General features: G+C 38.0%; 4 protein-coding genes, 2 long non-coding RNA genes and 1 pseudogene across 7 annotated transcripts in view; 3 read left to right on the forward strand and 4 right to left on the reverse strand.

Annotated features, from left to right (window-relative positions):
• Positions 1–7,005: 7,005 nt before the first annotated feature.
• Positions 7,006–52,876, reverse strand: LOC109109377 (annotated as a pseudogene).
• Positions 52,877–55,683: 2,807 nt separating this feature from the next.
• LOC122136892 lies at positions 55,684–60,720 on the reverse strand. 2 transcript variants are annotated; one of them, XR_006154383.1, is made up of 7 exons: positions 60,361–60,719; positions 60,166–60,244; positions 59,967–60,035; positions 57,800–57,827; positions 57,674–57,728; positions 57,396–57,488; positions 55,684–55,788 (listed from the first exon to the last, which is right to left on the reverse strand). It is a non-coding gene; the product is annotated as an uncharacterized LOC122136892 (long non-coding RNA). The 2 variants fall into 2 exon arrangements; XR_006154385.1 differs by lacking the exon at positions 57,800–57,827 and having other exon boundaries at positions 60,361–60,720.
• A 4,736-nt stretch (positions 60,721–65,456) lies between these two features.
• LOC109109376 (developmentally-regulated GTP-binding protein 2-like) lies at positions 65,457–72,841 on the reverse strand. Its single transcript, XM_042721487.1, has 13 exons — positions 72,405–72,841; positions 72,065–72,163; positions 71,797–71,957; positions 70,983–71,072; positions 70,764–70,824; positions 70,581–70,671; positions 70,431–70,503; positions 68,469–68,559; positions 68,292–68,389; positions 68,018–68,183; positions 66,309–66,367; positions 65,978–66,031; positions 65,457–65,873 (listed from the first exon to the last, which is right to left on the reverse strand). Exons 2-13 carry the CDS (start codon positions 72,126–72,128, stop codon positions 65,787–65,789), a joined length of 1,095 nt encoding a protein of 364 aa, XP_042577421.1. The 5' UTR covers positions 72,129–72,163; positions 72,405–72,841; the 3' UTR covers positions 65,457–65,786.
• A 481-nt stretch (positions 72,842–73,322) lies between these two features.
• Positions 73,323–75,222, forward strand: LOC109073634 (FAD-linked sulfhydryl oxidase ALR-like). Its single transcript, XM_042721493.1, has 3 exons — positions 73,323–73,569; positions 74,345–74,553; positions 74,673–75,222. The coding sequence occupies exons 1-3, from the start codon at positions 73,360–73,362 to the stop codon at positions 74,833–74,835; spliced, it is 582 nt and encodes a 193-aa protein (XP_042577427.1). The 5' UTR covers positions 73,323–73,359; the 3' UTR covers positions 74,836–75,222.
• A 1,206-nt stretch (positions 75,223–76,428) lies between these two features.
• Positions 76,429–80,627, forward strand: LOC109058737 (synaptogyrin-3-like). Its single transcript, XM_042721489.1, has 4 exons — positions 76,429–76,610; positions 78,166–78,400; positions 78,586–78,731; positions 79,821–80,627. Exons 1-4 carry the CDS (start codon positions 76,509–76,511, stop codon positions 80,022–80,024), a joined length of 687 nt encoding a protein of 228 aa, XP_042577423.1. The 5' UTR covers positions 76,429–76,508; the 3' UTR covers positions 80,025–80,627.
• Positions 80,628–139,848: 59,221 nt separating this feature from the next.
• Positions 139,849–142,586, forward strand: LOC122135439 (anti-sigma-I factor RsgI8-like). Its single transcript, XM_042714873.1, has 2 exons — positions 139,849–140,659; positions 140,904–142,586. Exon 2 carries the CDS (start codon positions 141,124–141,126, stop codon positions 141,775–141,777), a length of 654 nt encoding a protein of 217 aa, XP_042570807.1. The 5' UTR covers positions 139,849–140,659; positions 140,904–141,123; the 3' UTR covers positions 141,778–142,586.
• A 617-nt stretch (positions 142,587–143,203) lies between these two features.
• Positions 143,204–144,179, reverse strand: part of LOC122136950 — a 6,421-nt gene continuing 5,445 nt past the window's right edge. The window contains exon 4 of the long non-coding RNA XR_006154430.1: positions 143,204–143,728. This is a non-coding gene — a long non-coding RNA (uncharacterized LOC122136950). The remainder of the gene's footprint in view (positions 143,729–144,179) is intronic.

Consider the following 144,179-nt stretch of genomic DNA (forward strand, 5'->3'; position numbering starts at 1 on the left):
TAGTAACTTGCTAATCATGCTACTGACATGCTAGTCACTTGCTAATCATGCTAGAAACATGCTAGCGACATGTTAGTAATTTGCTAATCATGCTAGTGACATGCTGGTCACTTGCTAATCATGCTAGTAACATGCTAACGACATGCTAGTCACTCGCTAATCATGCTAAAAACATATTAGTGACATGCTAGTCACTTGCTAATCATGCTAGAAAAATGCTAGCAACATGCTAGTCATTTGCTAATCATGCTAGAAACATGCTAGCGACATGCTAGTCACTCGCTAATCATGCTAAAAACATGCTAGAGACATGCTAGTCACTTGCTAATCATGCTAGAAACATGCTAGCGACATGCTACTGACATGCTAGTCACTTGTTAATCATGCTAGAAACATGCTAGCGACATGCTAGTCACTCGCTAATCATGCTAAAACATGCTAGTCACTTGCTAATCATGCTAGAAAAATATGCTAGCGACATGCTAGTAACATGCTAATTATGTTAGCAACATGCTAGTAACTAGCTTATCATGCTAGAAACATGCTAGTAACTTTGCTAATCATGCTAATGACATGCTAGTCACTTGCTTAATTAAACTTCTTAAACTCTTTTCAAACTTCAAACTTCAAACTTTTCAAACTTTCCAAACTTTTTAAACTTTCTGTTCAGGCTTTCTCAAGCCAACTTAAAGTTTGTCTTGACAAACTTTTTTATCTAGTTATTATTATTCTTCTGAGACTAAAATTATCAACTCTAACTCCTCCTAGAGCTTTAACTCTACAGACTCCAAACTCAGCCCAGCTCTTCAGACTGATCTCGCCGGGTGTGCTATATCTTTTCTAACTGATTGGACTTATGGTTTTCATAAAAAATGAAGATTAAAAATCATAAAAATCCCATAGACTTTCATTGACGGAATGTTCAGATGAGCCAAGCTCCAACTGTCAAAATTCAAATCTAAACAAACTGAAGCCCATTAGACTCAATTAAGCTTTGCTTCTATGTACTATTTCTAATCCATTAAAACTCATTCAAACTCATCTATCTAATATTTCTAATCTATCTATCTATCTATCTATCTATCTATCTATCTATCTATCTATCTATCTATCTATCTATCTATCTATCTATCTATCTATCTATCTATCTATCTATCTATCTATCTATCTATCTATCTATCTATCTATCTATCTATCATCTGACTAGACATCTATCTATCTATATCTATCTATCTATCTATCAATCATCTGACTTTCTATCTATCTATCATCTAACTATTATCTATCTATCATCTGACTATTTCTATTCTATCTATCTTAATCTAGAATGCTAGCGACATGCTAGTCACTTGCTAATCATGCTTACAACATGCTAGAATCATGCTAACGACATGCTAGTCATTTGCTAATCATGCTAGCAAAATGCTAGTGACTTGCTAATCATGGTAACAACATGCTAGTAACATGCTAGTAATCAGGCTAGAAACCATGCTAGCGACATGCTAGTCAATCGCTAATCATGCTAAAAAAAACATGCTAGTCACTTGCTAAAACAATGCTAAAAACATGCTAGCGACATGCTAGTCACTTGCTAATCATGCTAGAAACATGCTAGTGACATGCTAGTCACTCGCTAATCATGATAAAAACATGCTAGTGACATGCTAGTCACTTGCTAATCATGCTAGAAACATGCTAGCTACATGCTAGTCACTTGCTAATCATGCTAGAAACATGCTAGCGACATGCTAGTAACTTGCTAATCATGCTAGAAACATGCTAGTCACTTGCTAATCATGCTAGAAACATGCTAGCGACATGCTAGTCAATCGCTAATCATGCTAAAAACATGCTAGTGACATGCTAGTCACTTGCTAATCATGCTAGTGACATGCTAGTCACTTGCTAATCATGCTAAAAAACATGCTAGCGACATGCTAGTCATTCGCTAATCATGCTAAAAACATGCTAGTGACATGCTAGTCACTCGTTAATCATGCTAAAAACATGCTAGTGACATGCTAGTCACTCGATAATCATGCTAAAAACATGCTAGCGACATGCTAGTCACTCGCTAATCATGCTAGGAACATGCTAGCGACATGCTAGTAACTTGCTAATCATGCTAGTGACATGCTAGTCACTTGCTAATCATGCTAGAAACATGCTAGCGACATGCTAGTCACTCGCTAATCATGTTAAAAAAATGCTAGTCACTCACTAATCATGCTAAAAACATGCTAGCGACATGCTAGTCACTCGCTAGAAACATGCTAGAAACATGCTAGCAACATGCTAGTAACTTGCTAATCATGCTAGTGACATGCTAGTCACTTGCTAATCATAGAAACATGCAAAACATGCTAGTCAATCGCTAATCATGCTAAAAACATGCTAGTGACATGCTAGTCACTTGCTAATCATGCTAAAACATGCTAGCGACATGCTAGTCAATCGCTAATCATGCTGCTAAAAACATGCCTAGTCACTTGCTAATCATGCTAAAAACAGGCTAGTGACATGCTAGTCACTTGCTAATCATGCTAGAAACATGCTAGCGACATGCTAGTCACTCGCTAATCATGATAAAAACATGCTAGTGACATGCTAGTCACTTGCTAATCATGCTAGTAACATGCTAGCGACATTCTAGTCACTTGCTAATCATGCTAGAAACATGCTAGCGACATGCTAGTAACTTGTTAATCATGCTAGTGACATGCTAGTCACTTGCTAATCATGCTAGAAACATGCTAACGAAATGCTAGTCACTCGCTAATCATGCTAAAAACATGCGAGTGACATGCTAGTCACTTGCTAATCATGCTAGAAACATGCTATCGACATGCTAGTCACTTGCTAATCATGCTAAAACATGCTAGTGACATGCTAGTCAATTGCTAATCATGCTAGAAAAACATGCTAGCGACATGCTAGTAACTTGCTAATTATGCTAGAAACATGCTAGTAATCACTAGCTTATCATGCTAGAATCATGCTAGTAAACTTGACAAATCATGCTAATGACATGCTAGTCACTTGCTTTATTAAACTTCTTAAACTTTTCAAACTTTTCAAACTTTCTAACACTTTTCAAACTTTCTGTTCAGGCTTTCTCAAGCCAACTTAAAGTTTGTCTTGACGAACTTTTTTATCTAGTTATTATTATTCTTCTGAGACTAAAATTATCAACTCTAACTCCTCCTAGAGCTTTAACTCTACAGACTTCAAACTCAGCACAGCTCTTCAGACTGATCTCGCCGGGTGTGCTATATCTTTTCTAACTGATTGGACTTATGATTTTCATAAAAATTAATATTAAAAATCATAAAAATCCCATAGACTTTCATTGAAAATCCTCTGCTCACCTGAACATTCCGTAAATTCCAACTGTCAAAAATTCAAATCTAAACACACTGAAGCTCATTAGACTCAATCAGACTGTATCTATCTATCTATCTATCTATCTATCTATCTATCTATCTATCTATCTATCTATCTATCTATCTATCTATCTATCTATCTATCTATCTATCTATCTATCTATCTATCTATCTATTGTCTGACTGTTTCTATCTATCTATCTATCTATCTATCTATCTATCTATTATCTACTGTTTCTATCTATCTATCTATCTATCTATATCTATCTATCTATCTATCTATCTATCTATCTATCTATCTATCTATCTATCTATCTATCTATCTATCTATCTATCTATGAATCTATCTATCCTATCTATCTATCTATCTATCTATCTATCTATCTATCTATCTATCTATCTATCTATCTATCTTATCTATCTATCTATCTATCTATCTATCTATCTATCTATCTATCTATCTATCTATCTATCTATCTATCTATCTATCTATCCTAGCAACATGCTAATGTTAGAAAACATAATAGTCACATGCTAATCATGCTAAAAAATACTAGTGACATGCTAGTAACTTGCTAATCATGCTAGTGACATGCTAGTCACTTGCTAATCATGCTAGAAACATGCTAGCGACATGCTAGTCACTCACTAATCATGCTAAAAACATGCTAGCGACATGCTAGTCACTTGCTAATCATGCTAGAAACATGCTAGCGACATGCTAGTCAATCGCTAATCATCATGCTACAAAACATGCTAGTCACTTGCTAATCGTGCTAAAAACATGCTAGCGACATGCTAGTCACTTGCTAATCATGCTAGAAACATGCTAGCGACATGCTAGTCACTTGCTAATCATGCTAAAAACATGCTAGCGAGCATGCTAGTCACTTGCTAATCATGCTAGAAACATGCCAGCGACATGCTAGTCACTAACTAATCATGCTAATGACATGCTAGTCACTTGCTAATCATGCTAAAAAACATGCTAGCGACATGCTAGTCACTTGCTAATCATGCTAGTGACATGCATGCTAGAAAACTTGCGACAGTCACTTGCTAATCATGCTAGAAACATGCTAGCGACATGCTAGTCAATCGCTAAATCATGCTAAAAACTTGCTAATCATGCTAGTCACTCGCTAATCATGCTAAAAACATGCTAGTGACATACTAGTCACTCGCTAATCATGCTAAAAACATGCTAGTCACTTGCTAATCATGCTAAAAACATGCTAGCGACATGCTAGTCACTCGCTAATCATGCTAAAAACATGCTAGTGACATGCTAGTCACTTGCTAATCATGCTAGAAACCATGCTAGCGACATGCTAGTAACTTGCTAATCATGCTAGTGACATGCTAGTTACTTGCTAATCATGCTAGAAACGTGCTAGCGACATGCTAGTCACTTGCTAATCATGCTAGAAACATGCTAGCGACATGCTAGTCACTCGCTAATCATGCTAAAAACATGCTAGCGACATGCTAGTCAATCGCTAATCATGCTAAAACATGCTAGCGACATGCTAGTCACTCGCTAATCATGCTAAAAACATGCTAGACATGCTAGTCACTTACTATTCATGCTAAAAACATGCTAGTGACATGCTAGTCACTTGCTAATCATGCTAGAACCATGCTAGCAACATGCTAGTCACTCGCTAATCATGCTAAAAACATGCTAGCGACATGCTAGTCAATCGCTAATCATGCTAAAACATGCTAGCGACATGCTAGTCGACCTTCACTCGCTAATCATGCTAAAAACATGCTAGCGACATGCTAGTCACTCGCTAATCATGGTAGAAACATGCTAACGACATGCTAATAAACTTGCTAAAAAACATGCTAGTGACATGCTAGTCACTTGCTAATCATGCTAGGAACATGCTAGGTGACATGCTAGTCACTCGCTAATCATGCTAGAAACACGCTAGTGACATGCTACTCACTCGCTAATCATGCTAAAAACATGCTAGCGACATGCTAGTCACTTGCTTATCATGCTAGAAACATGCTAGCGACATGCTAGTCACTTGCTAATCATGCTAGAAACATGCTAGCGACATGCTAGTCAATCACTAATCATGCTAAAAACATGCTAGCGACATGCTAGTCACTTGCTTATCATGCTAAAAACATGCTAGCGACATGCTAGTCACTCGCTAATCATGCTCAAAACATGCTAGTGACATGCTAGTCACTCGCTAATCGTGCTAAAACATGCTAGCGACATGCTAGTCACTCGCTAATCATGCTAAAAACATGCTAGCGACATGCTAGTCACTCGCTAATCATGCTAAAAACATGCTAGTGACATGCTAGTCACTCGCTAATCGTGCTAAAACATGCTAGCGACATGCTAGTCACTCGCTAATAATGCTAGAAACATTCTAGCGACATGCTAATAACTTGCTAATCATGTTAGCACATGCTAGTCACTTGCTAATCATGCTAGAAACATGCTAGTGACATGCTAGTCACTCGCTAATCATGCTAGAAACATGCTAGCGACATGCTAGTCACTTGCTAATCATGCTTGAAACATGCTAGCGACATGCTAGTCAATCGCTAATCATGCTAAACACATGCTAGTCACTTGCTAATCATGCTAAAAACATGCTAGCGACATGCTAGTCACTTGCTAATCATGCTAGAAACATGCTAGCGACATGCTAGTCACTCGCTAATCATGCTAAAAACATGCTAGTGACATGCTAGTCAAGTGCTAATCATGCTAGAAACATGCTAGTAACTTTGCTAATCATGCTAATGACATGGTAGTCACTTGCTTTATTAAACTTCTTAAACTTTTCAAACTTTTCAAACTTTCTAAACTTTTCAAACTTTTCAAACTTTCTGTTCAGGCTTTCTCAAGCCAACTTAAAGTTTGTCTTGACGAACTTTTTTATCTAGTTATTATTGTTATTTTTAAACATTACTAATTTATATATTTAATACTTTTATAAGTTTTAGTTTTATTTCACTTCTTAATGTTATTTTTATTCATTCCCAGTTAGCAATTTTAGTGCTTCAGCATAAACTTATTTCTGTTAGCTGCCCACGCAACATTTAAAATGTTTATTTAGTTTTTCGTGTAATTTTTTTTACATTTAATTTTATTGTTTTATATTGAATTTTAATTTATTAAATTGAACAAAACAGTTTTAGTTTTATTTAAAAATAATAATGCTGATCATAACTTTTTTGGTCACATTAATTAATTAACACATTTTTTTTTACAAACATTTCACAGTATTATGTTAATATTATTCAATGTATTAACAATGTTTCATGATTCCTCAAACTGTGCATCTAATGTAAATAAATAATACACATTTGGGAAAAACAGGTCAGTTGTGATTTATTATTATTATTATTATTATTATTATTATTATTATTATTATTATTATTATTATTTAGAATAAAGACTTCATATTAAACCTGCATTCGTTGTGCATATATTTTGTTTCCCATTCACATCCACGACACAAACAGTTTATAAATATTTAAAACATGTAATAGTCTTAAGTAGTGCAAATCAGTATTTAAGAGAATAACTTCACATGTCCGGAACTAGAGGTAGTGCTATAATGTTTTAAATTATGGGCCCATATGTTCAATCTAATGGAATGCATGTAAAATTATTGTGAATAACAAGCCAATCCTGGAACTTGGTTTTGAAATTGTAAACAGACATATTGCACAATGACAGGTAGCTTTCGATGTGTAGAAGTTTAATCATGTCTGATTCAAATTATTGCCATAAAAATAGTAATAAAAAGGGTGCTAGAGCGGAGTGATTTCACTGGGCGGCAGAGTAAGTCTCTTCTCTCGTACTGACAGCAGGTTCTCCATATGCATGGCCATAACACGGCACAGCTCAAGACTCTGTAAAGTCAAACGCACAGGAATAAGCTCCGCCCACACAAGCCCAGTGAATATTACCAACTCAGATTAACAACACACTTTAAAATGGCATTAAAATTACACAGTTAGATTGTTTGATGATTTGCAATCATATATGCCTTCATTCAGTCCAAAGTCCATACCTGGTCCAGCTGTAACTGTGTAATGCGTTGAGACATTAGGTCACCCAGCATTATCTCCACATACGGGTAACTGGAGCCAGCTGTGGGCCTCTGTGTACGGGTGGACTGGACCTCCTTCAGCGGAAACTTCACCATTGGCTCCTGAAGAACATTGAAAACAGCTGTGAAGTCTATATGTGATCATGTTATCATAGAAGGAAATGCAGATAAATTTGAAAATCCTTTAGAAGTGTCAAAGCAGATTGCATATCTAATCATTGAATAATTGCATACTTTTATTTGTATAATTAAAAACAAAAAACTTCTAACCCCTTCATTTAAGTCTGTATCTAGCACAAACATATATAAATAATAATGTAGATAATAATAAATGTTTCTTAAGCAACAAATCAGCATATTAAAATGATTTCTGAAGGATCATGTGATATTGAAGATTGGAGTAATGATGCTGAAAAGACTAGCAAAAAAGTCCTGAGTTTTTATTTTTTACACAGGCTGTTAGTGAGTGTAACCCCTCTCTCCCAGGTCCTCACCGCCACACCCTGTACTTGCTCCGAGACAGGCCTCAAACCCAGGTCTCCGGCATGGGAGGCGAACACACTAACAAGGAGGCTAAATGGCTGCAGCCCTAAACCTCACTCCCATTCAGTTCACGGCACCAATGTAACCCCTCTCTCCCGGGTCCTCACCACCACACCTCATACTTGCTCCGAGTGGGCCTTGAACCCCGGTCTCCAGCATGGGAGGCAGACACACTAACAAGGAACTAAATGGCTGCAGCCACTAGCGTCAGTCCCGGGAGAGAGGGGTTACATTGGTGCCATGACCCGGATGGGCGTGAGGTTTCAGGGGGGTGAGAGTAACGGAGGCCAGCGAGTAGGTCCTGTGCAGGTAAACCTCACTCCCCTGATCTCAAGAGATGCTCTAGCGACTGACGCTAGTGGCTGCAGTCATTTAGCCTCCTTGTTAGTGCGTCCGCCTCCCATGCCGGAGACCTGGGTTCGAGGCCCACTCGGAGCAAGGATGAGGTGTGGCAGTGAGGACCCGGGAAAAAGGGGTTACATAAGCATTGGAAATAAAGTGGTTAAACTTACATGAGTATCTTTTCTTAGAAAGTTCAGACCATTTTGACTGACAGCCAGTATGCATGGGGTGTCGATAGCACTATTACTGCTGCTCTGTATGTAGAAGAATGACGAGCCGAACATGGGATAAGCACTCACAAGCCCTGAAACAGAAACACAAGCACAGCAATCAGTGTTTTAACTAAAAGGTTGCGCGCCTTCTCATTTGCTGTTCTGCTAAGTCAACACCTCACCTAGAAATTGTGCTTTGGCCTGATGAGGAGTGAGGGCTTGCACCTGCTGCATGTTCTGGGTCACCATGTTTAACCATTGCTGGTGTCGCTGGAGACCGAAGAGCTGGGTGGGAATATACTCCTGAACCTCATGGCTGATGGCAGAGAACATGAGAATGTTAGTCTATAGAAGATGTAACTTATATTAGCTGAGGGACATAAGCCAGGTGCTGTTCTCCATCAGGGGCCATCTGAACAGTTAACAAACACAACACAGTGTTTTTACAACTGTGAATTTTACCTTTATACAATTAGTGGCACACTAATTAATATAAGAACTGCTCTCTTCAATGTGACTCATTTCTCCCTAGTAATGATCCCTGGGATTATGTTTCCCTCAAGTTTCTGCTTGAAGCAAATAGCAAATGGCAGTCTCATAAGGAGACCAGAATGATGGCAACCAGGCTTGATGTATATCACATGCTACTGTTCAAAGTCTGGGATTGAGAAGCTCTTTTAATGTTTTGATTAAAAATACATTAATAATGTAATATTGTAAAATATTATTACGATTTAAAATGACTGCCTTCAGTTTTAATGTTATGTTAAAATGTAATCTATTCCTGTGATGTTAAAGTCGAATTTTCAGCATAATTACTCCAGTCTTCAGTGTCACATGATCCTTCAGAAATCATTCTAATATACTGATTTGCTGCAAAACATTTCTTATTATTATCAGTGTTGAAAACAGTTGTGCTGCTGAATATTAGTATTTCTGAGGATACCACATTTTTTCAGGATTCTCTGATAAACAGAAAGTTAAAAATAATAGTATTTATTTGAAACATTTGAATCATTTGTAACATTATAAATGTCTTTACTTTCAATCGATCAATTTAATGCTTCCTTGATGAATAAAAGTATTAAATAAAAAAATCTTACAGACCCCCAAACCTTTGAAAGGTATATTATAATAATAATTTAAATATGTATAAGGACTAAAATTCATAGTAATCTATCCACACATATGAAGTGCAATTGTAATTTGATTCAGTGGAGTAAATGTGACATTTTTTAATTGCAAATTAATTGCATTACAAGGTGGGCAGGTAGATCAAGTCCTTGGCACGATGTTGAAGAGCTGCCAGTTTTGACACTTGCTGAAGCTGCTGCTCACTGGCTTTACCCTGTGGGACAACATTGAACAGCCCTTTCAAGTAGTCAGGGAACACCTGTAAAATGTGAATGAAGATCAGATTAGCAGACTGAATAGAGAAAACTTCAGATCTTTGTAACTTGTGCAATAAGGAGCACAATACATGAAAGGAATGTCTGGTAAATTGAATCAGCCTGGCTGATGTACCTGATTGTAATGCATAGTGACTCCGAGCTCATTGTCAAAATTCAGTGGCTGCGTCCAGATCACTCTTCGAAACCACAGACTGTAGTTGCTATCAACATGCTCAGCTTCTGTAGAAACATCCAAGATGTACTCCCTTTTCTTTAGAGGGCAGGTATTCTGACCTGGAGAAAGAGTGACAACCCATGAGAAAACAGCTTTCAATCCTTGTATCTCTTGAATCATCTTAAAGCAATAGTTCACCCAAAAATGAAAATTTGCTGAAAATGTACTCACCCTCAGGCCATTCAAGATGTAGACAAGTTTGTTTCCTCATCAGAACAGATTTGGAGAAATAAAGCATTACATCACTTGCTCACCAATGGATCCTCTGCAGTGAATGGGTGCCGTCAGAATAAAACTCCAAACCGTTGATAAAAGACATTCATTTAATGAGTGGCGTGGATTACTCGTGAATTAATGTGATGTTTTTGTCAGCTATTTGGACTCTCATTCTGATGGCACCCATTCGCTGTAGAGGATCCCTTGGGGAGCAAGTCATGTCATGCAAAATTTCTTCAAGTCTATTCCCAAGAAGAAATAAATTAATCTTGGAAGGCCCGAGAGTGAGTACATTTTCATCATTAAAATGACCCTTTCCTTTCCTGAGATAAGCAAACTACCATATCAGCTACTACAAACAATCTGGTATTAGATTTTGATTTTCCTTTTTGTCATCTCACCTCTGTTTGTGACCACACATATAGCATATTCATCCAAGGCCTCAAGTTTATGCAGACCTATCTCATAGCACAGCTCTTCAATGGCTTCCAAAGCCACCTCCAAAGTAACAAAAGTGAATTAGAATCACATTGTTCCTACTAAATTAATTACATGGTTGATCAAGTTGCAAAAAATATCATAGAGTCAACATACTGAGCAGGTTTCAATCTTTATGTGGCGTTCAATTCCACCAGGAAGAAGAAACAACTGCCGCTTGGAACTCCTTCCAGCCTTGAAAATGTTGGATTGTGCATGATTAAGTAGAAACAGCTGAAAATGTCACTAAAATTTGCATTAAAATTTGTTTATGTGCAACTAACCAACATAGCTTTCAATTCCATCCCATTAGGATGTTCAGCGCGTCCACCATATTGGAACGTCTTCCTTAGGTTCTGCTCACATGCCTTGGCAATTCCTGTCAGTATATCATGTTTGTGTAATCATCAGTCAGTATTCATCTGTTTGATCTGTGTAGCCGTAACTTAAAACAGCAGTATACCCTGAAAGTGCACCCCTGGACTTGCACAGACGTCATAGAGGTACTTCAGCAGGTAAGGTTTGAGTGCCTCTGAACACTTGTAGTATGCAGTGATGATGTACAGCAGCCTCCAGCCCCTCTGACAACTCTCCCTGTGAAATACAGAAAAGATCATCTTATGACATTAAAATGAGCCCTCCTTGGCTTTCTCTTTCAGAAAAAAACAGACTCATACGTCTTGGAGCTGGTGTTCCCACTGATCTGCTTGAGGACTTGACAGTACGCTTCATCTCTCATTAGTCCATACTCGCCACTCAGCTGCAACAGAGATTATTCATAGTGCATACTGCAGTGGCATTGAAGACATTTAGCACATTCCTGACTGGTTATCTTAATAATTCATGATGGGAATTCTTGTTGCGCTATTTGAAGAGCTGTGTACCCTTAGGATGGTGCTCACAACCTCCTGCTCAGTTTGGCCTTTCATAGGGTAGTCTCCCATAAACTTCATTATAGCTGCAAGATAAGAAATATTAAAATTATATTACATACTACACATTACATTTTTATAGATGACAGTAAAAAATATATATGCCTCTTAATAAGTTCACACTGAACATTCTGCTTACCAAGAAAAATCTCTGCAGCTACTTTGTTCATGTTTTCATCAGTGAACTCGATTAGGGACTCTTGAATTGAAGACTACATAACCAAAGCAAAAATCAATTAGAATATGTATCAGAAATATTGAAACTTTTAAGGTCTTGCTTCATGGTCTCTAAACTTATAGGAATAGTTCACAAAAAAAGTAGTAGTAATAATAATAATATAAAAGGTGTTCAAATGCTTCAAGTCTTCTGATGGCACACTGATCTATATGACATCAGCTCAAAATTTAAGACATCAAATTTTTCCTGAAGGAAAAAACATTATATTCACTCTAGATCTCCTAAATCAATGTACAATTAATGAATGACTCATTCTTTGATAAATAACAACTTAAAATTCAATTTGTTCCTCTCACAATGCTCTCATATGATTTCAGTAGACGTGGAATATAGTGCATAAGATGTATGGACGACTTAAATGCCCCCCTCCACCTCCATTCATTATGGAAGAATATTGAGTAAATAATGGCAGGATATATTTAAAACACATTTAAAAGTGATGGTATGGTATGCATTCTATACCTTGGAAAATTTCACCATTTCTGATGGCTCTCTAGATTCCTTTGTTTTCTTTGACTTTTTCTTATATGAATCACTGCAAAAGATAAGCATGTCAATGTTTCAATAACACATTTTCTTTTAATTTAACTATGTAACTGTGAGAACCTGAGCTCACAAGTTCCCTTTTGGTGTAATCAACTGACCCATTTTTTCTCTGGGCCCCTCTGAAATATTTCTTTGCGAATTCCACCATGTTGTACTGGCTGTCCTGTAAGATCCTCTCATCGATGTCCATATCAGCACTGTCTGTGTAGGCCTCTGCATACTCACTGACAGGAGACGCCACCTAGAGGTGAAATGCAGCAACACAACGCCACTCAGAAGGATCTATGGTACATGCAAATCAGAATTTCAGACTATATGCCTGTTAAACACATATACCTCAATTGACCGGTCGAGTTCATAGGCTGCGGCAGCAGACCCTACAGCCACAGCCACAGCTGCTGATGCGGCCACGCGACCCTGCTTATTCTTGGGTTCCTCTTTCTTGTCCACAGGAATGTTAATGAAGTCAGGAGCAGCCACTGGCTGAACAAACTCCACAGGAAAAACCCCAGATCGCCCATGAATGGCCCCAAACTTCCAGCCTTAGTATGATACAAGACATGGTGTGTGAAAGTGTGCGTGTGTGTGTGTGTGTGTGTGTGTGTGTGTGTGTGTGTGTGTTCGTGCGTGCGTGCGTGTGTGTGTGTGTGTGTGTATGTGCGAGTGTGTGTGTGTGTGACAGCAGAATGACATTTTAAGGGTAGACTGAAGTGCCTGAATAAAAAGCAGCAGGGAAACCATCATGCTTAAGGAAGGAAGACAGGTTTTATACATGCAACTAGGGATACTGAATTTCAGATATCAAGACACACTCCATGCAGGTGTCCACACACGACCCACCAAAATCAGGTGTGTCTCTTTTTAATTCCTCCAGGAGAATCACCTTCTTTTTCACTATGCAACCATAACACTGGCCTGTAAAACAGCTACAGAGCTTAGATGAACAAGTTATTGTGCTTTTGCATTCTCAGTATACCCTCTGTCTATATTATATCAATGAGCTACCGTTGAAAAGTTTTTTTAATGCAAGGATGCATCAAATTTACCAAAAGTCCCAGTGAAGACATTTTTGATGTTACATAAGATTTCTATAAAAAAATGCTGTTCTTTCGAACTTTCTATTCATCAAAGAATCCTGAATAAAATATAAATCACAATTTTCACAAAATATTATGCAGCATAATAGTTTTTACAATTATGATAATAATGAGAAATGTTTCTTGAGCAGCAAATTAGCATATTACATTGATTTCTGAAGGATCAAAGGAATAAATCAAATTTTAAAATGTATTAAAAATAGAAAATAATTATTTTTAAAATACTTTTTTCAAAAACATAAAAAAACCTCATTAAAAACAGGCTCTAAATGTCAAGAGTAATGTCAGGTCTTCATGACCACATTTGGTTTAAAGCAGTCTCACCTGCATCTAGGCCTTCCATTTTCTGCAAGCGTATGATGTCTCCTTTGTGGAAACTCAACAGCATTCTGTCATCTGCAATGTAATTACACACAGCTACGACATAGTCTGAGTCCTAAAGCGAGAGAGAGAGCACAATTAACACACAGCACCACATCATCTCTGAAGCAAACCAATGTGTGAGAACGGACCTTTTTCAGCTCTGTGATAAAGTAGTCAATCATGGTTTTGACCTGAGGAGCTTTGGCAGAGAACAGAATCAGTTTCTCATTGATGAGGTTAAACTCCAGCATGTTTTTGGATGGAATGGTGACGAACATGATGTCTGTGTAGCTGTAAGACGTTAACAATGATCACAATACATACACAAATATTCATGGTGTGATGGCGGTGTCATTAAAAATACAATTGAATTCAAAACAATGATAAAATACAGACATTAAAAGTCTCAGTAACTGGTACCTGTAGGGTCGCAGGACTCTGAAGTAGTCTGGGGCTGCCGCACTGCTGCAGACCATTTTCACAAGCTTGATCCCTCTGTGAGATACAGACAGCACCTGGACCCCTGTGCCAACACTACCCTGTTCAGGAAGGATTTGACTTCAGCTTGGTCTAAATGGCATTATGATGCAGCAAATGCCTGCTTAAAACATCAGAATACAGTATGATGTGTTTTGGATGCTGACATGCAAGACAACACCAGACTAGCTTCACCAGAACCATGCTTAATACGTAATTTCACTATTAACATATTGTGAACAGTGTGCTATGCTGGGCCACCTGCTAAACCAGCTCTGACCAACCAGACAGGACCAGCTCTGAAATTCTTGCTGGTCTACGTTGGTCTAGAGATGCCTTACAGATGCTGGGAAGAGGCGTGAGAAGTAGATCTCCCAGGTGTCTCTGGCAGCAACCACAATCTTCTTCTTCACATTCTCATCCTGGATTGTGGCATTCATGTCAATGGTGTGCTCCGCTGTCACAATACAGAAGATAAAATTTTCCTCTCCAAAAAAACAGTGTTCATTATTACATGAGATAAACTAAAAAAAGAGAACTAATCAACAATAATCGTACCAAAAAGGGATTTCATCTTCTGCCTTTCTTCTGTTGTAATGCGAATGCAAGCCTCTGAGAATGTGTCATGGACAATCTGAGATGAAAGTTTATATATTTATATTTATAATTATGGTTGATAAAAGCACAACCAACCACAAATACCTTTACATAGACTACTGACATTTTTTTTTTTTTTTTAAGAAATTAGTACTTTTATTCAGCAAGTAAATTTATTAAAAATGACAGTAAAGTCAAAGCTCAAATAAATGCTGTTCACCCAAAAAAAATTTATCAGTTTCCACAAAAATATTAAGCAGCATAACTTTTTTCAACATTGATAATAATGTTTCTTAAGCATCAAATCAGCATATTAGAATGATTTCTGAAGGATCATTTGACACTGAAGACTGGAGCAATGATGATGAAAATTGAGAAAATTGCATCACAGGAATAAATTACATTTTACAATATATTAAAGTAGAAAACAATTATTTAAAATTGTAATTTTTGTATTGAACAATTTTTTCTTTTAAAAGTGTATTTTTGAGCAGTGCAGACTTGCTGAGGATTATGTTTATTATGATTATGTCCATAAAGTGGGTTTTGTTATTTTATTATGGAATTATTGTTATTTTATTACATATTATTGAATTATAGATAGATTATTGATTGTTGATAAAGAGCACTATTCCATTATATTTATGCCTCATGTTTTATCCACACTTCATCCGCCAAAATAAAGTTACACATTGACTTATTATTTAATTTTTTCGAAACTGAATGTATTAATGTTAACAATAAAATTGCAAGATTAAGATTATCAGTTAATAGCCCTAATACCAAAGTGAACTGAAAACAAAACATAAACCAAAACAATATCAACCTGCTTGAACAAGAAGTCTAGCATCAGCGGGTGGTTGAAGCTGTCTTTCGGATAAAAAACCTAAAAACAGATGACACAAATTAAATGTTTCATAATGACTTCCATTCTTTATGTCCCACTGATCCATCACAACACAAATGACACTAGCCTCTTTCCTCAGGTAGATTGTCCATGGTACATTGGTGTAGGTGTAGTGCTTCTCGCTGCTTCTCTTGTGCAGCTGAGTCTGAACATTCTCCTCTTCTACTGGAAGTTCTCTAGATACTGTAATGCAACACAACAGACTTGCTAAATGACTTCTATATTGAACTGAAATTAAATGACACAGATGATTGGAGTTTACCAGGTGCAGGGGCCGGGAATCTCTGACTAACAGCTGGCACAGGAGGTGATCGCTTTATCTTTATGCTTTTTGCTGGTTTCAGTGCCTCTCCATCATAATCATACTCCTTTGCAGATGACGAGGCTGGAGTGTAGGTTTTCTTTTGCTGGTGGTGTAGGACACCAATATACTAAGCATTAACTGCAATGATAATACTAAAGCCTACTGGTATTACTTTACATAATGTTAACTCATATGACTTCATCACTGTCAGTTTATCTGTGAATGGATACCTGTGGAGGTGCAGCACTCATCTGGTCCTTAAGAATCATCATAGCTTCATCATGGGTGTCTGGTTTCTTCAAAAACACTTTAGCTTCCCTCCTGCATTGAAGCCCAGCACATTTAGAGCGTTGGTCTTTGTTCTGTTCTAATTTAAAGAGCTCTTTTGATTAATATTTTATCAGTGTTTTGTTGCAAGGTCAAGGAGAACATTGGTTAGCTGTGGATCAGTTTTCCGTTCAGGTCATTCATTATTAAAGATGTGGAACTGGCTTTTGGATCTAAAAATGTTCATTTCTCACCTGGGAATGTCTGTTGGTTTTACAGGGTTTGTCTGGTACTGCTTGATAATGTCTTTGATGTTGTGACTTGGCTCTAAATGGTCAGAGTTAGAGACAGCTGGTGGATCCCTTCTAGTTGGGCCTTTGGAAACATAGCAACATAATAATGAAATAGTTATTTTAATGAGTAAAATGAAGCATGAAGGTGTATATGGATTAATGTAATGACATCTAGTTGGGCCTTTGGAAACATAGCAACATAATTTTGGAGTTTCTGAGATTTCTGTCAGGGGTTGGTTTGTAGGAAACAGGTCCAGTTTCTTGTTTGGTCTTCAAATAAGATACATGTAATAAACATTATGACAAAAGCTTATTAATTTGTTATGTAAAAAATATATGTACAAAAGATTTCTATTTCAAATAAATGCTGTTCTTTTTAACGTTCTATTCAGAATCCTGAAAATAAATGTGTCATGGTTTTGAGCAGAATCAGCATATTAGATTGATTTCTGAAGGATCATTTCAAACTGAAGATATGAAGTAATGGCTGCTGAAAATTCAGTTTTACCATCACAGGAAAAATATAAATTTAAAATATAATCAAATAAAAATGTTTTTTAAAAAATGTATTGCAATAATATTTCACAGTATTGCAGTTTTTACTGTATTTTTTATTTATTTAATAAATGCAGCCTTAATGACTACAAGAGACTTCATTGAAAATAATTCTAAATCTTACAGACCTCAAACTATGTGGGAACTGTATTTTTTGGTGTTTTAAGTGTTATTTATATTTCTTTATTTTTTATTCTTATATTTTTGTTGATTTCTATTGATTTATAATGTTTATTGTAATCAGTGCTCAGAGATACTCACAGGGCTGTACTGGCTGGAGAGGGGAGCTGGCACATGCTCGCTGTGTGTGTGCTGCACTGAATTATACATCTGCTGCTGGAGGGCCATGGCTTGCATTGTCATCTGCTGAGCCTGTGGTACACCACATTATCTCAGTATTCAAATGCATTTAGTATTTAACTGTAGGTTTAAATCATGCTCTATGTGCTCACCAATATAATCGCTTGCTGGTTGATGATGGCCTGCTGCTGCTGTGCTAAGACAGCTGGAATCTACACCTTTAGAGATAACAGCAGATTACTTGATAAAACTGTGAATTAGAATACACAGAAATAAATAGTGCTGTCTTTCATGAATGATCCCAAAGAATAAATCAGCGGGCAACGGAAAGCATCATTTATGCAGCATTCATACCTGACATATCAGGCATTAGTGGCACATTAGGCATAGCTGGCAAAGCTGGCAGAGAAGGCATAGCTGGCATTGGGGGTACTGAAGGTACGGCGGTATGAGGCACAGAAGACATAGCTGGCATAGGTATAGGTGGCATCATTGTTCCTCCCATTACAGGTTAGGAACTGGCACTCGCTGCGGACAGTTAAAGACTTGGCTAACGGATCATAAAAGCAATGACCCAAATAAAAATGGTTAATATCTGATTCTGTTGCAAGAACTTGTTTTTTTAATAAAAATAATATATTATTTAATATTCATATATTTTAAACCTAATTTCATTGTGTTACTTTCAATAAAAGTGTGGTTGTTATATTGGCTTGTGTTTTTTTTTTAATTCAGTATCATTAAAATTACTGAGTTAAATTAAAAATTACTTTATATTATTTGGTAAAATAACAAGTAATTATTACAAAGCATTTTCGGTTTCGGTTTTCAGCCAAGTGCATCCAGAATTTTCATTTCGGTGCATCCCTAATATATTTAGTTAAGTATCATTGATAAACCATTACATTTTTTGTTAATATTTTGAATTAGATTTAATTTTTATATTTTTCGTTTAGTTAAATAACGTCAAGACAAATTTTATTAAATATAATGCTTGAGGATAAAAAAGTTCCTGACACAGAAAGTTTGAAAAGTTTAGAAAGTTTGAAAAGTTTAGAAAAGTTTGAAAAAAAGTTTTAAGAAGTTTAAATAAAACCAAGTGACTAGCATGCCATTAGCATGATTAGCAAAGTTACTAGCATGTTGTTTGATAGCATGATAAGCAAGTTACTAGCATGTCACTAGCATGTTGCTAGCATGATTAGCAATTGACTAGCATGTCACTAGCATGTTTTTAGCATGATTAGCGAGTTGACTAGCATGTTGCTAGCATGTTTCTAGCATGATTAGCAAGTGACTAGCATGTCGCCTAGCATGTTTTTAGCATGATTAGCGAGTGACTGGCATGTCGCTAGCATGTTTCTAGCATGATTAGCAAGGAGTGACTAGCATGTCACTAGCATGTTTCTAGCATTAGCAAGTGATTAGCATGTCGCTAGCATGTCACTAGCATGGTTAGCACGTGACTAGCATGTCGCTAGCATGTTTCTAGCATGATTAGCAAGTGACTAGCATGTCGCGCAAGTGAATTTAGCATGATTAGCGAGTGACTAGCATGTCGCTAGCATGTTTTTAGCATGATATAGCAGTGACTAGCAAGTGACTAGCATGTTTCTAGCATGATTAGCAAGTGACTAGCATGTGGCTAGCACGATTAGCATGATTAGCATGTCGACTAGCATGTTCCCTAGCATGATTAGCAAGTGACTAGCATGTCACTAGCATGTTTCTAGCATGATTAGCGAGTGACTAGCATGTCGCTAGCATGTTTCTAGCATGATTAGCGAGTGACTAGCATGTCGCTAGCATGTCGCTATCATGATTAGCGAGTGACTAGCATGTCGCTAGCATGTTTTTAGCATGATTAGCGAGTGACTAGCATGTCACTAGCAAGTTTTTTTCTAGCATGATTAGCGAGTGACTAGCATGTCACTAGCATGATAAGCATGATTTAGCGAGTGACTAGCATGTCGCTTGCATGTTTCTAGCATGATTAGCAAGTGACTAGCATGTCACTAGCATGGTTTCTAGCATGATTAGCAAGTGACTAGCATGTCACTAGCATGTTTTTAAGCTAGTCTAGCATGACTAGCATGTCACTAACATGATTTTAGCATGATTAGCAAGTGACTAGCATGTCGCTAGCATATTTTTAGCATGATTAGCGAGTGACTAGCATGTCGCTAGCATATTTTTCTTTAGCATGATTAGCGAGTGACTAGCATGACTACTAGCATGTTGTTTAGCATGATTAGCGAGTGACTAGCATGTCACTAGCATGTTGTTTTAGATTAGTCACTGATTAGCAAGTGACTAGCATGTCTAGCATGATAGCAAGTGACTAGCATGTTTCTATTATGCATTAGCATGACTAGCATGTCGCTAGCATGTTTCTAGCATGATGTTGTTAACATGATTAGATGTTGTTAACATGTTTGGAATTTGCTAGCATGTCACTAGCATGTTTCTAGCATGATTAGCTAGTGACTAGCATGTCACTAGCATGATTAGCAAGTTACTAGCATGATTCTAGCATGATTAGCAAGTGACTAGCATGTCGCTAGCATGTTTCTAGCATGATTAGCAAGTGAACTAGCATGTTTTTAGCATGATTAGCGAGTGACTAGCATGTCGCTAGCATGTTTTTAGCATGATTAGCGAGTGACTAGCATGTCGTTAGCATGTTTTTAGCATGATTAGCAAGTGACTAGCATGTCGCTAGCATGTTTTAGCATGATTAGCAAGTGACTAGCATGTCACTAGCATGTTTTTAGCATGATTAGATTGACTAGCATGTCGCTAGCATGTTTTCATGATTAGCATGATTAGCACAGTGACTAGCATGTTTCTAGCATGATTAGCAAGTTACTAGCATGTCACTAGCATGTTTCTAGCATGATTAGCGAGTGACTAGCATGTCGCTAGCATGTTTCTAGCATGATTAGCAAGTGACTAGCATGTCACTAGCATGTTTTTAGCGAGTGACTAGCATGTCGACTAGCATGTTTCTAGCATGATTAGCAAGTGACTAGCATGTCACTAGCATGATTAGCAAGTTACTAGCATGTGCTAGCATGATTAGCATGATAGCAAGTGACTAGCATGTCGCGCATGTTTTAGCATGTTTCTAGCATGATTAGCAAGTGACTAGCATGTTTTTAGCATAGATTAGCGAGTGACTAGCATGTCGCTAGCATGTTTTTAGCATGATTAGGCGAGTGACTAGCATGTCGCTAGCATGTTTTTAGCAATGATTAGCAAGTGACTAGCATGTCGCTAGCATGTTTTTAGCATGATTAGCGAGTGACTAGCATGTCACTAGCATGTTTTTAGCATGATTAGCAAGTGACTAGCATGTCGCTAGCATGTTTCTAGCATGATTAGCAAGTGACTAGCATGTCGCTGGCATGTTTCTAGCATGATTAGCGAGTGACTAGCATGTCGCTAGCATGTTTCTAGCATGATTAGCAAGTGACTAGCATGTCGCTAGCATGTTTCTAGCATGATTAGCAAGTGACTAGCATGTCGCTAGCATGTTTCTAGCATGTTTAGCGAGTGACTAGCATGTCGCTAGCATGTTTTCTAGCATGATTAGCAAGTGACTAGCATGTCGCTAGCATGTTTTTAGCATGATTAGCGAGTGACTAGCATGTCGCTAGCATGTTTTAGCATGATTAGCGAGTGACTAGCATGTCGCTAGCCATGTTTCTAGCATGATTAGCATGTGACTAGCATGTCACTAGCATGTTTTTAGCATGATTAGCAAGTGACTAGCATGTCAGTAGCATGATTAGTTGTTTGCTTGATTGTCAATTTGATGTTTTTATTATGGTTACTAGCATGTTTATTGGATTTTTGTATCATGATTAGCAAGTGGCTTGGATTGTTTCTAGCATGATTAACATGTGACTAGCATGTTGTTAGCATTGATTCTAGCATGTTGTAAGCATGATTAGCAAGTGACTAGCATGTCGCTAGCATAGGCCTGAAAATGTGCTTAACACACTGTGCAGTGATAGATAGATTAGAAATAGTCAGATGATAGATAGATAGATAGATAGATAGATAGATAGATAGATAGATAGATAGATAGATAGATAGATAGATAGATAGATAGATAGATTAGAAATATTAGATAGATGAGTTTGAATGAGTTTAAATGGATTAGAAATAGTACATAGAGGCGAAGCTTGATTGAGTATAATGGGCTTCAGTTTGTTTAGATTTGAATTTTGACAGTTGGAGCTTGGCTCATCTGAACATTCCGTTAATGAAAGTCTATGGGATTTTTATGATTTTTAATCTTCATTTTTATGAAAACCATAAGTCTGATCAGTTAGAAAAGATATAGCACACCCGGCGAGATCAGTCTGAAGAGCTGGGCTGAGTTTGGAGTCTGTAGAGTTAAAGCTCTAGGAGGAGTTAGAGTTGATAATTTTAGTCTCAGAAGAATAATAATAACTAGATAAAAAAAGTTCGTCAAGACAAACTTTAAGTTGGCTTGAGAAAGCCTGAACAGAAAGTTTGAAAAGTTTAGAAAGTTTGAAAAGTTTGAAAAAGTTTGAAAAGTTTAAGAAGTTTAATAAAGCAAGTGACTAGCATGTCATTAGCATGATTAGCAAAGTTACTAGCATGTTTCTAGCATTATTAGCAAGTGACTAGCATGTTTTTAACATGATTAGCGAGTGACTAGCATGTCACTAGCATGATTAGCAATTGACTAGCATGTCACTAGCATGTTTTTAGCATGATTAGCGAGTGACTAGCATGTCGCTAGCATGTTTCTAGCTTGATTAGCAAGTGACTAGCTTGTCGCTAGCATGTTTTTAGCATGATTAGCAAGTGAATAGCATGGATTGTTTGCATGATTAGCGAGTGACTAGCATGCCGTTAGCATGTTTCTAGCATGATTAGCAAGTTGCTAACATGTCACTAGCATGATTAGCAAGTGACTAGCATGTCGCTAGCATGTTTCTAGCATGATTAGCAAGTGACTAGCATGTAGCGCTAGCAAGTGACTAGCATGTTTTAGCATGATTAGCAAGTGACTAGCATGTCGCTAGCATGTTTTAGCATGATTGAAGTAGCATGTCGCTAGCATGTTTTTTAGCATGATTAGCAAGTGACTAGCATGTCACTAGCATGATTCTAGCAGTGACTAGCATGTCGACTAGCATGTCACTAGCATGATTAGCAAGTGACTAGCATGTGACTAGCATGTTTTTAGCATGATTAGCGAGTGACTAGCATGTCACTAGCATGTTTTCTAGCATGTGACTAGCATGTTTTCTAGCATGATTAGCGAGTGACTAGCATGTCGCTAGCATGTTTTTAGCATGATTAGCGAGTGACTAGCATGTCGCTAGCATGTTTTTAGCATGATTAGCGAGTGACTAGCATGTCGCTAGCATGTTTTTAGCATGATTAGCGAGTGACTAGCATGTCGCTAGCATGTTTTTTAGCATGATTAGCGAGTGACTAGCATGTCGCTAGCATGTTTTTAGCATGATTAGCGAGTGACTAGCATGTCGCTAGCATGTTTTTAGCATGATTAGCAATGTGACTAGCATGTCGCTAGCCATGTTTTTAGCATGATTAGCAAGTGACTAGCATGTCACTAGCATGATTAGCAAGTGACTAGCAGCGATAGCATGTTTCTAGCATGATTAGCGAGTGACTAGCATGTCGCTAGCATGTTTCTAGCATGATTAGCAAGTGACTAGCATGTCGCTAGCATGTTTTTAGCATGATTAGCAAGTGACTAGCATGTCACTAGCATGTTTTTTTAGCATGATTAGCAAGTGACCATGATTAGCAAGTGACTAGCATGTCACTAGCATGATTAGCAAGTTACTAGCATGTCGCTAGCGAGTTTCTAGCATGATTAACATGTGACTAGCATGTTGTTAGAGTATGTCACTAGCATGATTAGCAAGTTACTAGCATGTCTATAGTGTTTTTGTAGGTTGATTGAATTTTGTTTGGATTGTTCTAGCATGTTGTAAGCATGATTAGCAAGTGACTAGCATGTCGCTAGCATGATTAGATAGATAGATAGATAGATAGATAGATAGAAACAATTAGAAGATAGATAGATAGATAGATAGATAGATAGAAACAATTAGAAGATAGATAGTCAGATGATAGATAGATAGAAACAATTAGAAGATAGATAGATAGTCAGATAATAGATAGATAGATAGATAGATAGATAGATAGATTAGAAATATTAGATAGATGAGTTTGAATGAGTTTAAATGGATTAGAAATAGTACATAGAAGCGAAGCTTGATTGAGTATAATGGGCTTCAGTTTGTTTAGATTTGAATTTTGACAGTTGGAGCTTGGCTCATCTGAACATTCCGTTAATGAAAGTCTATGGGATTTTTATGATTTTTAATCTTAATTTTTATGAAAACCATAAGTCTGATCAGTTAGAAAAGATATAGCACACCCGGCGAGATCAGTCTGAAGAGCTGGGCTGAGTTTGGAGTCTGTAGAGTTAAAGCTCTAGGAGGAGTTAGAGTTGATAATTTTAGTCTCAGAAGAATAATAATAACTAGATAAAAAAGTTCGTCAAGACAAACTTTAAGTTGGCTTGAGAAAGCCTGAACAGAAAGTTTGAAAAGTTTAGAAAGTTTGAAAAGTTTGAAAAGTTTGAAAAGTTTGAAAGTTTGAAAAGTATGCAAGTGACTAGCATGTCATTAGCATGATTAGCAAAGTTACTAGCATGTTTCTAGCATGATAAGCTAGTTACTAGAATGTTGCTAGCATAATTAGCAAGTGAATAGCATGTCGCTAGCATGATTAGCAATTTACTAGCATGTCACTAGCATGTTTTTAGCATGATTAGCGAGTGACTAGCATGTTGCTAGCATGTTTCTAGCATGATTAGCAAGTGACTAGCATGTCGCTAGCATGTTTTTTAGCATGATTAGCAAGTGACTAGCATGTTTTTAGCATGATTAGCGAGTGACTAGCATGCCGTTAGCATGTTTCTAGCATGATTAGCAAGTGAATAGCATGTTTTTACCATGATTAGAGAGTGACTAGCATGTCGCTAGCATGTTTCTAGCATGATTAGCAAGTGACTAGCATGTCGCTAGCATGTTTTTAGCATGATTAGCAAGTGACTAGCATGTTACTAGCATGTTTTTAGCATGATTTAGCATGTGACTAGCATGATTAGCATGACTAGCAGTGACTAGCATGTTTTAGCATGATTAGCAGTGACTAGCATGACTAGCATGAGTGACTAGCATGTGACTAGCATGTTTTTAGCATGATTAGCTACAGTGACTAGCATGTGACTAGCATGTTTTTAGCATGATTAGCGAGTGACTAGCATGTCGCTAGCATGTTTCTAGCATGATTAGCAAGTGACTAGCATGTCACTAGCATGTTTTTAGCATGATTAGCGAGTGACTAGCATGTCGCTAGCATGTTTCTAGCATGATTAGCGGGTGACTAGCATGTCGCTAGCATGTTTTTAGCATGATTAGCGAGTGACTAGCATGTCGCTAGCATGTTTTTAGCATGATTAGCGAGTGACTAGCATGTCGCTAGCATGTTTTTTTAGCATGATTAGCGAGTGACTAGCATGTCGCTAGCATGTTTTTAGCATGATTAGCGAGTGACTAGCATGTCGCTAGCATGTTTTTAGCATGATTAGCGAGTGACTAGCATGTCGCTAGCATGTTTTCTAGCATGATTAGCAAGTGACTAGCATGTCACTAGCATGATAGCATGATTAGCAAGTGACTAGCATGTCGCTAGCATGTTTTTAGCATGATTAGCAAGTGACTAGCATGTCGCTAGCATGTTTCTAGCATGATTAGCAAGTGACTAGCAGCTAGCATAGCATGAGCTAGCATGATTAGCAAGTGACTAGCATGTCACTAGCATGTTTTTAGCATGATTAGCAAGTGACTAGCATGTCACTAGCATGATTAGCAAGTTACTAGCATGTCGCTAGCATGTTTCTAGCATGATTAACATGTGACTAGCATGTTGTTACCATGATTAGCATGATTCTAGCATGTTGTAAGCATGATTAGCAAGTGACTAGCATGTCGCTAGCATGATTCTAGCATGTTGTAAGCATGATTAGCAAGTAGATAGCATGTCGTATGATAGATGATAGATAGATAGATAGAATAGATAGTCAGATAGATAGATAGATAGATAGATAGATAGATAGATAGATAGATAGATAGATAGATAGATAGATAGATAGATAGATAGATAGATAGATAGATAGATAGATAGATAGATAGATAGATAGATAGAAATATTAGATAGATGAGTTTGAATGAGTTTGAATGGATTAGAAATAGTACATAGAAGTGAAGCTTGATTGAGTATAATGGGCTTCAGTTTGTTTAGATTTGAATTTTGACAGTTGGAGCTTGGCTCATCTGAACATTCCGTTAATGAAAGTCTATGGGATTTTTATGATTTTTAATCTTCATTTTTATGAAAACCATAAGTCTGATCAGTTAGAAAAGATATAGCACACCCGGCGAGATCAGTCTGAAGAGCTGGGCTGAGTTTGGAGTCTGTAGAGTTAAAGCTCTAGGAGGAGTTAGAGTTGATAATTTTAGTCTCAGAAGAATAATAACTAGATAAAAAAGTTCGTCAAGACAAACTTTAAGTTGGCTTGAGAAAGCCTGAACAGAAAGTTTGAAAAGTTTAGAAAGTTTGAAAAGTTTGAAAAGTTTGAAAAGTTTAAGAAGTTTAATAAAGCAAGTGACTAGCATGTAATTAGCATGATTAGCAAAGTTACTAGCATGTTTCTAGCATGATAAGCTAGTTACTAGAATGTTGCTAGCATAATTAGCAAGTTACTAGCATGTCGCTAGCATGATTAGCAATTGACTAGCATGTCACTAGCATGTTTTTAGCATGATTAGCGAGTGACTAGCATGTCGCTAGCATGTTTCTAGCTTGATTAGCAAGTGACTAGCATGTCGCTAGCATGTTTTTAGCATTATTAGCAAGTGACTAGCATGTTTTTAGCATGATTAGCGAGTGACTAGCATGCCGTTAGCATGTTTCTAGCATGATTAGCAAGTGACTAGCATGTCATTAGCATGATTAGCGAGGTTACTAGCATGTCGCTAGCATGTTTCTAGCATGATTAGCAAGTGACTAGCATGTCGCTAGCATATTGCATTTTAGCGTTTTACTAGCATGTCGCTAGCATGTTTTTTAGCATGATTAGCGAGTGACTAGCATGTCGCTAGCATGTTTTTAGCATGATTAGCAAGTGACTAGCATGTCACTAGCAAATTTTTTGGCATGATTAGCGAGTGACTAGCATGTCACTAGCATGATTAGCATGATTAGCAGCTAGCAAGTGACTAGCATGTCACTAGCATGATTAGCAAGTGACTAGCATGTCGCTAGCATGTTTCTAGCATGATTAGCGAGTGACTAGCATGTCGCTAGCATGTTTTAGCATAGCATGATTAGCTAGCATGACTAGCATAGCGAGTGACTAGCATGTTTTTAGCATGATTAGCGAGTGACTAGCATGTCGCTAGCATGTTTATAGCATGATTAGCAAGTGACTAGCATGTTGCTAGCATGTTTTTTAGTATGATTAGCGAGTGACTAGCATGTCGCTAGCATGTTTTTAGCATGATTAGCGAGTGACTAGCATGTCGCTAGCATGTCTCTAGCATGATTAGCAAGTGACTAGCATGTCACTAGCATTATTAGCAAGTGACTAGCATGTCACTAGCATGTTTTTAGCATGATTAGCGATTGACTAGCATGTGACGCTAGCATGTTTCTAGCATGATTAGCAAGTGACTAGCATGTCGCTAGCATGTTTTTAGCATGATTAGCCAGTGACTAGCATGTCACTAGCATGTTTTAGCATGATTAGCATGCATAGTGACTAGCAAGTGACTAGCATGTCACTAGCATGATTAGCAAGTGTTGACTAGCATGTCGCTAGCATGATTAGCAAGTTACTAGCATGTCTAGCTAGCATGTGACTAGCATGTGCACTAGCATGATTAACATGTTACTAGCATGTTCCTAGTATGATTAGCAAGTTACTAGCATGTTGCTAGCATGATTAGCAAGTTACTAGCATGTTGCTAGCATGATTAGCATGATTAGCAAGTTACTAGCATGTTGCTAGCATGATTTGCAAGTGACTAGCATGTCGCTAGCATGATTAAGATAGATAAATAGAAATAGTCAGATGATAGATAGATAGATAGATAGATAGATAGAAATAGTCAGAAGATAGATAGATAGATAGATAGATAGATAGATAGATAGATAGATAGATAGATAGATAGAGTCAGATGATAGATAGATAGATAGATTAGAAATATTAGATAGATGAGTTTGAATGAGTTTAAATGGATTAGAAATAGTACATAGAAGCGAAGCTTGATCGAGTATAATGGGCTTCAGTTTGTTTAGATTTGAATTTTGACAGTTGGAGCTTGGCTCATCTGAACATTCCGTTAATGAAAGTCTATGGGATTTTTATGATTTTTAATCTTCATTTTTATGAAAACCATAAGTCTGATCAGTTAGAAAAGATATAGCACACCCGGCGAGATCAGTCTGAAGAGCTGGGCTGAGTTTGGAGTCTGTAGAGTTAAAGCTCTAGGAGGAGTTAGAGTTGATAATTTTAGTCTCAGAAGAATAATAATAACTAGATAAAAAAGTTCGTCAAGACAAACTTTAAGTTGGCTTGAGAAAGCCTGAACAGAAAGTTTGAAAAGTTTAGAAAGTTTGAAAAGTTTGAAAAGTTTGAAAAGTTTAAGAAGTTTAATAAAGCAAGTGACTAGCATGTCATTAGCATGATTAGCAAAGTTACTAGCATGTTTCTAGCATGATAAGCTAGTTACTAGAATGTTGCTAGCATAATTAGCAAGTTACTAGCATGTCGCTAGCATGATAAGCAATTGACTAGCATGTCACTAGCATGTTTTTAGCATGATTAGCGAGTGACTAGCATGTCACTAGCATGCATAGATTGATTAGCAAGTGACTAGAATGTCGCTAGCATGTTTTTAGCATGATTAGCAAGTGAATAGCATGTTTTTAGCATGATTAGCGAGTGACTAGCATGTCGTTTTTCATGTAGCATGATTAGCAAGTGAATAGCATGGTTTTAGCATGATTAGCGAGTGACTAGCATGTCGCTAGCATGTTTCTAGCATGATTAGGCAAGTGACTAGCATGTCACTAGCATTATTAGCAAGTTACTAGCATGTCGCTAGCACGTTTCTAGCATGATTAGCAAGTGACTAGCATGTCGCTAGCATGTTTTTAGCATTATTAGCAAGTGACTAGCATGTTTAGCTAGCATGTTTTTAGCATGATTAGCGAGTGACTAGCATGTCGCTAGCATGGTTTCTAGCATGATTAGCAAGAGACTAGCATGTCACTAGCATGTTTTTAGCATGATTAGCGAGTGACTAGCATGTCGCTAGCATGTTTTAGCATGATTAGCAGAGACTAGCATGTCACTATCATGTTTTTAGCATGATTAGCGAGTGACTAGCATGTCGCTAGCATGTTTTTAGCATGATTAGCGAGTGACTAGCATGTCGCTAGCATGTTTCTAGCATGATTAGCGAGTGACTAGCATGTCGCTAGCATGTTTTTAGCATGATTAGCCGAGTGACTAGCATGTCGCTAGCATGTTTCTAGCATGATTAGCGAGTGACTAGCATGTCGCTAGCATGTTTACTAGCATGATTAGCAAGTGACTAGCATGTCGCTAGCATTTTTTTTAGCATGATTAGCGAGTGACTAGCATGTCGCTAGCATGTTTCTAGCATGATTAGCAAGTGACTAGCATGTCACTAGCATGATTAGCAAGTGACTAGCATGTCACTAGCATGATTAGCATGTTGCTAGCATAATTAGCATGTGGTTAGCATGTTTGCAGCATGATTAGCAAGTGACTAGCATGTCGCTAGCATGATTAGCTAGCATGATTAGCAAGTGACTAGCATGTCACTAGCATGTTGTTTTAGCATGATTAGCAAGTGACTAGCATGTCACTAGCATGATTAGCATGATTGATATATAGATAGCATGATTAGCATGATAGCAGCATGAGACTAGCATGTTTTAGCATGAGTTTAGTGATAGCATGTCGCTAGCATGATAGAGTGACCTAGGCATGATTAGCATGTTGTTAGCATATTAGCAAGTGACTAGCATGTCGCTAGCATAGATTAGCAAGTGCTAGCGAGTCACTAGAGTGGATGTCGTTAGAATGAGTTTAGATGCGCTGACTAGCATGTCGCTAGCATGTAATAGCAAGCGTAGCATGGGACTAGCCATGTCGCTAGCATAGATTATTATATGAATAACATGATTAGAAAAGTTTCTACTTGATAATTATTGTTAAACATGATTAAGAAGCCAGCCATCACGTACTGCGCCTGCATTAGTCTGTTAGCTACATTGCTAGTAGACTAGATAGTTAGAACAGAAAGTGTTTTAAGCCATGATTGCAATGTTTGTGAGGGTAGCATGTTTAGCATTTAGCATGATAGCATGATTACCAGAATAGCATGCAGTTTCTAGCATGTGCATAATAATTAGATTAGAGTGCCCTATATAGCGAAGCATGATGCAGTCATGTCAGCTAGCATGATTTTTAGGGATTACTAGACATTGCTAGCAAAGAGCAATTTAGCATGTTTCTAGCATGATTAGTTCTAGCAGTCACTGTAATTTTTAGCATGATTAGCGACTGACTAGCATGTCGCTAGCATGTTTAGCAAAGATTAGCAAAGTGACTAGCATGTCGCTGCATGTTTTCAGGGATAAAGCAAGTGAATAGCATGTTTTAGCAGATTAGAGATGATAGATTAGCAATAGAATTATTTCAGCATGACAAGCAAGGATAGAGTGTAGATAGCATTAGCAAGTTACTAGCAGTTAGCAGTTTTAGCATTTATAGTGACTAGCATGTCACTAGCATGTTTTAGCATGATTAGAAAGTGACTAGCATGTCGCTAGCATGTTTCCTAGCATGATTAGCAAGTGACTAGCATTGCAGCTGGGATGGCATGGTTCCGCATTGCCCTAGCATGATTAGCATGTGACTAGCATGTTCCCTAGCATGATTAGCAAGTGACTAGCATTAGCATGCTTAGCAATCTAAATAGCAAGTACTAGCATGTCACTAGCATGATTAGCATAGGAAATCTAGCATGGTAGCATGAGCATGTCGCTAGCATATTCTAGCATTATTAGCAAGTGACTAGCATGTCGCTAGCAGTTTTTAGCATGATTAGCAAGTGACTAGCATGTCGCTAGCATGTTTTTCTAGCATGATGATAGCAAGTGACTAGCATGTCGCTAGCAAATCATTAGCGATGAATAGCATGTCGGGCTAGCATGTTTAGAGCATGATTATAGTGAACTAGCATGTTTTTAGCATGATTTAGCATGATTAGCGAGTGACTAGCATGTCGCTAGCATGTTTCTAGCATGATTAGCAAGTGACTAGCATGTGTTTTTAGCATGTATTAGCATGACTAGCATGTCACTAGCATGTTTTTTGTAGCATGATAGCAAGTGACTAGCATGTCGCTAGCATGTGTTCTAGCATGATTAGCAGTGGGTATATGTCGCTAGCATGTATGATTAGCAGATATGACTAGCATGTTGCTAGCATGTTGCTAGCATGATTAGCAAGTGACTAGCATGTCGCTAGCATGTATGTTTTAGCATGATTTACATTTTATGATAGCATGAATTAGCATGATTAGCGAATGACTAGCATGTTGCTAGCATGATTAGCAAGTGACTAGCATGTGTTAGCATGATTTAGCTTCATGATAGCATGATTAGCAAGTGACTAGCATGTCGCTAGCATGATGTAGCAGCATAAATTATAATCGTGATAGATAGCATGATATTTTCTATAATAGATAGTGATATAGCATAGACCTAGCATGATAGATAGCCAATAGCCTTAGATAGATAGATAGATAGATAGATAGATAGATAAATAGTTAGATAGATAGATTAGCAATATTAGATAGATGAGTTTGATGTTTTAAATGGATTAGAAATAGTACATAGAAGCGAAGCTTGATTGAGTAGATGGCTAGCGTGTTTGTTTTAGATTTGGAATTTTGACAGTTGGAGCTTGGCTCATCTGAACATTCCGTCAATGAAAGTCAATGGGATTTTTATGATTTTGAATCTTCATTTTTATGAAAACCATAAGTCTGATCAGTTAGAAAAGATATAGCACACCCGGCGAGATCAGTCTGAAGAGCTGGGCTGAGTTTGGAGTCTGTAGAGTTAAAGCTCTAGGAGTTAGAGTTAGAGTTGATAAAAAGTTTTAGTCTAAGAAGATTAATAATAATAATAATAAGTAAAGACAAGACAGTAAGTTGGCTTTCTCAAGCCAACTTTAATTAAAGTTTAAATAGTAGATCAGTAAGTTTGGCTTTCTCAAGCCAACTTAACTAGATAAAAAAAGTTTCAAGACAAACTTTAAGTTGGTTTGAAAAGCCTGACTAGAAAGTTTGAGCAAGTTTAAAAGTTTAGACTAGCATGAAAAGTTTAGAAAAGTTTTAGTTTAATAAAGCAAGTGACTAGCATGTCATTAGCATGATTAGCAAGTTACTAGCATGTTTCTAGCATGATTAGCAAGTTGACTAGCATGTCACTAGCATGTTTTTTAGCATGATTAGCGAGTGACTAGCATGTCGCTAGCATGTTTCTAGCATGATTAGCAAGTGACTAGCATGTCGCTAGCATGTTTTTAGCATGATTAGCAAGTGACTAGCATGTGTCGCTAGCATGAGCATGATTAGATTGACTAGCATGTCGCTAGCATGTTTCTAGCAAGATTAGCAAGTGACTAGCATGTCGCTAGCATGTTTCTAGCATGATTAGCGAGTGACTAGCATGTCACTAGCATGTTTTCTATCATGATTAGCAAGTGACTAGCATGTCGCTAGCATGATTAGCAAGTTATTAGCATGTCGCTAGCATGTTTCTAGCATGATTAGCGAGTGACTAGCATGTCGCTAGCATGATTTTAGCATGATTAGCGAGTGACTAGCATGTCGCTAGCATGTTTCTAGCATGATTAGCGAGTGACTAGCATGTCGCTAGCATGTTTTTAGCATGATTAGCGAGTGACTAGCATGTCGCTAGCATGTTTTTAGCACTGATTTGCGAGTGACTAGCATGTCACTAGCATGTTTTTGGCATGATTAGCGATTGACTAGCATGTCGCTAGCATGTTTTTAGCATGATTAGCAAGTGACTAGCATGTGTTTAGCATGTGTTTAGCATGATTAGCGATTTACTAGCATGTCGCTAGCATGTTTCTAGAATGATACTAGCATGTTGACTAGCATGATTAGCAAGTGACTAGCATGTCGCTAGCATTTTTTGTAGCATGAGTAGCAAGTGACTAGCATGTCGCTAGCATGTTTTTAGCATGATTAGTGAGTGACTAGCATGTCGCTAGCATGTTTTTAGCATGATTAGCGAGTTACTAGCATGTCACTAGCATGTTTCTAGCATGATTAGCAAGTGACTAGCATGTCACTAGCATGATTAGCAAGTTACTAGCATGTCGTTAGCATGTTTCTACCATGATTAGCGAGTGACTAGCATGTCGCTAGCATGTTTTTAGCATGATTAGCGACTGACTAGCATGTCGCTAGCATGTTTTTGCATGATTAGCGAGTGACTAGCATGTCGCTAGCATGTTTTTAGCATGATTAGCGAGTGACTAGCATGTTGCTAGCATGTTTCTAGCATGATTAGCAAGTGACTAGCATGTCACTAGCATGTTTTAGCATGAATAGTAATGTTAGCTAGCATGTTTCTAGCATGATTAGCGAGTGACTAGCATGTCACTAGCATGTTTTTAGCATGATTAACGAGTGACTAGCATGTCGTTAGCATGTTTTTAGCATGATTAGCGAGTGACTAGCATGTCGTTAGCATGTTTCTAGCATGATTAGCAAGTGACTAGCATGTCGCTAGCATGTTTCTAGCATGATTAGCAAGTAACTAGCATGTCACTAGCATGATTAGCAAGTTACTAGCATGTCGATAGCATGTTTCTAGCATGATTAGCGAGTGACTAGCATGTATCTAGCATTTGACTTAGCATGTTTTAGCATGATTAGCGAAGTGACTAGCATGTGACGCTAGCATGTTTTTTAGCATGATTAGCAAGTGACTAGCATGTTTTTAGCATTTTCTAGCATGATTAGCAAGTGACTAGCATGTCGCTAGCATGTTTTTAGCATGATTAGCAAGTGACTAGCATGTTTTTAGCATGATTAGCGATTTGACTAGCATGTTGCTAGCATGTTTCTAGCATGATTAGCAAGTGACTAGCATGTCGCTAGCATGTTTGTAGCATGATTTAGCAAGTGACTAGCATGTCGCTAGCATGTTTTTAGCATGATTAGCGAGTGACTAGCATGTCTTTTAGCATGATTAGCGCGTGACTAGCATGTCGCTAGCATGTTTTCTAGCATGATTAGCAAGTGACTAGCATGTCGGTAGCATGTTTTTAGCATGATTAGTGAGTGACTAGCATGTCGCTAGCATAGTTTGATTAGCAGTGACTAGCATGTCGCTCTAGCATACTAGCATTTTTAGCATGTTTCTACATGATTAGCATGTCGTAACTAGCATGTTTTTAGCATGATTAGCAAGTGACTAGCATGTCGCTAGCATGTTTCTAGCATGATTAGCATTTGACTAGCATGTCGCTAGCATGTTTCTAGCATGATTAGCAAGTGACTAGCATGTCGCTAGCATGTTTTTAGCATGATTAGTGAGTGACTAGCATGTCGCTAGCATGTTTCTAGCATGATTAGCAAGTGACTAGCATGTCACTAGCATGATTAGCAAGTGACTAGCATGTTGCTAGCATGTTTCTAGCATGATTAGCATGTTACTAGCATGTCGCTAGCATGTTTCTAGCATGATTAGCAGTGACTAGCATGTCGCTAGCATGTTTTTATAGATATAGACTAGCAAGTCGCTAGCATGTTTTCTAGCATGATAGCAAGTGACTAGCATGTCGCTAGCATGTTTCTAGCATGATTAGCAAGTGACTAGCATGTCGCTAGCATGTTTCTAGCATGATTAGCAAGTGACTAGCATGTCACTAGCAGCATAGATTAGCAAGTTACTAGCAGCACTAGCATGATTAGCAAAGTTACTAGCATGATTAGCATAGATAGATAGATGACTAGCATGTTGCAGATTTACCATGATTATAGAGTTGACTAGCATGTTGCTAGCATGAAATTAGCATGATTAGCATAGATAGCATGATTCTAGCAGATAGCATGATTAGCAATGACTAGCATGTCGCTAGCATGATAGATAGATAGATAGAAATAGTCAGAGCATAGATAGATAGATAGATAGATAGATAGATAGATAGATAGATAGATAGATAGATAGATAGATAGATAGATAGATAGATAGAGAGATATAGTCAGAAATATTAGATAGATAAGATAGATAGATAGATAGATAGATAGATAGATACATAGAAGCAAAGTCTGATTGAGTATAATGGGCTTCAGTTTGTTTAGATTTGAATTTTTGACAGTTGGAATTTACGGAATGTTCATCTGAGCAGAGGCTTTTTCAATGAAAGTCTATGGGATTTTTATGATTTTTAATATTCATTTTTATGAAAATCATAAGTCTGATCAGTTAGAAAAGATATAGCACACCCGGCGAGATCAGTCTGAAGAGCTGGGCTGAGTTTGGAGTCTGTAGAGTTAAAGCTCTAGGAGGAGTTAGAGTTGATAATTTTAGTCTCAGAAAGAATAATAATAATACTATAATAATATAAAAAAGTTCGTCAAGACAAACTTTAAGTTGGCTTGAGAAAGCCTGAACAGAAAGTTTTTTTTTTTTAGAAAGTTTGAAAAGTTTGAAAAGTTTAAAAGTTTAAAAGTTTTGAAGTTTCAAAAGTTTGAAGTTTGCAAAGTTTGATTAGTTTAAGAAGTTTAATAAGCAAGTTACTAGCATGTTTCTAGCATGATTAGCGAGTTACTAGCATGTTTCTAGCATGATTAGCAAGTTGACTAGCATGTCGCTAGCATGTTTTCTAGCATGATTATTGTGACTAGCATGTCACTAGCATGTTTTTTAGCATTATTAGCGAGTGACTAGCATGTCGCGAGCATGTTTCTAGCATGATTAGCAAGTGACTAGCATGTCGCTAGCATGTTTTTAGCATGATTAGCAAGTGACTAGCATGTTTTTAGCATGATTAGCGAGTGTGAGCATGCATGCCGTTAGCATGTTTTAGCATGACTAGCATGTGACTAGCATGTTTTTTAGCATGATTAGCAAGTGACTAGCATGTCGCTAGCATGTTTCTAGCATGATTAGCAAGTGACTAGCATGTCGCTAGCATGTTTTTAGCATGATTAGCAAGTGACTAGCATGTTTCTAGCATGATTAGCAAGTGACTAGCATGTCGCTAGCATGTTTTTAGCATGATTAGCGAGTGACTAGCATGTCGCTAGCATGTTTTTTAGCATGATTAGCAAGTGACTAGCATGTCGCTAGCATGTTTTTTAGCATGATTAGCAAGTGACTAGCATGTTTTTAGCATGATTAGCGATTGACTAGCATGTCGCTAGCATGTTTCTAGCATGATTAGCAAGTGGCTAGCATGTCACTAGCATGATTAGCAAGTTACTAGCATGTCGCTAGCATGTTTCTAGCATGATTAGCGAGTGACTAGCATGTCGCTAGCATGTTTTTAGCATGATTAGCGAGTGACTAGCATGTCGCTAGCATGTTTTTAGCATGATTAGCAAGTGACTAGCATGTCACTAGCATGTTTTTAGCATGATTAGCGAGTGACTAGCATGTTGCTAGCATGTTTTTAGCATGATTAGCGAGTGACTAGCATGTAGCTAGCCCTAGCATGTTTTTAGCATGATTTAGCGAGTGACTAGCATGTCGCTAGCATGTTTCTAGCATGATTAGCGATTGACTAGCATGTCGCTAGCATGTCACTAGCATGATTAGCAATTGACTAGCATGTTGCTAGCATGTTTCTAGCATGATTAGCGAGTGACTAGCATGTCGCTAGCATGTTTTAGCATGATTAGCGAGTGACTAGCATGTCGCTAGCATGTTTTTTAGCATGATTAGCAAGTGACTAGCATGTTGCTAGCATGTTTTTTAGCATGATTAGCGAGTGACTCACTAGCACTAGCATGTCATGATTGCTAGCATGTCGCTAGCATGTTTTTAACATGATTAGCGAGTGACTAGCATGTCACTAGCATGTTTTAGCATGATTAGCGAGTGACTAGCATGTCGCTAGCATGTTTTTAGCATGATTAGCGAGTGACTAGCATGTCGCTAGCATGTTTAGCAAGCATGATTAGCAAGTGACTAGCATGTGTCACTAGCATGATTTTAGCAGTGATTAGCATGTTGCTAGCATGTTTCTAGCATGATTAGCAAGTGACTAGCATGTCGCTAGCATGTTTTATATCATGATTAGCAAGTGACTAGCATGTCACTAGCATGATTAGCAAGTTACTAGCATGTTGCTAGCATGATTAGCAAGTGACTAGCATGTGGTTAGCATGATTCTAGCATGTTGTAAGCATGATTAGCAAGTGACTAGCAGGTCGCTAGCATGATTAAGATAGATAAATAGAAATAGTCAGATGATAGATCGATAGATAGATAGATAGATAGATAGATAGATAGATAGATAGATAGATAGATAGATAGATAGATAGATAGATAGATAGATAGATAGATAGATAGATAGATAGATAGACAGATTAGAAATATTAGATAGATGAGTTTGAATGAGTTTAAATGGATTAGAAATAGTACATAGAAGCGAAGCTTGATTGAGTATAATGGGCTTCAGTTTGTTTAGATTTGAATTTTGACAGTTGGAGCTTGGCTCATCTGAACATTCCGTCAATGAAAGTCTATGGGATTTTTATGATTTTTAATCTTCATTTTTATGAAAACCATAAGTCTGATCAGTTAGAAAAGATATAGCACACCCGGCGAGATCAGTCTGAAGAGCTGGGCTGAGTTTGGAGTCTGTAGAGTTAAAGCTCTAGGAGGAGTTAGAGTTGATAATTTTAGTTTTGGAAGAATAATAATAACTAGATAAAAAAGTTCGTCAAGACAAACTTTAAGTTGGCTTGAGAAAGCCTGAACAGAAAGTTTGAAAAGTTTTTGGAAAGTTTGAAAAAAAAAGTTTGAAAAAGTTTGAAAAGTTTAAGAAGTTCAAAAGTTTGAAGTTTCAAAAGTTTAAAAGTTTAAGAAGCTTGATTAGCAAGTGACTAGCATGTTTTTAGCATGATTAGCACTAGTTACTAGCATGTTTCTAGCATGATTAGCAAGTTACTAGCATGTCACTAGCATGTATTTAGCATGATTAGCGAGTGACTAGCATGTCGCTAGCATGTTTCTAGCATGATTAGCAAGTGACTAGCATGTCGCTAGCATGTTTCTAGCATGATTAGCGAGTGACTAGCATGTCGCTAGCATGTTTTTAGCATGATTAGCAAGTGACTAGCATGTTTCATGTTTTTAGCATTAGCATGCATTATTAGAGTTGACTAGCATGTCGCTAGCATGTTTCTAGCATGATTAGCGAGTGACTAGCATGTCGCTAGCATGTTTTTAGCATGATTAGCGAGTGACTAGCATGTCACTAGCATGTTTTTTAGCAGCATGATTAGCGATGTGACTAGCATGTTGCTAGCATGTTTTTAGCATGTTTAGCTAGATTAGCGAGTGACTAGCATGTCGCTAGCATGTTTTTAGCATGATTAGCGAGTGACTAGCATGTCGCTATCATGTTTCTAGCATGATTAGCAAGTGACTAGCATGTCACTAGCATGATTAGCAAGTGACTAGCATGTCGCTAGCATGTTTCTAGCATGATTAGCAAGTGACTAGCATGTCACTAGCATGTTTTTAGCATGATTAGCGAGTGACTAGCATGTCGATTAGCATGTTGTTTAGCATGTTTTTTTAGCGAATGACTAGCATTTCGCTAGCATGTTTTTAGCATGATTAGCGAGTGACTAGCATGTCGCTAGCATGTTTTTAGCATGATTAGCGAGTGAATAGCATGTCGCTAGCATGTTTTTAGCATGATTAGCGAGTGACTAGCATGTCGCTAGCATGTTTTTAGCATGATTAGCGAGTGACTAGCATGTCGCTAGCATGTTTTTGCAAGCATGATTAGCGAGTGACTAGCATGTCACTAGCAAGTTTGATAGCATGATTAGCATGTGACTAGCATGTTCGCTAGCATGATTAGCAAGTGACTAGCATGTTTTTAGCTTGTTTTTAGCATGATTAGCGAGTGACTAGCATGTTTCTAGCATGTTTTCTAGCATGATTAGCAAGTGACTAGCATGTCGCTAGCATGTTTTTTAGCATGATTAGCAAGTGACTAGCATGTCACTAGCATGATTAGCAAGTTACTAGCATGTTGCTAGCATGATTAGCAAGTGACTAGCATGTGGTTAGCATGATTCTAGCATGTTGTAAGCTTGATTAGCAAGTGACTAGCATGTCGCTAGCATGATTAAGATAGATAAATAGAAATAGTCAGATGATAGATAGATAGATAGATAGATAGATAGATAGATAGATAGATAGATAGATAGATAGATAGATAGATAGATAGATATATAGATAGATAGAGATAGATTAGAAATATTAGATAGATGAGTTTGAATGAGTTTAAATGGATTAGAAATAAGTACATAGAAGCGAAGCTTGATTGAGTATAATGGGCTTCAGTTTGTTTAGATTTGAATTTTGACAGTTGGAGCTTGGCTCATCTGAACATTCCGTCAATGAAAGTCTATGGGATTTTTATGATTTTTAATCTTCATTTTTATGAAAACCATAAGTCTGATCAGTTAGAAAAGATATAGCACACCCGGCGAGATCAGTCTGAAGAGCTGGACTGAGTTTGGAGTCTGTAGAGTTAAAGCTCTAGGAGGAGTTAGAGTTGATAATTTTAGTCTCAGAAGAATAATAATAATAATAATAAGTTTAAATAGTAGATCAGTAAGTTGGCTTTCTCAAGCCAACTTAATAATAATAAGTTTAAATAGTAGATCAGTAAGTTGGCTTTCTCAAGCCAACTTAATGAGTTTTAATTATTAGATCAGTAAGTTGGCTTTCTCAAGCCAACTTAATAAGTTTAAATAGTAGATCAGTAAGTTGGCTTTCTCAAGCCAACTTAATTACAATAATATATACATACTGTTTACAAAAAATTAAATTAAAATAATGTTTCTGCATTCTTGTTAAATTAAAAAAAAGTAGAAAAGTTGCCATAAGCTATTTATTGTTAAGTGTTTTTACACATACGTATAAGGAACACAAATGGCACCCATTTTGTAGAATGACCCATGGAACACCAATCACCAAAAGTCACAGCCACTTAAAATCACCAAAGCATTAAATGGTACATTGATCATTTTTCATGCAAAGCATTTGCAAATGTGCAGTTTACATAATTTGCCAGTCTGAATGTTTATCCGGCAATTGATTGCTTTCAGGTACCAATTGACCCTAGGGTAATTGCATAATTGATGTGTGGTAAGGACAGAGCAGAAAGAGAAGAGATGCAGAGCTCACCACCAGGCTGCAGTCCGGGGGGATAAGGCCTGCTGGAGAGGGGCTTCTCTATGTCACCATCCTGCCCTCCAATCCCACCAGCTCCCTTCATACGGCTGGACATGCTGGATGACTTCTCAAAATCCTGCAGAAGAAATAAGGCAAAGCAAAAAAGGCTCTCAACTCTGGGCTGAACCGATCCCAGCTCAGTCATACGAGAAATCAATCTCTCCATGGGAGTACCTTATACTCTCTAAGAGGAGAGTATACCTATACCATTTACTAGCGCAGTTGAGACAGAACCATGCTGGCCTAGACCACAAGAGTCTGGTTTTCATAACCAGTCTAGGATCTTTAAGTTAGCAAAAAATCATAACTTTAAAACAACTTGTCCTTTTTGACTGAAAAATTCTCATGCTTAATTTTTTACAAGTGCCCTCAATCAAATTTTTTGTATGATTGCCAAAAAAAAAAAAAAAAGACAAAAATCCCACTGCCATATCTCTATATCTGTTTATAAACACCAGATATTATCTCAGAATGACAAAGCTAATAGCAAAAAAATAAAGTCACTCAATGCTGTGAGAAATACGGTAAACTGGTAACTTAATCACACCCAGTGCAGGGGACCTGGCACCCATAGAGCACATTTGATACACTCAATCACTTACTCCATGAGGATCAAGTGGCAAGTTGTTTGTAATTCATGAAATCTTGTTATATTTTTAAGCTTCTTTCCATAAATAGTTGCATTTAACCTCCAAATGATATTGCTTTTATTACATTAACACTTATCTGAATTAGGCATAAATGAACAAGAAACACTTACCCCATTACCATCAGACAAAACTGGGTCAAACAGGCTGTCGAGATATCTGTCCATACCTTTGTGAGTTTGTGCCTTACTTAAGTCTGATTTTATTTTTATTTTTTTTACAGGTAGTGGGAAAAAACACAGGAATCATACAATTTGCTTTGTACGGAATACATAAAAACAGCTTAAAAACTAGCAAAAGAAAAAAACAAAAAAGAAAAAACGGCTGACCGTGGCTGTAATATCCATCTGAATATGGCAGACTGGAGCTTGACATTGTCTGAGGGAGCAGAAGTGAGCTGTCATCATCAGAATCAAATCCACTTCCAAACAGACCCCTTTCAAAGTTCATATTGAGGACAAAATATTAGATAACAATCCAATAACACTGCAAAAATATACTTAGCCTATAACTATACTTTAAAAATTAACAATGTATTTTTTGCTCATTAAAAAGTAATGATAATTTTTTTTTATTGTATATTTAAAATGATGTACATTAGATCAGAGGCATATACAGTACAAAGCTGTTTAATTATACATGGAGCAGGTTGCATCACAGAGAGCACACAGACAATATATTAGGACCACATGATACTGAGCTATGACTAATATTCACCTTATCCCAACATGCTCCCTGTTATTAGACAATATTACTAGGGGAATTAATCACTTATGACTTTGAAAATGGCATCTGTAACTGAAAATCTAGATGTCACCCACTAGTTGTCATTATAAAATCCCAGATTTATAAAAAAAATATATATATTTATAGTATAAATATTCACTTTTTGTGCCTTATAGGTGAAGTCTGTAATTTTTGTGCTGCTAGTAGAACTAAACAACATTTTCAAGCACTGTTAGTCATTAGTTTGGAGCCACTAATGCCACAGTAATGACACATTCACATTTAACTCACTTTTAAATTACATGCAACACAGATCTATTAAAATATAATTCATATTTATGATCATGCATGATATTAGAGTACATAACCCATTTCTGGTGTAAATGAAACTACAATAATCATGCAAGACTATCATGTAGATACAGTTCTGGTGGGACTCTCAGCAGAGATGATGAAGTAGGACTTTTGCTTGGGAAAATTTCTCATCAGTTCCATGTCTGCGATCAAGTCCATTACATAATCATGCCCTGCGAGCTCCGCCCACTGTCCGCGCTCCTTCATGATAACAGAACACCCCTTCCAGGCCTCCGTCACACCCCTGCGGATCCAATTAATGAGACTATTAATTTCAGGCAAATTACAGATGGCAGAGTTAATGAAGGCCTCATTATAGACTGTACGTATCCCAACATGTCCAAAAGAAAGAGCCATACACTAATGACATGTCATACAGCATATAAAAAGCTCCTTGTGATGAATAGATGGTAACATTACAACACCTACACTGGCTGAAAATGAGCTAAATCAAAAGGTGTGTTGGCTTACATTCGAGAGAACAATGGTTGGAACAAAAGAAGGAATATAGTAAGGATAATTTGTGTATGATTGTGTACCTATGCTGTAGAATATCTCCAGCCAACTCCTCCCCACTCGTCCAGGAGTGCACAGGGCAAAGGAAAGATGTCCCTGTCAATAGAACATGACTTTTAACAGCTGTGGTTTGACAGGCATGAATGAGTGAAGACTACACACAAATGTCTGTTCCTATTCTGTATAGCACTACAGATCATTTAACACTTGATATAGATGCGCTTTACACAATTGTCTCCAGAGGGTTTTAAGAAACAAAGAAACCTGCCTGGCTGATTTAGGAGATTACGATGATAGAAGAGCCTTTCAGGGCTTTATTTAACTGTTTTGTAAGCTATCCGTTGAGTTTGTCTTATATAAGTGTGCATATCTCTTTCATTCCAAACAAGGGTATCTCAGAATATTCTGGTTTCAGCTGGTTTTAGCTGATTGGTCAGCTTGTCTTCCAACCTGGCCAGCTAAAGTAGTGGTCAAAACCAATCTAAAAACAGCCTGCTACTGTAATCAGCTATGACCAGACTGTAACACCAGATAAAACCACACAACCATCTTAGGCTGGTTACAATTGTTGTTTTCCAGCAAGGGTTAGTGCTGAAATGTGTGTATGAAGAGTAAAAACTGAGGGTAGGTTGCACCAATAAAGACTAAATTAGGCAGAAATAAGAGGTAATCAAGGATTTGTTAATCAAGGTGTTATTTTACTTAAACTTTAATTAAAATGAAATTTAGAGTAATGGTGCAACAAGACTTAAAATTTAGTTAAGGTTTAAAGTTAAATGCAACTGAATTACACCTTGACTAATTTTTATTATGCAACCTACCCTAAGAGTCTTAACTGGCCAACACAGATTCAAGGTTGCAGAAACTCAAACAGTGCAAGTGAAACTGACACATACCATCAAAACAGTGCACTTGCAAAACCATGTTTGCTTTCTTCCTATTGGCTGTTCATTCCAGAAGGGACAATGGGTAAGTCCTCGCAGCCTCTGGTCCAAACGGGGACTTCTGCATGGCTTGAATGAGCTTGTGTTGGCCAACAGCTTTGCAACCATTATAGGCATGATCTGAGACAAACCTAATGCATGTAAAAGCCAAAACATAATGAAGGCTCAAATGTAGTTTGTGACATAATCAATGTAAATATTGGTGTGTTGCTTACTTCAGAAGGTATTTCTCCATTTTGGCTGATGGTGCAAATGCTCTAAGGCAGGCTATAGCAGCAACAGCAGCCAGCCTCTCTCCGAGTTATCTGGATTGGTGTTTCTCCAAACCTGATTGGCAATTTGACATAAGATTTCATCCCGCAAGCCAGGGTTGGTAAGCCCCTTCTGGATGATGTAGTTTCCAAATAAATTCTCCTGAGCACCATTTAAATGTGGGCCACCCATACACATCAAGATCTACAAAATGAGAGAAATAACAATGCTAAAAAGTTGAAATCACACTGACTTATGGCTACAACAGAGACACATTTCTTCACATAACAATCTCGTGCTCATAATATGTCTGTGTTGAAAGTTTTATAGGTTATTGTTAAAAATCTGTTACTAATAATCATGCTCCCCTTGCTGACACCGACTTGAAATACTCCTGGTCTAACAGGACCAAGCTTCCTCAACATGATGAAACAGTTTTCACCATTGGCACGAGGCAGCTGTTTGAGGCCTAGCAGGGACTTGTATCTTAATACAACCAAATAATTGAATAATTAATTAAATTTGAGCCTTTAAATTGCCTCTTCTTAGTTTGACACTTCTAGCTCTTACCTGAAAAGGAAGACATCAAACGGCATTCTGATCGGATAGCCCTCACTCCTGATTCGAATTGTTTCCAAAATCCCAGAATAGTTAAGTTTGGCCCTGTCCAGCTCCATGTCAAACACACCAGGCTCCTGCGGTCTTATACACACTCTCTTAATCAATTTCAATTCCAGCCAAGATGCAAATAGCTTATTAATACTTCTGAACCCAGTGACTCCTGTTCCTTACCTTGTTTTGGTTTGGCTTAATGCACCTCACAAAATATGGGTTGGCTCTGTTAGTACAAATTAGAAGAAAGTACTTGGTGATAAATAACGTACATGGATCTGAAGCCAATCAAAGTCAACAAGAGATTCATGTAGACAGCATAATGCACACTTTAGGTGGTCTACCTATCCATCTTTTCAATGAGCTCCATGAGGGATAGTTGGAACTTGGCCTCCACCGTTGAGGCCTGATGTCGCAGCGTTACTGTGCTGTTCTTCCCAGCATGGGATTTCTGTTGGTTGAGAGTCTCAGCATAGCTCATAAAGAGATGTGCAACCATCTAAAACCAGAGTAAAATAAGGTTCAGTTTATTAGGGTCATTTAATTCATAGCAAATGAAAAATTTCTCTTACCTTGTTTTTGCTCTGAATAAAAAAGTCAAGAACATCCTGGCGAACTTGATCGTAATTCTTATCCAGAAATTTATGAACCTGTGAAGCATCACAGAAGGTTCAGACCATTCCTCCACTAATACTTTATTAGGGAATAATTCAAATATTTGATAGTTCAAATGTAAGTAGTTTATATGCACCTGATAAGCGATTTTCCCAGCATAATGCTTGATAGTAAATTCAGAGAGAGGCATCTTTGGCATGGAATACAGTGGATTGTTGTCATGGTGATAGTGGCATTTCTGAAGGAAGGTATGATCTGTAGCCTAGAGGAAATTCATTCAAAAGGAGGTTAATTAAAATGCAAAGGATGCAGACTAGTAGCGATGAATAGATAAACACTAACAAGAACACTGAAGATCGGAGTATCCCATGTGGCTTTGCTGCAGTGAGGTCAATGCAGGCCTGGTTGTCAGAGAAAGGCACCTCTTCCCAGCTGATTTACTCTCTGTTATATTCATCCTTGGATATTCAAAAGAAAATCATTTTTCAGATGCGTGCCACAGGCAATTTACTCATCTACAGTTCTCAGAGGATTAGAGTGAATAAAGACAGCTTACGTGTTCTTCTTTGAAAATGACCCTGTTAAAAAATAACTTAAGGTACTAATTTGCATAATTTATGCAAAGCTGTTGAAGGTAAGGTCCTACAAAGCACAAAAAAGATTCAGTCGAACGAAATCCAAATTTTACAGCAGTGTAGAGTATTAGCAAACCCTTTCACTGGGGGTCATCAAATCCATAGATATCAAGGATGGAGATAGAAAGTGATAAACCTGCTAATTTATTCTGTCTGTTAGCCAGGTGAACAGAAGGGAATACAGGATCTTGGCAACAGCATCTCTGTTGTTTGAGAGGGAAAATTACCATAATTTGATTACTTTAGTGCTCAGTAGTAAGACAATAATATCTGAATTATAATATGAATCACAATATGCAGATTTTCCAGTTCATCTATAAGGATGAAGCTCTCTGAATGTCTGCCTGGAACATTTCATGACACTAATGCTAAAACTACTTCACATGAATGTTCATTACTCTCTTTGTTTTTCAATTCCATATTTCTTATTTCTTCATAGTCTTTAATTCATTACACCTTTATTTTTTATTAAACCCTAACTTTGCTCTAACTTCCTTTTTTATTATTATTCAATTCTAGGAAGTGTGCCTTGTCACAGAAATTTTATGCAGAAAATGATCCTGTTTGCTGAAAAATATAACTGACATAAATGTCATATCACAACGATATCTGTGACAGCTCTATGTAAATAGTCAAATAAAATGGGCTGCAGTCAGATTTAGCCAATCAGAAGGCTTGTAAAGGGAGTTCTGCCTGTCAATCATTTTCTGCGTCCACCGGACACTGAGAGCATGATAGACTCATCTGAAATACTTTTCAGGAGTTTGTAGGGTGTGAAATACTAGCGTTAGAGGATAACAGCTTACAAGGCCAAACTTTGAAAATGACTAGGTAGACAAAACCAAAAAACAAACAAGATGAGAGGGAAAACCGGTAAACTTTCCAGGAGGAAGCTGAGAGCTTCAAAGTGCTTGAAAGCAGATGCCGAGCCTGCTTTTCTTCTGCTTGACACGTACAAAAGCCATGGTTACACCGTTTATGTCTAAGTGAAATATAGCATGTGGAAATGCATTGTTGTTGTTTTTTACCTGGCATCAACTGCACTCTCAACAGTCAAGGGGGTGAAGATCTTTTCTCTCATTTTTTCCTATAAAGTATAGAATAATCAGAAATACTTGTAGCAAAGTTTCTGAAAAGGATAAACTTACATGTTCTATTATATTAAAACACACCACTTTTACTGGAAATCAGCTTTATTCAAATGTTGCTGATCTCTTTGAGATGAAATGTTGCTAAGGCACTGTCAGCAGGCAAGTGAAACTGATATGACTCTTAAGAGGAGCAGCCTACAGCGCTAGTGTTTGTAGATGTAAACACACCCCGGCATCTGTGGCAAGACAATACTAATCCCTTTCAACTGATGACATTAAGGCCTTCAAATAAAAAATCTTTCCTTAAATAGTTTAACGTTGTGGTAGAAGAATTCTCTTTCTCATTCACTTTTAGCAGGATAAAATTCTGGTGTTGGTGTCTGAAAGCAGGGCTTTAATGGTTTCATCAGATAAGAAAAGCCTGGTAGCATGAGATCAAAGCGAAATGACTTTGAGTATGGTCCTCTCTTGTTACATAGGGACTACCTGATTCTCTAATGAAAAGAATTAGCTAAATTACTTTAAGAGCCCTCAGAAGTGTCACAGTAGCCACCATCAGTAGTACTCTAAATGACTTAGTACATTTCAACATGGCAATGGGACTGTGAACATCGATGAGCGCTGGCTCTATCCAAGACCAACTGAGACAAAGGCTAATCTGAAACAAGATGCTGTGTGAAGGATCATATGAAAGGTTTTTCGATGATATATCTGAAATCAGGAACTGATGTGGCTCTGATGTGAGGAAAGATGCTGAAATAGAATATGCATATGTTGATGGTGTCCATCAGAGGATGGTTGAGAATCAGCTTTACATACCTCAGATGGAAAATATGAATTGAGAATTGAGAGTTCATAAGGAAAGGTCTTGTTCTTTTAAAACCCCTGGATGCTTATTCGTTTCCAGAAACTGTATGGGACAAGGAATGCTGTAGCTTTAAAGACTTTTCCTTTTGTTGGTGTGGAAATTTGGATAGTTTCAAACTTATCTCAGGTTTGAATAGGAACAGTGATTTGAATAAGCTCTCTGTTTGTTTTAATTGACACGTCTGATAGATTTTACTATTGGGCCTTTTCTTTTCATGAACTTATATAAATAATTAGACTGAAATAGGACCATATATATGTAGCATGTATTTGTAGCTGCTATCTATCATCATATTTTGTTATGTTATTAATGTAAACAGTTAAAATATTTTCTCACTCTCGATCAGCATGACAGTGTCATTGGCTCAAGCAGTGGTATGATTTTAAGGCAAGTTTGTCTGATGCAGAAGGTCAAGGTTTGGCTATAGTTAGCGAGGTTGAGGTTATATTAGATATATACTAAGATGTTCTTTAGTTTATAGAGTGCAACAGTGAGGTTCCAGAAGTAAAAATCCCATGTATTTTCTTCATAGTGGAATTGATTTTGAGCGATAACTTATAAACATTTAAAGAACGACATACTATGACAATTGTTAATCATTATGCTTTTGTTAAATCCTTCAGCCCACATCATTTCAACATTTAAATAATCGTGTTCAACAGCAGAATATCTGGTGGAAGACGACATGACCCATGAGAAATTTCACCAAAATAGCAAATAGCACCAAAAAACTCTTTGGCAGCCACCCATTCTTAAGGAGCACTGCGAATGACGAATGATGAGTCAGTTTCCTTACGCTCTCAAAGTATTTAAATATTTGTATGCATAATATGCATATTTTGCAATGAATGTAAAATATATTCTTTATCTTTGAATCAGTAGTTTTGTTTCTCATCATTTTTAATTTGATTATGCCATTCACAATGCTTCAAAGGATTGTATTTTTTTCTTTATTAAAGCTACTTAGTACACAATCTTATACTTTTGTCTATTTGCCCCATTTTAGCACTTTTTGTTCGCTTCAAATCAAAGTTTGTTATGTTATAATTGTTGTTATGTTGTAATTCACAGCTTGTTTCCTGGCTTATAACTTTCAACAGTGTAATTTATGTAACTTACAACAAAGCCTTTTTTAAAACCCTTATGAGAAAAAAAATGAATGGGAAAAATATTTCTTAAATTAATGCTGCTGAAAAAGTGGGTGAGCACTGTTGCACTCTAGAAAGTAAAATTTTGTTACACAGTCCTTTTGATCACAGTGTATTCACAGTAGCCTTTTAGGTTTAATTCCTGCACAAGCATTAAGTTGAATGTGATAGTGGTGGACTGGTTAAGCAGGGTTTAATACTGCGTCAGACCTCTTGGTGGCACCCCTGCAGAGGGTTGGCTGGTATTTGCTACACACTAAAGACTGTAACACACTGTCTGTGATGGCAGGCTGATATGGCTTCAGGGCCCCTTGATGTCTGTTTCTGCCCAGGGTTTTCCCTGACTGGTTTACACTGGTTGCCACAGTGATATGGCCTGCTGCCCTGCCATAATCAACTTGGCATGTTATACTATCTGAGGGATTTGGAGCCTGTATGCACCATTTGCGGCTTTCTTTTGGTGTCTTGTGCTTGCTATCAAAATGAACAGTCTTGGAATTTGGATGGTTGTGTTTCCAAGAAAAATGATTTAAAGAAAATGATGTCATAATAAATCCTTCACAAACAGTACATTGATACTTTGTGTGGGACCTTAACATAAGGTCTGCCTGGATGTCATGTAAGGTCTAGAAGTGAGTCACTCACTCTTCCTGTTAGTATCCTCAAGTCCAGTCTCAAACAGTGTCAAACAGTGTCAGCTCATGTAAAACACAATATGCAGTGGCTGCAAAAATGTTTAAACACTCAAGCCATTAAGTCACACTTAAAAATCTATGAATGTCATTATGACAAAGCAGTTGTCATCTATTATAGAGAAAGACAACATGCTTTTCAATAAAGCACTTAAAAACAAAACGTTTGTTCAAAATTTACTCTTTGTGGTTCTCAAACTTCAGTGTAATATGTTTAGAGTTAATCTGCTGAAATACAGTGTGTACTTGAGAGAAACTGACTTCCTACATCTAGTGAAAATCATCTGTAAATCAAGTAAAAGTTAGTGCAAAAATGGCTCTAAAAATAATGCTAGTTCTGAGAAAAAAATACATTTTGCATTGATCTTTTATTTTATTATCCAGTGCAATAAAATAATACTAATGCATTAAGAAAATATGATAATCTAATGCAATAAAATTATTTTCAAATTTTGAAGTGTCCAAAGGTTTTTGGGCTGCTGTATATAATAATCCTTGCTATAAGTCATGGTATAATGGTTAGAGAGTCAGACTTGCAACCTGAAGGTTGTGAGTTCGAATCTCAGGTCTGGCAGGGATTGTTGGTGGGGGGAGTGAATGACCAGTGCTCTCTTCCACCCTCAACATCATGACTGAGGTGAGACCCTTCAGCAAGGCACCGAACCCCCAACTTCTCCCTGGGCACCGGAGCAATATGGCTGCCTACTGCTCTGGGTGTGTGTTCACTACTGTGTGTGTGCACTTGGATAGGTTAAATGCAGAGCACAAATTCTGAGTATGGGACACCATACTTGGCCACACTTCACTTCATTTAAAAAGTATATTTTATATTGCTGATGTAATACAGGTACACGTGTAGCAGTTAGATAAGAGGAAGATAACTAGAGGGACTTTTTTTTACTTTCAGTGCTAGCATATGTTCAAGTTGTTTTAGTCATGTGTTTTGTTTTATCATTGGTTGGATTGTGTCATGTGACCCATTTTGTTTGCTATATATACCCCTCATGTTGCCATTGTCTCTTTTCTAGCTTTGTTTCCTGTAACCGTTGTTGGTGAATGTCATGTTTTATGTTCAGGTTTAAGTTCTTGTTCATTTCATGTTTCTTTGTCAAGCCAAGTATGATCAAGTCAAGTCTTCTGGATATCAAACTGCACTTGGGTTTCATCACAACTCACCTACAGTGGACTCTAATGTTACAATAATAAAATATTTACAGTATAAAAGCATTTTAATTTTATTAAATAAGTTGTTTCAACTAAGTATAAAGCATACCAAAAAACGTGATAATGTTTTGTTTAGTATTGAAGACATTATTAAGCAGGTTTTTCTCACCGTGGCTTTGAAAGTAATGGACTTCTGTAGACCTTCTGGTCATTCAGCCACCACTTGGATCTCCTGAGCACTTACAACTGATGCCACTTCCTGAGATTCAGTCTGCCAAGATATGGAGTCAAAAAAAGAAAGAAAAGAAACTTAATTATGGCACCACTAAAAAAGGGCATCATAAGACATCAACAAGAGGGAAGAAGGATACATTTAATTGAATTTCATTGTACCTCATATCTCTCAAAGAAGACATTTCCTAAGTGGAGGATGGAAGACAGGATCCTGAAGATACCGCTTTGGTTTTCGGCACTGAAGTGAAGTATTTCCATGGCGCTGAGGAACCTGCAGAAGTCCTCCTCATCATTTTTGCCAACAATCTCACAGTCTCCACCCTTGCAACCAAAAAGAGCATCCATGAAAGGGAAAAGCTATTTAACAGCAGTGCTTTTTGAGGCTTTTATTGCTATAATGATCTAGATGATTAAACCATGGCCTTACTTGATTGAGGTAATAATTCATCTCTGCGTCTTGAAGGTATAAAGACTGTTTCTGCTGTGGAGGATACTGTTGAGGCCTACAAGCATCTCATAAAAATGTGATAGTTTCTTTCATCTTCGGCCTAAGAGATAAAAAATTAAGTACATTAACATTTCAGATGTCTATAAAGAATTTGTTTATAGAATGATGAACTTTTAAATGTCCATATGAGCATTATGTAGAGTACCTGAAACACAATCCTGGACTTTTCAAGCAGATACTGTGAAGTTATGGCACAGCTGATAACCCCTCTGTTTGAAGCAGGAAAATCAGACAAGCATTAATATGTAATTTGCAACTTAACCCATGTACACCAACATACAGGCCTTTTAACTAGCCTCATGTTAATCTTGACCCTGTTATCCTCTTTCAGTTGTAAAGTTACTCCAAGGAAATGCTTCCTCTTAATAGGTGTGTCCATAACACAGTAAAGAGACTTGATATTGACGAACTTACTCTTTCATAAATATTTCCATGTATTTCCCAAATCGACTGGAGTTATCGTTCCGTACAGTTTTGGCATTTCCAAAAGACTCTAAAAGAGGAGTTGCTTTGAGAATCTGTAGATTAAGCCATAAATGCATAACTGTGTGAGGGATGTAGCAATAAACTGCTGTAATTATACAACACTGCAGAGTACTATCCTTTTAATTCCAGTTAAGCAATCTAAAATACTTAAAACAAGATCAATTTACTTGAAAAAAGCAACACTGCATGAGAAATGCATTCATAGATTCTATCTTGAATGTGAGTGTACAGTATATTGTATTACTGCACTGGCAGATTTTTTCACTTGTTTTTGAAATTTGAACAAAATCTGCCAGTGCAATAAGAGAAATTACACTTTTTACAAGACACAATCTATGACAAGTCTTAATTTCTTCCATTAAGAAAAAAGTGCATACGATCACTTGAACAATATGAACAACACACTTTTTGCTTTATTATTTATTATTATAAATATAATAATATTATTTATTTATTATTATTATTTTATATATATATTTTTAAATATTTTATAGGTAATTAAAAAAAAAAACTTTTGAACACTTGCATATCAAGTTCAACAACTCATGCAACATATAGGGAACAAACAACAGAAGGCATGCAGAAGAAAAGTATTGTTGCATAAACGTTAAATAGAAGAAAAAGATGAGTTAAAAAATGTGCATGAACTGAGTTTTAACAGTTTTAAAAAGTTCATGAGCTTAACTCATACCTGCTGTGTGATGTTCTGTTTGTGATGTATTGCGGCTATGTAACGGGAGCACTATTTTTGTGGTCTCTGTTTTACCAGAGCCACTCTCCCCACTGAAAGACAGTAAGCACATTTAAACCACATGATGAGTATAACCCCCTAAATTACTTAAAGAGATAGTTCACCCAAAAATGAAAATTTTATGTTCATCTGCTTACCCCCAGGGCATCCAAGATGTGGGTGACTATGTTTCTTCAGTAGAATACAAACGGAGATTTTTAACTGAAACAGTTTGCAGTCTGTCAGTACTATAATGTCAGTGGATGGGAATCATGGCTTTGAGAGTCATAAAGAATAACATAGCTGGCATGGCAGGTGTATTTTGGTGAATTGTGGTTATTGTTCTTGTTTTGAGTTTGCCAAGTCATTTATATTTTAATTGATTACTTCTATAAAAAATTATCCATCCAGTCATCCATAGTCTATATTGCCTAATATCCAGTAACCAATCCAAATAGCCAAGTCATAATATTTTTGTTTGTTTGAAAAGAGAGGGCTATCAGGTAGTTTATAGGATGCTTTATGCAAGTTAATATTCTGTAGAGCTCAGGTACGGCAAGGAATTTGTTGTGTCCGTGGTTTGATCAGTGCTATTGGATATTATTGTACAATCTTGGAGCTTATAAATTGTTTTCTGGAGACTAGGGTTTTGCAAAGCATTTGACAGAACAGATGTAGTCATGTCCTCTTTTTGGCCTCCAAAATTCCTTGATATTATAGATGTATCAGGTAGTTGAAAGGAGGCACCTTGAAGGTTTGGATTCTTTAATGCATTTGACAAAAAGGGGAGGGATAATCCTGTGCTTGCTGGAAAGAAGTAGGATTTCCCTGTAAAGGAGAGGAATGGGATGCATTTCTTAAGTTAGGATTCTTAAGTGCAGTTGATAACACTGATGCTTGATGTTCAGGTTGTGACATTACTGGAACATGTAATGATGTATTCCGCTGAAGAGGAGAGGTGTATGAGGCACTGCGTAACTGAGGATTTTTTAGTGCATTGGTTAGGACTGAGGGAGGTTGCACAATGTTTTGCGGTTCCTGCTGAGCAGCTGTGGAAGAATGTGTAGATGTGCTTCTTTGCAGGTAAGGATTTTGCGATGCATTAGAGAGCATTGGAGAAGAACTCAGACTAGTTACCTGAACCTATTGAGGTGCCTCTATGAATGAGGAGATGCAGACATTTGCAGAGGTGAGCGGTAAGTGGCATTACGGAGAAGTGGATTTTGCAATGAATTTGCAAAATCGTTAGAACAGCTCTGAGATAAACTTTGGTTAATCTGTGACACTGGGGATCTAAACCTTGGAAGAGGTGAACTGAATGAAGCAGCAGCCAGATTTGGGGTCTGTAAAGCATTTGTTAGTATAGGAGATGACCCTTGGTCAGCTGTCTGGGCAAATTCAGTTATTACTTGAGGCTGAGGAGTGCTACTCAATGGAAACTGTGATCTTAGTGAGGCACGATTGGTTAATTCATTATGCAGAGCATTTCTCTGTATAGAGGATAAGAGGATCGGCGATGGAGAGCGTACAGACATCTGTGAACCAGAAAGTTGAGGTGATGGACATGGGGTTGGAACATGTCTCACAGAGAGGTGTGTTGAAGGTATTCCAGGCTGTTTTATCAGAACCTGTTGAGGAAAAGGTGGTTGAACATTTATTACAAGAGGATGGCTCTGGCCTGATATCAGCCTCCGGTTGTTGTGAAGTATATAGAGGAAAGCTCATAGATGAAGGAAGTGGCTGGTTTTCATATTGGTCTGGAATCATCTCAAGATCATTCCTGGGAATCTGAGACACTGTACTTGAAATGTCAAGTTTTTCCTTTCCAAACAATTTTACTTGTGGTCTTGGGAATCTGAATGAATCCTCAGACAACATTCCTTCTCTTTGTATTTGAACATATTCATTACCATACATTTCTGAGGGTTCTGTTGGTTCCATGACATCCTCCACCGTGTACATAAATGGTTGGTCAGCAACTTTCTGAGGTTCAATGTAAACGGCAGCGGTTTCTCCATTGTAGATGTACAGACTTTGTTTGTATGCATTTTGATTTCCTGGATGCATAATGTAGGTACACTGTAAACCCTAATAAGTTAAGACTACTCAAATGATTTGATTAAAGTGGTTGCGTAAGTAAAATTGAGTAATGGCAAAATTGACAACTCAATTCAATTGAGTTGACCTAATGTTGGTCTCTTCATTGAATTAACTTTAATGTTCAAGTACAGATAACTTTAAAAAGGCAAATAGACTTAACTTAAATTTTCGACTTTTATATGGTCGTTTACTTGTTTTAATGATTTATAAATAATTTAATACAAATATTGTATTTCCATAAACTGCTTTATTTGGTTTATACATTTACATTAATTTAGGAAACATTGCTCACATCAAGCTTATATTTTTAAGCCACATTAAGACACTTGAACGGCACTTTAAGCTCATATTTTTAACAGTAAGCTAATTTTTAACTGTAAGCTCATTTTTAAGTCACATAAAAAAAAAAATAAGCTCATGTTTAACAGTAAGCTAACATTTTTACAAAACATTGAGCTCACATTAAAAAAAACAGTAAGCTCATATTCATAACAGTAAGCTCACAATTTACAAAACACAAGCAAAACAGTAAGCTCATTTTTAAAAGACACATGAGTAAAACAGTAAACTCATATTTTTAACAGTCTCATTTTCAAAAGACCATGTGTAATGTAAATGTGTTGCTATTAAAAGTGCGCCATGCAATTTCTCCATTTTAACCAAACAGCTGGTTTGCCAACGACTGTGTTTTAGGCTGCAGGTCTTTCTGCCCCAAGGAAAGTAGAATGCGCTGAATGAAGTCAAACGTGTATCTCAGCGACTTTGGGTAACTCAGGTGCAATGCATAAATTAGTCCGAACAGAAGGCACATTGCTTCAGGAAGGTCATGTAGATTGTCCATCACTAATTTTCCTCGATTACTATTCCAATCGAAGAGGAGGGAGACGAATGCAGAGAGTTGAGGGGCTTAAGAGTCATCCCATCTTCAACTATCACAATCCCCACTGGCACATCAAGAATTGAGCTGTGATCATCAGACATCTAGTGAATAAACATTAACAAATTAAAATTCACATACATGCAAGCTAATTTACATTTCAAAAGTTGCAACTTAAAGGGTTAGTTCACCCAAAAATGAAAATTCCCTGTCAGTAATTACTCACCCTCATGTCGTTCCCAACCCCGTAAGACTATCGTTCATCTTCGGAACACAAATTAAAATATTTTTGATGAAACCTGTGAGAGCTGTCTCACTCCTCCATCGGCTTCTCTGTAATTTAAACTTGCCAGTCCAGAAAGTTTTCAAGACATTTTAAAATAGTCCAAGTGACCGCAGTGGCTCAACCTGAAGTTTATCAAGCGACGAGAACACTTTTTTGTTTGCAAAAAAACAAACAAAAATAGCGACTTTAAGTATTCATTTTCCTCTTTGTTTCTCTGAGTGAGTTCATGTAGTGTAACAGCGCAGTGCTTCTGGGTCAGAATGTAGGCTCAACCTAGAAGCGCTGCGCTGTTACACTACATGAACTCTCAGAGAAACAAAGAGGAAAATGAATAGTTGAATAAAGACGTTATTTTTGTTTTTTTCTTCAGGTTGAGCCACTGTCACTTGGACTATTTTAACAATGTTTTTACTAACTTTCTGGGCCAGCAAGTTACAATTACAATAGAAACCTATGGAGGAGTGAGACAGCTCTAAGATTTCATGAAATATATCTTAATTTGTGTTCCGAAGATGAATGAAAGTATTACAGGTTTGGAACAACATGAGGGTGAGTAATTACTGACAGAATTTTCATTTTTTCTTACACATTCACACTATCTCTCACAAACACTGTATCAATCTCAATCTAAAGGGTTAGTTCACCCAATTTGAAAATTCTGTCATTAATTACTCACCCTTGTGTCGTTGCACATCTGTAAGACCTATGTTCATCTCCAGAACATAAATGAAAATATTTTTAATGAAACCCATGAGGTTTTAGTCCCTCCTTACTAGAGATCCAATGCAATTACCACTTTCAAGGTCCAAAAAGGTATGAAAGACATCATTAATCCATGTGACTTCAGTGGTTTAACCTCAATTTAATGAAGCTACGCAAGTGCTTTGTTTGCGCAAAAAAAAAAGTACTACTTTATTTACAAAATATAATCTCCAACGCACGTTCACGCAATTACGTCTGCTCTCGCATGAACACAAAACTCAAGCATTGTGGTGCTATGTGAGTAGTGCTCACGTGCGAATCTGAACACACATGCTATACTCTCATGAACGGGCATTGCAGATAAACATTTTCAAAAATACACTGGTAAATTATGTTTTTTTGCACAAACATAGCACTCGTTTTGCTTCATAAAATTGAGGTTAAACCACTGGAGTACTGTAGTACAGAGTACTGTAACAAAGTCTTTCCTATCGTCCTTGAAAGTGTAGTTGCGTTGGATGTCAATGGAGGGTCAGAAAGTTACCGAATTTCATTAAAAAATCTATTGTGTCTTGAAGATGGAACGACAAGGGTGACAGAATTTATTTTTGAGTGAATTTAGATTAATACAGTGTGTGTGTGAGACAGATCGCGAATGTGTGAGAGAGTGTGTATAGAGGGTGAGAGAGTGTCTTTTGGACATTTTCTCCTTGGAATACTTACCAAACATATCTTAAAGAAAGCAGTAGAGTCATCTCCAAACCAAAGGGGTAGTCCTTGAAGCACCAGAGTTCGGACTTCTGTTGGCTCTGATAGCTTGTGTGGGAAAAAAAAAAAAATCATATTAAATCCAACCACTTGATATTAATACATTATAAAAGCCTTTAAACATTTACTCAGAGATCAACTATGAAGTGTATATTGCAGTTTATACAGGTTTCATATCAATCTACTTTCTTCTAAGATATATCTAGGATAAATTATTGGGACTTCTAACTAACCTTTGTTTGCTTCAGAAGGTTCATCAAGAGCTGACCAGCAACTCCCTTTTTGGCTCTGAAAATGTCCAAGAGGCATGTACTATGTTGGTCAAGGGTCTCGTAAAATTCCCCTTTTCAAGTTCTTACCAGCAATCCTATTAAACTCCATGTAGATCTGATCGTCAGGGTTTGTAATTGATGCATTGATAAAATGAGTGAAATGTTACACCCTTAGTGAAGATATCAACAGGTTCATCCCAGTCCAAGTTACAAAAATGTGTTGACCTAAAAAGAAAAGGTTCATTATTTACATTTAAAAGGATTTTTAATTCAAGACTGAAAAATTGCTGTCAATTTACTCACACTCAGGCCATCCAAGATGTGGGTGACTTTATTTAGTAGAACATTAAAGAAGATTTTTAGCTGAAACCATTGTCTTTGGTGATATATAACGCAAGCCAACATTAACCATCTCTTTGAGGGTCAAAAAAACATGTACAAGCAAAACAAAATTAATAACTGTGGCTCCTGACGATACATTGGTGTCTTAAGAAACCAAACGATAAGTCTATGCAAGAAACTAAACACACATTTTATATATATATGATTTTTTAATGTTTTTAAAAGTAGTATCTTCTGCTCACCAAGGCTGCATTTATTTGATTAAAAATACAAACAAAAACAGGAATATATTGTGAAATATTATTCCTGTCATCAAAGCTGAATTTTCAGCATCATTACTCCAGTCTTCGGTGTCACATGATCTTCAGAAATCATTCTAATATGATGATTTGATGATCAAGAAACATTCATTATTATCAATGCTGAAAACAGTTGTGAACAAATTTCTTTCAAAATTCTTTGATGAATAGAAAGTTCAAAAGAACAGCATTTATTTAAAATAGAATATTTAACATTATAAATGTTTTTACTGTAACTTTTGATCAGTTTAACTCATTGTTGATGAATAAAAGTTTACTGACCCCAAACTTTTGAAGGGTAGTGTTTAATGTAACAAAAGCTTTAGATTTCAGATAAATGCTGTTCTTTTGAACTTTCTATTCATCATAGCATCATGAAATAAAAATGTAAATAACTGTTTTCAACATTGATGATAATCAGAAATGTTTCTTGAGCAGCAATTAATAATTTTAGAATGATTTCTGAAGATATTGTGACACTGAAAAACTGGAGTAATGATGCTGAAAATTCTCCTTTAAATCACACAAAATAATTTATTTTAAAAGTATATTTAAAATAGAAAACCATATTTTAAAGTGTAATATTTCAAAATATTACTGTTTTTGTATTCTTGATCAAATAAATGCAGCCTTGATGAGCAGAAGAGACTTCTTTTAAAACATTTTTTAAAAAGTAATGCGTCCAAACTTGACCAGTACTGTATATCTTGGATGGCCTGAGGTTGAGTAAATTAAGAGCAAATTAAAAAGGTTTTCATTATGAGGGTTATAGGTAATCTAAACTTTATTTTTGTTAGTCACTATTAGCCACTAGAGTTTTAATAAATCTTAATAATTTAAATATATATATTTTAACAATTTTATATTTTATAAATATATAAATTTTGAAAATATTTCTTTTAACAAATTCACAAAGTTTACTTTTAGTGGTAACACAGCTTGTCACTGGGGTATTTACTCTCAAATGAACACCTTAATACTTTTTTTTTTTTTTTTTTACATATTTTTAAAACGACAATCTGTTACCTGACAGTGAAAAATTTATAACTACAAATCACTCATGGGGACATGGCAAATAGACACAGCTCTGCTAATGGTAACTTGTTAAAGAAGAAAATAAAAATAAAAATCCATAGATGCATTTAAAAACTACTGTAAAAAGAATAATTAATATTATGCACCAGGGACACGTTACATCCACATAACTATTAATTAATAATATATCTCTGTAAATGTGTCGCAGTCGGGAAAAGGTCTGCGGTTTTTAGTGAACATGAACCGCCAAAGAAAATTCTTAAAACGATTAACGTTAGGCCTAAGTCAGTATTCACGCGGCTGCCCAATTTTACACCAAAAAAAAAAAACCTTCATTTCACAAATTACACACAGAGACATTTCAGTGTGTCTGTAAATAGATTTTTCTCGAAGTTTGAGCCGCAATATCATGCTAAGGCCTATTGTAAACTAACAGCGCTAGTCTGTAAAACAATTGCTAGGTTTGGAAGTTGGGTGATTTTAACTTAAAGCCATTTATACCTTGTCCATCCGTATAAAAATAAAACATTTAACAGACAATAAAGCAAAATGTACAGGCGTGTTATAGATGAACTTACCAGCGTAACGTCACTCCTGTGGCCTCACGACTCCTCGTCTGCTTCATAACCGCCTGCCTGCTACTGTCCCTGCGGGAGGAAAACGGGAAATTCACATGTTCTTACAGTAAGTTAGTAACACAAACGTGTTTATAACGCGAAAATACATGAAGGCAACGAAGCACAATTTAAATATATATTTTACCATTATTCTACCTACCAGCGTACTCTGAGTCTTTCACGACGACTCTCTTCCCGCCTGCTTCGCCGCCTGTGTGGCTGCTTGTGCCGCTGGCCCGCTGCCAGAGTAAAACGGTAAAGTGTTTTCACCATGCAAATAACATTACAATAAAACGTATAAGGAAATCAAAAAAATGTGTGTATATTTATGCGTTGCGTTTAAATCTTTACTTACCTATTTAACTTTATTATTTAGTTCTTCTTTCAGGTGGTTCTGCAAATGACTCCGTTCTGGCCTGCAGTCAGTGCTGCGTCTTCAGCAAATTCGACAAAAAATTCCCGCCTTGTGTTATATTGGCCAATCGGCGCTGTTGTCAAGGCAGAATTTCAAGCACGACCAATCATTTTTAAACAGAGATGTAGCGAATAATTTAAATAAATGGAAATTCTGAGTTTATAACACTTAAAATCTTAATTCAAAAGATTTTTACTGCCAATGAGTAAGTTAAACACACCTGTTTAAGTTTTGATGGCAAAACTGTGTGTTATAAGTAATGTGAAGTTATGTTAACTTGATTTCTTTATTAATGACAACATTAGGGTTTACAGTGTATCTGAAACACCATCATAGTGATTATAATAATTTTGCTGATCACCATAATAGTCAAACTGCTCTGGATAGTACCCATATTCATAATATTCCACATTATTACCAAGGTAGCCAAATTCATCTTCCATAGCATAACCCATTTCATCGTAGTATTCCATACCATCAACAGGGTATCATAATTCATCAATTCCCTACTGTCTATAATCATAGTCCATTCTGTCATCATAATAACCATAAGTTTGTCTTCCAACATACTAATACTGATCATAATAGTCTTCATCAAGATAGCCATACTCATCCTCATACATGAGATCATAGTAATCGTTCTCCTCATCATAGGATCCATACTCATCTTCATGATAATCATAACACTCCTGGTCATCTTCAAAGTAGTCATACTGATGTGGTCCTCTGAAGCTCCCCGACCATAGCTGTCATGATTTCTGCTTCTATATCGTCCCCGGGGATTATTTCTGTTGTAACTGCTTTGAACACAGTCATCTTCCTCATAGCTGAACTCACCCTCATCATATTCATAACCTCCATTCTGATGGTGATGATATTGCCCCACACTTGACCCGTCATAATGAACAGAGCGACCTAGTCTTCTAGATGTTTTGGATGAAATGAATTTGTTAGTTAGCCAGTTTGCTGCTCCTGCTATCTTCCCTAGAGCCCATCCTTTACTCTTGAAATGTGCAGCTCCAGTTTTTTTTTTTACCAAAAAAACCTTTGAATTTGCCTCCCAGTCCAGAGGTAGCTGCTGCATTTTTATTTGCTTTTCCACCGATACTGACTAATAAGAGTGTTCTTTCACCCTGCTCTTTTTTATTTTTGTCATCTTCTGTAGCTTTTGACTTTCCAAAACCTGAAAACAACTTTGATGTACTTTGTAATGCATTTGGTGTCATACCTTTTTTTTCTTGATGCCAGAAAGTCCCATGAAAAGCCTAGATGTGCTTTTTAGCTTTTTAGACTGTTTCGGGGCTGACTTTGAAAAAAATGGGGACTTTCCTGTCAGACCTGTGAGAACTTTAGAAGCACCTTTTAAATGTGCTTTTGCATCCTCTCTCTTTTGAACATTCTGCTGACCCTAAACAGCAAAGCCCATCTAGCTGAAGAGGGCCCCTTTCAGGTTTATGTCCTTCATTTTACCTAGCTGAAGTTGTGGCTTCTTCTCTTCAGGTTGGAATCCTGTCACAGCTTTAGATGCAGCCTTAATATTGGCACGCTTACCAGTATTTGGCTCAATGCCTTCTTCTGCTGCCTGGCCACGCTTTGGCTTAGCTACAGCCTTCACAGGCATAGCTTTGGACACTTCCTTCAGTGCAGCTTTCCCTTTCCCTCATTTACCACCATCATCCTCACGTTGCACACCCTCTTTATCCACTGCCTCACTGTCCTCAGCCTCACTCCTTTCCACCTCTGAGGTCTCTTCAGATTCACTAGGAGCTTGTTTGCCCTTTCCTTTTCCTTTTTTTGGATCCTCTTTCCCTTTGCCTTTAGGAGCCTCTTTGCCTCCCTTCCCCCCTTTCTTGTCATCTTTTGCTTCCCCCCTTTACCTTGTCCCCTTTCTTAGGTGCAGCTTTGTCCGCTTTCTTTGGAGGCATTTTATCCTTCTCCAAAAAGTCATTCTAATCTATGTCACTGTGTCAAAAATGGGTGATCAGTGACAGAAAACACAAACTGTAATACAAATGTTCTATGTGGAATACAGGTTCAACATTGAGTAAATGAGTATAAAGTGAAAGTAGATCTCATACATTACAATAAAAGTTATTAATTATATGTCAAATTTAGTCTCTTGAGTGTAAGCCCAAGTCAAAAGCATTTGCAGTTAACACAAAAGCCAAATTGCTCAGGACTCTACCTTACAGGTGAATTCCTCACATTTCAGAAAAGTCAGACAGAGGAGTGTCCTTGGCTGTAGTGCTAATTTTGGCAAGAGATTTCCCACAGACGAAAGGCTGTTTATCACAGGCATCCATGAATGTCAGCATCCCTTTTGTCATGTGCTACAAGCTTTTTCATGCCTTGGGAAAAGTACTCCATTTACACTTTTTGTCCTCTCGAGTTTTGCAGGTAGTGTCCTTCAAGAGCTCCAGATACATGTGTCTGAAAGTATGCGAGGGCTCCCCATGATAGTTGTGAAGGGCATCTTAAATGTATCAGCTACACTGACTTAGGGTAACATTATCTGTTTGGCTCATTCCTATATAAATAATGCACGTTGACTGAGCTGTTACTAAACTGTGTCTGAGGACATTTCTAAATAGAACCTAAGTATGATAATGATACTGACCGAAGAGGAATGTCTCCTCCATCACATTTGAGGTGGGTTAAATGTTTAATATTATTATGAGTAAACAAATAAAAAGTTTGTAATTGTTGTTCCAGACAACTTTTATTTTCTTTTTTTTGAGTGAGCCATGCATGACATGCGTCAGTGACATTTTGATTTAAAGCAAAAATTTTCAACCACCTAATTAAAATATCGAAGATAGAAATTATTTCAGTTAATTGAACTGATATAACAAATATTTTGGATTGTTTAGACTAATAAAACTGAGCAAAAGTATATTCTTTGTATAACATTTATCAGACACTTTTATCCAAAGCGACTTACAATAGTGCATTCAGGCTATAATTTTTTTTTTTTTTTACCAGTATGTGTGATCCCTGAATTGAACCAACAACCTTTTGCACTGCTAATGCAATGCTCTACCACTGAGCCACAGTAACTCTCTAAAATATAAATATTTAGCTTGTAAAAATCCAGACAGACAAGATATATATTATATATATATAAGATGCTAATTATTTTAAATGCTCTCCAAAGTCATCCTGTCAATAATGTATGACATTTAAAATATATATATTTTAAATGTCATACATTATTGACAGGATGACTTTGGAGAGCATTTAAAATAATTAGCACATCTTTATCTTTTAAATATATTTTATGAGCAGGAGAAAATTCAAACAAGTATCAACATACATTATTATGATGCTACCAACTGTTTGATACATATGTATATGTAAGCTCTTTAAAAATTCAGTTTTTATAATAGACTATAATCATGTACCTGTACATACTAAGCTGCATGATTATTTCTCTGTTGACCACTTAAGTAATATTCCAAGAATTCATGTCATTGGTAGGGATTAATTCTTAATGGCTGGTCTGTATTCAGTTCACTAAGAAATAATAAAATATAAATGTATCTTTGAATGAGTGTTGCTTCCCCACTGACAGGCTGTATCCCTAAAGGTATAATTTTTCTACATTTTCCCTGACATTGTACTGGTAAATCATCAGCAGGGGGCAGCAAAAGCTCATTGAAGAACACGAGAGATGGCCGTCATATGTGAAATTCATGGCATCATCCCACTCTTCCTCAATGATTTCCGCTTCAAAATTAAGCAACTGTGTATACAATGTACAGTATAATGTACAATGTAAGTTTACAGACATGATCAAATATTAGTACACAATGCTGTTTGAAAGACCACCCAAAAACCTCTTAAAAACTGTCTATTCCTGTTACTCTCTACATATACCAACAACGAGTTAACTTTGAATAAAATATATGTAGCCTATTCACCTTTATCCTCATACTGTATGAGGGTGTGTGTGTGTATGTGTGTGTGTGTGTGTGTGTGTCTTTCTTTGCTCTGACCAAGAATAAAGTAAACACCCTTACCCTACTAACTTTTTCAAATCTTAAAGAAAGATCATGTAGTTTATCTCACTTGGCTGTCCTAGCAGTAAAATACATTTGCTTAATTCTAAAGAAGCTTCCTTAAAAATTTTAGCTTCCTTTAAAAAAAAAAAAAAAAAAAAAAAAAAAAACTCATCATGATTCAGAATGGAGTATTAAAAGCTGAAGCCCCCATACACACACACACACACACTGCACCATATGGCCTTAACAGTAAGTGTCATGTTTACAAGCGTAGCATATTGGCACTCCACTCGTCCATCATTACCATCTTCCCATCCGAGCTCATTCAGAGCAGTGTAAAAACGTTACTCCAAAACAGAAACAGTTTCTTGTCATCCTGCTCATCATTTTAGCGCTTTGAAATGTGGGTTAATTACACAAAGACCCATCAAGCCTGAAGTGAAACAGCCTTCCCACGGCTTGATAACTCCCCAGTCCACACTTGCCCGAGTGCCTCAGCATGCATATTTAATATCGTCTATTATACTACTTTTCTGTAATGAATAGAGTAGGCTGCTCTAGGTTTTCAGATGAATACAGAAAGCTACCAGTTCACATTTTGTAGTGTGTTTCTGAGTCACCACCCATGTTGAAAAAGTTGTGAGCTGAACTTAACTGTGTGCTGTAAGACAAAGTCCTCACCACATAACCATACTTTCTCAAACAATAATGCATAAATGAACGTTTTATGCTGGAAACACTACATTTAAAACTCTCTCAGCAAGGAAAATATTGAGTTTCATGTATTACTTTCTACTACTCTGATCTTTTTAGACTTTGACAAGTTGGTTGTAGAGGCCTGTAAAATATAGCTACCCCAGGATTGGTGGAATCCATCTACATGGTCATCTGACTCTGGTAATCTTACATTCATTCACTGTTTTTAATGTGTCCTCAACTTTCTAGTTAAACGCCTGTACAAAAGAGTTCACGTGATCAGTGTCAATTTGGTTAGTACCTTACAAAAGTGCAGAATATTAAATGTCTGAAATATGATTCTTTATCCTCAAACAGTTTATTTCCAGATTTAAAGTGCCTTTAGATTTTTCATTCTCAAACACTGTTCATGTCCAATTCGGTTTATTAAGAAAGAACTCTTTTTTTTCATATTATGAAAGGTAAAAATAAAACAAAGCTCTGAATATTATGTACTAGAGTGGGTTTTGTCAGGCAGATGATTTTCATAAAATAATCACTTTTTAATTGTTGATCACAGATTTGTCCATGAAGTTCCAGGAAACACTGCAGTTGTCAAAATGTTCTGTTATGTATGTATTTATGTATCAAATGTTCTATTGATATTGTAGTGGATCTGAAGATTAGATTTTATTTCTTCACAATCTGAATGACATCCTCGTGTTCCATGATGTGCGTCAGTCCTACTCTCTGAGGACTGTACTTTGTGCTTGTTCCCTGTAATCCAAAAAGACAGCAGTAATTAAAAAAAAAAAAAAAAAAAAAAAAAAAATGGAACAAAAGCGGGAGCATATTTCACTTTAGGTGAAGAAAGATCTTACCCAGACAAGTGCGTACTTGAACTGGCTAGCTAATGTCCTGTGGATTCTGTGACACTGGAAGAAATAAGAAGCACAATCATGAATCTGATTGATGTGCTATATATAATATATATATATATATATATATATATATCCTATTTTATTATGTGCTAAAATTGAAATTCACATTTTTAGGTATACATATATTTTTAGGCAACACTTCAGCATCTACTGTGTTTAGTTTTGTAAACTGAATATATATCCACAGAGTATGTTTTACCACAGGTTGACCACTGCGAAATACATATAAACAAAGTTGCAGGTATCACAGGACAACGAAACAGACACATACCACATGTTCAACTGATGCTCCTCTTCTCATGATTATAGGGTCACTGAAATCCGGCCGTTCTTAACAACAATAAAAATAAAATAGTAAGAGCGGTAGGGATAAAACACTTTTTACAAAAATTCAAACAGACTTTTTTTATACTTAAAGATCTAATAAATCATTAAAGGGATAGTTCAGCCAAAATTCTGTCATTAATTACTCACCCTCATGTCCTTCCAAACCCGTAAGACCTTCATTCATCTTTGGAACACAAACAGACATGCTGCATAGACAGCAATGCCACTACCACGTTCAAAGCCAGATTAAATCTAGTAAGGCCATCAGTAAAATAGTCCATGTGACATAAGTGGTTAATCCTTAATTTTATCAAGCTATGAGAATGCTTTTTGTGAGCAAAAAAAAATTAATAAATAAAAAACGACTTTATTCAACAATTTCTTCTCTTCCGTGTCAGTCTCTGCCGCCGTTCACAACAGTACCACGACACATGCGTGTACATTCCTCTGCTTGTAAACACGGCTCAACACATGCGTGTTCTACATCAGAATGCCGGCTCTTGCGTCAGCAGCATCACACGCATACGTCACGGTACTCTCCAGAATGGCAGTGGAGACTGACACGGAAGAGAAGAAATTGTTGAATGAATGAATGAATTTTGTTTTTTTCTGAGCCTTGAACTTGGCAGTTCCCTTGCTGTCTATGGAGGATCAGAAAGCTCTCGGATTTCAGCAAAAATATCTTAATTTTTTTAATCTTGTGTTCCGAAAATGAACAAAGGTCTTACAGGTTTGAAACGACATAAGGATGAGTAATTAATGACAGAATTTTCATTTTTGGGTAAACTAACCCTTTAACAAATTATTAACAAATTAAAATACTCTAAGCTCTATTAAAATGCTTAAAAAACTAATGGCTAATTAAATGTGTGCATTAATACAGAAATCTCATAAATATATAAGCTTATATGGAGGGCCTTTGAAAATTGTGTTGGACAACAGGAGACCTTAAAGGGATACTCCACCCCAAAATGAAAATTTTGTCATTCATCACTTACCCCCATGTCATTCCAAACCCGTAAAAGCTTTGTTCGTCTTCAGAACACAATTTAAGATATTTTGGATGAAAATCGGGAGGCTTGAGACTGTCCCATAGACTGCCAAGTAAGTAACACTGTCAAGGTCCAGGAAAGTATGAAAAGCATCATCAGAATAGTCCATCTGTCATCAGTGATTCAACCGTAACGTTATGAAGCGACAGGAGCACTTTTTGTAAGCGAAGAAAACAAAAATAACGACTTTATTCAACAATTCCTTTGTAAACAGTCTCCTCTGTGTCTCTCCAAATCATTGTATGCTGTGTATGCTCTTTTGTATCAGCCGCACCACAAGGATGCGCTGTTTCTACGTGTATTTAGCTTTGATTTGAAAGAAAACAGCGCATCCTTGTGGCGCGGCTGATACAGAAGAGGACCTTGACAGTATTATTTACTTGGCAGTCTATGGGACAGTCACAGGCCTCCCGGTTTTCATCCAAAATATCTTAAATTGTGTTCCGAAAATGAGCGAAGCTTTTATGGGTTTGGAACGACATGGGTGTAAGTGAATAATGACAAAATTTTCATTTTGGGGTGGAGTATCCCTTTAAGAGTCAAAAAGGTTATGAGGTGAAAGAACCCTAAATTACTGTTCTGGAGGACCAAAAAAGCTTACCTCCTCTCTTCTTGGTGTATAAGCAGATCAGAGCCAGGTATTCCCATAACTGCTCAAGGAGGAAATCTAGATTCAGCTTCATGCCACAGCTGATCACTACACTGTTAGCTCTATGGGCAAGACGATCCACTTCCTCTATAGAAATCTGATCCACTTTGTTGTACACCTGTAATAAGACAGAGATTCATTATATCTCATTTTAAATTTGCTGACATATATTTAAAACTGAGAAGCTCTGCATCAGGATATTTCTTGAATTGAAAAATACACTCACATATAAGCAAGGCATGTACACTCTGTTGCCCACAATGACATCAATAAATTCATCAGGAGTGCTGTCCTCTCTGAACAAAACCTCAGCGTTGAAGATTTCTGCAGTCATGTTAAGGGTTAATGTGTCGCTCATTATTAGAGGAAAATGAAATAGTGAATAAACGATGCTAAAGGATACTGTACTCATGAAGAATGAGCTGAACAAGCTTCTCAGAGCAGTGTGTGAGGGGAACCGTTGAATTGTACGATAGGCCACCACCTTTTTTAGGCTGAAAAACAGATCTTTCACATGTAAGCAATACAATATGCAAGAGGAATAACAGTCTCTAAACGTCATTTCAGGAAGTCATTTTTAAATGGGCATTTTCACATTTAGTGCTTTATGTTGATAAATCATTATGTTTATACATGTATTAATTGCGGTCGATAAAGGTTCATTTATGTTTATGGAAAGTCTCTTATGCTCTCTCAGGCTGCATGTATTTGATGCATGATCCTTCAGAAATCATTCTAATATGCTGATTTGTTGCTCAAGAAACATTTCTTATTATTATCAACTTATTTTTATATAAAATATTTTTATGAAAATAAATGTGATACATTTTTTTTCAGGATTCTTTGATGAATACAAAGTTCAAAAGAACAGCATTTATTTGAAATATAAATCTTCCGCAACATTATAAATGTCTTTACTGTCACTTTTGACTGAATAAAGGTATAAATTTCTTAAAAAAATAAATAAATAAATAAATTCTCACTGACCTTAAACTTTGAATGGCGGTCCACATTTTTTTTAATCTTAGAAAAAATTTTATCATTTGCATTTTATCGTCAACTAAAAAGTAATTTTTGTTGACAAAAATGCTGTTTTGATGATAGTTAAATGGTCTAAAATGAATAAATGACACAAAAATATAAATTTAAAAGACATTTTAAGCACCGTTTCCATCCAACGAGTCAAAGAGAACTAAATTGTCACTTCCTGATAAACTGGCACTAACTATCACTGAGAGAAGCAGGAGAAGTCTCTGAATATAATCATTTTCATATAAATTAAATGATTGTAAATATGAGTAAGAAGAATGGATAAGATAATTGATTTAATTGATTTTGGAGTTTGATTATGCTGTTTGGTAACACAATCATGTCAGAAAGTTCTGGGAGGCAATTATACAGAAATACTTTGCTCGTGCATTTAAGAATGACCATAACAACATTTAAACAGACTTTGCTCGTGCATTTAAGAATGACCAGAACAACATTTCAGATTCTGTGCAACGAGATTGGTCCTCTAGTTAGTCCTATAGCGCAAAGTCACATGACTTTTTTGATGCATGGAGAAATTAATTCACAAAATGTGAATTTTTTTTCACACTATTCAAAAACCACCTCAAGCAAACATAAAAACGTTTTTGCTAATGAAATGATTTTTTTTTTTTTTTTTGTTATTTCCATCACTCGTTTCTGATGCGATACTTCAAAATGCACATGAAAACGGGGTGATGAAAACAGCTTATAACAACAACAAAAAACTAAAACTAGGGCTGCACGATTAATCGAATGCGACTGTCATGCACATCTTGTCAGTAAAGATGGTTCTGTAATCAGTAGTAAATCTCCATCACATGCTTTCAGATGGAGCAGCATTTACTACACAGAGCCGTAGTTCACTGACAAGCAACGCAAAATCACATTCATAATCGCAGACCATTTAATCGCGTCATTATGAAATCGAAGAAATCGTTCTGCAATCATGACAGCTGTTTGCGTATCTTCTCAGTGAACTACAGCTGTGTAGTAAATTCTGCTCCATCTGAAAGCATGTGAAAATACAGCATTTAATAACGGAAGCATTAGCTTTAGCCATTACACTTTTTCCGCTAATGGTTGCAGGCTTGCCTTCTAGTGGCTTTGGTTAAATCTTCTGTTTATTCAGGATTTCCTGGATTTCTTCTGCGGGGTGTATTAGAAGTTTCCGCACGAGAGCGTCCTCTGGACTTCGGATGGGGATTAACTGATGATCACAGAACCGTGCTTCAATGAAAGATACGCATGAAAATCGCAGCTTCTGCCTAATCGCGATTTATTGCCTTTGCGATTTAATTTTAATTAATTGTGCAGCCCTACCTAAAACACTGACCTTAAAATAGATATTTGGTTTGGGGCAGTTGAGTCTGATGCCAACAGATTCAAGTTCTTTTACCAGAAGTTCCCTAAAAAAACAAAACAACAATCATCAAACAAAGCAATAGTGCAAACAGTGCAAACATTCTCCAATGCTCCAACTCACCTCTGAACATCTCCTTTAGTTGCATCCAACATCATGATGACCACATCTGCAGTTCTGGCCACAGCAATGACCTGTCTTCCTCTGCCCTTACCTTTAAATCAAAAACACAGAGAAAGGACACATTTAATATGTAAAAATACACGTACAAATGTACATTATTCTTCAAAACACAAGTGAACATACCTTGTGCAGCCCCCTCAATGATACCAGGCAAATCCAGCAGCTGTATGTTGGCACCTTTGTACTAGAATTGAATAAAAAAGAAAAAGAAAAAAAAAGAAAAAGAAAACAATATCATGTTGGATGTTATAATTATTATTATAACAACAGCAATAACATAAATAGAAATAAGATATAAACAAAAACAGAGAGAAAATAAAAATATTTTGGAATAAATAATACCTCAATGACACCGGGAATGCAGGTCAAGGTGGTGAACTCATACGAAGCTGCTTCACTTTCTGTTGATGTCATTAAACTGAGAAATGTAGACTAGAAAAGCACCATAAGTTAGAGCATGTCTCTTTTTTTGGGGGCAAAAAAAAAACATAATTGACATATTAATAATAGAAAATGTTTGTGTGTATAATACAAAATTTAACAATACACCCATTGTCAACAGAATACAGAGAAAAATAAGAGTTTATAATTTGCTAAAGACAAATAGGAGGAGAAAGAAAAAAACATGAAGGCAAGATATGAATTTATACATAAATTAAAATATACAAATTAAAGGCATTGAAGTCATTCTACTTGCTTTCTTTTTTACTGAAGATGAAATGGTGTTAGAAATACTTTTTTTTTTTTTTTAAAGAAAGGAAGAAAACTTGGTTTGTTGCTGGTGAACTTAGATGTGTAGATATAAAATTTGCAAAGAAGATACATTTATAACAAAGCTTTCAGTAAAGCCAGGGGCATAGTGTCCTAAAATAATGTCTTTAAAATGATGGTTCTATCTTTCAAGATATTATCATTAACAAACGTGACAATACTTTAGCAAAATTGTTTAGTATAGTGACAGGCCCAAAATAAATGAAAGACAGTTATATATTTCTTCATGAAATGTTTGACAGGGTAAAATTTATAACTTTGAAAGACTTATTTTAGTTTATTAGCGAGAAACTATTTTTGTAGCAAAAATCATTTTCCAATTTAGATTTTCGATTAGACCATCTCTTGGTCATCAAAACTATTGCGCAGATGTTGTCATTTTTACCTTGCCGACTGAGGGGAACCCGATCAGAGCCACTCTGGCATCCCCAGACTTCATAACATCAAAGCCTTCACCTTTGGCTCCAGATGACTTCGAGGGCTCCAGAAGCTGGGCTCTGTACTTGGCTAGCTTGGCCTTTAATAAACCCAGATGGTACTCCGTTGCTGCAAAACAAGTTTGGAAGTACTCCGGATTTAACTGATGGACAGTAAACGGATACAAAGCAACAAAAGGCCCATGACGGGACATTTAACGAAGGATCTTGGCTTACCTTTATTCTTCTGTGTCCGAGAGATCTCTCTCTCTATTTCTGCTATCTTCTCCAGAATCCCCATTGTCACTCGAGTGTGATATATGTCTTATGTGCAGCCTGTGAACATTACAGCAGTGTGAAATAAAGCATGTCAGTCATATTGTACAGACCACCTGCTCTCTGGTTGTCAGTGGTAAGCTAAGCTAGCAGGCACTTCTGTTAAACTTAATCAAACACTATTGCAGATTGAGCTATCATGCAAATATCACGGCAAATGGCTACTTATAAATGTAACACTTCAGAAAGTATTAGATATTGTCATCCGTGTATTTACAGAAGTGAATGTTTTGATATTTACAGTTTAAGGCAGCCTGAACTCTGCGGCATGGACTGCTGATGACGTCACCCCCCGCTGGCTGACAGTGCTGCGGAGAAGTTGCTCCGACGCGAAACCCATTCTTTCATATTTAATTCCTGAACATAGATTTTAATACAGTACTGATCTTTTTGTGAAATACCAGTTATTGTATGTTTTCCCGTTGTTGACCTACTGTGGATAATTGACATAAATCCAACACATGATCAACAGCAAACGTTCCTATTATACACTACAGTGGGGTTAGATTTAAATGCTGACTCATTCCTACGAATCGATTCCATCGAACAGTCGTTTCAAAGAATCGGTTTAATGATTCTTTTACATGAGGACATAATTACGTCGTCATTTTCGTTCTAATAAAGCCACGTGAAGGCAACTATCGCTGTTTATGAATAATGTCGATACGTTGTGTGAACCGCTTAACTTATCGCGCTCAATCAGAAGATCCGGCTCAAAATAACGATTCGTTAACCTCGGAAATACACAGGGTTGCCAAGTCCGCGGTTTTACAGCAAAATATGTATAATATTAAACTTGCCTGCATTGAAATATTGCACTCTGTACAGTTTATATTACGCATAATAAAACTGTACTAGACTGGTAAGGAGACTGTGTGCAGAAATTTATGACAAAGACCAAGGAGAAGAGTGGCATCAGTAAAAGATCTTAAAACTGTAAATAGTTCTTTTCAAGTAGTTAAGAAAAATTACAACCTCTCCTAATAGTTTTATTCATAAGCTGTTAATATTAAGGTAAGATGATTTCATGTATGAAAACAGGCTGTGTACGCTGTAAAATGTGTTCAGTGCACAGAGTAAAATATGTATTTTACGTATAAGCTTTGGCTAGTTTTTAAGCTTGATTTGATAGGGATTGGTTTTTTACGGGGATCTGGCAACCATGGTAGTACATAACACATCGTGCAATTTTAAACATGGCAGCTGCTGCTGGGTCGCGATCCTCAACGCTTAACAACGCGGGTATGGAGGGTTTCCCGTTCACTGTGGCTGGCAGACCACCCGAGGAAAGCACGAGTAAGGCCCAGGGCGCTACCGGAGAGCCGAAAAAGAAACCGTGCCGAGCGTGTACGGATTTTAAATCATGGATGAAGTTGCAGAAACAGACGTCCTTAGTCTCAGTGCAGGTGAACAGACGATCTGACAGACAAGACAAACTGCAATTTTAAATCTAGGAAGTCAAGATAAGTCAAATATATGTGAAAACACATTTAGAATAATATAAACAATTAATGAAATAAACACACCGTTGCTGCATTGTTCTGTAGTTTTACTGTAGTAACACTAAATGGTAGTATCTATATATATATATATAAAGCATGTCCATTGTTATTTGCAAGCATTTTGTTTGTTTTTTTGTTTTTTTGTGTGTGTGTGTGTGTGTGTGTGTGTGTATGCGTATGCGTACCCCCAAATAGATTTAGTATGAATTTGCAATATTTATGGGGGACTTTAAAGTATTTACCTTAATACATTATTGATATAATTATAATTAGCATAATAATAGTAACATTTAAATATAATAAATAATAAAATTACTAAGCTCTAATATAAATTAAAATGCTAAACAAACTCAAAATCAAGATGTAAACTGAAACCATGTGTCTTTATTGTTTGTAAGGATGTACACTAATCAGTCAATACTTTTAGTTTCTGTTAAGAAAAATATTTTGGAAAGAAAAAAAAAGAAGAAGAATATTGTGTTTAACAACAGAGATGCCAATCATAGTTATGGTTACTTTTCAAGAACTATTAGCTCAGCTGCCAGAGAATTGCATCAATCCAGAGTCATATGTTTGATTCCTAGGAAACACATCTGTACCTTATATATAAATATGTAAATGGCTCTTACACAATAATGTTATGCTATGACAGTATACAGTCGTGTGATATTTTGAACAGGAGAGCATGCCGATGGAGGAGGCTAGGCCTGTTGAATGCCCTCTGGACAGAGAGGAACTGGGCAGGAGCTCATGGTCTTTTCTTCACACTATGGCTGCATATTATCCAGACGCACCGACCACAGAACAACAGGGGGAGATGACACAGTTCATCAACCTCTTCTCAAAGGTTTTCCCATGTGATGAGTGTGCAGAGGACCTGAGATCAAGGTCATCATCATTTATTGTTGTGGTTTTTATGTTTGTCTTTTAGCATTTCAGCAGAAGCATTGCACTGTTTATAATTTGTGTTTGGTAGCATATGTTTCAATGATCTTGTCTCTTATCAGATTGAAAACGAATCAACCAGACGCTAGCAGTCGGCACAAACTCTCACAGTGGCTTTGTCATCTCCATAATGACATTAACATCCGATTAGGCAAGCCAGAGTTTGACTGCAGCAAGGTGGATGAGCGATGGCGAGATGGCTGGAAAGATGGATCTTGTGACTGAAAACCTCCGACACAATCATGAACATGAGCAAAATGCAGCCGCACACTGATTCTGTGGACCTGTCCTTTTTGTTGCAACTGCTACTCAGGAGTCATGCTAGATGTTGATGATAGATGTTGACTTTGCACTAATTGATAGAGTGATTTATTCATATACAGTTATCTGTATTGTGCTTTTAATCAAGAGTTTTGCTGTCTAAAAGAGTATGGTGTTAAGGCCAATATTGTTTTGTATTATTGAGCTCTGATATGATTAGCCCAGAGGCAACAGGATGAACTTTGTAAAAATCTGTGCAACAGCTGGAAACAAAAATGCTTTGTTTAGAGCAGTGATTCTCAACTTTTTGAACTACAAGGCCCCTCATTGTAAGAAAATAACTGAATATTCCCCAAGATATTTCTGATAGCTCTGCTATAAAGACGAAGCTGCTTGTTTTCAAAAAATAAATTATGGCAATTAAATGAATAATTCACCCGAAAATGAAAATTTTCTGTAAATGTACTCAACCCTCAGGTCATGAAGGATGTACAGTAGATGAGTTTGTTTCATTAGAACAGATTTGGAGAAATTTGGTCCCCAATGGATCTTCTGCAGTGAATGGGTGCCGTCAGAATGAGAGTCCAAACAGCTGATAAAAACATCACAATCATACTCAAGTAATCCACACCACTCCAGACTTTCAAATAATGTCTTGTGAAGCAGAAAGACATGTGTGTAATAAACACATTCATCATTAAGATGTTTTCAATTTAAAACCAGATAAAATAGTTCTCTATCAATAATATTGCTTTTTTTTTCTCAGTGAAAAAGTAGTTATTTGTGTTATTTTAAATCATTTTAAGCCATCTGGCGGTCCCCTTGGAAGTGTGCTGTGGTTTCCCAGTTGAAGACCAAGGGTTTAGACGTCTCAATAAATTATTCATATTCAAGAAGGGGTAAAAGAATGAATCGTTGATCATGTTCAATTGCATCAAGATAGGCTTCTTAAAACAACCAAAACTTAATTCATTTGCATGCTTCTTTGCTGTTTACAAATGTGGCAAGGATAGGCTATAGTATTATGTCTTCCCACATTGCTTTCCTTACCATGAAAAAGTCATTTTTATTTATGCATTATTATTTGCTGTAAGACTATAATATCGCAGTGGAGAATGATAATGCCAGAGTGCATCGCTGTCTTAGAATTACGCTCATTCATATGAAGTAGTCAAAACAATGTCCTTCCAAACCTGAAGGACATTAGATGTTGTTTGGACAGTAATATTCTTCAACATTTTCTTTTGCGTCCCTATTGACTTTCATTATATGCAATTTAAAAAATACCATCTTTTGTGTTCCACTGAAGAAAGAAAGTATAGATTTTGGGTTAACTATCATTTTGATGTGATATTGTTTTGGTTATGGAACTGTTATCCTCAAATAGTACCCTTTCCTTGACTAAATATTTTGTATCCCACCCTAAAATGTTCCAGTTGTTTTTGTTTTTGAAGTTGAAGCCTTGCTCTATGAAGTTATTGGTGAGTGAGTACGTGAGGTAGATGGTGTTGATGTAATACACAGAACCACAGAGAGATTGCGCACGCTTCTGACAGGCAGTGGGGCGTGTGTGTGTGTGTGTGTGTGTGTGCCTGCCTCGACCCACAGCCCAGAGCCTGAATAACAGTAGGAGGAAAATGGACGGAGTGGGTTCATTTGGTGCTGGGAGAGCCGGGGCTGCGTTCGACCCTATTGCCTTTATCCAACAGCCGCAGACCATCCTTAGAATATTATCATGGGTAAGACATTTATTTATCTGCAAATGATCAAATCAGCCTAGAAGAGACTAATGTGGTCTGCGAGAATAACCCAGAACGCATCATAGCCTAATCATAACATTTTCATCGCGCTTATTTAATAATTAAACGAGGTCACTGGGAAAAATGACGCTCCGTTTATTTGTGAAATCAAAGATTACTTTTCGTTTATATTGACGTATTGCTGTCATGAAGCGTATTTGCCTCTGGTGACGAGAGGTTACCGTGATTCCTTCTAGAATAATATCATGAAGGCATGTATATATAAATACACGCGCTCATTCTTGAATCTTTTTGTTGTTTGGTTTATTATGGTGGGATAAACTCGTTTGAAATACCATTATATTATTATGTATTATTTTTATGCATTGGTCTATCACTGGGCGTGACTTCAAAACAAGAAATAATATTTTAAATATAGGCTATTTACCTCTATTAAAGCAATAAAACGAGCCAATCTGATGTCATGGATGAACGTTTCTCTATTATGCAGTAAGGTTTTTCAGTAAGAACATCATTATAGTGTGTCCCAAAGCATAGCGAGCTGCCTCGTTTTGAGCATCGCATGTGTTCTGTGTGTTGCTTAGAAATGCTGTATACTTAGGCAGCCCACTAGGTTTTGAGCCGCAGCCACAGTCTGCTTCTATATGACCGGCGCCTCGATTCTGATTGGTTGATGCATTACTATAGGCGCATGTACTGTTACTTCCATTTGATTTTATTTGCGTCAGACAAACACATCACGTGGACCATGATAGCTTTCTCTTTCAACCAAAGGCTTTTCTTTCTTGTAAAAACAGAAAAAAACAAAAATCATTAAAATATATATATATATATATATATATATATATATAAATATATATATATATTAAAGTTACATATTAGTACTGTAAAAGTATAGCCTATCAGCCTGCTATAACTATATATTAGTACCTTTTGAAAAGGTACCGCCTCAATAACAGTTTGCACCTTTTCTTGAGTACAGAACAATAGTGGGCCCTACAAGTGGAAAATGTTGATTTGGAAGAGTTATTGTCTATCAGGGTACATTATGCTTATTGAACAGTGGATCTTTTTTTTCTGTGTAAGTTTATATTTCTATTTGATTTTGTAATTGAATTTTTTTTTCTAACAATCGACACCTGAAAAAAAAAAATTTATAATAAATTATTTATAATAAATTAAAAAAAAAATATATATATATATATATATATATGGTAATTAGGTAATTGGGTGCGATCATTACATTACATAATGCTTTGCCAATCATTAGTTAAGTTTGAAATTGTTAAATTAAAAATGTCATGAAAAGTTGTGGTCACCATTTTAAGTTTTTCAACATTTTAAATTAAGTTTTTACTTTGCTTTTTGTCACAGTATGGGATGTTTCTGTCACTTCATGTCAACAACCTGAACATAGAATAATAGTATTTATTGTAATGGTATTTAAGTATTTATTGTCGTTTATAAAGGCTTTAACAGTGCTACCATGAAGAAGAAAAAATAAGTTAAAACAGGTGTATTGTTTCCCCTGCAGATCTTCTCAATGGTAGTGTTTGGATCCATAATAAATGAAGGCTACATCAACCATGGCAGTGAGAGGCTCTATTGCGTTTTCAACAAGAACAACAATGCCTGCAACTACGGAACCACCATTGGGCTCATAGCATTTCTAGCATGCATTTTCTTCATTATCCTTGACATGAAGTTCCAACAAATCAGCAGTATTAAAGACAGGAAGAAGGCAGTGATGCTGGACATTGGGTTTTCAGGTAAACAATACGAGCGTGCCAAAACAGACAGAGTTCAAAGGGGTCTGGCAATGATTCATGATCTCTACAGAAGTTGCCTTTAGATGTTTTTGTATATTTATGTTAACATGGGGGCAGTATAGTAAACTATATTGACATTATTACTCTGATATATTCTTGTTGTTGTATTTTGTGCATGACTACAGGTTTCTGGGCGTTTTTGTGGTTTGTTTGTTTCTGCTTCTTGGCCAACCAATGGCAGAGCACCACCCCAGATGAGCTGCCCTTAAACCAGGGAGCGGATGCCGCCAGAGCTGCCATTACCTTCTCCTTCTTCTCCATCTTCACCTGGGTAAATGAGCATAACTGTCTCTACACAGAAATTAAAACACATCGCATTGTCATTTTATTAGAGTAACTGCCATGCTTTTTCAAATCTAGAGCTGAAATGGCAGGATATCCAGAATGCCAGTCTATTTCAGTGCATTATCTCATCAACATTAACTTGTTCTACATACTGGTTTCAGCCCTTAGGGGACGTGGGAACATAGAAGAGAATTACTTCCTTTTCCCTTGCTGCCATGAATGAGGATGAGAATAGTGTTTGGTGGCGTGTCCTGATGTGAAAGAAACAGTGAAAAACCTAGACTATTTCTTACAGTTACTGAACAAGAGTGAAATGTATATGTTGTCTTGATTCTTAGTAATTGTTACATCAGTGTTTCAGGTTTAGAAATACACACAAACACGCACAACCGTTTGGAATAATTTATTAATTTATAATATTTATAATATTGTGTGTAAATATGATACCCTACCATTCAAAGATTTGAAGTTTATTTTTACATATTATATATTGTATCTTTTTACTTTTATTCAGCAAGGACACATTAAACTGATCAAATGCGCCTGACTAGTAAAGACATTTATAATGTTACAAAAGATTTCAGTTTCAACAAAATGCTGTTCTTTTGAACTTTCTATTCATGAAAGAATACTGTCATGCTGCGTTGTAAATAAATGCATGAAGATGAAGGTTTAGAAAGTCTTTAATCCAAAACACAGGGTAACATTGACGTGAACTCGAACTGGGGAAGGGTGCAAACGAAGACAAAAGTCCATGTTGTGTGAGAGTGTGACAAATACTAAAAAATAGTGTTTCTACAAAAATCTTAAAGCAGCACAACTGTTTGATAAAGACATTGATCATAATAAGAAATCTTTCTTGAGCAGCAAATCAGTACATTAGAATGATTTCTGAAGGATCTTGTGACACTGAAGACTGGAGTAATGATGCTTTGCAACACAGGAATGAATTATATTTAAATATATATTAAAACAGAAAACAGGTATTTTAAGTTGTTTGAGTTAAGAGTAGTTCTTTTTACAAAGAGTTTGATATTAATGCGTGACTGTCATTTGCTTCCTCTTTGTATTTCAGGTTGGTTTGACTGTAAGAGCAGTGCAGAAGTACATGCTAGGGACCGACATGAGCCTCTTCACCACAGAAGTTATGGATGGCAACCCGCCCGTCCAGCCCTACCCCACCGTCACAAGCACCGAGCCCAACGACACATACCAGAGCCCACCCTTCACCGAAAACCTGGACTCCAACGCCCCAACCTACCAGGTGCCAATTTACTGAAACGGTGCCTAGCAAAAGTCACTGGTGTGTCAGAGTCCGTGTGGATGGCTGGCACTGGTCTTCAAACTGAAGTGGTGTGACAATATTCATAGGTAGTACCGTTCTGTGAACTTCTGTACAAGATTATGTTGATAGTGATTTCACTTTTGTTCGGAATATTAAGTGTTTATTTATCAGATGGAATGAAACCGTTTGAGGGTTATTAGTGTTGTCTAAAAATGAAAAAGGTTATGTTGCATGTATTATATTTAGAGAGTTATGAAGTGCCATGCATCACAAACAATACCTTATATATTCAGTTTCCATAATGCTGTTGGGTACTGTATATAAGTGCAATATCTGAAATATGGAATCATCAAAATGTTTGACACATTTAAATGTTCTCCAACTAAAAGCTAGGTGGTCTTCCTAAAAGAGGGTGGAGTTTCACTGTAGATAAGGGTGTCTTATGCATCAAACGTATGTAGAAGAGTTCTTGATTCAGTGTTTGATTTACTAAACGTGTAAAGCCAGATTTTATTTTGGAAGGATTTTTGTAGTTTAAAGTGCATGAATACTTCTGACTGTATCAAAATATAAAGATTAACTGAATCCCACTAAAAAGATTTCAAACAAATAATGATTTATTTTATTTTTTTCATCAGAGCCAGTTAGTTGGCATTTTTTGTGGAATTTTGAGGAATACAAACATAATCATTTGAAAAAAGTTAAATTGGCATTTAAAATACTTTATGAATGCATTTACAAACTTGGACAATGACACCAATTTGTATGTTTTCAGCATTAGACAGAAGAAGTAAATTCAAATACACTACCATTCAAAAGTCAGTCAAATAGCTTGTTTTAAAAAGAATTTAATGCTTTTATTCAGCAAGGATACATTAAATTGATCAAATGTGACAGTGAAGACATTTGTAATGTTTAAAAATATTTCTATTTTGGATAAATGTTGTTCTTTTGGACTTTATATCCACCAGAAAATCCTGAAAAATATTAAGCAGCACAACTGTTTTCAACACTGATAACAAGAAATGTTTCTTGAGCAGCATATCAGCATATTAGAATGATTTCTGAAGGATCATGTGACACTGAAGACTGGAGTAATGATGCTGAAAATTCAGCTTGGTCACCACAGGAATAAAATTTTAGAATATATTAAAATACAAAAAGTTATTTCAAATTATAATATAATTTCACGATATTACTGTTTTTAGTGTATCTTTGATCAAATAAATGCAGCCTTGTTGAGCAGAAGAAACTTAAAAAAAAAAAAATTCGTACCAACCTCAAACTTTTGAACAGCAGTGCATATGCCAGTGGTTTGCAAAATTATTTGTTTGGGACACCCTTCAGATATTCATCAGTTGGCTGTTGTTTAAAAAAAAAAGCCATTTGGTTACCATCATCAGTGCTTTGTCTGATATGTGGTAGATTTTGGTAATGTTTCTGTGTTCAGAGATAGGGCAACATACACAAATGATAGTGATTGTACTTCAGTACGTGTAAATGGAGTATGTCTGTGAAAGTGGTCAGGGTCTTGTGTTTCCTGTACTTAACTCTGCACTCCTGTTAAAATGCCTCATGGACCAATATTATGGGAGAGTTTTGGAGTGATTCACTGAGGTATGTTTTGCTGGATCAAAATTTGCACCTCTACAAAAATATTATAGATGATGAAAAGGTGTAAAATTAAAAGCCTTTTGTTTTCGTTCCCAATTGAAGGACAAAGTGCAAAATTTGCATCAGTAAAAATGCCTTGACCTTGTCCATGACTCTTTTAAAATACATATAACATACTGCATCTGCAGGCAATATATCTCATCTTGTGATTGAAAGATGTACACAAAAGATTTGTCGTTGTCAGTCAGAATGTCTTCAGCCTGCAGTTGTCAGACATTATGAAAATAAAGATGTTTTTCATGAGTGGATCACCTGTAATGTGCCTTTTTAATGACTCTCACACACCATTATGAGATCATTCTATTCTGAAAACCACACCTTTCAACATTTAGAAATTTCTACATTTAAAGAAATAATTTTTTTCATTGGAGGAAGTATTATGGATAATTTACTCATATTTTGACCAGAGCAATGGCTTGAAGTTATAACACCTTAATGATGGATTTGTTTCTTACAAACACACAGCTTTTCACATCATAAGATGTTAATTGATGGATTGGAGTCGTGTGGAATACTTGTGGATTATTGTGGTGCTTTAATCAGCTGTTTGGACTCTCATTCTGACGGCACCCATTCACTGCAGAGGATCCATTAGTGAGCAAGTCATGTAATGCTAAATTTCTCCAAATCTGTTCCAATGAAGAAACAAACTCATCTATATCTTGTATGGCTTGAGGGTAAGTACATTTTTAGGGCCCGAGCCAATGGGCGCAGGGCCCTATTGTTTTTCTAAGGATTATTCTTATTAGGGCTCAAGCCTGGAGGGCGAAGAGCCCTATTGTTTTCCTTAGGATTATTTTTTTTTTTTTTTTTTTTTTTTTTTTTTTTTTTTTTTTTTTTTCTAATTTTTTTCCAAGGTTTCGGGGGCTTTTGGGGCCCTTAACATGCTCAAAAACTCTTGAAAATTGGCACACACCTTGGAATCTGCGGCCATTAGGGCCGGGCAGAGACTGATACACGGGCGTGGCACAGGGGCTCTACAGCGCCCCCTGGAATATTGAGGGCCATATATCATGCATATTTGCACGTATACATATGAAACTCGGTACACATGTAGATCTCATCAAACCAAACAACTTTCGCACTGCATGTCATAAGCTCCGCCCAACAGGAAGTTGGCTATTTAGGGTTTTGTGAAAAACACATGCTCTGGAATTTGATATACTCCTCTGAGGAACTCCACCAGTTTGCCACAAAACTCGGTGAACATGATCTCAAGACATTGGGGATGCTAAATTGCGAAGATATTTTTGATATCTCGAACGGTTTGTCCGTGGCGAGGCGTTGAAATTATGGCGAGAAATGAGAAACAGGAAATGTCTAATAACATCAACATACAGTACCTGAGTTTGATCAAACTTCATCGGTTTGTTCGATGTATGATGCCGATCGCATATATGTGACTATTAGGAGTCAAAGTTACAGCGCCACCAACTGGCAGCAGGAAGTGTGTCATTTTCAAAATGCTTTGAATTCAGCATCTTATTTTTACTCGATTTGCTTCAAACTTCATCAGAATAATGACAAAACACGGCCGATGTAAATCTCTTGTGGGGATATTGATATCTAATATAGTGTTGCCATGGCAACGTGTCAAACTTGAATATTCTGTTCTGGTGATTTTGAGGCAGATAACATGCTCAGAATTACATAAAACTCAGAACACATATCAGTATTAATGATAGCTAGACAATGGAAAAAGCTCATGAAAGGGCGTGGAGGAGCCACTCTATAGCGCCACCTTTTGTCAAAAGTGAGGGGGTTAGTTTTATCTACAGACACCAAACTCAGTACATAAATTGTTCTTATCAAGACGGACAACTTTCTAATTCACAGTCATCAGCTACGATGAACAGGAAGTCAGTTATATTGATTTGAATATGGATTTTTGGAAAAATATAGCTGTGAATTAATGCATACTGCTCAGAGGAGAATTACAGTATACACACCAAACTTTGTCTACATGATGCCAAAACATTGAGGAACTTAAATTGCGAATGGATTTTGGATAGCTTGAACGGTTTTGCCGTAGTCATTTATTGAAATACCAGTAAAAAAGTAAACATAAATTGTCTTATATTTCTTAAAGTGCAGCTTCCAAACACTTCAAAATTAATTTTTATATATAGAGGATAAGTCATTCTGAGCAAATATGCATAGTTTCACGACTTTTCAATGCTCTATGGATAACAGAAAATTAAAAAACTGTCAGTCATCTGATCTCACTCTGAGGCCAGTCTCTCTGTGTGAGAAAAAGGAGGGGGCTGAGTCACTCTGATGACTCTGCCATTGCCCTGTGAAGAATGTGTGTGCGCTGAGTGTATGTGTCAATCGTTTTTGATGTTACAAAGGTTATTTAGTCAGAAGCAGTGAGCACTTGTATTTTTCTTTGACAGCATTAGTTTTATTATTATGCTTTCACTTTAAGAACCAATCACGGGTTTAATATACACATGCCTTTTATTTCTGAACTGTTAACGTTAAGACATATGCCTAACCGACTGTGTTTACTAGGATATTCCCCAAAACGCGCATTTAGATGTAATTATGTATTTATTGATCCATGCACAAAAAAAGCGGAAGATAGCTCAGTTTAGTATTCGCGCGTGCGGCTGTCTGTGTGCATGCACGCGCTTCAGATGTGTGCGGTGAAACACACAGCGCTCGACTGTTCCGCGAACAATCCCGAGCGTCTTATATGCTCACGTTGTGCCTTATACCGAGTCCTAATCGGTGAGTTTGAACGAGAATGCAGCCGTTGACGGACATTATGTGAAAATGTAGACAGTGCCAAATAAGCTGCCTATTTATATAACAGATATCTATATTGTACGTGTGCTATCGATGAATCGATCCATATCGATGAATCAATACATCCCTAATATATCAAACGTAAATAACTGCATAGACATCACTGTTTAAAACTAAATATAGATTAATCGTTTTTGATGTTACAAAGGTTATTTAGGTGGGTTTTTTTAGGTGCTATCGATGCATCGATCCATATCGATGAATCATGCACCCTTAATATAGGCTATGTGTGTGTGTGTGTGTTTCAAAAAAAAAAAAAAAAAAAAAAAAAAAAAAAAAATATATATATATATATATATATATATATATATATACACATTTCAATACTGTCATAGGTCAGTATTTAAATGAGTTTGAAATTATTATTATTATTATTATTATTATTATAAACCTATGCAATTATATATATATTATATATAATTGCATAGGTTCTTTGCATAATTCTTTGTTCTTTATATAATTCTTTGCACGGCGTGCATCATTATTAGGCACTTGATATTCAGATGATATTTTCCAAGCACATATATATATGCCCTTTTGGAAAAATGGCTCTTAACCAAAAATAAAAATTTTGCTTTTTGGTCAAAAAAGGTTCCTGACCCCTGTTCCAGAATCTGGCAGTAAGTTTTGGGGAGCGCATTTTTATTCCATCTTCTATTCTGAAAAGTCTTAATTCTTAATTCTTTTGCAGTTAACTTGTGTCTTTTCTCCAATTTTTTTTTTTTTTTTCAAACTCCACTGTCCCAGTCAGCATTTTTTTTGTCCAATGATCATGTCGAAATTTTGCAATTTCTATATTGCAATAGTTTTTAATAATTCTCATGGGGATTTAATAATTTTTGACTTTTCAGTCCGAGTTAAAACTCTTTTTTGGCTCATTTCAATCTGTAAAAAAAGCCTAATAATTCTGCACACCTGAATATAAGAATATAATAACTCTTCCAGCCTTCATGGACAATTATATATCGCTCATAAATGATTAAATACAAAATTAATGGTAGTTCTTAAGATTGATGTCATTGGGAATTGGTAAAATGTGCTTGAAAAAAAAAACTCAGAATATCAACATGCCTAATAATTGTGCACACAGTGTAAATCAATAAAGGTTTTAGTAACACTTTATAATAAGGTCTAATTTGTAAACATTAGTAAATGAACATGAAAAATATATTTTCACAGAATTTATTAATGTTTGTTGATTTTAGTTCACAGTGCATAACTAATGTTAACAGATTTTTTTTTTTTTAAAGTTTTGACTATTAACTGACATTGACATGCAATATAATTATTGTTCATGTTAGTTAATCTTAATAACTGAAACCTTATAAAAAAGTGTTACTAAAGTATTATGTATTGTTCTCTGTGTGTGTCTTTCATAGTCTTGATGGTTTGGATTAACCCTTTAATTGCCGAATCATTTAAAACCAGACTGCCATAGAGTTACTGTAAATGCATGTGCCCGCTGGGCACAATTTCCCTGATGCCACCGGGGTGGCGTTTGCGCTGATGGCTTGAGCCCGCCATCGCTGCTTGCAGCTATATTTAGGGCTCAAGCCCGAAGGGGCGAAGAGCCCTATTGTTTTTCTAAGGATTATTAGGGCTCAAGCCTGGAGGGCGAAGAGCCCTATTGTTTTCCTTAGGATTATTTTTTATTATTATTATTATTTTTTTCTAACGTCTCGGGGGCTTTTGGGGCCCTTAACATGCTTAAAAAGTCTTGAAAATTGGCACACACACTGGAACCTGCGGCCATTAGGACCGGGCAGAGACTGATACACGGGCGTGGCACAGGGGCTCTACAGCGCCCCCTGGAATATTGAGGGCCATATATCATGCATACTTGCACGTATACATATGAAACTCGGTACACATGTAGATCTCATCAAACCAAACAACTTTCGCACTGCATGTCATAAGCTCCGCCCAACAGGAAGTTGGCTATTTAGGGTTTTGTGAAAAACACATGCTCTGGAATTTGAAATACTCCTCTGAGGAATTTCAACTGTTTGCCTCGAAACTCGGTGAACATGATCTCAAGACATTGGGGATGCAAAATTGCCAGGGGATTTTTGATATCTCGAACGGTTTCTCCGTGGCGAGGCGTTGAAATTAGGACGAAAAATGAGAAACAGGAAGTGTCTAATAACATCCACATACATTTTCTGATCTTGATCCAACTTCAGGGGTTTGTTCGTTTTATGATGCTGATCACATTGATGTGACTATTAGGAGTCAAAGTTATAGCGCCACCAACTGGCAGCAGGAAGTGTGTCATTTTCAAAATGCTTTGAATTCAGCATCGTATTTTTACTCAATTTGCTTCAAACTTCATCAGAATAATGACAAAACATGGCCGATATAAAACTGTTGTGGGGATATTGATAACTATAATATTGTTGCCATGGCAACATGTCAAACCTGAATATTCTTCTCTGGTGATTTTGAGGCAGATAACATACATAGAATTTCATGAAACTCAAAACACTTATAAGTATTAATGATAGTTAGGATGCCGCAGAGGCTGGGATCCGGGCGTGGCACAGTGGCTCTACGGCGCCCCCTGGAACACAGTCAGAAATCTTGAAGTATAGCTCACACATACTTGCATGTATTTATATGAAACTCTGTACACTTATAGATCTCATTGAGCCGAACAACTTTCGCTTTTCATGCAATAGGCTCCGCCCAACAGGAAGTCTATGAAGTCGGCTATTCAGGGCTGTTTAAAAAGTGCATGCTCTGGAATTTGAAATATTCCTCTGAGGTTTTCTAGCTGTTTGCCTCGAAACTCAGTGAACATGATCTCAAGACATTGGGGGATGCAAAATTGCCAGGGGATTTTTGATATCTCGAACGGTTTGGCTGTGGCGAGGCGTTGAAATTAGGGCAAAAAATGAGAAACAGGAAAGTTTCTAATAACATCCACATACATTTTCTGATTTTTATCAAACTTCAGTAGTTTGTTCATTGTATGATGCCGATCACATATATGTGACTATTAGGAGCCAAAGTTATAGCGCTACCAACTGACAGCAGGAAGTGTGTCATTTTAAAAATGCTTTGAATTCAGCATCATATTTTTACTCAATTTGCTTCAAACTTCATCAGAATAATGTCAAAACACGGCCGATACAAAACTATTGAGGGGATATTAATATCTATAATATTGTTGCCATGGCAACATGTCAAACTTGAACATTATTTTCTGTTGATTTTGAAGCAGATAACATGACACCAACAGACACCAGACCTGACTCGGTACATATATTGTTCTTATCAAGCCAGACAACTTTCTAATTTACAGTCATTAGCTACGACCAACAGGAAGTCGGCTTTTTTGATTTGAATATGGATTTTTGACTCTGTGTGATGAGTGTATGTGTGCTGAGACTTTCATTGTCTGAGAGAAATTGCGCCTCTACAGGAGCAATTCCCGGGACTGAGAGGGAGGAGTCTCCCTTAGTTTCACTTTTATATCGGTTAAAAATACAAATAAATAAATTAATTGAATTCACACTGACAGGCTAAACCAACATATCTTATTATTAGCGGGTCAGGGCTCATTAATAATTGATGTCTTGCCAGAGATAAGTGAGAAAGACGAGAGATAAATCACCGCTCTGATCACGAGCGTGTGGAGTCACGAGCTCACAACAAACTAATCTATTCTTGTTTTATAGCTTTTAAAAATAAAATATTACGGCGATTGCACACAATCCACCAATTAGAACACACCAAGAGCTAAATTCAGATGTTTGTCAGCTGTAAAGTGTGAAAGGAAATATTTGCGGCAGCCTATCTGACATATCTGAAATCACCGCCCCGTTCAGCGCGTGCAGTGTCACGAGCTCACAACAATCGAATTTATTCTCGTTTAAGAGCTTTTTTAAATAAAATATTACCGCGAATGCACACAATCCACCCATTAGAACACAACAAGAGCTACATTCAGATGATTATAAGCTGTTTAAGTGAATTAATTAAAGACTATTTGACAGCGCGAGACAGAATAACATCGATCTCTCGGCTCCGCTGATTCTGGCTTTTCGTCGCAAGAACGAACAAATCAAGTACAAGATTATTTCAAAATACATAATAGCTTGGCGAATATAAACAAAAACATCAACGTGAACATAAACTGTTGAGAAATAAATCTGAAGTGGATCATGATACTGGATTTGAACATTAAAGTGACTGCATTTACCAGCTGCTTTCTGTCTTCAATTTTAATATATAAAAAACAGAAAATCATTCGTCTTGGCTGCTTTTTTTGTATGTGTGTATGTATTCAATATATATTTTTTTGCTCTAACAAGAATTAATATATATTTATTTAAATCGATTTCATGTTATTTTACATTTGATTTGTCAGTTTCTGCATCTAAACACCTATAAACGTAAAACATGCACTATTATACTATTGTTAGCTATTTCTTTATCGTCCAGTTTAACTAGTGTACACACTTTTATTTTCATAATAAACTTGTTTTTTTAGATTATAGACAGTTACAGTGGTCTGTAATAAATATTAACAGGTTTTGTTCAAGCTGCTTAAAATGTTTGAAGTAGGCAAATTTTTTAGAATGTAAATCCTAAAAAAAAAAAAACCCTTGGAAAACAGCCATATTTACGAGAAGGTGCTTAACCTATATATATATTAAATCCTAAAATATATATATATAATATCTATATATATATATATATATATAAGTATATATATAAAACTATGAATTAAATTAGTGTTTAATTTTTAGAAATGACCATTTTTGTTTTTATAAAAGCCTTCTTCATTACAATACAAAATAACAATTGTCAGTAGTAAATATTATGAAAACAATAACTGATGTACTTTTTGCATCATTATATAGTTTATGTATTATTGTAAAAACAAAAACAAATTTAGCAACTCACACAGTAATCATTCAACACTGCTTAAAATGTAAGTTGAAAATTAAACTCTTAAAGCATGAAATAAGATACAGAACTTAAAACTAATAAGTTCTAACTAATGATAAACTGATAAACTAATCGTTATATATTTGTAATCATTCAAATAATATTGGCCCCTTTCATAATGTTGTTCAGAAATGAAGGCCACAATGCTAATGTTGTCCACTCGATGGCGCCACAGGATAGCAAATACTTCAAGATCTGTTCAAAGACTTGAAAATGTTTCATTTATGTGCATAACTAAAAAAATGCATATACATTCATTCTTTTTTCATAAACTTTAATAAAGCCCAATATAGTAATTATGCAAAAACTATCATCTCCTAAATACCATTACTTTTTTATCTTTTTTTAAAAGTATTGACAACATATTTCTCAAGTTATCACACATTACTGAGAAAGTGAAGAAGGGACACTATATTTGTTATCTATTTTCATGTTGTGCATATAATAATTTACTTGAAAAAAGACACGTCCATTGTATAACTGCATCATCTACACAAACCATTGTGCTTGGACCCCTTATGACCCCTTGACTTACAACACATTGTTTCAGTTACCTTCTGTGTCTTTGCCCACAATGCTTCAGTGACAGGAATGTGAAATAGCAAACAGGAAAAAATAAAAGGCGTGACTTTATTTGCATCCACCTAGCCAATTCTATTACAGATGTTAAACAGCCCAGACTTTTATTAGAATAGAAAATAGCAAGGGTTCGAATAAATAGTTTATTAATCATTTAATTTCACTTTCTTAATGAATATTGTTCTGTGTATGTGATTTCAAAGTCTTGATGCTTCGAATTTAACCCGTTCATTGCCGTATCCCTTAAAAGCTGAGTGCCAGAGGGTTACTGTAAATGCATGTGCCCGCTGGGCACAATTTTCCTGATGCCACCGGGGTGGCGTTTGCGCTGATGGCTTGAGCCCGCCATCGCTGCTTGCAGCTATATTTATTATTATTATTCTTCTTCTCCAAAATGAATCGCATTTTTGAGGGCCTAAACATGCTCGAAAAGTCATGAAACTTTGCACATGCGTCAGACCTGGTGAAAATTTATGTCTGATATAGGTTTCAGAAGAGGGTGTGGCAAAATGGCTCGACAGCGCCACCTATCATAAAAAAATCAACAGCCCTCGAGCTGTGTTTCACGTACATGCACGAAAGTTGGCACACATATGTAAAGCATCAGTACCTACAAAAAAGACTCTTGGAGCAATATCCGAAACCCAACAGGAAGTCGGTTATTTTGAATTTTAAAAAATCAAATTTGTGTCATTGTGTGCTTGTGTGCGGGGTTGTATTTTAACGAACTCCTCCTAGAGATTTATTCAGATCAACACCAAAATTTGTCAGTGTAATCTAAAGGCCTTTGCGATGTTAAATTGCGAAGATCTTGAGGTTTCGTTTAAGGGCGTGTCTGTGGCGGCCTGACAAATTTCGATGTTTCGCCATGAGAAAGGAAGTTGCTATAACTCAGACATACCATGTCCAATCTGCCCCAAACTTCACATGTTTGAGAAGACTCCTGACCTGAATAGATTACATGCCAATATTCAGTTATCGCTATAGCGCCACCTACTGGCAACAGGAAGTGACATGTTTTTACGCCGTAACAAACTACTCCTAGAAATTTTATGACATTTTATAATTTTTTTTTTAGTCAGTCTAATCTAAAGGCCTTTGCGATGTTAAATTGTGAACATCTTGAGGTTTCATTAAAGGGCGTGGCCATGGCGCTGTGACAAAGTTCGAGGTCTCGCAATGGGAATAGAAGTTGTTGTAACTCAGGCATAAGATGTCCGATCTTCCCCAAACTTCACATGTTCGAAAAGAGTCCTGGCCTGAACACATCTGAAGGTCATTATTCCACTATGATCATAGCGCCACCTGCTGACAACAGTGAAAATCGGCTTGTTTTACACTGTACAAAAATGCAATGTCCAATGTGCACCAAAACTTCAAAAAATTTTTGATAAGAGTCAATGGCAACAGGAAGATATCTGAAAGGCCATGCAAAAGTTATAATCGTTTTTAGCGCCACAGGGGTTGGCAATAAGGACACAACAGAGATTTTTATATCAACTCAAACATTGTCATGTAATCAATCTGCGATGTTAAATTGCATATGCTTGATTAAAAGTTTCGTTGGACTGAAGAAATCTACATGACGGCCAGTTTATAGTCATAGCGCCACATTGAGCAGCAGGAAGATTGGAACATATAAATGACTTTGACATATTCCTCTTAATTTACCACATTAAAAAACATATTTTTACCTGACCTGAATAATCTACATCGCCGTTCGCAGATTTTTACTAAAAGCCACCCGGTGGTGGTGAGCCCGGGTGCGAGGGCCCGTTCAAATCGCTGCCTTGCATTTTTGAATTATTATTTTTTTTTTTTTTCTAAACTCTCGGGGGCTTTTGGGGCCCTTAACATTGTGAACATGCTTAAAAAGTCTTGAAAATTGGCACACACACTGGAACCTGCGGCCATTAGGACCGGGCAGAGACTGATACACGGGCTTGGCACAGGGGCTCCACAGCGCCCCCCTGGAATATTGAGGGCCATATATCATGCATACTTGCACGTATACATATGAAACTCGGTACACATGTAGATCTCATTAAACCAAACAACTTTCGCACTGCATGTCATAAGCTCCGCCCAACAGGAAGTTGGCTATTTAGGGTTTTGTGAAAAACCCATGCTCTGGAATTTGAAATACTCCTCTGAGGAATTTTCAAAACTTAGGAATTTGAAACTCGGTGAAAATTATCTCAAGACATTGGGGTTGCAAAATTGCCAGGGGATTTTTGATATCTCGAACGGTTTCTCCGTGGCGAAGCGTTGAAATTAGGGCGAAAAATGAGAAACAGGAAGTGTCTAATAACATCCACATACATTTTCTGATCTTGATCCAACTTCAGGGGTTTGTTCATTTTTATGATGCTCGATTATCAACATTGATGTGACTATTAGGATCCAAAGTTATAGCGCCACCAACTGGCAGCAGGAAGTGTGTCATTTTCAAAATGCTTTGAATTCAGCATCGTAATTTTTACTCAATTTGCTTCAAACTTCATCAGAATAATGACAAAACATGGCCGATATAAAACTGTTGAGGGGGATATTGATAACTATAATATTTGTTGCCATGGCAACATGTCAAACCTTAATATTCTTCTCTGGGTGATTTTGAGGCAGATAACATACATAGAATTTCATGAAAACTCTCAACACACATATAAGTATTAATGATAGTTAGGACGCTGCAAGAGGCGGGGATCCGGGCGTGGCACAGTGGCTCTACGGCGCCCCCCTGGAACACAGTCAGAAATCTTGAAATATAGCTCACACATACTTGCATGTATTTATATGAAACTCTGTACACTTATAGATCTCATTGAGCCGAACAACTTTCGCTTTTCATGCAATAGGCTCCGCCCAACAGGAAGTTGGCTATTCAGGGCTGTTTAAAAAGTGCATGCTCTGGAATTTGAAATACTCCTTCTGAGGTTTTCTAGCTGTTTGCCTCGAAACTCAGTGAACATGATCTCAAGACATTGGGGATGCAAAATTCCCAGGGGATTTTTGATATCTCGAACGGTTTGCTCGTGGCGAGACAGTTGAAGTTATGCCGAGAAATGAGAAACAGGAAGTTTCTATAACACGCACATACATTTTCTTATTTTGATCAAACTTCAGGAGTTTGTTCATTGTATGATGCCGATCACATAGATGTGACTATTAGGAGCCAAAGTTATAGCGCCACCTACTGACAGCAGGAAGTGTGTCATTTTTAAAAATGCTTTGAATTCAGCGTCATATTTTTACTCAGTTTGCTTCAAACTTCATCAGAATATTGTCAAAACACGGCCGATACCAAAACTATTGAGGGGATATTAATATCTATAATATTGTTGCCATGGCAACATGTCAAACTTGAACATTATTTTCTGTTGATTTTGAAGCAGATAACATGTCACCAACAGACACCAGACTCGGTACATATATTGTTCTTATCAAGCCGGACAACTTTCTAATTTACAGTCATTAGCTATGACCAACAGGAAGTCGGCTATTTTGATTTGAATATGGATTTTTGACTCTGTGTGATGAGTGTATGTGTGCTGAGACTTCCATTGTCTGAGAGAAATTGCGCCTCTACAGGAGCAATTCCCGGGACTGAGAGGGAGGAGTCTCCTTTAGTTTCACTTTTAAATCGGTTAAAAATACAAATAAATAAATAAATTGAATTCACACTGACAAGCTAAACCAACATATCTTATTATTAGCAGGTCAGGGCTCATTAATAATTGATGTCTGGCCAGAACATTAAGAAAGACCAGAGAGAAATCACCGCTGCATCAGCGCGTGCAGTCATACAACGAGCTCACAGTTAAAGCATTTTTATAGTTTTAAGAGCTTTTTAAAATAAAATATTACCGCGAATGCACACAATCCACCCATAAGAACACAACAAGAGCTAAATTCAGGTGTTTGTGACCCGTGTATGTGTGGAAATTAAAGACTATTTGACAGCGCGAGACTGTCTAAGGGCAGAATAACATCTATCTCTCGAGCTCTAGAGGACGCTGATTCTGGCTTTTCGTCGCAAGAACGAACAAATCAAGTACAAGATTATTTCAAAATACACAATAGCTTGGCAATATAAACGATAAACGGCAAAGTGGACGTGTGAGTTTGAGAAATAAATCTGAATTGGATCATGATACTGGATTTGAATATTAAGTGACTACATTTACCAGCTGCTTTCTGTTTTCAATTTTAATCTATAAAAAACAGAAACCACCATTCGTCCTGTCTGCTTTATTTGTATGTGTGTATGTTTTCATGTATTTATTATCATCATTATTATTATTATTATTATTATTATTGTTTGTTGCTCTAACAAGAATTAATCTAATTTAATTTAATCGATTACATGTTATTTTACATTTGATTTGTCCAGCATCTAAACACCTAAATACCTAAAACAGTCTCTATTATAGCTACTATTGTTAGCTATTTCTTTATCGTCCATTTAAACTGGTGTGCACACTTTTATTTTCATAATAAACTTTTTTAGATTATAGACAGTTACAGTGGTCTATAATAAACATCAACAGGTTTTGTTTCAAGGTGCTTTAAAATGTTTGAAGTAGGCTAACATGTTCTAATTATTTTTTTTTTATTGTAAATAATAAAAAAAAAAAATTTGGAGACCAGCCATATTTACGAAAAGGTGCTTAACCTATAGAAAAAAAAACAACAACTATGAATTAAATTAGTGTTTAATTTTTAGTAATGACCATTTTTGTTGTCATAAAAAAACTTCTTCATTACAATACAAAATAACAACTGTCAATAGTAAATATTATGAAAACAATAACTGTTGTACTTTTTTTTCAGAAATGAAGCCCACAATGCTAAAGTTGTCCACTCGATGGCGCCACAGGATAGCAAATACTTCAAGATCTGTTCAAACACTTGAAAATGTTTCGTTTATGTGCATAAATAAAATATGCATATACATTCATTCTTTTTTCATAAACTTTAATAAAGGCCAATATAGTAATTATGCAAAAGCTATCATCTCCTAAATACCATTACTTTTTTTTGTTATTTTATTAGTATTGACAACATATTTCTCAAGTTATCACACATTACTGAAAAAGTGTAGAAGGGACACTATATTAGTTATCTATTTTTCATGTTGTGCATATAATAGTACTCACATAAGGACTCATAATTTACTTGAAAAGAGACACGTTCATTGTGTAATTGCATCATCTACACAAACCAATGTGCTTGGACCCCTAATGATCACCTTGACTTTGACTCAAGATCTGTTCAAAGACTTGAAAATGTTTCATTTATGTGCATAAATAAAAAATGCATAAACATTCATTCTTTTTTCATAAACTTTAATAAAACCCAATATAGTAATTATGCAAAAGCTATCATCTCCTAAATACCATTAATTTTTGTTGTTTTAATTGTATTGACAACATATTTCTCAAGTTACACATTACCGAAAAAGTGTTGAAGGGACACTATATTAGTTATCTATTTTCATGTTGTGCATATAATAGTACTCACGTAAGGACTCATAATTTACTTGAAAAGAGAAACGTTCATTGTGTAACTGCATCATCTACACAAACCATTGTGCTTGGACCCCTAATAATCACCTTGACTTAAACCACATTGTTTCAGTTACCTTCTGTGTATTTGGCCACAACGCTTCAGTGACAGGAATGTGAAATAGTAAACAGGGGAAAAAAAATAAAAGGCATGACTTTATTTGCATCCAGCTAGCCAACTCTATTACAGATGTTCCACAGCCAAGACTTTTATTAGAATAGAAAATAGCAAGGGTTCGAATAAATAGTTTATTAATCACTTTAATTTCACTTTCTTAATGAATATTGTTCTGTATATGTGATTTCAAAGTCTTGATGCTTCGGATTAACCCGTTAATTGCCGTATCCCTTAAAACCTGACTGCCAGAGGGTTACTGTAAATGCATGTGCCCGCTGGGCACAGTTTACCTGATGCCACCGGGGTGGCATTTGCGCTGATGGCTTGAGCCCGCCATCACTGCTTGCAGCTATATTTTTCTTTATTTTTGAACTTTCTGCTTTTTTGATTTTTTTTGTTTTTGTTTTTTATGTTATTTGTTGTTTTTATTTTGTTTTTTAGTTAAGTATTTTTGATCTTGTTAAGCTTGTTGGTTATTTAATTAGCATTGTGTTGGGGCGATGGGGGCAGGTGGGGCTTGAAAATTCCCCCTTGTCTAAAGTGGGGAAATGAAAAAAAACTTTGAGAACCACTGGCATAATGCATAACACTTAAGTGTGGTTTGTCAGTTTGATTGTGCATTGAGACACAGATCAGTATGGAGTCCATTTAACTAAATAAAGCACTCTGTATTAAAGGGATACTCCACCCCAAAATGAAAATTTTGTCATTAATCACTTACCCCCATGTTGTTCCAAACCTGTAAATGACATGGGGATACCCCCATGTCATTTATGACAAAATTTATGACAAAATTTTCATTTTGGGGAGGAGTATCCTTTTAATACCCACTTTTCCTTTCCTCTGTGCCATCCTGCAGTATTTGTTATGTAATAAATGTAAGCCTCAAAGAATGTGTGTGTGTGTGAGGGAGAGAGAAAGCCTTTTTAACCTTAGGGGGTTGTCGCTAAATATAAGCGTCAAAACAAGGTCTTGGTTCATTTAACAACAGTTCTATACACATTCGTGGGATGTGATGATGCAGCTGCACAGAATAACAAACCAGGTGGACAGAACGATTTAAAACTTTGCTATGAAGAGGACAACACAATTTAATCATTTTGGTGTAAAGACTTTGTTTTATATTATAGTTATGTAGCAAATAATAATAATAATAATAAAAAGTGCATTAATTATCACTGCATGAATAGTTGCGTTCCCGGACTGTTCACGTCAGCGCAAAAACCTGTAAATGGAACGTTTCCGGCAGTTCCGTGTATGTGCCCTGGCGTTTTAGACTTCCGGACACTGACAGAAACTGACTATTTTGTGTGCGGCATTTTTCCAGTCCGTTCACTGAGGCGATAAACTCCCAGACACGGACGGAAATGTTTACTCACTTACCGGTAATCCACGTACATCCCTGTGCGAAATCCAGGCAGTTAAATCTCCGTAAACGGACACTCTCAGTAAACATCTATAAATTACTGTACACTTAATATGTTTTAAATGCTATGGCCTTCTATACAAAAATGCGTCAATTGCGCTTATAAAAAATGTCAACAAAGCCACAAACACAGCAAGGCATCAACAAAACTCAATTCTTATTTTTCAGCAAATGCTAGTCTGCAAACATTTAACAGGACTGCAAATATTATTAAACCAACTCAGCAGGACTGCAACTTCATTTATTTAGCAGAATATGCGATCATTATAACAAAATAAGAGGGATCATAATGTATGCTATTTTTATTTAGTACCATCATGAATAAGCAATTTTACATAATAGATGTTTACTGATTTTAAAAAAATGAAAATGTATAATTTATAAAAATGTTCAAAAGTTTACATAAAGTGGATGACCCACAGCTGTTTTTATGTTTTGGGATAGTTTTCATGAGTCCAGAGTAGTTCAACTGCCTGCTGTTCTTCAGAAAAATTCTCCAAGTCCTGCAAATTCTTTGGTTTTCCAGGATCTTCTGCATATCTGGCCCCTGTCCGACAATGACTAATAATTTTGAGATCCATCTCTTCACTTGGAAAAATGAAGGACTCATATACAAATATCATAAAAGTTGAAAACATTGTTCACTGATGCTCCAGAAGGAAACACAATGCATTAAGAGTTGGTGGTGTATATCAGGGGCATAGATTACGCGGGGACGCAGGGGACGTGTCCACCTCACCTTTAATATCAGGTAAATTCGTCCCCCGCACTTTTTCTGGCAAGTGTGTTTGCATAGAGGTTTTCAAGAGCTGGTGTAAATAAATATATATTTTAATTAAAAGAGACAAAATAGTCTGTGCATGATCTTATGTTTTATGCAGACCCAGAATAAGGCGAGATGAACATCGTGGAGCACTAAACACTCATGCAGTGTGTGTTTCATTCATACTCGAAGCCGAAGGGCGCTCTCGCGCAGAAAGTCATACCAGGAAATTCCTAATATGGACAAAAGCGTCCAGCTATTGCTGTATGAAAACAAAGTTTTTCACAGAAAAACAGAAACATTTGGAAACATAAAGACATTAACCTTCTGGGGCCGACTAATTTTAATATACGTTTTTGAGGCATCTTCTCCTGATAACACCAAAAAGAACTTAAATTACACTTTCAGTTTTGATTGTACAAGAGCAATACTTCAGTCAAATCTGTAAAGGGTCTAATTTTATTTGTATACACACATAATAACAACAAACAAACAGGGTGCGCTGTCTGCAGCCTTGGTCTGCGGTGATCTTCATTTAGAAACGCGTCATTAAAATGAACTGTAACTCAGCAAATACTCAACACAGAGACATGAGAGATATCTATAGAAAGCTTGACATGTCTATTTTTAAACTAAGCAAGTCTTATCAAAAACAAATATTCTGTGATAACGTAATCCATATGAAACCAACACGATGTCCAGTCTTTCACGTCTGTCTTCATTATATCTAATGTGACCACACACACGCGCCGAGCACGCTATTGGCATTATAATCATCCACGTGTAGATGACGGCGGGTAAACGCCCCATAACAACAAACAAAGCAGCGAGTTTTTTACATTTTACTTTGCACTTCGCGCTGAGAGGAATGAGACTGAATTCACAGCAGAAAAGATTAGCTGTGACAAATAAGAAAGAATTCACCTCAAGAAGTTTTGGATTACCTTTGGATTATTGATGCAGCGGCTTGACCAAGCTGAGATCCTAAACATGAGTAAGTCTTTTTTTATTATCCTATTTCTATTAGTTTTCACATAACCTGTACACATTTTACTAGTTAGACTTTTTTCAAACTATAATTCCTGACTAAATGTATAATCAAGTGAAACATTATGAAGTTTCATTCACAGCATCTAAATGTCTCACCATACCTGGATGTTTTTTTTTTTTCTTATATACATATATATATATGTTGCTAGCCTAATGTCAGTAAGAATGGTTAGGCAAAACTTTACTGAGATAGGCTCTGTTCTCGAATATCTGTTCACGAATATAACCACATATGTTTATAACTATATATATGTATAGGCCTACATACAAAGCATGCTTGTGTTTATGAATGTAACTAAGCTTCTGTACATAAATAACTACTCTGGTGTAAGTATTTTGAATGTGTTATACCCGGGATCCTCAGGTGTAAATGTATCAAGTAAGCTGTAAATATCATTGATAATGTGTGTGCTATGTGGTAATTGTGTTCTTTTTTTCTATAAATTAGTACTAGTATCAGTGACCATCACAATAATGTTAATAATGTAGTTTAAAAAATATGAAAATAAAAAAAATGTTCGTTTTTCACTAACCATGCATAAACGTTGCTTTCTCAAAAACACAATCATGTGCATACATGCTGCTCACATATTATTGTGCTGATTACAGTGTTATTAGACTTTAGCCATTTATGTGTTTATAAGCAACTGAAAAAAAAAAAAAACACAAATAGCAGGGCATGTCAAAACTTCTCTAGGCCCCCAAAACACCGTCAGGCTCCAGAGGGTTAAACATATGATTGCAACAATATATGGTTTATTTGTGCTTTTCAAGTCATCTCCAGGTAATAAGTAAAGTATGTGAACAATGCAGTGCTATAGTATAGATGTCACGATCATTAGCTGGAGTGCCCATAAACTCCAGTAGAGGGCACTCCACTCAGGACTATTGCATTTGGGGTCTGAACTCCATTTCCTATGATCCCGTGCCTAGGGCTAATCACCGCCAGGTGTTCCCCATTACCATTCCCCTATATATACTGTGTTTGGACTCTGAGTTGGTGAGAAGTCTTGTTTAGCATGGTCTATCATTTCTGAGCAGGTCTCCTTGTGTTTGTTCCTGCCGTGTCTGATCTTGGATTGTTTATACAGCCTGTGATTCTCTGCCACCTGCCCCGACCTCTGCCTTGTATTGTTACTGATTCTGGATATTCCTTGACAAACTTGACACTGTTACCTGATTTCTGCCTGTCTGACCATTCTCTAATAAATACTGCAATTGGATCTGAACGTCTCTGACTCCACCATACCAGGATCCAGCAGCCCAGTATCCTCTCGTTACCGAGATATCCGTTCCCACTTCTATGTCAGTGTTTCACCCATCCAGCTCAACCATGGACCCAGTAGATCAGCTAGTACATCTTTGTCAGGGAGGCTTATCTATTGAGGAGTATGTTCACCGGTTCTTGTGAGTTGTCTTATCAAGTACCACTGTACAATGAAGGTTTGTTTAAGGACTTGTTCCATTTTGGACTCAGTGAACCAACTTAATCATTGTTACCAACATTGTCAAGTGCAGATGGAAGCGGAGCTTGAACCACCAGAGCCACTGCACAAGATGGCCGCCAGCCCAGAGCCACTGCACAAGATGGCCACCAGCCCAGAGCCACTGCACAATATGGCCGCCATGTCCAAGTCAGGTCCCAAGATGGCTACCCTGCCACAGCCAGAATCAGCACCCAAGATGGCTGCCACGCCAGAGCCTCTACCCATTATGAATGTTATGCCAAGGTCTTCAGCCACCATGGATGACATGCCAGAGTTCCCAGTCATCATGAGTGTTGCGTTTGGAGACCACAAGGCTTTCTATGAGTGTTTGAGGCTGGCTTCTAGTTTGGTGGTCCCACCGTTGACATCAGTGAGAGCAGCTGGCATTCCAAGGCCTTCAGCACCAGCAGTTACTGAGGCAGTTCCCTTATCTACAGTACTTCCAGTTATGGGGGTAGCTATCTGGTGTGTTTGGGCTGCATACTGTCCTCTAGCTTCTACAGAATCTGTTCCTGAGCCAAGTCCAGCCCTTGAATCCATTCCTGAGCCAAGTCCAGTCCTGGAATCCGTTCCTGAGCCAAGTCTAGTCCTTGAGTTCGCTCCAGTTCCCTCGTCATGGCCAGGAGTGCCGTTTCCTGGTCCTATGACTCTAGTGAGTCCAACTCTTTCTGAGGTGGCAGATTGCACTGCAGAACCTCCCAAAGTGGTGGCATCTGCTCCAGCTCCTCCCGAAGTCGCGACTTCTGCTGTAGAACCTCCAGAGGTGGCGGCATCTGCTGCAGAACCTCCAGAGGCAGTGGCATCTGACTGTGAACTCTCGTTCACTCCTGTCACAGCTATGGAGGCTGTCTGTGAACTCCCGTCCTGCCCTGTCACGGCTATGGAGGCCGTCTGTGAACTCTTGTCCTGCCCTGTCATGGTTATGGAGGCCATCTGTGAACTCTCTGCCTGTCATGGATATGGAGGCCATTTGGGAACTTTCTACCTGCCTTATCATGGCCATGGAGGCTGCTATTAATCTGTTTATGTTCTCTGTTTCAGTCCTACCTGACCAGACTTGCTCTCCTGTGCCATCGACTCCAGTGTGGTGGTCCTATGCTCCGCCCTGGTGGGCTTCTGTCCCGTCTGCTCGGCTGTGGTGGTCCTCTGCTATGCCCTGGTGGGCTTCTGTCCCATCTGCTCCGCTGTGGTGGTCCTCTGCTCTGCCCTGGTGGGCTCCAGTTCTGCCTGCCCTGGCCTGGTGGGCTCCAGTTCCATCTGCTCCACCCTGGTGTGCTTCTGCCTTGTCTGCCCTGTCCTGGAGGGCTTCTGCTCCTCCTATGCCATCCTGCCTCGCCCGTCTCAACCTGGCTCTCTGCTTTGCCTGCTCCTCACTGGTGCTCTTCAGCTCCGCCCTGGCTTTCTGCTCTGCCGGCCCTGCCTTGGCTCTTTGCTCCACCTTGGAACCCTGTTAGGACTCTGAGTTGGTGCGAAGTCTTGTTTAGCCCAGTCTGTCATTTCCGAGCGTTTCTCCTTGTGTTTGTTCTTGACGTGTCTGATCTTGGATTGTTTATACCGCCTGTGATTCTCTGCCACCTGCCCCGACCTCTGCCTGGTATTGTTACTGATTCTGGATATCTCTTGACACACTTGACGCTGTTACCTGATTTCTGCCTGTCTGACCATTCTCTAATAAATACTGCAATTGGATCCGAATGTCTCTGACTCCACGTTACAATAGAAACTATTCTGCCTTATTATGTGATATAAAAGTGTAGTGTATATATAAAAAATCATTATGATTAGTTATTGTCCAGCAGTCATCTGATTTCCAAGCCAGTTAAAAGCTAGAAATTACAGAAATTAAAGTTGCCTACACTACCATTCAAAAGTTTTTGAACAGTAAGATTTATTTGACCCAAAGTACAGCAAAACAGTAAAATTTTTAATTATTTTTACTAAGCTATTTAAAATATTTTTTTCTTGAAAATTACTAAATGCGTTTACCTTTTGAAATAGTTGTGTATGAGTCCCTCAATTGTCCTCAGTGTAAAAAAAATGGATCTAAAATCATACATTCATTGCTGGAAAGGGTTCAAATATGCAAAAGATGCTGGAAAACCTGAGAAAATGAAAGATCTGGAGGATTTTTCTGAAAAAAAAGCTGCCATTTAAACTGTTCAGAACAAAGGACTCATGAAACACTACCACAAAACAAACATGAACCACTATTTCTAACCACTATATATGTTTTTATATTTTTTGAATTATATGTAATCTGTTTTAGTTTTTTAAAGATTAATTCATATACATTATATCACATCAAAATAAAACAAAATACAATGTAGATTTCTAAACATTAAAACTAGAACACTGACACAAACAAAAGGAGTGAAATTTACGCTGCACTTTGAAAATCATGATATATTAACAAATAAAGACACCATTTCTCCTCCAAGGCTGTCTCCGGTGAATCAGAAGTCAGCTGCAGTGTTTGGAGCCTCTGAAATCAGATGAACAGAATGTGTCTGCAGATTTGTCAATGGGGAATATGTTAACAACTAAAGCACACTAACTAAACTAACATTAATTAATAAACATGTATATTGTACTAAAAGCTAACTTTTTAAAATGTACGTAGCAGTTGCTAAGTAAGTTACCAGTTAGCAGTTAAGTCAAGTCACTTTCAAGTCAAGTCACTTCTTATTGTCACATCACCACAGCACATGTGCCTTGGTGAGTGAAATTCTTGGGAGCATGTGTAACAGAGTTTAAAATGTAACTGTGAATTTTATGACTTTCACCAAAATTACTGTGTATTTGTTCATTTATTAATTGTTTGGAGACCCCTTGTGGCGACATTAAGTAATTAGTGGGTCATTTGACTTAATTGTGAAACCACGCCTCCACCCCCAGCAAAGAAATGTGTCTGATGCTGAGAGGTGGTAGGTAAAATGTGATCCTGGGAAATGAGATGTCTGTGTAACTTAATATATGTTAATTTCACAAATAATGTTACAATCGAAGCTCAGCGATGTTGTGAAACATGATATTAAGTGACTGTGACTGTATTTGATGAGCTTTATAGAGTTTAAATGCAATTTGCTCACCATGTGCGTTGCATGGCCGACACCATCTTTATTGAATCAAAAACAGTTGAATCTCTTATTTTTGTTATTTTAGATGCATTATTGTAAATGCCCACTGTCGCCAGAGGATATATGTTTTCTCCTTGTCTCCATGTTGTTACAGGTATGTTTATTTGTTTGAATCCTGACTGTTCTATTGAAACAAATGCGCGCTGCGTCGCGTTCAAGTGTTTAAAGTAACAGCAAAGAAATGTGTCTGATGCTGAGAGGTGATGCATTATTGTAAATGCCCACTGTCGCCAGAGGATATATGTTTCTCCTTGTCTCCATGTTGTTACAGTAAACAACGCATGAAACGCAGTTCTCCGTGTCCGCCTGTGATTTATGTGCTGTCGGATGAGAGGCGTTACACTGGTGCCGTGATCCGTGCATCACAAAGATCCGCATGAAGCAGATCGCCGTGTGGTTGCTGAAACGTCATATTTTCATCTCGGAATCAAGAAGACTGGGGGTTTGTCGTTTTTTTTTATATACTCTGAACAGTATTTCTTGAGTTAAGTGAAACATTTAATGAACTTTGGATTCATTTTGAATTTTTGATTCAGTTTGGACTCTGGACTCATTTTGAATTTTTGGATTCACTTTGAACTTTGGATTCATTTTGAATTTTTGATTCAGTTTGGACTCTGGACTCATTTTGAATTTTTGGATTCACTTTGTACTTTGGACTCATTTTGAATTTTGGACTTAGTTTGAACGTGACTGAATTAACGATGCATTCGTGATTGAACTTAATCTGTTTATACGAGCACATGTTCAATTGTGTTTTTGTTTTTGTCAGGATTTTGTTTTCTCTTTATTTATTTATTATTATTTTTTTTTTCAAATCTATTTTCTTTTCTCTTCCCTCATCCATTTTGAAATAATGGCTGAGAAATTTCCTTCAGATTACGATGCCACTAGCCCATTTGTCCCTAGAGGGAGAGGTGTTTTGCTTTCTGGGTTGAATAATGGTGGCATGACGCGCAACGAGTCCTTTTGTGAAGGGATTGGCAATCTTCAGTGTATGAGCGATTGTGAAAGGGGTATAGGGCGTGGTCGTACCACAACTAATCCAACAGTGAGACCATTTTTGGGGGATGGGCCTTTTGTTTCCACTCCAAGAGCTGATAATACAGACCATGCATTGCAGGAGTTAACAGATATGATGGGTAGACTCGGAACTCAAATAGGTGATTCGATCATGGCAAGACTTGCTGAGACTGGAGTCATAAATGCCAATTGTAACTCAGAAAATATCAGACATTTGGGTTCCGATAGCATCAGACAAGATAGACCTCAAGTCACAGTTCACGTTAAAGCGGACAGAGAACCAGTAATGTTTAAAGGTGATGGTTCTGATAAATACTCTGTCTGTGATTGGATTGAGTTAACAAAATCTCAGCTTAACAAACAGAAATGCCCAGTATCCGACCAAGCTGACGAGATCCTGTCAAGACTAATGGGCAAAGCGAGAGACATCGTGAAGATTGGGTTGAGGAGTGATGTTTCTCTTGATGTGGTGTGCAACCCTGAAATTATCTATTCCATACAGCTCAAATACTTCAGCGATGCCTCTTCTTGTTTGCCTCTGGCTGATTTTTACTCCACATGTCCAGACCCAAAAGAACATCCAGTCGATTACTGGATTAGACTTAACAAAGCAGCTGATTTGGCTGAAGAAGGATTGCGCAGACAGGGTAGAGTTATGGATAATTTTAGCGTTGAAGTTGCACGTATGTTTGTGAAACACTGCCCAGGTCCTGAGTTGTCATGCCTCTTTAAATGTAAACCGATTGACGAGTGGAATGCGAGAGACATCCAACGGAGACTGGATGATTACCAGAGAGAAAAGAGAGCACCATTGAGACATGCTAGTGCTTATTTTCGAAGTTTTCCTGCTGTTGTTCAGTGCGACGACCCGCCTCAGCCATTTGAACATTGTCAATCTAATGTGCAGACAAGTTGTCCCAATGTTCCTCAGTGTACTGACACAGTCGCCTCCATGGCACAAAATGTGCGAAAGCCAGATGGGGAAATCTTCAGCCGCATGATGAGTATGCTGGAACAGGTGCTTGAGAAAGTGGAGCAAAATAACAACGCTCATACTTCACACAGTGCTGATTTTAGACAAGGCGACGAAGTGAGGATATGCGATGTCTGTAAAGCGCGATCCCATTCTACCAAAACTCATTGTCTAAGAGAAAGGTTATGTTTTTCTCTTGTTTTTCTTCAGGTCATACACACAGTGCATGTCCACGCAGAGTGTCTGCTCAGCGCGGTCAGACTGGGGGAAACTGATAGACCCGTATATGGTGGGGGGGTGTACGGGTCTAGGTAGCAACTCCCATATGGCTGATGCTGATGTAGATGCTGTGTCTACGTTAATCAAGGATTTTTGTGAATCAACTGAAAATGTTATTGTACAGAATACCAATACATTAAGCAAAAGTGACAGTTTGTTTTACACACCAGTCATCGTGGGGAACAAGTTAACTCTTGGTGGCATGCTCGATAGTGGGTCAATGGCTTGTACAATGAGTGAGAGTGCTGAGGCTAAACTCCTCGATGATGGTGTGTTGAAAAAAGAGAAAGGATCAAATTGTGATGTAGTTCTGATAGGCTGCGGCGGCAGTCGAGTAAAGCCTAAATCGGTTTATGATGTCGAAATGGAAGTTTATGGATGTAAGGTCATAGTGCCTACCCTGGTTGTTCATGGCCAACTAGATGACCTTATAATAGGGACAAATGTGATCAAACATGTAATCCATCAGTCTAAACGTTGTCCTGCTTACTGGAAAGCATTGTCTCATCCATGTTTGAATGCTGATTTAGAATCTGAACAGTTTCTTTCTATGTTAGCAGGAGTGGAGCGTTGGAAAGGTGGGGAAATCCCAGATAAGATCGGTACGGTCAGATGCACTGCAGCAGTGTGTCTGGAACCCGGTCGTGAATACCTGCTGTGGGGAAAGTTGGATAAGTCTTGTACCTTTTCTCCAGGTAGTACTGTGATAATTGAACCTACTACTTCCAGATCAGCTCCCAGGCATGTGTTAGTGGCTAGACTTGTCAGTCCTTTATGGGGTAATGGGATGGGTACCACTTAAGCTCATAAACATGTCCCATAAGCAAATACTGCTGAGACGCAATGCAAAGATTGCTGATGTGTTTGCGTGTGTGGCACTTGAAGATATGGAAGCTGCTGCACCTATCAGTAAAGATGTTCCTTTGTTGAGCTATTCTCAGGTGGCTGACTCCACGTTTAGCCATGGTGGAGGGGTACATGAGTTAAATGAACAGCTGCTACGGGTTGGTTTAGGTGGGCTGGATATTAACTCTTGTGAGGTTTCTGATAGTTGTAAGAAACAACTTCTAGATCTTGTTTTGCGGTATGAAGATATTTTCTCCCGCCATCATCTTGATTGTGGTAGGGCCGAGGGGTTCATGCACAGAATTCATGTTACGGATACCAGACCCTTTCGCTTGCCGTACCGGAGAGTGCCTCCGAGTCATTATCAGGTTCTGCGAACAGTGCTTAATGAGATGGAAGAAAGAGATATAATTCGAAAGTCAACCAGCGAATTTGCCTCTCCACTGGTGCTGGTTTGGAAAAAGAATGGGGACCTGCGCATCTGCACTGATTTTCGGTGGTTGAATAAAAGAACGTCAAAAGATGCATACCCGCTTCCCCACCAAGCTGATTGCTTGGCTGCACTAGGTGGTAATTGTTTGTTTAGCACCATGGATCTCACATCGGGGTTTTACAATATGCCCTTGCATGTAGATGACAGGAAGTATTCCGCTTTTACGACCCCGATGGGGCTGTATGAATATAACCGTCTTCCGCAGGGGTTATGCAATAGTCCCGGTAGCTTTATGAGAATGATGACAGCAATTTTTGGTGACCAGAATTTCTTGAGCCTACTCTGTTATCTTGATGATCTTCTCGTTTTTGCCCCTAATGAGAGAACTGCTTTGGAGCGACTGGAGATGGTCTTTAGCAGATTGCGTGGACATAATTTGAAGCTGTCACCAAAGAAATGTTATTTTCTCAGAAAGTCAGTTAAGTTTTTGGGACACATAGTTGATGAGACAGGTGTCTCTACTGACCCTTGTAAAGTCGAGAGTATTGCGAGAATGACTTGCACTGATCTGATGGAACGTGATGGCGTGACTCCGAGTCAAAAACATATAAGGTCGTTTCTTGGCATGGTAAATTATTACCAACATTTCATACCTAAGTATTCATCCATTGCTAGACCTCTCTTTGAATTGCTTACAGGGCAGACGAGAAGGTCTAAGGGTGGCTGGAGGCTGAAGAGATCTTCACAGGGCCGTAAGTTGAGTCGTGAGCACTGGACTGATGATCACGTTAGAGCCTTTGAGATGTTGAAATCATCCCTGCTTAATAGTGTGGTTCTGGCACACCCGAACTTTGATCAGCCTTTTATGCTTTCCACTGATGCCTCTTTGGATGGCCTTGGGGCTGTTCTTTCTCAAGTGCAACAGGGCGACGCTATTGCCAGGCCTGTTGCGTTTGCTAGTAAATCGTTGTCTCGGTCTCAGAGGAATTATCCTGCTCATAGATTAGAATTTCTAGCTTTAAAATGGGCAGTATGCGACAAGTTTAGCCATTGGCTAAGAGGTAATAAATTCACTGTCTGCACTGATAATAATCCGCTGACTCATATCATGACGAAGCCGAAATTGGATTGTTGCGAGCAGCGATGGGTAGCGAAGTTAGCCAGCTATGATTTCGACATTAAGTATGTCCCAGGCTCTCAGAATTCAGTTGCTGATGCTTTAAGCCGTGTGCCTTTTGTGAATGTGGGACACAGGTTGCTGAATGAGTCGTTTAATCATCTTAGGTGCAATATGAAAGAGATGTCTGATGCTTCTGTTCAAAATGCTTTTAGACAGGCAGCAAGTGGTGCTGACCAATTCACTCACGCTGATTTTGTTGTCCAGAATGCTACATTACTGCCAAATGATGTTGTTTCAGCGGTCTTGCAGTCTCACAATGAGTGGGAAGCTGGTGCTCGAATACGCGCTCTGACGGCTTTGCAGAATTTGCCCCAGATGGTTGACACTGATTTTGACTTTTTCCCTGCTTACACAACGAGCGAACTTTGTGATAAACAACGCAGTGACAAGATTCTCTCTCGTGTTTTGGAGTATGTAGAGAGATGTCGTAGGCCCTCTAGGAGAGAGAGAGCGAAAGAGCCTGCTGCAGTTGTAAGATATTTGAAGCATTGGGAGAAATTTAAAATTGTTGATGGGGTGCTTTACAGGGTGTCTAGGGATAGCTTGTTGAAGACAAAGCGATTTCAGTTTGTGGTGCCAGGTTCTCTCAGAGCTGAGGTGATGAAGGGTACTCATGATCACGCTGGTCATCAGGGTCAGTTCAGAACCCTCAGCCTGGTGAGACAACGGTTCTTTTGGTTGCATTTTGATAGGGATGTGCGTGAATATGTACGCCACTGCCAGCGATGTGTTGTGAGCAAGACTGTTGAACCTGATGGTAGAGCTCCTCTAGTAAATATTCAGTCCAGCAAGCCTCTGCAGATTGTCTGCATTGACTTCTGGTCTGCTGAAAATTCGCAGAATAACTCTGTTGATGTCCTTGTTGTGACTGATCACTTTACTAGACTGGCACAGGCCTTCCCATGTAAAAATCAGTCAGCTAAGGAGGTAGCCAGGGTTTTATGGGATAAATACTTCTGTATCTACGGGTTTCCAGAGAGAATTCACTCCGATCAGGGAGCTAGTTTCGAAAGCAACCTTATCAGTGAACTACTCAGAGTCTCAGGTGTAAAGAAATCTCATACAACCCCGTATCATCCAATGGGGAATGGTGCTGTTGAACGTTTCAACAGGACACTTGGTGGTATGATTCGTGCTTTGCCTCCTGGTGAGAAACATGAGTGGCCAAGACGGTTACAGACTCTTACTTTCATGTATAATTGCACAGTGCATGAGACGACAGGGTTCGCCCCCTTTTATCTCATGTTCGGCAGGGTCCCTCGTCTACCTGTAGACATGATGTTTCGAAGTGTTTTGAGTGATTCAACATCATCAGATTACTCTAAGTATGTGTCCACTCTATCTAAGGATCTTTCTGAAGCTATGCACATAGCCCAAAAACTTGCTTCTAAGGAGCAACACCGTCATGCTGTGCTGTACAACAGAAAGACAAAAGGGTCTAATATAGAAGTGTCTGATCGTGTACTTTTGGCAAATCGTGCTTAGAGGGGGAAGAAAAAGGTTGCTGATCGTTGGGAATCAACTGTTTATACAGTGGTTGACAAAATTCCTGATACACACACATTCAGAATTCGTAATACTGTCACTGGACAGGAAAAAGTAGTTCATCGCAATTTGCTGTTACTGGCTAACTTTCTTCCTGTGACAGATGCTTGCTGTAATGATTCAACTTCTTTGCCTCTTTCAAGCGATGTTGATGCTGATAGTCCCTCAGCAACATCAGAGAATGCCTCTTTGTATAATACCAACACATACTTCACACAGGATGGGGATAGAGATTCTGAGGGTAACTGTTCAAATGAGACCATTCATGCAGGTTCTGATGTTGATACCAACGAAACGGCTGTTGATGACTTTGCTAGTATTGCTCCCAATCCGCCGGAATCTGCGCCTATAATGAATGACATGGATATCTCTGTACATACAGAGGCAACTTCTTCGGATCCTTGTGTCAAAGACTGTACTTATAGAACTCTAGAATGGGTCTCTCAGTTGCCTAATGATAACTCTGACCGGGCTGATCCTGGTCTACACAGCGAAGTGTCTTATCCTGAAAGTGCAATGAATGATTCTGTTGTGGTGGATGTAATGGCCGGTGGATCTACCACTCTTCCAGGACAGCCTTCTGTTAATTTAACACCGTCAAACCAGCAATGTGATGTGAGCAGCAGTCAATCTGTTCAAGAGCAAGTTAATGATGATGTTCCAAGTGGATTTGCTCGAGTGACGTCCAGATTCGGACGTGTTATTAATCCTGTAAACAGACTAATATATACCATGTCCAGACAAGATGTAAGCTACGACCCTAAGAGTTATGTTAAAACCATTTGTAGGTCAGTTGTTCAAGCTCTTCGTGATTGATGTGTTATTTGCTGACGAGATTTCCTGGTTGTGGATGTTTTGAATCTGTATGAATAATTATTATTATTGTTTTTTTCTTCTTTCTCTCTCACTTTCCAAATATTGCAAGGAAATGTACACACTTGTGTAAAAGATGTGACAGAGTGGTGGGGTGTAAAATGGGCACTCTACAGCCAGTTGTTGGGTTGAGGCGTCGGCGCCAGTCTCTTCCCTTTTTCATCCTTATGGGATACTTTGATAGTTGGCAGTCCTTTACTAGGACTCTGACTTGTGTTTTGGTAAACCTTTTTGTGTATTTTGTTTTTGAGCTTTGTACAATTTTGGTGAAATTCCGCAGGGGTGAATGTAACAGAGTTTAAAATGTAACTGTGAATTTTATGACTTTCACCAAAATTACTGTGTATTTGTTCATTTATTAATTGTTTGGAGACCCCTTGTGGCGACATTAAGTAATTAGTGGGTCATTTGACTTAATTGTGAAACCACGCCTCCACCCCCAGCAAAGAAATGTGTCTGATGCTGAGAGGTGGTAGGTAAAATGTGCTCCTGGGAAATGAGATGTCTGTGTAACTTAATATATGTTAATTTCACAAATAATGTTACAATCGAAGCTCAGCGATGTTGTGAAACATGATATTAAGTGACTGTGACTGTATTTGATGAGCTTTATAGAGTTTAAATGCAATTTGCTCACCATGTGCGTTGCATGGCCGACACCATCTTTATTGAATCAAAAACAGTTGAATCTCTCATTTTTGTTATTTTAGATGCATTATTGTAAATGCCCACTGTCGCCAGAGGATATATGTTTCTCCTTGTCTCCATGTTGTTACAGGTATGTTTATTTGTTTGAATCCTGACTGTTCTATTGAAACAAATGCGCGCTGCGTCGCGTTCAAGTGTTTAAAGTAACAGCAAAGAAATGTGTCTGATGCTGAGAGGTGATGCATTATTGTAAATGCCCACTGTCGCCAGAGGATATATGTTTCTCCTTGTCTCCATGTTGTTACAGTAAACAACGCATGAAACGCAGTTCTCCGTGTCCGCCTGTGATTTATGTGCTGTCGGATGAGAGGCGTTACACATGATGCAGTTATTGGTGTAAGAATTTGATTTTTGTGATGTAGGATTAGAGGGGTGACAATGTGCAATATGCACATACATACAGTGGTGTGAAAAAAATGTTGGCCCCCTTCCTGATTTCTTATTTTTTTGCATGTTTGTCACACTTTAATGTTTCAGATCAAACAAATTTAAATATTAGTAAAAGATAACACAAGTGAACACAACATGCAATTTTCAAATGAAGGATTTTATTATTAAGGGAAAACAAAATCCAAAACTACATGGCCCTGTGTGAAAAAGTGTTTGCCACCTAAACCTAATAACTGGTTGGGCCATTCTTAGCAGCAACAACTGCAATCAAGCATTTGCGATAACTTGCAATGAGTCTGTTACAGCGCTGTGGAGGAATTTTGGTCCACTCATTTATGCAGAATTGTTGTAATTCAGCCACATTGGAGGGTTTTCGAGCATGAAGCGCCTTTTTAAGGTCATGCCACAGCATCTCAATAGGATTCAGGTCACGACTTTGACTAGGCCACTCCAAAGTCTTCATTTTGTTTTTCTTCAGCCATTCAGAGGTGGACTTGCTGGTGTGTTTTGGATCATTGTCCTGCTGCAGATTTTCCAAAAAGTCTTGGGGATCATCAAGATGTTTTCTGGCAAAACTGAAACAAGCCTTTATGTTCTTTTTGCTCAGCAGCAGTTTTCATCTTGGAACTCTGCCATGCAGACCATTTTTGCCCAGTCTCTTTTTTATGGTGGAGTCATGAACACTGACCTTAACTGTGGCAAGTCAGGCCTGCAGCTGTGGCCTAATAGCTAGAGAATTGGACTTGTAACCAGAAGGTTGCAGGTTCGAGTCTCAGTGCTGGCAGGAGTTGTCGGTGGGTGGGGAGTGAATGAACAGCGCTCTCTTCCACCCTCGATACCCATGGCTGAAGTGCCCTTGAGCAAGGCATTGATCCCCCAGTTGCTCCCAGGGTGCTGGATATATAGCTGCCCACTGCTCCAGGTGTGTGTTCACGGTTTGTTCACTTCTCACTGCTGTGTGTGTGCACTTGGATGGGTTAAATGCAGAGCACCAATTCCGAGTATGGGTTACCATACTTGGCAAATGTCACGACTTTCACTTTTCAGTTCTTTGGATGTTGTTGTGGGGTCTTTTGTGACCTCTTGGATGAGTCGTCGCTGTGCTCTTGGGGTAATTTTGGTCGGCCGGCCACTCCTGGGAAGGTTTTCTATTGTTCCATGTTTTTGCCATTTGTGAATAATGGCTCTCACTGTGGTTCGCTGGAGTCCCAAAGCTTTAGAAATGGCTTTATAACCTTTTCCAGGCTGATAGATCTCAATTACTTTCTTTCTCCTTTGTTTCTGAATTTCCTTGTATCTCGGCATGATGTCTTGCTTTTGAGGATCTTTTGGTCTACTTCACTTTGTCAGGCAAGTCCTATTTAAGAGATTTCTTGATTGTAAACAGGTGTGGCAGTAATCAGGCCTGGGTGTGGCTAGAGAAATTGAACTCAGGTATGATAAACCACAGTTTTAACGGGGGGCAAACACTTCTTCACACAGGGCCATGTAGCTTTGGATTTGTTTTCCATTAATAATAAAAACCTTCACCTGCATGTTGTGTTTACTTGTGTTATCTTTGACTAATATTTACATTTGTCTGATGATCTGAAACATTAAAGTGTGACAAACATGCAAAAAAAAGAAAAAATCAGGAAGGGGGGCAACACTTTTTTCACACCACTGTATAGTCAGTACAAACAGTGTACTATTAGACATACTTACAGTTAGCACTACACATTATACGCAATATGTACATACATACAGTTAGCATTACACATTATACACTATACACTATACACAGTATGTACACATTCTACATTATGTAGACATATATACGCATAAAAATATGCTAAGGAGCAACAGATTATCCATGAACTGGATACACAAAATATCATGGATGTGCATTGGATGGTAATCAGTGGTAGCAAGTAGATTATTCTATTAAATGCAGTGTGTATGTATAGTCCAGTGTTGAACTGTTGAAGTTAAAGTGCAGTGTGTGGCATACCATATTGTGGGAGTATGCTGTAGGGTGCTGGAGGGTGTATTAGTTTTGACTGTTCAGTAGTCTGATATCCTGAGGGAAAAAGCTATCCCTCAGTCGGCTTGTCCGGGATTGGATGCTGCGGAGACGTCTTCCTGAGGGCAGCGGAGAGAGCAGTCTGTGGGACGGGTGGCTGGAGTCACTGATGATCCTCCAGGCTTTCCTTATACATCGCCTGGTGTAGATGTCTTGGAGGGCGGGAAGTTCACCTCCAACAATGTGGCGGGCAGTCTGCACGACCCTTTTCAGAGCTTTGCAGTTGCCAGCGGTGCTGTTTTCAAACCAGGCAGTGATGCAGCCTGTCAGGATGCTCTCTATAGTACAGGTGTAGAATGTTCTGAGGATGCTGGGGCTCATTCCAAACTTCCTAAGCCATCTAAGGAAGAAATGGCATTGATGTGCCTTCTTCAGCACTGCATCAGTGTGTGTGGACCAGGTGAAATCCTCACTGATGTTAATGCAGAGGAACTTAAAGCTGTTTACCTGCTCCACGGGTGTCTTGTTGATGGTGATGGGTGTGTTTTCTCTGCTCTGTCTCCTGAAATCCACCACCAGCTCCTTGGTCTTGTCGATGTTGAGTGAGAGATGGTTCTTCTGACACCATTTAGTCAGGGTGCTCACCTCCTCTCTATAGGCCGTCTCATCGTTGTTGGTAATCATGCCTATCACCGTTGTGTCGTCAGTGCATTTGATGATGTTGGAGCTGTGTGTGGCTGTACAGTCGTGTGTACAGGGAGTACAGGACTGAGGACACAGCCCTGAGGAGCACAAGTGTTGAGTGCCAGTGGGGATGTAGTGTTGTTGCCCATTCTGACCACCTGACTTCTGCCTGTCAGGAAGTCCAGGACCCAGCTGCACAGAGATCTGTTTAGTCCCAGAGTTTGGAGCTTCGCAACAAGTGTGGCAGGCACTTTGGAGTTAAATGCTGAGCTGTAGTCCACAAACAGCATTCTCACATAGGTGTTCTTATTTTCCAACTGAGGTTAAGTGGTGTAGTCTTTTTTTGTATAGTTTTTTTATATAGAAATTTTGTGTAAAAGGATTTGAACAACATTAATTAGGAAAACAGTGTGTCAATAATGCAAAATGACAGTTAAAGGCAGTCCATCACTGAATTCAGTGATGTCATCATGCAGCTCAGTTCAGTTTAAATAGTATCTGTGCAATTTGCAATCAAGTCAACGATATCGCTGTAAATGAAGTGTCCCCAACTAAGCAAGCCAGAGGAACCAAAACTCTATCGGTGACAGAATGAAGAAAAACCCTTGGGAGAAACCAGGCTCAGTCGTGTGGATGGATTGTTCTCTGATAAGATGGAAAGAGGAGCCTTCAATTCCAGGCTGCAGCAAAGTCAGATTGTGCAGAAGAATCATCTGTTTCCTATGGTCTTGTCCCGGTGGCCGTCTGAGACAAGGTTTTTACAGGGGATCTGTCTCTGGGGCTCTAGTTGTCCTGGTCTCTGCTGTCTTTCAGGGCTGTAGAGGTCCTCTCTAGGTGCTGATCCACCATCTGGGCTGGATACGTACTGGATCCGGGTGACTGCAGTGACCCTCTGACTTGGATACAGACTGGATCTGGTGGCTACGGTTACCTCGGAATAAGGGAGAAACAGACTAATATGAGCATAGATGCTCAGTTCCGGTTTACCTAATTAATGCAGCCTAAAAATCCTTTAACGGATTTGGATATTAGAAGTGTATTAGTATTTACATTTACATTACATTTACATTTAGTCATTTAGCAGACGCTTTTATCCAAAGCGACTTACAAATGAGGACAATGGAAGCAATCAAAAACAACAAAAGAGCAATGATGTATAAGTGCTATAACAAGTCTCAGTTAGCCTAAACAGTATACGTAGCAAGGGCTTTTAAATAATATAATAAATAAAAAGAAAAACAGATAGAATAGAAAAAGAATAGAGCAAGCTAGTGTTAGGGGTCTTTTTATAATTGTATAATAAATGAAAAGAAAATAGATAGAATACAAAAAGATTAAAAAGGTAGTTAGATTTTTTTTTTTTAAATAGAATTAGAATAGTGAGTGAAAAAGTTAGAGGGTCAAATAAAGATGGAAGAGATGTGTTTTAAGCTGATTCTTAAAGATGGCTAAGGACTCAGCTGCTCGGATTGAGTTGTATGAGTCATACTGAGTTTAGTATGTTATGTGCAAGCTAGGTTAAAGAGATGGGTCTTTAATCTACAGTCGTGGCCAAAAGTTTTGACAATTACATAAATATTAGTTTTCAAAAAGTTTGCTGCTAAACTGCTTTTAGATCTTTGTTTCAGTTGTTTCTGTGATGTACTGAAATATAATTACAAGCACTTCATACTTTTTCAAAGGCTTTTATCGACAATTACATGACATTTATGCAAAGAGTCAGTATTTGCAGTGTTGGCCCTTCTTTTTCAGGACCTCTGCAATTCGACTGGGCATGCTCTCAATCAACTTCTGGGCCAAATCCTGACTGATAGCAACCCATTCTTTCATAATAACTTCTTGGAGTTTGTCGGAATTAGTGGGTTTTTGTTTGTCCACCCGCCTCTTGAGGACTGACCACAAGTTCTCAATGGGATTAAGATCTGGGGAGTTTCCAGGCCATGGACCCAAAATTTCAACATTCTGGTCCCGCGAGCCACTTAGTTATCACTTTTGCCTTATGGCACGGTGCTCCATCGTGCTGGAAAATGCATTGTTCTTCACCAAACTGTTGTTGGGTTGTTGGAAGAAGTTTTTTGTGTTTTTGGTACCATTCTTTATTCATGGCTGTGTTTTTGGGCAGAATTGTGAGTGAGCCCACTCCCTTGGATGAGAAGCAACCCCACACATGAATGGTGTCAGGATGCTTTACTGTTTGGCATGACACAGGACTGATGGTAGCGCTCACCTTTTCTTCTCCGGACAAGCCTTTTTCCAGATGCCCCCAAACAATCGGAAAGGGGCTTCATCGGAGAATATGACTTTGCCCCAGTCCTCAGCAGTCCATTCACTATACTTTCTGCAGAAGATCAATCTGTCCCTGATGTTTTTTTTGGAGAGAAGTGGCTTCTTTGCTGCCCTTCTTGACACCAGGCCATCTTTCAAAAGTCTTCGCCTCACTGTGCGTGCAGATGCGCTCACACCTGCCTGCTGCCATTCCTGAGCAAGCTCTGCACTGGTGGCACTCCGATCCCGCAGCTGAATCCTCTTTAGGAGACGATCCTGGCGCTTGCTGGCGGACTTTCTTGGACGCCCTGAAGCCTTCTTTACAAGAATTGAACCTCTTTCCTTGAAGTTCTTGATGAACCTATAAATTGTTGATTTAGGTGAAATCTTAGTAGCCACAATATCCTTGCCTGTGAAGCCATTTTTATTTTACCATGGTTAACAATGGAAGAACAATGATTTCAAGCATCACCCTCCTTTTAACATGTCAAGTCTGTCATTCTAACCCAATCAGCCTGACATAATTATCTCCAGCCTTGTGCTCATCAACATTCTCACCTGAGTTAACAAGATGATTACTGAAATGATCTCAGCAGGTCCTTTAATGACAGCAATGAAATGCAGTGGAAAGGTTTTTTTGGGATTAAGTTAATTTTCATGGCAAAGAAGGACTATGCAATTCATCTGATCACTCTTCATAACATTCTGGAGTATATGCAAATTGCTATTATAAAAACTTAAGCAGCAACTTTTCCAATTTCCAATATTTATGTAATTCTCAAAACTTTTGGCCACGACTGTAGATTTAAACTGCAAGAGTGTGTCTGCCTCCCAAACAATGTTAGGTAGGTTATTCCAGAGTTTGGGCACTAAATAGGAGAAGGATCTGCCGCCCGCAGTTGACTTTGATATTCTAGGTATTATCAAATTGCCAGAGTTTTGAGAACGCAGCGGACGTGGAGGACTATAATGTAAAAAGAGCTCGTTCAAATACTGAGGTGCTAAACCATTCAGGGCTTTATAAGTAATAAGCAAGATTTTAAAATCTATACAATGTTTGATAGGGAGGCAGTGCAGTGTTGTCAGGACCGGGCTAATATGATCATACTTCCTGGTTCTAGTAAGAACTCTAGCTGCTGTATTTTGGACTAACTGGAGTTTGTTTACTAAGCGTGCAGAACAACCACCCAATAGAGCATTACAATAGTCTAACCTTGAGGTCATAAACGCATGGATTAACATTTCTGCATTTGACATTGAGAGCATAGGCCATAATTTAGATATATTTTTGAGATGGAAAAATGCAGTTTTACAAATGCTAGAAACGTGGCTTTCTAAGGAAAGGTTGCTATCAAATAGCACACCTAGGTTCCTAACTGATGACGAAGAATTGACAGAGCAGCCATCAAGTCTTAGACAGCGTTCTAGGTTATTACATGCAGAGCTTTTAGGTCCTATAATTAACACCTCTATTTTTTGAGAATTTAACAGTAAGAAATTAATTGTCATCCAGTTTTTTATTTCGACTATGCATTCCGTTAGTTTTTCAAACTGGTTTGTTTCGCCGTGTTTCCTGATGATATTTCCCAAGGGTAACATGTAAAGCGTGAAGAGTAACGGCCCTAGTACTGAGCCTTGAGGTACTCCATACTTCACTTGTGAACGATATGATACCTCTTCATTCACTGCTATGAATTGATGGCGGTCATATAAGTACGATTTAAACCATGCTAATGCACTTCCATTAATGCCAACAAAGTGTTCTAGTCTATGCAAAAGAATAGTGTGGTCAATAGTGTCGAACGCAGCACTAAGATCCAATAGCACTAATAGAGAGATACAACCACGATCAGATGATAAGAGCAGGTCATTTGTAACTCTAAGGAGAGCAGTCTCAGTACTATGATACGGTCTAAATCCTGACTGGAAATCCTCACAGATATATAAGGAATATAATTGTGTGGATACTACCTTTTCTAGTATCTTAGACAGAAAAGGGAGATTTGAGATCGGTCTATAATTAACTAGTTCTTTGGGGTCAAGTTGTGGTTTTTTGATGAGACGCTGAATAACAGCCAGTTTGAAGGTTTTGGGGACATATCCTAATAACAATGAGGAATTAATAATAGTCAGAAGAGGATCTATGACTTATGGAAGCACCTCTTTTAGGAGCTTAGATGGAATAGGGTCTAACATACATGTTGTTGGTTTAGATGATTTAACAAGTTTATACAATTCTTCCTCTCCTATAGTAGAGAATGAGTGGAACTGTTCCTCAGGGGATCTATAGCGCACTGTCTGATGTGATACTGTAGCTGATGGCTGCATGGTTAGAATTTTGTCTCTAATAGTATCGACTTTAGAAGTAAAGTAGTTCATAAAGTCATTACTGCTGTGATGATGGGAAATGTCAACACTTTTTGATGCTTTATTTTTCGTTAATTTAGCCACTGTAGTGAACAAATACCTGGGGTTATGTTTGTTTTCTTCTAAAAGAGACAAAAAGTAATCAGTTTTAGCAGTTTTTAATGCTTTTCTGTAAGATAGGTTACTTTCCCTCCAAGCAATACGAAATACCTCTAGTTTTGTTTTCCTCCAGATGCGCTCCATTTTCCGGGCTGCTCTCTTTAGGGTGCGAGTGTGCTCATTATACCACGGTGTCAGACTGTTTTCCTTAACCTTCCTTAAGAGTAAAGGAGCACCTGTAAATGCTAGAAAAGAGAGAGTCCATAGTTTCTGTTACATCATCAAGTTGTTCTGAGGTTTTGGATATGTTAAGGAATTCGGATACATCAGAAAGATTACTTACAAAGCAGTCTTTTGTGGTAGAAGTGATGGTTCTACCATACTTGTAAAAAGAAGTAGAATTTACAGTTTTAGCTATATGAAGTTTGCACAGAACTAAATAATGATCTGAGATATCATCGCTTGGCTGCATAATTTCAACACCATCAACTTCAATTCCATGTGACAGTATTAAATCTAGAGTATGATTTCGACAATGAGTAGGTCCTGAGACGTGTTGTCTAACCCCAATAGAGTTCAGAATGTCTATAAATGCTGATCCCAATGCATCTTTTTCATTATCAACATGGATATTAAAATCACCAACAATTAAAACATTATCTGCAGCCAGCACTAATTCGGATGTAAAATCAGCAAACTCTTTAATAAAGTCTGTATGGTGCCTTGGTGGCCTATATAAAGTAGCCAGTACAAACATCACAGGGGATTTATCATTAAGACTTGTTTCTCTTGATAATGTTATATTAAGCACCAATACTTCAGACGAGTTATACTTGAAGCCTGCCCTCTGAGAAATCCTGAAAACATTGTTATAAATCGAAGCAACACCTCCGAATTTACCTTTTGGACGTGGCTCATGTTTATAACAGTAATCTTGGGATGTAGACTCATTTAAAATAATGTAATCATCAGGTTTTAGCCAGGTTTCTGTCAAACGGAGTGCATCTAGATTATGATCAGTGATCATATTATTTACAAAAAGTGCTTTCGTAGAAAGGGACCCTGATATTCAATAAGCCAAGCTTTATCATTTGTTTATCCGTATTGCATCTGTTTTGTTATTTGTTGAACCTCAATTAAATTGTTGCTCTTAAATTGGTTTTGAATATTTTTTGTATTTTCTAGCCCGGGGAACTGACACAGTCTCTATAGTGTGATATCTAGGTGAAAGAGTCTCTATGTGCTGAGAATTAACTGACTTCTGTGACGTGGGAGGTGGGAGAGAGCAGTGTGTAGGGTGAAAGCAATAGCATCATCTGTAGAACGGTTGCTACAATATGCAAATTGTAGTGGATCCAGTGAGGCAGGCAACACAGAGCAGATGTAGTCTCTGAAGAGTCTCTCAAAACACTTGCTGAAGATGGGTGTAAGAGCAATGGGCCTCCAGTTATTTAAGCATGTGATTTTATTTTTCTTTGGTATGGGCACAATGATGGATTTTTGGAAGCACGAGGGAACCACAGACAGAGAGAGGTTGAAAATGTCTGTGAAAACTCCGGCTAGTTGGAATGCGTATGCTCGGAGCAGACGGCCTGGGATGACATCAGGACCCGCTGCCTTGCGGATATTCACCCATCGGAAGGATCGGGTTACATCTACAACAGAGACGGAGAGTACACTCACTTCTTCTGCAGCAGCTGCGGGAGCGCTCTCTGTGTGTGCGGTGTTATGAGCCTCGAAACGAGCATAAAAGTCATTAAGCTCAACCGGTAGAGAGGCGGCAATGTTCACAGTAGCTGGTTTATTCCCTTTAAAATCTGTGATGTTATTGATGCCCTGCCACAAGCTTCTTGCTTTGTTGGTGTTGAATTGTTCTTCAACTTTGTTTTAACATTGTCTTTTTGCGGCTTTGATGGATTTCCTGAGATCGTAACTGGCTTGTTTGCGGTCATCAGCGTTTCCGGATTTAAAAGCGGATGTCCATGCTGACAAGGCTGCTCGAACATTGCTATTAATTCACGGTTTTTGGTTGGGGTAAATGCGGTTTGTTTTTGTCGGCACTACATCTTCTACACACTTCCTGATGAAACACGTTACAGTATCTGAGTACGCCTCTATTTTGCCCGGAACATGTCCCAGTCTACATGATCAAAACAGTCCTGAAGTATAGCGTCTGATTGGTCCAACCAGCATTGAATTGTCCTGAGGGCGGGTGCTTCCCGTTTCAGTTTTTTCCTATAAACAGCCAGGAGCAGAATAGAAGAGTAATCAGATTTGCCGAAAGGTGGGCGGGGGAGAGATTTGTAGGCGTCCTGGAAAGGAGAGTAGCAGTGGTCCGGTGCATGATTAACACGCGTGTTGATGCTGATGTGTTGAAAATATTTTGGAGCTATTGTTCTGAAGTTGGCTTTGTTAAAGTCCCCCATAACAAAAAAACACTGCATCCGGGTACGTGGTTTCCTGCTCACTTATATTCCCATACAGTTCCTTGAGTGCCTGGTCTGTGTTGGCTTGAGGGGGGATGTAAACAGCTGTGATTATGACTGCTGTAAATTCCCTCGGTAGCCAGAATGGTCGACACAGAAGCATATGAAATTCCAGATCAGGGGAGCAGAAGGATTTAATAAAGTGTAGGTTCCTTTCATCACACCACGAGTTGTTGATAAGGAAACAAATGCCCCCACCTCTGCTTTTCCCTGTGAGCTCTTTCGTTCTGTCCGAGTGGTGCACAGAGAACCCCGTAAGCTCGATGGGTAAGTCTGGAACAGCTGCAGACATCCAGGTTTCTGTGAGGCAAATAATGCAGCAGTCCCTTGTTTCTCGTTGGTATGAGATACGTGCCCGCAGTTCACAGAGTTTGTTGTCCAGTGACTGAATGTTAGCCAGCAAAATGGTTGGGAGAGGAGGTCGGAGGGGATGACATCTGAGTCTGACAAGGACGTCGGCTCTCTTCCCCCTTTTCTGGTGGCGTTTCCTCGGTCGCGACCATGCGGCCCAGACAAAGGGCTCTGATGTTTGTAAACAAAGCGCCGGCGTTCAAGAACTCAAGTACAAACAACATCCAACATGTAGGACAACATAATAACAAGTAAAACAAACAAAAAACTGCAACGTTTACTTGGAGCTCGCAACACGGCTGCCATGCTCGGCGCCATCTTGGATCATACCAAGATATCTAGATTAATTTTACAACATAAACCCACTCAAATATATCCATTACAACACTTAACATAAATTTTTGGTAAATAGCTATATTTATAAATAGCTTATTTAAAATGTTTCTGTAAATTCTTCTTCACTTTCTTGTGATATAAATCTCTCTGGACACTGTGACCGCGTGCTGACTTAAGGCCGCTGAAGAAGGAACAAATGCTCGAAACAACACCGGGCTAGGAATAGTTTAAAAGAAATGATACAACATTGAATAAATTTTAATGTTATGTTCGGATAAACATTTTATTTAAATGGTTTTATTTATTCATACTAATCTTCGTCTGATGTAAATCTCTCAGAAAACCAACGTGCGCAACAGCAAAGCACCTGAAGTGGGAATAAACAGCTCAAAACAACATCATGCTAGAAATACAGATTAAAAATATTACAACATCAAACAACTTTTAAACATGTTTTTTCAAAATGGTTTTATATATTCACACTTACCTTCTGTCATGGTTGGTAAACCGTGGTCTCGGGTTTGCACTATGTGGGTGGAGTTTGTGTGTGTCGCTCGTCAGCACTGATTGTTTCATGTGGGCGTCTCGGTTAATTGTTCATCTGCACCAGCTGTTACTCGTTACCTGATCCCTATTTATTGCCCTGTCTTTCGTCTTGTGTTTGTCAGAGCGTTGTATGAAGTCTCCCGTTTGTTTGCCTGGTTTCTCGTTCCTGTTTCTCTGTGCTTTCATCATCGCTGTTTGTCTGACCCTGGAACCCCGTCCACTCTTCACCACCGGATGCAACAACTCACCATCACGGACTGCTCATCTTAGGCCTGTGTCACGCTCTCCTGCTGCCTCACCTCACTGCCACTTCCTGGATCACCGTCTGTCATCGTTGCGACCATCCGTTGTTCCACCTGGACTCATTTGTATTTCTGCCTTTAATAAACATTCTGATTTCACTCTTGCACTTGCTTCCTCACCCTTTGTTACCGTTACACCTTCATCTGAGGTAAATCTCTCAGAAATTACCGGACGCTGTCGGCCAGTAGCCCCTCACTGCAGAACAAGATCTCCTGTCAGCGTGCGCAAATTCAAACTACAGCTGCGGGGGGAGGGGTAAGAACAGTGAGTCAAATCCAAAAAGATTTGATTATTGTACTCACCATGGTAACCGTAAATTAACCATGGTACACTAATCATAGCTTAATGTGGTAGCATATTTGTAGTAAAACTGCCATTATACAAATGGCAGTCACTCTGCCAAAAAACATAGTATATACACTTTTACTATAATAAAACCATGGTTAATTTTCATGAGGGTTGGTGTACTGGAAATCTCTGAACACGGCTAGTGTGTGCAATCAGAAATATCTTGTATTCGGAAATCTCTGTGCATCTCAAGTATATGGTTGTGTACAAGACTCAGCACACTTGCCTGGGAAATTTTCATAAACAGGTCCTACACCTTAAGTTTCACTGAAATTTCCCATGTCAGATTTATCCCGGAAATTCCTCTTTTCACGCAGTGTATTACATTATAATAATTACTTTAAAAAATAAAATTATATATAGATTATAAAATATAAATATACTTATGCATTGTGATATGAATAAATTAAACTGATTGGTGTACTAGTTATATTGCTACTGCAATTGAGTTTAGTCTGAAAATATGTCTTCCAGAAAACAGTATAAGAGGAACCGAATTGGGTGGAGATAAATAAAATATGAATATATTTCTACTATATAGGTGTCACCATTATGAACTTGTGTGGTTATTTCAGTTTCTGTCTTTTAGCCCTTATTAGTTAATCATCCTCATCTGTTTGTCCCTTGTTAGTCACCCTACTTAAGTTCCCTGCTCTGTTCTGATTGTTGTTGGGTATTGTTTCGTGTTGTTTGGATGTTATTTTCCTCAGTCTGTGGATTATCATGAAAATAATTTCTTATAAAATAATATCTTCGTCATGAGCTCTTTATCTCCTGGATCGAGCAGTTATTGTGACAGAATTCCCGACCAAGGAAGTAAGTTTATATAGTGGAGTTTTTTTGTTTTTTTTGGTTTTCTTTTTCCCTTTATGGATTACTCTCGAGGACCATACAAGACTTTTTGTGGAAATACCCAACTTTATCCACTACCCGGATGACTGCCTCTGCTCATTTTACCACACTACTGTCCGGAGTTGGTCCTCGGAAATATTCCGCCACCTTTGTGGAGTGGGTACTAGTGAGAAATGGCTCACCATTCACCATTGGCCTCAAAGAAGATCTCACCAGTCCCACTCCAGACCCTGAGCCCAGCCAAACATCATCCCGCTGTGTGAAGCATCAGCCAGAGCCCACTGCAGACAGAGAGTCAGAGCCCGCCATGACCAACAAGCCATCACCAAGAGGAGTGACAGAGCTGAGGATCGCTCTGGAGCCAGAACCTCATTCAACGTCTGACTAGGTGTGTGAGCTGGCAACAAAACCTGCCACAGAGGATTTCACAGTTGCGCAGAGGAAAGCCCCACCCACTGTTCCACCGCTGAGGGTGGGCTGAGGTTGGACTCAGAGAATATGGATTTATAAGTGGACATGCCTCTTCTCCCATTTTCTTCTGAACTCTCTGCCTGTCCTGTTATGGCCAAGGTGGCCATTTATGAACTGTCTGTCTGTCCTGTCATGACCATGGAGGTCTGCAACTGTTTGTCTGCCCTGAACTGTCTGTCAACCCTGTCACGACTACGGAGGTTGTTCTCCTGTCCTCCGTGCTCCCTGTGCTGGAAGTCATGCTTTGGTGTGTGTGGGCAGCAAAATAAAAGCCTGTCCATCATGAATTCCCTCCCAGCCTCCCTTTCCCACCTTCTCTCTTGAGCTGTCTGCCTTCCTCTGTCCCGCTGCCACTACATCCTGCCAGTCCCTCAGCTCATCCTTAACTTCCCACCTGTGGAGCGGATTTGCTTTGGGTCAGGTAGTCTCCAGCTCCACCATGGTCGGAGGATCCCCGGGGGCTCCACTTCCATCCTCCAAGACCCGTATGCAGCCTCTGCCCATCGACCCAGCAACTCCATCCTGGTTCCTAGCTCCCTCATCTCCACTGTGGCCTGTCTGTCCACCAGCTATGCCGGGGTCCCTCTGGCTCCGCCTTGGTCGGTCTTTGACCTGCACTCGCTTCGGGACTACACTCCTCTAGCTTCACCTCATCCCTTCATCCCTCTGGCTCCTTGGGGCTCCTCCCTCCCTTCAGATCCGCCTTGGTCCTCTGTTGCTCCGGCTCCACCGTGACCTTCCGTATCCATGCCTATGCCTCGGTTGCCTGAGCCATCTGCTCTATCTTCCTTGTCCCTTCGGATCCTCTGCGTCTCCCTGGCTCTGCGGCTCTCCGTCACCGTCCTGGGCTCCTCTCCCACCTACTCCGCCACTGAAAGTCAGACCTGGGAGTCGTCAGCCCTTCCTCCACCATGGCTCCTCCCTCCATCAGCACCATCGTGGGCAGCCTTCCTGGCTGCGGTTGGGGTCCCACCTAGTTCCTCCTGCTCCCTCCTGTCTTCTCCCTGGCTCCTCTCACCGTCTTCCACGCCCTGGCTCCTCCTGTCTCCGTCCTGGGTCCTCCCTCTGTCTGATCCGCGGTGGTTCCTCCTGATTCCCCTGTGGCTTCTCCCCCGTCATCGTTATCCTGGTGATCTTCCTGCCTGCCCTTTGGCACCACCTTGTCCTTCTTTCCAAACTCCCTCTCTCCCTCCTTTGTTTGTCCTGCCATGGTGCGAGGTTGCACCTTTGGGGAGGGGGGAGTACTGTCAGCATTATGTACTTTTAGTTGAGGTTATTTCAGTTTCTGTCTTCCTAACTGTGTCATTCGTTTGCCCTTACTGATTCATTATTAGTTAATCATCCACACCTGTCTGTTATTCACCCTACTTAAGTTCCCCACTATGTTTTGGTCGTTGTCGGGAATTGCTTGTGTTTTGTGCTGTTTGAATGTTATCTTCATCTGCCTGTGGATTATCATTAAAATAATTTCAAGTTCATCTTCATTGTGAGCTCTTTATCTCCTGCATTGAGCAGTTATTGTGACAATAGTTGGCAAAAATAAAATTAATTAGTTTAGAATTATTTCAGAGAATTTTTACTTGGAAAAAAATAATCATGATAAAGTAGGCAAACAATACCTGTATGATATATTGCATCTGCTGAGATTCTGACATGTGCAGCCTGTGGACACTCTGTTATGCCATAATGCCATCAAAAAATCAGAAGTCATCAAAAATACTGTATTTCAGTTAAAGGTGGCTCTTTTGAAGATTAAGTACTGTAAGTAACGAGAAGGTTGCATGCCCAAAGTTTTCCTGCAAGATAAAAAAAGTTTGTTCCTGCAGCCCTTCCTTAGATGGGTAGCCATAAAGTTGAACGTTATTATAATATAATCATAATAATTGTACACTTCATTAAGTAGGTTAAGGTCTGTGTAAGATGAAAAGTTGTTGCTTGATTTGAGAAGCTCACAATATTGTATCTTAAAAGATAACAAAGTGTTCAGGCTCGTGACTTCAACCATAAATTCCGCTTTTTGTGAGATATTCATTGTGCCTCACAAATGGAACAATACATACAGAATACACACACAACCAGTGCACTAACCCTTATGAAAAATAAGTTTATTCAAGGGTACTATTAGTATACTTCTTTTACACTAAAAACAGGCAAGTGTACTTTTAGTCTACTTCTTATGTACTTCTCAGAAATATACTTAAAATGACATTTAAGTATACTTGACATACTTAGAAAAGTCTAAATATATTTGAGCTATACCTTTGCTCTGAGAATCAATGTTTCCATTGTTATACAGTAGGGGGCACTATTACACATCTACTTTACAAAATTTCCAAAACACAAGCGAAGAAGAAATGGAAACAACAGATGCTTCCACATGTAATGTAACACGATCAGACATAAAACAGCATCAGAACTGTGTAACGTTATGAAATAAAAATGTTGACCCATGAAGAGGGAATGACTGTCAAGCTTTAGGGTGTTCATCTATGTTTTGATTATCATTCTGGATCCAATCCAATTCAGTGTTTTTTTTCTTTTTTCAAAATATTGTTTATTTGTTTTGTTTTTTTATTTATGAAACTTACCCACATTCATGTGTTTATAAAAAAGAATGCATAAAGCTAGAATAAAATGTTTTTGTTTACAAGCAGATACTCTGGGGCCCGTTCTTCATACGTTGCTTAATCAGTTAGCTGGATTTGATTGTTGATGATTTGGCATGATCTTGGATCGATTGGTTCTTGAAAGCTCATCCAGGAGTTGCTGTCATAGTAACAGGTCCGTAAGCTTAAACCTGCTCGGGAACAGGCTTATTTCATGTAAACAGGATTAAACAGGATCTTTTTAAAATAATTTGATGTTTGATGTGTATTTTCACATTAAAATAAAAATGTAAAGCCTGTACAAATATTAGAAATCGTGAATATAAATAATTGGGTGTAATCATGTATAAAAAAAAAAAAAAAAAAAAAAAAAAAAAACAGTGCACATATCATTTATCTATTCTAACATTTATGTAGTTCTGTTCGCTTAGCTGTTTGCTTATAAAAGTCTAGAAATTTGTCAAGTCTTTCGTCAGGTGTCTTTTTTAATTATATGATATCATCACGTTGCTGTCTTGCCACCAGCCAATTCCTGCATTGCTGACTGTGGCTTCGAGTATCAATACATAGCCCCTTTTTAACCAACCCATGAAAGTGCAATTATCTCATATAACTTAATTCAGCCATACTAATCATCAACAGGTGCGTTCAAAGAACTGAATTAGCCAGATCCTGATTAGCGCGAGGATATCATCTTGGATGTGTCATTTGATCTCGGATGTAATAAGCGACGTACAAAAAACAGGCCACATTCTTTCTTTTGATGTTTTGTATTTTGCAATGAGTCCAAGGCGAGCGTAGTGAGAACCCAAGTGCAGTTTATTTACAGGTGCAATCCAAAACATCCAAACATAATCCAAACCAGAAAGGAAGACTTGACCAGACTTAACTTGACGAGGCATGAAACAGGCTTGACAGAAACAGACTTGACGTGGCATGAACAGACTAGACTCACCGACAGCAGGATACAAACATTAATACACGACAAGGGCTAATGGCAAAAACATGACTACTTATAACAGACAATGTTGGACACATGACATGAATAAACCAATGGGGGAAAAGGCACATGACTGAAACAACCAATGAGTAAACAGAACTGATAATCACATGACAAGACAACAAACCAATCAGAACATGACACATACATGAGGAGGCAACAAACCAATCAGAACATGACACATACAGCAAATCAAACAATAACAAAATAAAAGACATGAAAACATGAACATGAAACAAAACCTAAAACAGACCTTACATACCCCCCCCCCCCCTTTAAGGGCGGCTCCAGACGCCCAAACAAACAAAACCCAAAAAGTCCAGGAGGGTGGTGGAGTGGAGTCGGAACAGGGGGAGGGATGGAGGGCCAGGCCCGTGTAAAGGAACAGGACCTGGAGGGTGGAGCAATGGCGGGTCTGGAGCTAGGAGCAGTGGTGGATCCGGATCATAAGGCAATGACAGACAGTGGAGCAGAGGGGGACCTGGGCCGTGGAGCAGATCCAGAGCAATATGGAGCCATGGCAGAGCAAGCCTAGCGGGGAGCCATGGCGGTGCAGAGACATGGACAGACCACTTGGCCATAACAGGACAGACAGTGAGTTCTTGAGCGGCCTCCGTGGCCGAGACAGGACAGCCAGTGAGTTCATGAGCAGCCTCCGTGGCCGTGGCAGGACAGGCAGAGAGTTCGTTGCTGGCCTCCTTGGCCGTGGCAGGACAGGCAGGGAGTTCGTGGATGGCCTCCTTGGCTGTGACAGGACAGGCAGAGAGTTCGTGGACAGCCTCCTTGACCATGACAGGACAGGCAGAGAGTTCGTGGACAGCCTCCTTGACCGTGACAGGACAGGCAGAGAGTTCATGGATGGCTTCCTTGACCGTGACAGGACAGGCAGAGAGTTCGTGGACGGCCTCCTTGACTGTGACAGGACAGGCAGAGAGTTCGTGGACGGCCTCCTTGACCGTGACAGAACAGGCAGAGAATTCAAAGGTAGGCGCCACCACCTTGGGAGGTTCTGCAGCGGAAGCCACTTCCTCTGGAGGTTCTGCAGTGGATGCCGCCGCCTCTGGGGGCACTGGAGTGAATTCACGGTCAGGAGTGGCCTCAGGAGCAGACACGTGGACACGAGAGATCTCTGGAGCGCAGTGTGCAGCCCACACGCTCAAAATGGCAACTGACATTACTGTAAGCACTGAGGTCACAGGAACGGTCTCTGTGACTGTGTTAAGAGACTCTTAACTGGCATGTGAGCTGGTCGTGGAGTAGCGGGCATGATGTTAGCGACCTTTGCGTAGCAGACATGAAGTGAGAAGGCTGTGGCTTGGCAGACATGATGTGAGTAGGCTTTGGCATAGCAGACATGAGATGAGCAGGCTTTAGAGAAGTGTCATGTTCCTCCTCCATGACAACCACAGTGAAAGCAGACCCACTAAACTGCAATACATAGTCAATATACTGCTGTAGTATATATATTATATATATATATATATATATATATATATATATTTAAACTTATTTAGCACACAAGTGATGATAAATACAATAATCATGTTAGAAACGATGCTGTTCTTTCAATTAATAAAAAAAACATCTCTTTTCAAAATTCTCTTTTCAAAATTCTTTTTTTTGAGTAATAAATCAGAATATTAGAATGATTTCTGAAAGATTGTGTGACTGGAGTAATGATGCTAAAAATTCAGCTTTGAAAGTCAGCTAAAGCATTGTTCCTAATAAACTGTTTAACTGCACTCGCAAGTGAATCTCAAGTTATTTTGTGGGATAATTAAATATATTCTAAATAAACTACAAACCTAAAAATATTTACATTTATTTTGTCCTCACATTCTTTCTTGTAACTCTTCCCTCTCGGTCACTCACCTGCCTGAAAGGCTCATTATTCAGCTCATTATGTGGGTCTTTGTCTTCTCAGGTGTGAATCACATAAATATTCATGATAGTTGACGCCTACTCGCATATGCCCTTTTGAAACAAAAAAGTGTCTTAGAAATTTTAAATTAATCTATTGTTTTCTGTGAGTGAGTAAACAAGATGATTTTCACATCATTTTGAAGCAAAAATTCTAGGCTACAAGCTCCAGGTTTTGACAAGAAATGCTCTGTATGTGTTTTATGACCTTATATCAGTGACTTCAAAATTGTAGTTTTTTTTTACTAACCACGCATAAACATTGTTTTCTCAAAAACACAATCATGTACATGCATGCTATTTACATGGCTATTATAGTGTATAGCCCAGTTTGTACTGATTACAGTGGTTATTAGACTTTAGCCATGTATCTATTTATAAGCAACTGAAAAAAGCACAAAAGTCAGGGGATGTCAACATTTCTCCAGGCCCCCAAAACCCCCTAGACCTCAGAGGGTTAAAATAAACTTGAAGTATACTTATTTTTTTGTAAGGGAATGAAGTGGTTTTCAACCTGGACCTGGGAACCCACTGCACTGCACATTTTTGGCACTTTTCCACTGCATGGTATGGCAATGTTGTCGTGGCAGTAGAGGTGGTGTAGAAGGTTTATTTATATAGTGCTTTATACAATACAGTCCATAATATTGCCAAATATTAAGTGTCCCCCACTAAGCAAGCCAAAAGACGACAGTGGCAAGGAATCTAAACTACATTTGTGTCAGAATGGAGAAAATAACCTTAGGAGAAACCAGGCTCAGTCGGGGGGCTAGTTCTCCTCTGGCCAAATGAACCAATATGGTGTGGTTTATTCCAGGCTCCAAAACAAATCAGACATCATTTCTTAACATCCATCTATATACTCAGCAGACACTGCATGTTTTGCATGTCTTCTTAATTAAACAAACCTGATTCAACTCTTCTCATTAGTAGAGTCAGACAAAAGAGAAATACAAAATGTGCAGTGTTGAGGGTACTCCAGGAACATGGTAGGGCAGTGGTTTTCAAACCGGTCCTGCAAGCACCCCTAGCACCTCACATTTTGTACGTCTCCCTTTATCTGACACACCCATTTCAGGTCTTGCAGTCTCTACTAATGAGCTGATGAGCTGAATCAGGTGTGATAGATAAGGGAGACACAGAAAATGTGCAGTGCTGGGGGTGCTCGCAGGACCGGTTTGAAAACCACTGTTTTAGATCATTGGCCAAAAAGTGTAGTTCAAATTTGTTGATTTTTTGTGACTGTTATATTTTTCGCAGGTTTTCAAATTTATTTTCAAATTTGCATGTCTCTCTTATTGGACACACCCAGTTCAGGTCTTGCAGTCTTTACCAATAAGCTGATGAGTTGAATCAGGTTTTTTAAATAAGGGAAACTTCCAAAAATGGCCAGTGCAGGGGGGCCTCCAGTCTTAAAGGTTAAAAATGATGATGTGATAAAATGTGGTATGGTCATTGCACATATAATGTACGACAAGACACTGCAAAGATTTTTGATATCTCGAAAGGTGTTGCCATGGCGAGGCGATAAAGCAATATTAAAAATGTGAAACACAAAGTGTCTCATATCTTCAACGTTCATCCTTTGAGTTACAGTACTTAACATTAATGAGTACACCTTATCTGAAACTTAACAAATTCAGCAATTGGGGGAGAGTGGGGATAGCTGCAAGCTATCCTTCAGTTTCTTAGAGACAGTTTGGATCAGAAAGACAAAAATTGGTGTTGCTGGGAGTGCAGCCCCTCCTAGTAACCAAGACATCATGGATGTGATAACAGCTTTAAATGCTTCCTTTAACCAAAAATTCGACACGTTCACACAAACGGTTACTGAGCTACGAGTTACACTGACAGACATCGCAGAAAGAGTCACGACAATTGAAGAGGCTACTACAAATCAGGAAACTAATCTGACTAACGTGGAAAAGCATTGTGTGGAGCTAATGGAAGAGTGTAAGAAACTCAGAGATAAATGTAACGATCTTGAGTCTCGCTCCAGATGTAATAATATCCAGCTGGTAGGTGTTGCAGAAAAGGAAGAAAACGGCAGACCCACCGAATTTATTGCGGAGTTACTTCCAAAACTGCTGGGAGCGGAAAACTCACCAAACCTATCGTGATCGACCGGGCCCACAGGGCGCTGCATAGACCGAGAGACGATCGTCCAAGAGCGTTTGTCATCAGGACACATCATTACCAAACGAAGGAGTTAATAATGAAGCTGGCCAGAGAGAAACCTCTGGAGTTTAAAGGAAAAAGGGTACACATTTTCCCAGATCTGACGGCGGATGTGTTGAAGCAGAGATATCACTTTAGCGAAATACAGAAGAAATGTAAGAATCTTGGCATCAAGTACGGCTTTTCGGTTCCCATTTACATTTATCGTCACCGCAAAGGAAGGCGAGACCAAAACTTTTGACACACCAGAGAATGCTGAAGCCTACTTGAGGAGAGTTGTTGACAACTGGCATGTGGACTAAATGGAGTGAACTTGATATTTTACGGCAGACTTAAACTAACTGAAATAAATTTATTTAGGGGTCAAAATATCAATGGACAATTAAGAAGCTTATTTCTTTGTTCTATTACAATGGAGGAGGATGGATTTTTTTTTTCTTTTTCTTTCTGGGATACGGAAGATTACGTTGCATCGGTGGTGAGTGATCCGGTAGTAACATGGAAATTGCGGGGGCGGGTGGGGGAGGAGGGTTTCTTTATATATTGGTTGGTTCTGTTTGTTGTTCTTGGGTAGAGGGTTGGGGTAAGGGTGGATGTAGTTCAAGTTCAGTTGACTGGATTGGTAAATTTAAAATCATCGGAAGTCAGAAAATATTCTTTTTTTTTTCTTTTTTTTTTTTACAAGTACTAAAATATGAATAGAACAGGTCAAGCACACGGAGAAGGCATAAGCTTCTGAGTTGGAATGTAAGAGGCATGAATCATCCAGTGAAAAGACGTAAAGTGTTTATGCATCTTAATAAATTGAAAGCTGAAATCATATTTCTACAAGAAACTCATATAAAAACAAACAGCAAAGGCGCTTCTTAATCCAGGGTGGGCAGCTCAAATATACCAGTCGAATTTTTCAACTAAATCAAGGGGAGTCGCGATTATTGTGAGGAAACGGGTACCATTCATACATAAACAGAAGATTGTCGATAATAATGGTAGATATCTAATTGTTTGTGGAGAGATAAATTTAGTTCCTATTACATTGGTTAACTTTTATGGTCCTAATTATGATGACCCGTCCTTTTTTGAAAGGGTTTAAGACAAAATACCTGACGATACTTTGTCTAATGTGATCATAGGGGAAGATTTTAATTGTATTATGGACCCAGTTAAAGACGCACAGCCTAGTCGCACCACAAAAAGTAAATCTGCAGCTACTTTACATAGCTATTTGAAAAATCTTAACATGGTAGACATATGGCGATGTTTAAACCCATCAGCTCGAGAATATTCTTTTTATTCATCAGTTCATAAATTCCTATTTCCAGTATTGATTTCTTTATTATAGATTCCAATCTGTTAAAAATGGTCAGATCCACTCAATACCATAACAGATTAATATCAGACCATGCGCCTTTAACATTGGATCTAAATTTGAAGTCAGAAAAAGGGACCTATAATTGGAGATTTGACAATTCCTTACTGAATGATAATAAATTCTGTGATTACATAATAGAAAAAATTGGGTACTTTCTGTCTGAAAATGATATTGGCAATGTGACAGACTCAGTACTATGGGACTCAATGAAAGCAGTTGTTAGGGGGGATATAATCTCATTTCAAATAAGGAAAAACAAAGAAGATAAAAAGAGATTAAATGAGATCGACACATTAGTTACTGAATTAGAGGAATGTTATAAACTTAATTATTGTTCAAATACTTTAAAAAGAATTGTAGCATTAAGAAGTGGATATAACTCTATTCTTGCTAAAAAAAAAATCACTAAACAGCTTAATCAGATTAAACAACGTCATTTCGAACTAGGTGAAAAACCTCATAAACAATTAGCTCGACAGCTTAAACAGTCCCAAGCATCAAGAACCATTCATAAAATTCAGACAGAGAGCGGAGAAATATTAACCGATCCCAAGCGGATAAATGAATGCTTTGCAGACTTTTATAAAAAGGTATACACATCCAAAGGAAATATAGATATTAATGAAATTAATCAATTCTTATCTAAAATTAATCTTCCCCGATTGAGTAAAGAAGCTGTTGAAATGTTAGAGGAGGAGATTACTTTAAACGAAATCAGCAAAGTGGTTAATAGTCTTCCTAATAATAAATGTGCAGGCCTAGACGGGTTTAGTGCAGAATATTCTAAAAAGTTTTGGAAGATTCTTGCCCCTGTGTTTCGCCGTATGATCAATCACTCATTCTCCCAGTTGAGTCTCCCCCCCCACTCTGTACAAGGCTAATATAGTTTTAATACCGAAACCCGGACGAGATAAATTGAAGATGTCCTCATATCGCCCAGTCTCTCTTATTCCAATAGAGGCAAAAATTATAACCTCTTTTGAACCTTTTAGAATAGTTTAGCAAGCTATCAGGTTTCACAATAAATTGGGACAAAAGTGAGTTAATGCCTTTAACTTCGGATATAGATGCAACTTTTTTTAAATTCTATCCCATTTAAAATTGCTCACAATTCATTTAAACATTTGGGAATCACAGTCACAAGAAGAGCAGCTGCATTACTCAAAGCGAATTGGCATATAAAAATGAATCAGCTAAAAGATAATATAAAATTTTGGAGGACTTTGCCTATGTCTATGGCAGGAAAGATCAACGCAATTAAAATGGTGACTCTCCCTCGATTTTTATATTTATTTTCTTCCATTCCAGTTCTGATACCCGTCAAGCTATTTGCAAAATTAGAGTCTATTATTATTTCATTTATATGGAATTATAAAAATGTTAGAATATCTAAAAAACATCTGTTCAAGCCAAAAGCAAAAGGAGGATTTAGTCTTCCCCATTTCAGATTTTACTATTGGGCTGCTAATTTACAGTCCCTTTCCTGGTGGAGACAAACTCCAGAGAATAATGGGGAGATACCGGAATGGGTCTGGTAAGAAAGAACCTCGTGTAGTAAGACATCTTTAGAAGCTTTGTTAAATAGTCCAATAAAAATTGAATCAAGGTCTTATAATGAGAATATAATAGTAAATAATTCCCTTAAAATATGGAAGCGAATTAAATCATTTTTGGAGCTTCCACATATTTATTTGGACAGCCCAATTTGTAAAAACCATGCCTTCACTCCAGGCTTACATGACAAGGTTTTTTCCCAATGGAAGCAAAAGGGTTTAATTTCCATAAGGGACTTATACATTGATAATAAATTTGGTTCATATACTCAACTTAAATTAAAATATGATCTTTTATCCACAGATTTTTTCCGGTATTTACAAATTAGAGATTTTACAAGGAAACATTTCACAGGCTTTGAAAACATATCAATACATCAAACTCTCGAAAATCTAAGTAATCGGAGTCCAGTGGAACAAGGTGCTGTTTCTTTTTTTTTTACTAGACAAGGTAAACACAAACACTTTTCATATAAAGCATGAGTGGGAGCAGGAACTTGATATAGAATTGTCTAGTGATTCATGGGAAGATTGTCTTAATAAAATTCATGATTGTTCTATTAATCCTAGACACGCTGTGATCCAATTTAAAATTATCCACAGACTTCATTATTCAAGGACCAAACTACATAGGATTTACCCAAATGTATCCTCTACATGTAACAAATGTAAAATCGCAGAAGGTACGTTGTCTCATGCTTTCTGGTCATGTCATAAAATTTGGCCTTTCTGGCAGCATATATTTGAATTCCTCTCAGAAGCATATAAAATTGACTTGGCACCTGAGCCAAAAATGGGCATTTTTGGGGACACTTCTAGTATAGGAAATAAATACTTATCACAGGCCATTTCATTATGCATGATACTGGCAAAAAAAACAATTTTACAGAAGTGGAAATCTGAGTGGGTGCCCATATTTGAGAGTTGGCTCAGAGACTTAAGTAATGTGTTACCTCTCGAAGAGCTGAGATATAAGTTAGCAAATAGACCCAAGACATTTGTAAAAATTTGGAACCCAATAAAATCCTTACTTAATCTTGATTTATAACTTTTTAAAGGCTTAGTGAACAAAGAAAGGTGTGCGCTCTGTGTGCTTCGTCTAGTCTTAGATATTGCTTGTTAGCTTATCAAGATACTGTAGTACTTCCGACAATCAGGTGATAAAGATGGTTATTGCCTTTTGTTATAGTTTTTCTTAGTATTAAAGTTACAGGGAACAAGTATCATCCTTAGAGATAGTAGTTAGGTGTCATTTGCAATCTTCTTCCATTCATATATTCTTTTTACCCACTGTCAACCTATTTTTTTATTTTTATTATTTTTATTTTTTTAAATTAAATTATTATTATTATTATTATTGACACGCATGAGCATAGATCTATGTGTGTTGTTACAAATAGAAATGCATATGGTATGAGTATGCAAGTACGCGTTGACACAAAGGTGTATAAGTATAAATGTGTTTGCATGGGTATATGGGGTGTGTAAATGTATGTAATGCACATATATGTATAATTATGTAGGTATATACAGTTTCTTTAAATATAAGAGTATATACAGGTATGATATATATGGTATATATTATTTGTATACATTATCAAAGTAATTTTATATATTCATTTTTGTTTTTTATTTTTTTCTCTTATGTTTATATATTCATGTATTTACAAAGTCAGTCACATACTCATGTATTTTTTTTTTTTTTTTGGAGTACAGTCTGTATGACTTGTATTTATAACATCTACGTATGAGGGCAGGGGTGAGGTTTTGTTTCTGACACTTATAATTGAACATATTGTGATTATTAATGTTTTCCTGTTTATGAAAAGCTAAATAAATAAATAAAAAACAAAAAAACAAACAAACAACGGCTGCATGATAAATCACATGTGATTTTCATGCGCATCTCCTCAGTAAAACCGATTCTGTGTTAAATCTCCATCGCATGCTTTCAGATGGAGTGGTATTTTATACACGTGCACTTTTGGTAGCTAGCTGAATGTAAGGGAAATATCATTTTGGAATTTCTGTGGTTTAATGTGATGTTGTTGTTCATGTATGTTCATGATGAAATTTTCTTTTATTGTTGTAATTAATTTACAGCATTAAGAAGATGACCTGTTGAATTCATTTTTGGAGCGATGACTGATTCAATGTATTTTTAGTCCAGTGCCTGTATATAAGATTAGTATTGACTAAGTTCAGAGCCTGTCATATGTGGATCAACTTACTATGTTGTGTATTTTCAACAGTTTCAATATGAAAAATAACTTTTATATTGATTCAATGGAAAACAAACAAACAAACAAAAATTGTCATGGATTCATTGCATTTTGGGGAAAATAATTATAACATTTTATAATAAATCTTTGAAAATCCAAATCTGGATCTGAATTTTTAATGTTATTATAATCTAAAGATGCTATGTGAAAGTTTGAAACAGAAAATAGTGGTTTTCATCTTGCCACTTTCTTGGTACCCCCCCCAACCCATCCACCGCCAACCCCCCCCACCCCCCCCCATAGTACGTGTGAGTGCTATGACAAACTCCACTGCATACTGAACAAGAAAAATACATAAGATAGTAGTGTTTAACATTAGTCATATCCATGTGTAGTTTGGCGTGTATATGGCTAATCATTTGATGCTTGTGTGTACAGTTGATATGTAAAAACACCATTTTTACAAGTTAAAATAGTTTTGAAAGAAGTATTTGTATTTGCAAAACATGTGAAATGTTTGCATGTTGTGTGTAGAATTTAGAGAAAAAGAGCCGTAGTTTCAAAAAATTTAAGCAATTTTATAAAACTGTAAAAACAAAAACTGAAAATATTTTAGGACAATGACTATTTTTAGTTCATTTTTAAATAATGCATGCTACAATGCAATGCTACTTTGTGACTTGGACTGTCATGCTATGGAATGCCCCTAAGCCAGGGGTGCCCAATCCTATTCCTGCAAATCTACCTCCATGCAGAGGTCAGTTCTAACCTTGCTCCAGCAAACCTGTCTGTAATTATCAAGTGCTCCTGAAGATCTTATGCTGCATATGATTTACCTCGGAAGTCGGAGCTGGGAAAGAGGTGACACCCAAGGTGGACTGTGAACCAGTAGAGAAGTCAGAAAACCAGGTTTGACACGTCCATTGTTAGCAATACCAATCGATTAAAAACACATAAAAAGTGGTATTTTGTACAGATAATGCCATAGTATCATGTTCACAAATAGTTGTTGGATAGCACTGTGTGCACCACTAAGTTTATTGAGACTAAATAAGTGCTAATAAACAATGTATTACTACTGTTTCTTTTCTGTTGATGCACTGAGCACCCATATTAGATTCTGAAGTTGGAGTTGTTGCAATTGAGTTCCTGTGTCGGAACTCTGACTAGGCAGGGCGTTCCATTTAAAAGTTCCTGCTGGGAACTCGGAATTTCCAAGTACAAATGGAACACAGCATTAATTAGCTGGTTCATGTGTGTTTTATCAGGGTTGGAGCTGAACTTTGCAGGAAGGTAGATCTCCAGGAACAGGATTGGGCACCCCTGCCCTAATAGATCTATATATAAACATAGATATTCAAAGTAGTAAGCATAAGATTCTGGTTGGTTTTTAGATATTAGATTTTATCTCAAATTTTACGTCAAATATTGCCAAATGCATTGTAGATTGTCATATTTGTTTGATGTTTATCTTGTGAAACTTCAACACACATCAGGAATATCAGCACTTAATTTAAATTATGAGGCACTTGCTATTCCTGCTTGGTGGAAAATCACATCTGGTAGCTTCTCTGCTCAAGTGGAATGTGACTGGTATGGGAAAAGGCTTGATGAAACAGTGAGAGGAAGAGTGGACTTTTCAGGCAGGAATACGTCAGCTGTCACGATCATTAGCTGGAGTGCCCATAAACTCCAATAGAGGGCACTCCACTCAGGACTCTGGCATTTTTGTTTCCATCCCTTTTTCGAACTCTGTTTCATATTCTGTCTCATTTATTTGATTGTTTGCACACACACACACCTGCATCTAATTACACACACCTGCAGCTAATACACACACACGCATATAAGCAGCACAATCACTCTCAGTCTGGGCGAAGTCTTGTTTAGTTCTTTCTAGCATTTCCGAGTGCTTTCCGCGTGTTTGTTCCTTCCGTGTCTTCTTGGATTGTTTATACCGACCCTGATTCTCTGCTACCTGCCCCGACCTCTGCTTGTTACTGTTACTGATTCTGGATATCCCTGACATACCTGACGCCATTCCTGATTACTGCCTGTCCGAACATTCTCTTAATAAAGTTCTGCATATGGATCCGAATGTCTCTGACTCCTCGTAACATCAGCTGTGCTGCCATCTTCAGACTTCACTGTATGGGATAAAGAGGACAAAACATGCAATTAATTGTTTCTTAGTCAACATTATCTCACCCTGTGGGATTTTTTAGGTCAGGCAGAGTAATGGCAAGACTGTGAAATTTATATTTTGGATGAAATTAGTAAAAATATAGCTGCAGATGCTTCATAATAAGTGTCACAATCACCCACTGGAGTGCCCATGAGCTCCACCAGAGGGCACGCCATCCCTGACTTTTACTATTCACACAGGACTCTATTTCCCACAATACTTTGCTCGGACTCATCAACACTCATTACCAGTTCACAGCTGCCTCACATTAGAAGGACTATAAAATATGCACTCAGACAAAAACACAGGGCTGATGCTTGTTAGCCTGTAGCAAACTCCTAGTTTCTGTGTTTTCCCATTATTTTCTAGTTCTTTGCCTGGCCTTCTTGTTTTGATCTTGGATTGTTTATCTGGTTTTTGATTGTTTGCTCCCTGCCCTGACCTTTTCCTGTCTTGTGGATTACCCTTTTGCCTGTGCCTTGGATATTACTGTTTGCTGGTGTTTAACCCTACCTGTTTTACTGTGCTCTATTATAAAAGCCTTGCATTTGGATCCTCAACATGCCTCCTACAATACAGAATCATCAGCCACAATGGAATCCAGTGGCTTTATTCAGTGATCCAGACCATAATTCCAGCAGCACAAGTAATGTGTCTCCATCAAGGTGAGCGGCCCATTAAAGATTATGTTGGATTTTATTAAACTGGCTCACTTAACTTCATTTGATGAGGTGAGTTTAATGATATATAATATAATTTTTTTTTTTTTTTATATTTTTTTTTTTGTGGTGGACTATCTGAGCCACTCAGCTCATGTATGCCATTTTGGCAACTGGATGGGTCTTTAATGGATTATATCGATCTAGCACTTAAATTGAGCGGCTCTGCATTCACTGTGCATGTGTGTAGAGAAGGACCGCAACATGACCGCCACACCTCAGCCTTCTACTGTCAGGGTTACCTCTCCTAAGTCTCGTTACATCACAGCTGATCTTCTTGAGTCAAGTCGAGTCACCACATACCTTCCTGAGTAAGTCAAATCACAGATGATCTTCCTGAAACAAGTCACGTCACAGATGATCTTTCTGAGTCAAGTCAAGTCACCATTGTTTCAGTGTCTCTTCATAAGATGGCTGTCATCCCAGAGATTTTTTGCAAGATGGCGCAAAAGCCAGAGCCTGCTCACGTCAAGCCTGCCAAGCCAGAGCCTGCTCACGTCAAGCCTGCCAAGCCAGAGCCTGCTCACGTCAAGCCTGCCAAGCCAGAGCCTGCTCACGTCAAGCCTGCCAAGCCAGAGCCTGCTCACGTCAAGCCTGTCAAGCCTGCCAAGCCAGAGCCTGTTCACATCAAGTCTGCCAAGCCAGAGCCTGTTCACATCAGGGCCATCATTCCAGAGCCTTGTCCCGTTATGGCTGCCATTCCAGAGTCTCGCCCCATCATGTCTACCATGCCTAGTAGAACAAAGTCAGTCCCAAGGCATTCAAAACTGGCATCCAACATGGATGATCCACCGCTGATGTCTGTACGAGTTGCGGGTTACACTGCAAACTCTCCGCTCCCAAGCCATGCTGACTCTGTGTTCTTAAGCGTCACTGTTTTTACGCACTCAAGTGACATCGTTCCCCAGGAACAGCACCTTCAGTCTCGGAGATGGGCAATGTATTCTGTCCTACCAGTTATGGCTATGGCCATTCTGTGCGTTTGGGCCGCACACACCACCTTAGTTTCCCCAAAGGCTGCAACTTCCACTGCAGAACCTCCTGAGGCCCACTTTAGTCCCTGAATCTGTTCCCAAGTCCACTCTAGTCCCAGAGCCTGCTTCTGTCACAGAGCCCGCTCCAATCCCAGAGCCTGCTCTAGTTCCATAATCAATTTCCAAGCCTGCTCCAGAATCTGCTCCAGTTTCCCCTAAGATAGCAACATCCGTTGCAGATGATGATTTTCTTCTGCCCTGCTCTGGTGGTCTTTTGCTCCATCCTGGTGGTCCTCTGATCTGCCTGCTCCGCTCTGGTGCTCTTGAGCTTCGCCCTGGTTGTCTTTAATGCCATCAGTTCTGTCAGCTCCGTCTGCTCCACTGTGGTGGTCTTCTGCACTGCCCGGTCCATCAGCTATGCCGTGGTGGTCTTCAGCTCTGATTTGGTGGTCTTCAACTCTGCCTACTCTGCTCTGGTGGTCTTCAGCTCCGCTCTTGTGGTCTTCAGCTCCACCCTGGTGGTCCCCTGATCCGCTTGCTCTGCCCTGGTGCTCTTCAGCTCTGAGCAGCACCCTGCTCTGCTGGCTCCTCATTACCAGTTCACAGCTGCCTCACATTAGAATGACTATAAAATATGCGCTCAGACACAAACACAGCGCTGATGATGGATAGCCTGTAGCATACAACTAGTTTCTGTGTTTTTCCTGTTATTTTCTAGTTCCTTGCCTGGCCTTCGTGTTTTGATCTTGGACTGTTTACCTGGTTTTTGATTGTTTGCTGCCTGCCCTGACCTTGTGGATTACCCTTTTGGCTGTGCCTTGGATATCACTGTTTGCTGGTGTTTGACCGTGCTTGTTTTACTACGCTCTATTATAAAAGCCTTGCATTTGGATCCTCACCTCTGTCGTCACGCCTCCTACGTTACAATAAGTATGTTTTGTTATAGGTATCTACAGATTTTAATTTTTTCTTACATTTTCAACAATTACATAATTATATGTATACTAATGTGGTTTCAGTTCTTCATTAACAATAATAATATATATTTTTTTTTTTTAAATCATTGTTTCAAAACACAAGATTATTAATATTTATTGAGAACATGTTGTTTAATCCACATCATTTAGTACAATCAGTTGCTTCCCGGGCACTGGATATAGCTGTCCATTGCTCCGGGTGTGTGTTCACAGTGTGTGCACTTCTCACTGCTGTGTGTGTGTGTGTGCACTTGGATGGGTTAAATGCAGAGCACCAATTCCGAGTATGGGTTACCATACCTGACTCTCATTTTCCCTTAGTATCTATTCAGTGTGTTATCAAAAGGTGTGATAACCCTTACGAAAAAGTTTATTCAAGTTTGCTATTAGTATACTTTTAAACTAAAAATAGTAAAGTATACCTTTTAGTCTACTTTTTATGTACTTCTCAGAAATGTGCTTCATGTACTTCTCAGATATATACTTAAAATGACACTTAAGTATACTTTACTTATACTTAGAAAAAGTCTAAATACATTTTTCAGTTATACTTGTGCTCTGAGAATCCATGTTTTCATTGCTATCCGGTAGGGGGCGCTATTACACTCTCTTCCAATAGTGTCTGTGCAGTCAAGCCAACAATATTGCCATAAATTAAGCCTCCCCAACTAAGCAAGCCAAAGGCGACAGTGGCAAGGAACCAATCCATGACAGAAATGGAAAAAATAAAAAGTTAGGAGAAACCAAGCTTAGTGGGGGGCCGAGTTCTCCTCTGGCCAGACAAAACCAGCATGGTATGGTTTAATTTCAGGCTTCAACACAGGTCAGATTGTGCAGAGGACTGGTTCCTGTGGTCTTGTCCTGATGGCCGTCCTGTTGACGAGGTCTTTGCAGGGGATCTGTCTGGGTCTCATCAAGCTGACATGGTCTCCACTGAAATTCAGGGCTGTAGAGGTCATCTCTAGGTGCTGATCAACCATCTGGTGTAGATATGGCCTGGATCTTGGTGGCTACAGTGACCATCTGGTCTGGAAACAGTTTGGATCTGGGTGTTCCACCGGGACCTCAGAATAAGAATGAAACAGACTAATATTAGCATACAGTAGATGCCATTCTTACAATGTAACGAGTACATCAGGTGTTATGGGAAGTGTTCCCGGTTCCGGCTGACCTAATTAATGCAGCCTTACAATCCTTTAATGGATCTGAATTGTAGTGTGCTATGTGTATGCCAGGTTAAAGAGATAGGTCTTTAAACTAGGTTTAAACTGACAGAGTGTTAACATTTCTGCATTTGACATTGAAAGTATAGGTCATAATTTAGATATATTTTTAAGAAAAATGTGTTTTTTTGCAAATGCTAGAAACATGGTTTTCAAAGGAATGTTTGCTATCAAAATAGCACACCTAGGTTCTTAACTGATGATGTGGAATTGACAGAGCAGCCACAAAATGTTAGACAAAGTTCTAGGTTATTACATGCAGAGGTCTTTGGTCCTATAATTAACACCAATC

This window comes from Cyprinus carpio, chromosome A3, assembly GCF_018340385.1.
Source record: "Cyprinus carpio isolate SPL01 chromosome A3, ASM1834038v1, whole genome shotgun sequence".
Classification (NCBI taxonomy): Eukaryota; Metazoa; Chordata; class Actinopteri; order Cypriniformes; family Cyprinidae; genus Cyprinus; species Cyprinus carpio.

What these genes read in the sequence shown, in the direction of transcription:
- LOC109109376 (XM_042721487.1), bottom strand. Translation starts at nt 72,128, where the DNA reads ATGGGGATTCTGGAGAAGATAGCAGAAATAGAGAGAGAGATCTCTCGG. An exon ending in GCTCATTCTTCATGAGTACA is followed by an intron (nt 68,390 to 68,468) that starts GTATCCTTTAGC and finishes ACATGACTGCAG; the next exon opens with AAATCTTCAACGCTGAGGTT. An exon ending in ATACACCAAGAAGAGAGGAG is followed by an intron (nt 66,368 to 68,017) that starts GTAAGCTTTTTT and finishes ATTGTTGTTAAG; the next exon opens with AACGGCCGGATTTCAGTGAC.
- LOC109073634 (XM_042721493.1), top strand. Translation starts at nt 73,360, where the DNA reads ATGGCAGCTGCTGCTGGGTCGCGATCCTCAACGCTTAACAACGCGGGT. An exon ending in CGTCCTTAGTCTCAGTGCAG is followed by an intron (nt 73,570 to 74,344) that starts GTGAACAGACGA and finishes TATTTTGAACAG; the next exon opens with GAGAGCATGCCGATGGAGGA. An exon ending in GCAGAGGACCTGAGATCAAG is followed by an intron (nt 74,554 to 74,672) that starts GTCATCATCATT and finishes GTCTCTTATCAG; the next exon opens with ATTGAAAACGAATCAACCAG.
- LOC109058737 (XM_042721489.1), top strand. Translation starts at nt 76,509, where the DNA reads ATGGACGGAGTGGGTTCATTTGGTGCTGGGAGAGCCGGGGCTGCGTTC. An exon ending in GCTGGACATTGGGTTTTCAG is followed by an intron (nt 78,401 to 78,585) that starts GTAAACAATACG and finishes GCATGACTACAG; the next exon opens with GTTTCTGGGCGTTTTTGTGG. An exon ending in TCTTCTCCATCTTCACCTGG is followed by an intron (nt 78,732 to 79,820) that starts GTAAATGAGCAT and finishes TTTGTATTTCAG; the next exon opens with GTTGGTTTGACTGTAAGAGC.
- LOC122135439 (XM_042714873.1), top strand. Translation starts at nt 141,124, where the DNA reads ATGGCTGTCATCCCAGAGATTTTTTGCAAGATGGCGCAAAAGCCAGAG.